This window comes from Xenopus tropicalis, chromosome 1 (assembly GCF_000004195.4).
Source record: "Xenopus tropicalis strain Nigerian chromosome 1, UCB_Xtro_10.0, whole genome shotgun sequence".
Taxonomy (NCBI): domain Eukaryota; kingdom Metazoa; phylum Chordata; class Amphibia; order Anura; family Pipidae; genus Xenopus; species Xenopus tropicalis.
In genome coordinates, this window is record NC_030677.2 from 130582833 (window position 1) to 130727011 (window position 144179).

The following is a 144179-nucleotide window of genomic DNA, read 5'->3' on the forward strand; positions in this document are numbered from 1 at the left end:
AAACTGAAATAAAGTAACATTCTACTTCAGGTTTGGACAGAGGGCTTTTCAGTGGATTGCTGATTTGTTTTGATTTTGCTTGTACTAACCTAGAAGTAGAATGCAACTTACTTTCAGTTTTTAGATTTTGCCCCTTTATATAAAAAATCATTCATATTTACAAGTAAAAAAATAGGCAAAAAGCACAAGCCCTATTTATTGAACAAGAAAAGGCTGCTTCCACTCCACATTGTATTCCTTACATCAACTTGTAACTATAATCCTAACAATGGAAAAAACTCTAGTGAAATATGGTTTTATCCTGCATATCTTTGCATAGTGCTCCCAGTGCTAGCACACAACTGTGTGTGTTAACTCTGCACCAGTGCAGCTGGGGACTGAGTATTCTTACCACAGTGGCTTGAGTCCACATGTCAGTTTATGTGTGGTAGAAACAAATATCCACAAGACCAAGCAGGTATAGATCATTATTATGCTCATTGATTAATAGGAAATTATACTCTTGACATCTGTGGTTAACAGTATTTAGTAAGCTCTTTTGGAGTTTCTTGGTCTATTTGAGGTGGGATTTATTCTTACTTACTAGGTGTAATAATACAAGATTATCAAAGAGTAGTAATTGCAGTCTCTGAATATGCCTTAGATACCTATAATGTTTATTTAGTCTGTATTCTGCAAAGAATGATATTTCAACTTAAAATACGTTTCAACTTAAAATGCATGCCTGGTGTGGAGCCATCTTTAAGTATAATAACCTTATTGTAACCAAGTGAAATGGATGAAAATGCATAAAGTAAAGCACTACATACATTCTAGTAAAGTCATCCTTGTTCAATCACCCCCTGAATATAATATAACAAACAAGCCAGGTCTTTTATAGGATACACCTATATATTACAAAATTAAAGATTGTATTTTAATCCTTTATTTATCAAAAGTAATATTGTTATATGCTTAAATGCTCTTTGTTTATTGGACATTTAGTCACTTAAGAAAATGGCAAATTGCAATTACTGGAAAGTAACCTGAGAGAAGCATTTTTAGGTAGGGGAATGCGGAAATGTTATGTGACACACATCTATCCAATTGTCTGTTCAGAGAAAAGTGAGAGATGAGAGAGTTGCTAATCTTACCCAAGGCACTTATTTTATTATGTGCACAGTAAGTTAGGCTTCTAATGATGTAATATACCTCCAGAATACAGCGGCAGCAGCAAACATTAGACAAGTTTTCACTTGTGCATTAGGACACCCTGTGGCTGTTTTGTACATGTATAAAATATAAAAGTCTTGTGATGACGACATGGGCTGTTATCTGATGGCCATTCAGAACATCGTCTCTGACTGCAAGACCTTGAATGGTGTTAGAGGCAGTTTGGCAGCACTCGTGCAATCGATCACCATGTATCAGGCTCATATCTGTCTTCACTAAGATACTGTGACATTCATTTAGAGGTTCATATGAGCAGCAAAAAGAGCTCTCACGGGCAGACAGTGTGACTGCAGTTTAAAACACCTGCTGCCTGTAGTTTATGTTGTCATTAGCAGGTGTCAAGTTCACCTATAAGAATGCTTTGTGATCAAACTAAAGGCAAAAAGCTCCTGTCACATTCATTTTCTTTAATCTAAAGGTGACAGTTTTAATTTTTCAAATATTTTATAATATCTTGCCCCTATTGTGCTCACTATTTCTCATTTCCTCTCATGTGAGAAGTCTAAGGAGCCCTATTGTGTTGCTCAGTTTATAAAGAGCCACTTCCCTAATGTGATTTTAAAGAAAGTGTTCCTTAATGAGGTGCTTTGGCTGTCTGTAAAGTTGGCAGAAGAAACTTTCTACCCTTTTGACCTTAGCACTGCAACTCTAAGTGGTAAACTAAAGATTCATCAAAATTTAATGAGATGGGAAATTAGTACATTCTCATATTTCAACAAGTGAAATTTCACCAGCATCTCTTCATTGGCAGAGAAAACCACCCTGAAGTGCTAGACACTTAGACTAATGCCCTGCTCACTAAAAGTGCATCTTTCATATTAAATAGCTCACACCAGCTATCGGAAGCAGAGCTGAGATGCCTAAACACAAAAAGCTTGTGGCCTCTGAAAATGACGGTAATTTTTTGCTAAACCTCTTTCGCTTTTCATTTGGAAACATACACCTTTCTCTTTGGGTTGATGTTCTTGTCTTAAATGCTACTGTAAATATCTAATAACATCAGTCTTTGACTTCTCTATTTTCATTTCTGAGGGTGCTCCCAAATGTAACTGATGTCAGCTACTAGTTCGATAGTTTATAATGTTGTGGAAAGTAGCATAACCAGGGGGAAAGAGATCAATATTATTATAATTATTAATATACTTAATGACGTATGGCTCAAACTTTCTTAAAAAGTATTTAAACTTGATATATAATAAACTACATACCGGTACCTTGATATTATTGGCTTTTGCATGGATGGTTTTTGTTTTCTGCACACTATAGGGTTAAGCCCATGGTGTAAATTTGTGGTTTGATATTTCAATTGAAATAACAACATTAAACTTACATTTTGAGTTCTCACCTTAAAGTGACTTCTAGAGCAATCAGAACAAAAGCAAAGTATGCAAAACTCACATGTATTTAGATAAAGCACTTTGCTTTACAAATAAATGTGAAATTTATATACTTTACTTTTCTCTCTTTGTATAATTCTTTTGTGTGTTAAGCAGATCCCCATCGTAATCATGCTTTGGCTTAGACACACACAAGAACTTAGTACAGTTATGGGACTATGGGTTATCCAGAATGCTCGGGACCTGGGGTTTTTCAGATAAGTGGTCTTTCCGTAATATGGATCTTCATACCTTAAGTATATTAAAAAATTAAACATAAATTAAACCAAACAGGATAGTTTAGCCTTCAATAAGGATTTATTATATCCTAGTTGGGATCAAGTACAAGGTATGACTTTATTTTTATAGAGAAAAAAGAAATTATTTTTACAAATCATTTGTTTATAATGGAGTCTATAGGAGATGGCCTTCCGGTAACTTGGAACTTTCTGAATGAGTTTCTGGATAATGGATCCTATACCTGTATATAATTAAGAGACACTTAACTTGTAAAATAGTTTTGGATATGTTTGGAATAATTTTGTGTTTAAAAAAACTTTATTTAAGCTCTATGGTATCATTTAAAGTTAATTAATACTAAAGGGTACGCTTTTGAAGGACATTCTTTTCATGATATAATAGGCATATTTGTGCCTCAAAACAGGGTTAGCAGAAATTTTCAGCACTAATACATTATATTAAAACGTGTGCATTTAACATGGAAGTGTATGGGATCTATTTGCTATTATCTGTGTGGTCATATACTCTCAGCAGTCAGGTCATTTTTGTGGCTGAGATCCTAGCCATCTTTATAAAGGTATATTGCCAGATGGAGGACTTTCTTGTTGTTCTTTAATGTTATTGCAAATTCTTTAAAGTGCTGAATTCATTCTGCAATCATGTGCTAAGCACCAGCTTAGACACTACTTACTGAACTATACTTAGGTTTTACTGTAGCCAAGGGAACACTGATTGGCCACTTTCTATTCTTGACCTATGCCCAATACAGATATGTAATCTGTTATCAAGAATTACGAATTATGGGAAGGCCATATCCCGTTGACTCTATTATAAGCAAATAATTATATTTTTAAAAAATGATTTCCTTTTTTCAGTAGTAATAAAACAGTACCTTGTACTTGATGGTAACTCTTGTGCATGAATCCATATTGGTGGGAAAACAATTCTGTTAGGTTTATTTAACGTTTAAATTATTGTTTAGCAGACATAAGATATGGAGATCCAAATTATGGAAAGACCCCTTATCCAGAAAGCCCCAGATCCCAAGCATTCTTGATAACAGGTCCCATACAGGGCAATAGACAGAGGAGCTAGTGCACCTCAACGCTTGGCAGCTCAGCCTGATCCACCTTAGATGATGCTCCTTACTAACAAACACCTTAAGTCATGAGCATTCAAAATCTTGAATTTATAATAAATATACCTATATTTATCATAGACCTCAGCTTTAATAAAAGCCCAGTTCAATAACAGAAATCTATAAATCAACCCTAATTTCATGCATTCATTTTGTATTTGCAACAGCCTGCACAACTTTTATACAATTCTGAAATATTGTTTCATATCTATAAAGAAACAAAATGCAGAAAACTACCAGCTGTTATCCAAATGCTCTATATATCGCTTAGCCTTAAAAATAATAATGTTGCATGGATTCCAAATGAAACATTCAGATTTTAGTGGTTTTCGAGGTTTTTGAAACCACAGATAAACTCATTTCCACAAAAAACACAAATGTCTAGTCATTTATTAAAAGATCCGAATTGGAAAAGCACAAACGAATGAAAATGTTGAACGAAAACAAAAAGAACACGAATACCACAATGTTTTCATACGAATCTTCATGGACTTACAAACGAAAAAAACCTCAAAACCTCTAAAACCACAAATGAAATAAAGACTTCTACATGACCTTGACTGCTTTTAGATATCTTTACATTCGCTTTTTTGTGTTTTTAACACATAATAAGTGGTGAAAAAAATTTACTTTTTTTTACACAAAAAAACCCCACATGAATTGTGGAAAAAAATACAAACTCTAGTAAACGCTATACTTGCTTTCAACAAAATGTCCTAATTGTAAAGTATTGTTCCAATAAGTGATTATTATTATCAAGTTTAATTATATAGTATATATTAAATGTGTTAACAGTAATAGTATAGCTGAACATCTGGCTTAATTCCATCATATACAAATGAGACCACTGGTATTTTCATCACACCACATTTTGGGGACAACATCACTTCCTCATTGTCATTTATCATCAAAACCCTATAGTTTCTGGTTAAACCAAGGCAACACTAGGGTTTTTTTTAAACCATAAGAGATTGTTTTTGTTTTTGCTTTTTATTCAAAATCCCTGATAGTCTTTTGCCACAGATCATTTTATTTCAGAGTACCTTTTCAAGATCATGTCCATTGTTGTTAGAAATGAATTCTTTCTCCAACATTTCCACTATTATTTAAATATATACAAGTTTAAAGGGACATTGACATTTAAAAGACAAAGCATTTATGTCATTCACTTGATATTGGCACTTTTATCTTTCTAAACCAGTCGGATCTAAACTGGGGCTGGCTTTCTGGGGGTCTTGGAGCAGTGGGGTAGCTCCACCTGAAGGTCAGTTGGGATGAGAATTGGGGAGAATAAGTATTTGCTCTCATAGAGACACCTGAATGCCCAACATGAAGAGCCCTTGGGGTGGGGTGTAGGGCTGAATACATATTGGCTATCCTAGATGCTCTTAAAGCTATGACTGAGTGACTGATACATCAATAATTTCCTATATATATACTCATTTCATAAGCTATGGCGATCCTGACGAAAGGTTGGACCTTGGGGGCTTGATGAATTGTTTGTGGTATAGCCACCTAAACCTGTTATTTCCATACCACTGGAAGTCTACATAGAGACCCGTTTAACTACTGGGATTTGTGACAAGTCTCTTTTACTTTATCTAATTGGGAACAAAGGATCTCTATGTGTGTGGTAATCCTACTACTTCAACTACTCTGATCTACTATGTGGATTGAACACTTATTTTATTTTTCTAAGGAAAAATTAACATTTGGCTGCCTCCTCCACTTTCTGAGTGATCATTTTTAATAATTAATGGTATATCACTACAGTTATGTTATATATTTTTCCTTAGCTGTGGGTGCTGACCTTGTGATGCTATGTGATGTTATATGTCTGTTACCAGAACCTTCAAGACTGAGTGTTTTAGCAAGTTTAGGAATGCAGGTTGCTGCATGGGTATATGTCCAAATGAGAACAGCAACTCAGCTTCCTAAGCCTTCTAATTAAGTCAGACAAAGAATTCTTGGCAACAGTACCACAGGATATACATTAAAGGTACTTCCTTTAAACAGGCTCTTTGCTCTTCCATATAGTTGCACTCATCACCGTTCAATCCTTCCTGCTTTACATTCATACACTGCTGTACCTATATTGATGCAAGGAAACCCTGGAGCTGCTGCCTGGCCAGGTTCCCTTTGCACCTAATGTCAAAAGGCACACTTGCATCGGGTGCAGACATCACACGTACACACATATGATCACCGGAAGGTGGACTTCTGCTCAGTTGTGTCTGATTTGCTACAAAATGCACACAAGGTTGCAGTAATTTTGCTGAACTCAATGCAGTTGTGGTAGATGCAGCACAATTGTTTAAATAGCATTGCCCCTTGCGACCGCAGTGACACTGGAATTCTATAAAAAACACTGCACTGTGGGGAAAAAAATATTTTTCTTAAAAGGATGATTAACTACAGATTGTGTATAATGTGTATTATACTAATAGTTAATTTATAGGTAAACTACCCTTTTAAGTGCCACTGCTCAAAGAAGGTAAATTAAGAAATGGAATGACTGCAGCCATTTTAATATTTTATTTCATATAACATAGCTATTATGGCTTAAATATAAAATCTACATAGTTGTTTCCACTCTTCGTTGGATAAGAGTTAGTACAAGACTTTTGTCTTGCCAAATATTACAGCTAGACTATTAAGAAGTATTAAGGAGTATTAAGGCAGAGGTTTATTGTCTAATACTATGTAAATTTGATCCCGTGCATTAACCCATAGCAACGAATCAGTAATTAGCATTGTTTCAGCTATCATTGCTATCAGGGTCTACATGTGCAATTAGTGGTGCGACTGCACATGTTTTAGAAAGGCGCAATACAAACAGGTTGCTCTCACTTATTTGTCTGCTATTGAAGGATAACACTGGAAACATATGTAGCCCACTTTATGATTAGATGTGGCACTACCTGCTGATCTTTTGCTATACTTGGCGCTTTCAGGAGTCCTGAGCCCCGCTTACTTTGGGGGAACAGCTATTACTTTATACTTTGGCGTGCCTCCACCCAGGATAGGGATAGACTGAACTATAACTCCCCTCCTGAGACTTAATATACGGCTCCTTTGTGGGGGGACTCCCAGCACTCCTGGTACCTTGCCCCTTCCCTGGGGTAGTTGCTTACCAGGCAGGTGGATCCTCCAGGAGAGACACACACACACTGATGTAATGCTGAACAAAGTGTTGTGTTTATTGGCAGAGTGGTAGACAGCTTTGGCATACAGGATACACAGGATATGTCCGGATACTTTCTCTTTCCCTCAGGAGTCCCTCTCTCCTGGGATACCGGTAACACTCCAGCCAAATGACCCTCCCTTTGGGGTTCCCTCCGGTACTTCTCGCCAGAAGCCCCTCTCTAGGGCACTTCCCGGTACTCCCGCCAAGCGGACACCCCTTGGAGACCTCACTCCGGAAATATCACCCGGCTATCCCCCGGATTAGGCAAACTCCTATTTCTAGCTCTTGTATCCCTGACTCCAGCTATCAGTGCTGGGAGATCTTAATCTCATCTGTCTCCTGGTGGGGCCAAGCTGCCCAGCTAAATAATCCTGTCTACCACTCCTAGAATGGTCTATAACAAACATCTAACTCACTAGACCCAGCCTGTCACTATCCTCTAGCCAGAGGGGTCCCAGGCATAAGACCTGCAGGCACATGGCTGCACAGCCTTATATACTGTGTGCACCCTGTGGCCTAACTATTGAACTGCAGGGAAGCTAAATCCCTGTTAACCCTTATAGTGCCAAACCACCCAAGGTGTCCCACTACTAAAGTGTTACCCTCCCTTGGGGTCTATCCTGGGGGCAACCATCCTAGGGGACCCAAATTTTGGGGAACCCTACACATATAGCGAATGTTATTGCACAGGGAGAACTGATGTGTTCAAAATGCTTTCCCAGCTGGTAGCTACATCCCTTCAGTGCAATAAATAATATGTTGACTGGCAAAATCAGCAAGTGTCTCTTTAGAACCTGGAAGTAGTGATGAGTGAATCTGTCCCATTTCGCTTCCCCATAAAAAAGGCGAAAAATGTGCCAAACGGTGAAAATGTAGCGTGTCAAAAAAATTGTACGTATTTAAAAAACAAATGACGTTCACATTTTTCCCTGCAAATTTTGTATCCCGTTTCCCAAAAAAATCCACCAATGGTGAAACGCGGAAATTTGCTGCAAATCCATCACTACCTGGAAGTCAATATTCTCCTATGAGAATGGGATCTATTATTCATAATACTTAGGACCAAGGCTTTTCTGGTTAACAGGCCAATCCGTATTGCAGATCTCTATGCTTTGACCCTACTAAAAATGTGAAGTTAACGTCAAGTTTTAGGAAAGCTCTGGAGCCAGTTTGTTTTTCTTTGAACTAAAGGAAAGCAGGTTCTGGCGTTGAAGGCATTTAAATTGTTTTAAAGTTTTCTGAAACTACAGGCAACCAGTAATCATAGTTACATAGTAAAATGTCATGTAAACCCCACACACAGTGAACAGCCTCTTTGAAATCTTTCAATATCTGCCACTCTGGTTGTCCAGAGGTTAAAAGTAAGGCTGCAGCTTCCCCTTAATCACTTAGATTTCCTTCTCCTCCTGTAACCCACTCGGCCCCCTCCCTCTGGAATTTGCTTTGACTGTTGGATCCTGGGCATGCTCAGTTTTTCTCAGCTAAGATTACTAAACTTGAATGAAGAGATGGCATTGTTTGTTCCCATAGAAACTCAACTCTAGCTGTCTGCTCCTCTTTTTTCCTCCTAACCTCCTCTCCTGAGCTCAGCTTAATCATTACAGTGCTCAAACAAAGACAGTTCTGCCTGTGTGAGCCTGCATTTTTGATTAAATGTATGCTGAATAAGGGTCTTTGCTGTTTGCAGATTTAAATGTAACTGATGATGTGTCAGATGAAAAATGGCCACTGAAAGCCATTTGTTTTAGGAAAATGTGATGGTGCTAGCAAACTGAGGGGGTATATGCAGTACAAATGATGCCATTTGGGTGGGGGAGATGTGCCCAACTAATATATATGGTAGGAACATGTAGGCTTTACATGTCCTTTAAGGTGGGTTGAATTAAGGTCAACCTCTCCAAACAAACCCCAGTGCACATATATAGACTAATACTGACCTACTGACATCCCCTGCTATCTCTCTTTAATCCTCTCTAATATACTTGTAAAAAGTAATGTCTCCTCGCAAGTGTCAGACAGTCTGCCCTCATAGTTTAAATCCTCCATCACCTTAAGCCAGGGATCCCCAACCTTTTTTACCTGTGAGCCACACACAGATGTAAAAGGTGTTGGTGAGAAACACAAGCATGAAAAAAGTTCCTTGGGGATGCCAAATAAGGACTGTGCTTGGCTATTTGATTGCACAATGTGGACTGCTAGCCTGTTGGAGGCTTTGCTTGAAGTAAAACTGTGTCTCCGTGCTTCCAAACCTTGCCTCCAAGTCAGAAATGTAAAGATGGGAACCTGCTTTGAGGCCTCTGGGAGCAACATCAAATGGGATGGGGAGCAACATATTGCTCTCGACCCACTGGTTAGGGATCACTGCCTTAATCAGTCTAGTAACTGAGAAGTCAAAAACCTTATAGGTACTACAACTTTGTACTTGTAAACTACTGATTTCAAATAATAGCTAGAATATCAAGCAAAGGGTATATACTTTTTAATATTTTACTCACTTAATTACCAATTATATGTTTTGCTTGTAGTTCAAATTGACGTGGACAATGAAGAGGACAATGCAGGTAAAGTCAATTAGCATTTAACACTCAGCATAAATTTGAAATGTATGTCTTTATAGTAAAAACTTTTTTTTTCAATATGATGAGATCACATTTAAACGTTACTTTGTCAAAACACCCAACAAACTTGTTAGGAAGTCTCTAAAAAGGAAGAGTAATGCCTAGTAACACTGCAAAGTTGTGTTTGTATAAACACTGCAATAAATGAGCTTTGACTGGGTCTGTAATATTTCAAGCAGCTTGTAAGGTAAGAATTAGTTGTTTATTGTCATCTTTCTATTGATCTGATAAAAAAAATACTAATGTTAAAATGATCCTGTCCACACATCAAAGCTTAAAATGGACTTGTCACCCACATACAAGCTGTATAATAAAAGTCCTTTTCAAATTAAACATTTTTTTTACTAAAATGTCAATACCTGTTATAAATGTATTTAAAAATCTCAGCTGTCAATCAAATATTGAAAGAATGAAACGGGGAGCACTCACCAGGAACCGAACACCTTCCAAGTATCCCGTGCTGGCACATCCAGTACCGCCCCCGATCCAGGCGTGATTGGAACGCAAAGGAACTATGTTGTTGGATGGAGCACGCCAAGACTACTTTTCAATAAAAGATATATTCTTTATTTCTTGTCTCCATTAAAATCATGTTACAAAACTACACCATCAGCCTGACGCGTTTCGTGGCCTGCTGCCACTTCTTCAGAAGCTATAACAGGTAAATCACACCCTCCAGTGTCCTAAATATCCAGGTGAGACCCACCCCCATCGGTGCACTTTAACCCCCAAGGTACCAAATTTATCAAATTTATGACTCACATATAGTATATATACAATTCTATACAACGTTTAAACGTCAAATAAAACCATTAGGACAATAAAACCATTGTAAGATCTCTATAAACATAATAGCTGTATACCACCTATCTCATGAACTCTGAGATAGGTATGCATGCAAGAGATATATCATAACTCACTTCACAGGTGTGTTTCACTAATTATGTTGTGTAGTCTATCCTATAGTATGTAAGTGTATCAGGGCATATATACTGCATCAACGTAGTGAGTCAAAACGATCACCATGCCCTTTAATATATGTATAGAATCACAATAATACACAGAGACATCTACAAATATCTCCATCCCATCCCAATACGCCACAGAACCCAAAAGAAAAATAATAATAACAAAAAACAGCAAAGACGTGTATAGAGAAGAGAGGCGAAAGGATTAACAATAGCAAGAGAGCTCCCACTCCCTATTTAGACCCCCAAAGCATTCAATGGTTTTCAAATAGTATATCCAATACACTTCCCTCTCTGAGAGCTTTTTATCCAGTTCCCCCTTTCTGACATTCAATCTAGGTTTATCAATGATTTGGAAGGTAATCATACACCTCTTACTATGTACTTCAATGGCATGCTTAGCTACTGCGGACCTAAGATCACCCCTTTCTGCTGCTGACATGTGTTCAAGAAAGCGTGTGCCTGCCCCCCGGATGGTCTTTCCTACATACTGGGCTCCGCACTCACAAGTGGCTAAATAAACCACCCCTTTTGTCTGGCAATTAAAATATTGGGGGATCTGATAGATACACCCTTTGTTAGAACTCATAAAGGTTTTGGATATCTTAATAAAACTACAAGCTTTACACCTCCTCCTACCACATTTGTAGGTGCCCTTATAGGAGCATCCATGTCGCCCCCTTTTTATTGGTCTCAGTAGAGTATAGACTTTTAGAGATCCATGAAGCTAGATTTCTGCCCCTTTTAAAAATAAATCGGGGTGTCTCATCTAGAACCTTACATAGATCTATATCTTGTAGTAGGACCGCCCAATGTTTACGGACACTTTTTTGTATTTCGGAAACTCCCCTACCAAAAGTCAGGCAAAACCTAGTGTTGTACTTGTGATTACGTTTGGCCTTATCATATGGACGTCTCTTATCCTGGGATTTGCTATTAAGTAAATCAGTCCTGTTGGTAGCAACTGCCCTCTCATAGGCTGTTTTGATGGTCTTAGTGTCATAACCTCTCTGTACAAATCTGTCCCACAGTTGCATAGCCTGTTTGTGAAAGGAATGGAATCCCAGGAAGAACATATGCGTCTAAGACGCAAAAACTATCCCACTGGGATTCCTCGCTCACAATTCTGGGGGTGCCCGCTCTCTGCATGTAGAAGTGTATTGCGCGTTATAGGTTTACGGTATAAATCTGTTGCTATTCGATTATTATATACAGAGAATACTACATCCAAGAAGGGAATCTCATCCCTACTTGTTTCATAAGTGAACTTAATGCCTTCAATGGCTAAATTACAGTATTCAACAAACCGCTGTAGCGAAATCTCATCGCCATCCCACACACCAATACAATCATCTATATAGCGAAAAAATAAAATAATGTGTCCACGGAACGGATTCCGATCTCCAAAGACGTGGAGCCTCTCCCACCAACCCATAAAAAGGTTGGCATAGGTTGGGGCAAATGAAGCACCCATGGCGGCCCCACGTCTCTGGAGATAATAATGGCCATTAAAAAGAAAATAATTAGTATGTAGCAACCAATGTACCGCTTGCATGATAAACTCACTCTGACTAGTAGAGAAAATGTCTCCCTGTCTGAGCCAGAATAAAATAGACTGGAGACCTGCACTATGGTCTATGGAGGAGTATAAGGCTGTTACATCAATTGTAAACCAACGGTATATTGATTTCCATTCCAAATCTGAAAATTTGTTGATACACATTGTAGTAGCCCTCAGAAATGTGGGTAATCGTACCACTAGGCGACAAACCTTCGTTGAGAGCCCCGATCCCTGCCACTATAGGGCGACCTTTGACTTCATATAGGGATTTGTGGACTTTCGGTAACACATGAAAAATAGGTATTATGGGATGTTCACAATCCAGATATTCGAATTCTTTTTGGTTCAAAATTCCCATCGAGATTCCTTCCAACAAGAGGTTTCTTAATTGTTTTTGAAACCTCTGTGTGGGGTCCTCCGTTAGGGGGGTATAGGTATCTTTGTCAAGAAGTTGTCGCATCACTTCTTTCTCATACATTGTGGCATCCAACATCACTACTGACCCTCCCTTATCAGCTGCTTTGATCACTATATTTTTGTTAGCACTTAGGCTTTTTAAAGCTTTCCTCTCCCCAGTTGTCAAGTTCCTACAAGCTAGTTTCTTATTGTTACAACCCCCTTTCTCCGTTATCCTCTCTATATCTCGTTTGACGAGCCTCTGGAAGAGTGATATGTAAGGACCCTTAGACTGTATTGGATAAAAATTAGATTTACTTTTTAGACCCGAGTAAATGTTAGATATCTCCACGGTGGGGGTCACTCTACCTTCCTCCTGTAATTCTTGTAGCACCTGGATGGTGCATTCATCCCTGAAATCCAAGGGGCACAGTTGTTCCACCCGGTTAGCAAATACACTGTCATTTACAAAAGATAAAGAGAGAGAGACATCAGACTCACTATTTAGCCACTTGTGAGTGTGGAGCCCAGTATGTAGGAAAGACCATCCGGGGGGCAGGCACACGCTTTCCTGAACACATGTCAGCAGCAGAAAGGGGTGATCTTAGGTCCGCAGTAGCTAAGCATGCCATTGAAGTACATAGTAAGAGGTGTATGATTACCTTCCAAATCATTGATAAACCTAGATTGAATGTCAGAAAGGGGGAACTGGATAAAAAGCTCTCAGAGAGGGAAGTGTATTGGATATACTATTTGAAAACCATTGAATGCTTTGGGGGTCTAAATAGGGAGTGGGAGCTCTCTTGATATTGTTAATCCTTTCGCCTCTCTTCTCTATACACGTCTTTGCTGTTTTTGGTTATTATTATTTTTCTTTTGGGTTCTGTGGCATATTGGGATGGGATGGAGATATTTGTAGATGTCTCTGTGTATTATTGCGATTCTATACATATATTAAAGGGCATGGTGATCGTTTTGACTCACTACGTTGATGCAGTATAAATGCCCTGATACACTTACATACTATAGGATAGACTACACAAGATAATTAGTGAAACACACCTGTGAAGTGAGTTATGATATATCTCTTGCATGCATACCTATCTCAGAGTTCATGAGATAGGTGATATACAGCTATTATGTTTATAGAGATCTTACAATGGTTTTATTGTCCTAATGGTTTTATTTGATGTTTAAACGTTGTATAGAATTGTATATATACTATATGTGAGTCATAAATTTGATAAATTTGGTACCTTGGGGGTTAAAGTGCACCGATGAGGGTGGGTCTCACCTGGATATTTAGGACACTGGAGGGTGTGATTTACCTGTTATAGCTTCTGAAGAAGTGGCAGCAGGCCACGAAACGCGTCAGGCTGATGGTGTAGTTTTGTAACATGATTTTAATGGAGACAAGAAATAAAGAATATATCTTTTATTGAAAAGTAGTCTTGGCGTGCTCCATCCAACAACATAGTCAATCAAATATTGCCTGCCCTGTCTCTGTAGCTCAGATGTAGATGTTGAACAATTATATTAACTTTCCATTCTGCACTTCCTATATGTCACTGCACTCCTCTCATTCCCCCTTCCTTCTCTTGGTCTATAATTGTGTATCCTGTGCATGGGCATTAGGACCCCTATTTTGGCACATACACAAGATTTCAGAGGAATACAAAACTTGCCTAAATAACAGTGCCCACAAAATCGACCCTGCCTGCATGCTGTCATTATGAATTCCAAGACTAAAGGAAACAAACACTTTATATAGTGCAAGTAAAGTGTATTTTGCTCAACCAACTGGATAGAAAAGGATTTGGCATTATTTCTTTTGGTGACAGGTCCCTTTTAATGTCATTGAATGAAAATTACCTTGATGCACACAAAGTAGTGACAGGCAGACATCTGGGCTTGCTTAATCAAATGTGCACTCACTTTTTTTTTTTTTTTTTTACTAAGGAACAAAGCCAGATCTGCTTAATAAAGCAGGAGGTAGTTACAAGGCCTCGTATGGAAGTACTTTTATTATTGGGGACCTTTGCATTTTGTTTAGTTTGTCATTCTCTTTTTCTAATTACTCCCTTTACCTGCTAAAACTGTGCAAGTGTGCAGCTGTAGTTAAGACTACAAATATAAAATACATGTCTAATTTTCTCTTTCTAAGATTGTGAGGAGGAAGAAGAAGAACAGCCTCCAAAGCGAAGGGAGAAAAACTGGAGAGTACCAGACATGAAACCATGGCTGGCAGAAATGACAGATGATGAAAACAGAAATGCCAATGCAGAGGAGCCCAATGAGAATGGGGAAGGCAGCCCTGGGGGAAGGACTGGCAGAAAAGGAAGGAAGGGACCTGGAGCAGCCAAGAGAAAGCCAAGGGATAATTCCAAGAAGAAGAAAAAGAAAGATGCAGATGGGTAACTTGGGAGATTAACAGGCTCATACACAAGTGCTTATTCTCATATTGGTGGTTAAGTAAAGCATTTCAAAAGTGCATGGGGCTCATTTATCAACACTGAGCAAATTTGCCCATGGGCAGTAACCCATGGCAACCAATCAAATTGTTGCTTTCTTTGTTCTACCTGCAGCAGGCTGAATAAAGCCAATCGCTGATTGGTTGCTATGGGTTACTGCCCATGGGCAAATTTGCCCAGTGTTGATAAATGAGCCCCCATGTGTTCAGATGTGCATTACATCTTTGGATTTTATTGTAATACATATTTTCTATGAGCAGGCAGCATTGCTGCCTTTAAAATATTATTCAGTTTGTGGACTGCTTTTGCCCTATCAAAACAGTTATTTGTTAATATCCACAGATCTGACTCTGATGAAGAAGCCATCACAGAAGAGGAATTAGACAAACTAAAGGAAGCCGTAGAAGAAAAAAAGAAACTCATTGCCACTATAAGAAGCAAACCTTGGAAAATGAAGCAAAAACTAGAAGTCCTCAAGTAGGTGCCATTTTATTTATATATAGAATAAAGCAAAATATAAGGATATTAGAAGTCACTAAGAGACCTTTTAAGAACACTGCCTCTTCTGTATGGTTGCCTGAGGAAACAGGTTCTGGTATTGCTTGTCCCTCCTCATTACTGCAGCAGCTACTAATCTCCTCCAGATAAAACACAGAGCACCAGTCATGCATCGACTCTTAAATGTTATTATGATCACTTTTGTAGGGATGCGCAAGAGTTTGTGGAAAAATTTGAAGGAGCTTTGGGGAAAGGAAAAGGGAAGAAGTTTTACGCATACAAGGTTATGATGATGAAAGTAAGTGCATTTTACCTTGGACCAAAGCAGTAAGAATATAAGGTGCAACAATGTAGAACCTAAGTTTCAAAGGTAGACCTATGCTTTAATTGCTCAAATATAGCCATTTTTACTTTTAAAGATGACACATCTCTGCAATATAGAATTTGTATTTCCCAAAGGAACATTTTCAAATACAATCTATCAAATGCACAGATCTATGAATGTTTTTGGATAATATTTCATTGTTTCCTTTTCTGTTGAAAGAACATCGACACAGTATGTGCTGATGGCATACACGTATATGTTGGGCAGAGATTATAGTTGAAATGTTTATTTATGAGCCCTTTTGGTTTTGGGATTTCTTGCTGGTAACCCTTCGTCTGTCAATAAACTACAGCTCACAGCCACTGGCAGACTTCAAGGTTTAACAGGAGATGGAGGACTCCATAGTATAGATGCAGAAACTAGCTATCAAGCATTTCACAACTGTAGCCTTTTCAGGATGACCTTCTATTATGAAGGACCTTCATGGCCCAATCCTGTGTGTTGTTCACTATTAAAACAAACATGGCTTATTTAAATATAGCCGGGGCTGTACAAATTTAAAAATGATATGTTTGTAGATACAAACATTTTTTAACCTGCATTACAACCCCTCCACTCAGTCCTCAGTCGTCACTTCACTGCGGCTGCAGGACAGGGGTGATGGAGAGGTGGGGCATACCTTGGGTGCCACTGACGCTTGGCCCAAGTCTGCTAATCAGTCGGCCCAAGTTATTAAACATGAGGGGTGCTGTGAGTTAATAGAACCCTGGTCATAGCATTTAAAGACATGTCAACAAGGCAAAATCACATCTGATTTTCTGTCTGGCACCACACGAGAGTTTGTAAATGTGTAGTTATCTACAAATTAATAAGCAACAAAAGCAGTGATAGCTACTGCCAAGCAGGTGCAGTATTATTCACTCCTTTTTCTTGCTTCATGACACATCAGTGTAATAATCATTAGGAGGTAGCATATACTGCAAGAAATATTACAAAATCAGGATTTTTTTCATTGTCCATGAGATTCAGGATTCTGGTTAATAGTTGATGGAAGGCTTGTCAGCTCAAAATAATTCCTATATTTTTTTAGTGTGAAAGATCTGCTTTCTTCTAGAGGTCATGACAGAGGATCAGTTGCTGAATCTGAATAGCTCTGATTCCTCTGTCAGCTCCTAGAACCTGAGGAAGTCACTTTATCTCCCAGTGCCTCTGCACCATAAACATTAATGCAAGCTATACTGACATATACTGGCAGGGTTTCACCAAATTTTGTGCACAGTGAAGCATAAAGGGAGCAGCACTGAAGAAATATTTTAATGCCATTTTTCTGTAGAAGATATCATAATGGAGAGAGTTTATACTCTTATCCCAGTATTCTGCTATTATTTATCTTTAGCAGTAATATGAGACTATTAACTGTTCAGTTACTTTTCCTTAAAACTGCTGAAAAGGCACAGTAGAACTTTAATTTACTGAGAACAAATTAGTTCATTGTACTAAAATGACGATGAACATTTCAGTCATATGTAATAGTACATACAATGTCAAGGAAACCTCCAGAGATTGTCTTAATCACTTTTTATTATATTTCATGTAACTATACTGTATGTGGATGAGCCTCACCAGCTTTGGCTATTCTAAACTGCAGTGCATAGTAATGTTTAAAAGAAAGCCTCTACCAGAAAAGATACCTTATTCTTTAACAGAAACAGTTTTTCCTTACAAAAGGTGCTAGTGCTACTTTCAGTTAGTGAGATGAATATTAAATAGAAACAGAATAAAAGAGTTTAAAGTTTTGTCAAAAAAAAAGCTTCCAAGTTTAGCATAATGAAATATGGTTTATGGTACAAGAACTGTAAATAAGCAGCAAGCCTGATTCTCTTCTAGAAATGGATGAAGTTTCAAAGGGATTTTGAAAATTTCAGAACTGCCTGTATACCCTGGGAGATGAAAATCAAGGAAATTGAAAGTAAGTCTTTTCTTACACCAAAATCCATTTTCTAAAATTGATTTTGATTCCTGTTTGCTGTGTGTTTTTTTTTAAATTGCCAATTTTATGTCATACTTATGTCATGTCATGTAAGTGCTTTTAAAATGTACAAAGGGTTTATGCAATTTTAAGGTTTCTTTTCTGTAATGCTTTTTATTAAATATCTAGCTGGGTAAAAGAAATGCCTTAGTGCTCAGCTTCAATCTTAGATGATCACCAACTGTGCTACCTTTTTATGCATTCGCGTAAATACCATAAGTGAATTAATCATTCTTATGTATTCACGTGTTTATATGTACGTTGTTGAAGAACCAACAATGCACAACAAGCTTCCTTATTTAGTAAAATTATATAAGTCAAGTTCAGGTCCAGTCTTTCACTGGCTCTACTTCAGGATGAGGAAAGGCAACAGTTTTTTTTAGAAATAATGGCAGCATCCCTTTAAAGGAGAAGGTAAAAACTAAGAAGCTTTATCAGAAAGGTCTATGTAAATACAGCCAGTACTCGCAGAAAAGCTGCACTGAGTCCTTTATCAAAAGACTGCAGCAGGAAGCTACCGTATATACTCGAGTATAAGCATTTTACCTAAGAAAACTGAAAAAAACTTATTGATTCGAGTATAAGCCTAGGGTGGGAAATGCAGCACCTACTGCTAAGTTTTAATAATCAAAATAAATACCAATAAAATAACATTAATTGAGGCATCATTGGGGTATATGTTTTTCAATATTTATTTAAAAAAAACCCAGTAAACTAGCTCTGTAAGCGGAGAAGAGGATCAACAAAAACAATATGAGTACTACCCCACGCTCATTGCACATTGGCAAACTGGCAGCAGACCATCCCTTTTTAAGGAAAGTTAACATCCTTGTATCACGCAAGTAACCAAAATAACCCACTGTTTTTGGAATCCTAGGTCATTTTGGTTCTTCAGTTGCTTCCTATTTTATATTCCTACGCTGGATGTATGGGATTAATTTGATACTGTTTGGACTAACCTTTGGCCTCGTCATGATACCAGAGGTAAATGTAACTGGTTATGGCTTTAAAGTTAAAGTGAATTGCATATAAATGATAAACGTACTTCCTGATGCTCTCATTAACTTCTCTAGTATGTAGAGTCAAACCAAAGAACCACTGGCTAGGATGCTGATGCACTATTCCCATTGACCCATTGGCCATCCAAGCCTGTCACATGAATGAAGATACTATTAAAGTTTGGGTCTAAATCTTATACTAAGGGGGCCAGTAAAAACTAAGGGGGCCAGTAAAAACAAAAACATTTTTTTTCCGATTTGGATTCTTTAGTGGAGGTGGAAATTTGGAGAAATGGGTGCATTGTGGTTATTACGACAAATATTATTTCAGTTCCAGGTTTGCAAAGGAGAGAATGACATTACATTTGCTAAAATTACATTTAAAATGTTCAGATTCAGTCTGTGCTCTTGTTATCCTCTGACTCTCCTTTACCATATTGGTCATTTGTAGGCATTAATGGGAAAGCCATATGGTTCAATGCCAAGAAAAACTGTTCCACGGCCTGAGCAGCCGACTGCAATGAATTTTGCCACGCTTTGGGATTTCAGTGTAAGTAATAATTATTTCCCATATTGTGTATATTTGCTGTTATAGGCATAGGATTACCCATTATCCATAAATCTCCCAAATACAGGACTTCCATTTCCCATAGTTCATTTTTAGCAAATATTTTTTGTATGATTTTCCTTTTTTCTGTAACAGAAATAGAACAGAATAGAACCACCTACTTGATGGGAACAAAGATGCATAAATCCTTGTTGGTGGCAAATTATATATTTTTTTTAAATGTTTTTTTTAGTGACATATGGTGATCCACATTACATATTTGGAAAACCCAGATATTCTAGATAATAGATGTCATATCTGTACATGTATTTATTGTGCCTTATTGAATGCATTTGTGCAAGTTTATACAGTAAAGTAGCAGCTGAAACAATAATATACAGTTTTGTATATACCTATGCTTTTTAATTTGCTACCTGGTACATGATTATGCCAGTGTGTATACCTATAGTGTAAATACTTTTTAACGCCTGGTAGGTCAGACAGTTGTTGACTCAGCACTTGCTTAGTGTCTGTCAGCGGCAAACTGACAAACGTTTGTAGTGTTAGATTAGCAGACACACAATACCCCGGTGTTTCTGTATCCAATTGTCTGGCCTAAATTATCAATAGGAATATATCAGTTTCTTCTTCAGATAGGCAAGCCATTCCAAACCATCTCTGCTGCTCAAGTAAAGAGAAACCTTTCAACTTTTAGAATACCTGTAGTGCAGAGACTGGTAAATACAATCATGGTGTCGAATACCACTTACAAAAATGGAGTAATCATTTAATGTAATAGCAAAATAGTAAATTCATTGAACCCACATATCTAATCAGTATGTAGAGCGTCAAGGCATTTTTATTTTTCTTGGTTATTCACTCATAATGGGCTAGATTCAAGACAATTGGTATTATCAAGTGCTGCTAAGGTATCATATATTTAATTTTTACACCAACCATGGTAAATACTAGGTACTTTCTGCATTCACTTACAGTTGCCTTTTAAATGGGAAATTTTTAAAAATGGCAAACTGAACTAGGCAACCAACAAATACAGTGGCTTGCAAAAGTATTCGGCCCCCTTAAACTTTTCCACATTTTGTCACATTACAGCCACAAACATGAATCAATTTTATTGGAATTCCACATGAAAGACCAATACAAAGTGGTGTACACGTGAGAAGTGGAACGAAAATCATACATGATTCCAAACATTTTTTACAAATAAATAACTGCAAAGTGGGGTGTGCGTAATTATTCAGCCCCCCGAGTCAATACTTTGTAGAACCACCTTTTGCTGCAATTCCAGCTGCCAGGCTTTAGGGTATGTCTCTACCAACTTTGCACATCTAGAGACTGAAATCCTTGCCCATTCTTCTTTGCAGAACAGCTCCAGCTCAGTCAGATTAGATGGACAGCATTTGTGAACAGCAGTTTTCAGATCTTGCCACAGATTCTCAATTGGATTTAGATCTGGACTTTGACTGGGCCATTCTAACACATGGATATGTTTTCCTTTAAACCATTCCATTGTTGCCCTGGCTTTATGTTTAGGGTCGTTGTCCTGCTGGAAGGTGAACCTCCGCCCCAGTCTCAAGTCTTTTGCAGACTCCAAGAGGTTTTCTTCCAAGATTGCCCTGTATTTGGCTCCATCCATCTTCCCATCAACTCTGACCAGCTTCCCTGTCCCTGCTGAAGAGAAGCCCCCCCAGAGAATGATGCTGCCACCCCCATATGTGACAGTGGGGATGGTGTGTTCAGAGTGATGTGCAGTGTTAGTTTTCTGCCACACATAGCGTTTTGCATTTTGGCCAAAAAGTTCCATTTTGGTCTCATCTGACCAGAGCACCTTCTTCCACATGTTTGCTGTGTCCCCCACATGGCTTGTGGCAAACTGCAAACGGGACTTCTTATGGTTTTCTGTTAACAATGGCTTTCTTCTTGCCACTCTTCCATAAAGGCCAACTTTGTGCAGTGCACGACTAATAGTTGTCCTATGGACAGATTCCCCCACCTGAGCTGTAGATCTCTGCAGCTCGTCCAGAGTCACCATGGGCCTCTTGGCTGCATTTCTGATCAGCACTCTCCTTGTTCGGCCTGTGAGTTTAGGTGGACGGCCTTGTCTTGGTAGGTTTACAGTTGTGCCATACTCCCTCCATTTCTGAATGATCGGTGGAACAGTGCTCCGTGGGATGTTCAAGGCTTTGGAAATCTTTTTGTAGCCTAAGCCTGCTTTAAATTTCTCAATAACTTTATCCCTGACCTGTCTGGTGTGTTCTTTGGACTTCATGGTGTTGTTGCTCCCAATATTCTCTTAGACAACCTCTGAGGCCGTCACAGAGCAGCTGTATTTGTACTGACATTGGATTACACACAGGTGCACTCTATTTAGTCATTAGCACTCATCAGGCAATGTCTATGGGCAACTGACTGCACTCAGACCAAAGGGGGCTGAATAATTACGCACACCCTACTTTGCAGTTATTTATTTGTAAAAAATGTTTGGAATCATGTATGATTTTCGTTCCACTTCTCACGTGTACACCACTTTGTATTGGTCTTTCACGTGGAATTCCAATAAAATTGATTCATGTTTGTGGCTGTAATGTGACAAAATGTGGAAAAGTTTAAGGGGGCCGAATACTTTTGCAAGCCACTGTATATGGGCTGCTATTGTTTTTATTTTTTAGCTTTATTTTCTCTTTTCTTTTATTCTGACTTGCTGTCTGCTTTCTGGTAATTAAGGCTTTGCAACCAAATAGCAGATGAAGTTTAAGCCTAAGAATAAAAAAAAAAAAAATAGAAAATGAAGACTGATTGGTATATACTGCTGCCTTAATAACTTTTTGTTACAGTTGTTCAATATCCTTTAAAAGCAAACAACAAATTATACTTATATATTTACGTCCATGAAGCATGCCTTGGAAGAAGGAGAGCATGCATTATAAAATGGGTTTGATATTCATTTATCTTTTGGATATATATGTATTTGAATATATTTATAGAATCTTCTAAACAACCCAGCAAGAACATCACAACCACCTGTTTATTTAGTGCCTCCAAGGAATGACAAATAATTAGGACTCTTTCCATTCTTGTTGGGATAGTTGTTTATAGTGCTTTGTCCATCTGTTTTTTTAAAGATTCATCTCATACAAGCAAGCAGGACTATTTGAATAAGAGCTTCTAATTCACCTCAAGGTTCACCTATCTTTAATAACTAACCTTTTACCTCCAAAGAATAATTTACTTTAGTTTATATAGAAAACTACTTAAAGGTTAAATTGGTAAAATGAGTTATATTTGAGTGCCATTGCACTGCACATACATAAAAAAAAATCAGGTATTCTTAATACAAATATATTTTCCAGGGATTTGCACAATATTCTGTTCTTTTCTATGGATACTACAACAGTCAGAGAACAATTGGATGGCTACAGTTTAGGCTGCCACTTTCTTACTTACTTGTTGGAATTGGTACCATTGCATACAGTTTCATGGTTGTTATCCGAACGTAAGTTTTATTCTTTTGTTATACGTAGATATTGTGACATTTCAGTTTTTTGTCTATATATATATGTCTATATAAAGTTGAAAGAATTTGGATTATTATATAGTATCATTTTGTCTGAATACATGAATTTTCATCTGCTATATTCATCTGCTAATTAGTTCCAGAATTTGAATATACTTCTTAAAATGCTCCAGCATTTCTCAAAGTGTGGAACAGTATGAATAAATTGTGGTTTATATTATTCTATTATTATTATATTTTCATCAACCATGTTCAATAAAGCAACAGATCCTGCATCCAAACATACCCAAAAAAGCAAATAATATAGATCCATGCACCATAAAGTACCAAAGTATTCTTTGTTAGCTATTTGTATGTCTCTCACTGCACAGAAACATTTCTATTTGTCTTGGTTCATATAACATACCTAAAGGTATATGATCTATCTCATAAAAAGACATTATCATCTCCTGCCCTTTTTAGCCCCTCCCCCATATTCCTACCCTCCCCATCTCCTCACTTCTTTGCAACCTTTATTCTTCTTTCCAATAGTTTATACTTAAACGGTACTGTGCTTAAGTATAGATAACAAAATGACTTACCATTTGATACCAAGCTTGTACTGCCTTTATATGCTATTGTAAGGAAACAAAATTCTAATAAAAAATTTATTATTTAAAAAAAAAAACATAATAATGAAAGGCTAATATGGCTATTTGAACTTCAACCTGCCGAAGAACTAGGAAGTTTTTATTACATGTTAAATTTGAATGCCTTATTGGTTTTGAGATCACTTTCCCTAAAATTAATTGATTGCATGGATCAGCTTTGAGATGCTTAATCCCTAAAGCCACCTTTTTATAGGGGAGCAAAACAAAAATAGATTTCATCCTTAGTCTGAAAAAGAGTTTTCATGAGAAAAGCATTAAATACGTTTTATTCTCCTCTATTTTAATGTTTGCCTACATTTTTTTGCTCTTGATTTTCATTGTAATTTTTTTTTTCAAATCTATCCTTCAGCATGGCCAAAAATGCTAATGATGATGGAGGTGGTGATGACAACAGCTTTAATTTTAGCTGGAAAATGTACACGAGTTGGGACTATCTTATTGGCAACCCAGAAACAGCTGACAATAAATTTGCATCAATTACCACAAGCTTCAAGGTAAGACTAGATTGAAAGGCATGCACTCTTGCACATTGTTACAGTATTCACTAAACATTATTTTAATGCATATAAAATACCTACATATGTTTTCTCTAAGCTCCAACAATGTTTAGTTCTCATTATCATTTGCTGATAAGCCCCATGCCTCCTCCAGTATTATAGTGTTCGGTACCCAGACTATTTATAGAATCAGTTGAAGAGAATTTTTATTAAATTGCATTAAATATAAACCACTTTTTCTCAAATGACACCTGATTTATCCTAATTTCTAAAAAAAAGATGTTTTTTTGTTTCTATGGGTTTTCCTTGACACAAAATAATATTTTAAAAAAGTGAATGTCAAAAGCACAATGTATTGCTAAAAAGGGCTTCATCAATATCCAATTATATTTTTTGGCTATATATATAGAATATTGGTGTGCTTTTTCAGAATAGTAACACATACTTTATATTTTATTTTTGAAGGAATCGATTTTGGAAGAACAGGAAAACAGGAAAGAGGAAAATATTCATTTAGTTAGATTCCTCAGAGTCTTTGCAAACTTTCTTGTGATGTGCACTCTTGCAGGCAGTGGATACTTAATTTACTTTGTTGTAAGGAGATCACAACAATTTGCATTGGAAGGTCTAGAAAACTATGGATGGTGGGAACGGAATGAAGTAAGTAACAGCTTATGCCATTTTTAAAGATTCTGAATATAATAAATATTATATAGTATTTTAAAAGAAGAATGTATTGTATTTGTTTTTTAACGTGTTCCAGTCTTATGATGTTTGTAAGCAAAATTATACAAACAGCTTTTTTTATAACTGGTGGAACATTTACTTTTAAGAAAGGAGCCAGGTTGTCATGGAGCTTAATCAAAGTTTTTCAAAAATGAAATATTTTTCCAATATAAGAAGCCATAAATACCAGGAACACTCACTTCTGAAGACTGTTGTGTGTACTTTGCAACATACACACTATAATATGTGCCATGCTTTTAAGGGATTGGCTTCTTCTTAGTTTTAACAGTGGAATCACAAACCTGACAGAAGTGGATGATATCTGCCTTTTGAATAGAGAGAACTGCATAGACTCACTAAGGGGCACATTTACTAAGACACGAATCTGAACCGAATTGGAAAAATTCCGATTTGAAAACGAACATTTTGCGACTTTTTCCTATTTTTTGCGATTTTTTCGGCGTCTTTACGACTTTTCGGAAATTGTCGCGACTTTTTCGTTACCAATACGATTTGCGCAAAAAAACGCGAGTTTTTCGTAGCCATTCCGAAAGTTGCGCAAAATCTGCCGATTTTTTCGTAGCGTTAAAACTTGCGCGAAAAGTTGCTCCTTTTTCGTAGCGTTAAAACTTAAAAGGTGCGATGTTTCGCGCAAGTTTTAACGCTACGAAAAATCGCCAGATTTTGCGCAACTTTTGGAATGGCTACGAAAAACTCGCGTTTTTTCGCACAAATCGTATTAGTAACGGAAAAGTCGCGACATTTTTCCGAAAAAATCGTAAAATAGCGATCATTACGAAAAAAACGCAATCGGACGCATTCGGCCCGTTCGTGGGTTAGTAAATGTGCCCCTAAGACTCATTTTTGTTGAATATGTTTATTTATAGGGCATCATTTCTAACGTAAACATATATTTTGCTTTTTTGTAGGTGAACACAGTCATGTCACTGCTAGGAATGTTCTGCCCAACAATGTTTGATGTAATTAGTAATTTGGAGAATTATCACCCAAGAATAGCACTGAGGTGGCAACTAGGACGCATATTTGCTTTATTTTTGGGTAACCTGTATACATTTCTTATTGCCCTTATGGATGAAATCAATCTTAAGGCAAGCTGGTATTTTTTTTATGAACTTCAGGATATATTACACCTTAATAATAAATTGCATTTAACTATTGAAAAATATATTTTTACTATATAGAGGGAAGAAGAGAAGATTGTTCAACATAATATGACATTTTGGGAGGCAAATATTTATAACAAATCCTACTCTGAAAATTCAACAGTCCCTTTCCAGGTAGATCCATCAGATGTTCCTCGAGGACCATGTTGGGAAACCATGGTGGGACAGGTTAGTAAGAGTTTGAAGTCATACAGAAAGTTTGCTCTTAGCAAATATAGTTCATAACCTATTGGTTAGTGACATGCTTTTGTGGATTCTGGCAAATGCCGAAGGGGCTGCTGTTAGATCTCATAGACAGTCATCATTATTTAGTGGTTTCATGGGGACTGTTTAGGCCTCTGTGTACTTGAAATGCCATGGCTGATTTTGAATCCCAGTCCAGCCCTAGTAGTAGTCAAACATCAATGGTGACATGAACAATGAAAAGTGGCTGATAAATACTTTATGTTCTGTTGGGGAGACTGGTCATACCTGAAAGGAAACTCGGCGGGGGGGGATGGGGAGTGAGAAGTTTGGATCCTAGCCAAAGAAAGTGTGCAGGCTGGGACAAGCTTTTTATGTGACTTTATTTATTTAAGTGATAAATATTTTCTTGACTTGTAAAGTGAAAATAAATAAATAAGAAGACACAACCTAAATTTGCTTGTACAGGTATAGGATTCATTATATGGAAACCCATTATCTAAAAAGCTCCAAATTACAGTTATGACATCTTCCATAGACTCCATTTTAATCAAATAATTACATTTTTTAAACATGATTTCCTTTTTCTCTGTAATATTAAAGCAGTACCGCTCTGCTAGACTAAAATTAATCCTTATAATATTGGGTTTATTTAATGTTTCCAATATTTTTAGTATACTTAAGGTTTGGAGATCCAGTTTATAGAAAGATCCTTTATCTGGGAAAACCCCAAGTCCTAAGTATTCAGGATAATAGGTCCCACACCTGCACACATAATAACTGTACACATGAAAATAAATTAGGGATGCATCCGAATTCTTAAAATCATGTGACTTTTTGTCAAAGAAACACGGAAGTTGAAAGTTTTTCACTTTAACGCCTTCATGGCCTAATTTATATATGCAGATTAGGATTCAGATTCAGTTCACTATTCGCCAAATCTTTCACAAAGGATTCGGCGTTTGCCGAATCCCAAAATAGTGGATTCAGTGCATCCCTAAATTAAATTACTGGGCACAACTAAATTTTACGTAACTTATATTTTCTTATATTTCTAGGAATTTGTTCGGCTTACAGTTTCTGATATTATGACATCTTATATTACTATTCTAACTGGCGACTTCCTACAAGCTGTATTTGTACGCTTTTTTAATTACTGCTGGTGCTGGGATCTAGAATATGGATGGGTGAGGACATTTTGCTTGACATTCTATTGTTTTTGAATTGTAAGTAATATGGTTTCAGAGGGTCCTGGTGCTAGAAGCAAAATATTTGTTCAAGTAAGCCCCTGCAATAAAGGTTTAGCACCCTCTTATGCATCAGCATTTCTGTCCTATGGTCAAAATGAGCTACCTTCTTGATAATGAATACAAATGTATTGCCTACCTGTATTTTCTTTTAGCCTTAGCTTTAGTAATCATTTTTTTCTTACCTTAATTAAAAAAAAAAAAAAAAAAGAGCTGGTTAGCTCTTGGGCTGCAAAAAGGAGCTCTAAAAAAAATTAAATACTGTAGGGGTCATCCAATATAAACTAATTTTCTCTGCCATTGACTTCTACATGACCTTAAAGGAGAATGCAAGTCAAAATTTAAAAAGCATACTGCCCAATAGTCCTCCTATTGTTTAGTAAAAACGCCACACTTTTGGCTCACCTAATCAAATATTTACTCAGTCACACTTACTTCACATTTTCTAGAACAGGCAGCCATCTCTAAAAAGGTATTCTCCCTTCCTTTCCCTCCTTGCTTCATACTGCACACGTGTTTCATTCCCTCCCCCCCCTCCCCTCTGCCAGATCCGCTTCTGATTGGCTGGTGGGTATGTATAGCTCAGAACAGGAGACAGGATCAAGTTACACACATGCTCAGAGAATAGGAAGGCAGCCGCTGGCACCTACAGGAAGGAGAGAGAGATTTCAGTGATGTCACTGTAGTCTTCACACTGCTGTAGGCTGCCAGCACCATATCTCAGAGAAGCAAGCAGGGATCTGGGAATTTAGATATGCAGTAAGTACTTAAAAAAGAATGCCTTTAGACTTACTTTTAATTTATATTAACCTTTCATTGTCCTTTAACAGCTAATAGATGATGTATTTTTACTCTCAGACATATTCATTGCTTCTCACCATTTTTTAAATAGAGATTCTACTAGAGTCCCTTCTGCCATATAATGGGAAATGAATCACAATCTTTTAAGACATTTCACAACATATATATTATACTGTATATAAGGCAGTGCCTAGGGGAACCTTTACATATTTAGGGTCTCCCTAATTGGATTTAATATTATTTGATGTTGCTTATTCCATATTATCTCAAGGGCCTAAAAAAATAGCCATGTCTTTAACCAAGAGCCAGTAATGCTAGAGCCAGTAATGCTATCTGATGTTAGTTATTCTTGATCCACTGACTATTAAACTCCAACACAGCTAAAACTTACAGTATGTGGCAATGTATTAATACATTATTCCCATAGTCACTAACTTGCTGCTGTTATCAGTACAGGCTGTATATATATAGTACCAGTTTTTTCCAAAGTAATGTCTGGACTTTAATAGGGTTGTTCACCTTTAAGTTAACTTTTAGTATGTTGTAACACTGATATTCTTAGACAATTTGCAATTGGTTTCATTTTTTTTTATACATTTTTGTGATTTTTCTAGTTATTTAGCTTTTTGTTCATTAGCTCTTAAGTTTCGAATTTCAGCAGCTATCTGGTTCCTAGGGTCTTGTGTACCTTAGCAACCAGGCAGTGGTTTAAATGAGTGACTAATAGTTTTTGGCTGCTGCTGCTTTGAATGCTGGAAAGATGTAGATGTGGACCACTCCACATCTACATCTTTCAACCACTCCTTTAAGAACCAACCGTAATATAGCCACTATAGTCTCTTTTTAGGAAATTGTAACTCAATACTGTCTAATTTGCCCCCTGTTAGCAAATGAGTCATAACTGACTATAGGGAATTACCGCATTCACAGAGTGGATAAAGAAATGACCTTAATATATAGAAATACAGTCCTACCAGAAGCCTCAGTACTATTTGTTTCAGATCTTTTGAAAAGTAAAAGATTAACGAATCAGAGTTTTGTTTGCTAAGGAACGGCAACATTTTCTTTTTAATTCTGATTACTATATTGGCAGATCTCACTCACATATCAAGTGTTGGGAGACTAATTTACCATATACAAAAAATATTGATAGATATATATTTTTCATTTTAGCCATCGTATTGCGAGTTCGACATCAGTGGCAATGTGCTGGGCCTCATTTTCAATCAAGGGATGATCTGGTATGTCGTTCTCAACAATGTACAACTGGAGCCTTAATATTTCATCTCTGTATACCTAATTCTTACCCCCACAATGAATACTTAACCAATAGATAGTTTATATTATGTTAAGTGGCCTGTTAAAGATTCTTGCCAAACTGGAATATATATCAGTAAATATATATTTTTACATCCTTTCCCTTGATCCACCATTTAGTAATGGGCTGTGTGCTCCCTCAGAGATCACATGACCAGAAATAACGCAGATCTAACTGTAAAAGGAAGAAGTGTGGAAGCAAAAGGCAGAACTCTGTCCATTAATTGGCTGATGTGGCCTAGCATGTATGTGTGCCTTGGCTTGTTTGTCTGCACTGTGAATCCTATGATCCCAGAAGGCGGCCCTTAATTCTTAGAATGGCAATTTTCTATTTAGGATTACCCAATAGCACATACTACTAAAAAGTATACTTTTATGAAAATGGTTTATTTAGATGAAACAGGGTTTTACATATGAGCTTGTTTATGCAATACAATTTTATACAGACCTACATTGTTTGAGGGTATAGTTTTCCTTTAAGAGGTAACTTAAGGATAAGCTTAGGGAAACAAAAAAAAAATCAAATCAGAAGAAAAATAAATTTTTTTAAAAACAAAAAATAAAATAGCTTGAATATTTAAAATGCACTTTCTATTAACTTCTCTTGAAGTAGCCTGGCTGAATTTTATCATTCACATTTCAGTAAAGTGTTCTGATGCCTCAGACAGTCCCAAAGAGGCTTAACTGAAATCAGTCAAATTTAAACCAAAAAGTAATACAAGATGCTGAGCCAATACAATTCCAGTAATAAAATAACTCCATTTTAGCAAGTAAGGTTTTATGTGGGACTTAGCCTGAGGTGAATTAAATGGGCAATTATTATTCAGAGGTAGCGAGGAGCGAATTTTCTCACCAGGCATTGATTCGCAGCGAATTTCCACATTTCACGATTGGCGAATTGTTTTGCGAAACTTTGCCACGCATCAAAAAAAGACAAAAAGGCGTTTTGCGAATTTTAGGCGAAGCAAAACGGGACAGATTCGCTCATCACTATTCAGAGGTCTTTGTTTTAAGATGGGATGGGAATTTGCATGTAATGTAATATTTTATAGCTGATAAGAAGAGAGAAATGTGGCTTTTTTTTTTTATAAAAAAGTGGTAATGCAGAGTGCAGAGCTAATGATGAATGTGAACTATGGTAATGAATATAAAGAATACCAATGACAATAATTATATTTAGATTCTAAGATACAGCAAAGAGCAAGGGTAAATGCCATAATAGTACAAAATAAAAGCAGATAACAGTGTTAAAATATTATGTTTAGTTTGGTAACTACAGGAAAGAAATGACATTATAAAAAGCACCGCAGATTGGGAAAAAAAATCACTGGTGCAACCATAAAGGAATTTGTGTTATATGTGTGCATTTGTGTTCTGTATAAATATTCAAAACTAAGCACTGTAGGTTAATGCAGATTTATTTCATTGAATGAAATAATATTATTTCTTTTGTCTTTAGGATGGGGTCATTTTACGCTCCATGCCTGCCTGCTATTAATGTATTTCGACTTCACACATCCATGTACTTGCAGTGCTGGGCAGTAATGTGCTGCAATGTTCCCCATGCACGAGTGTTTAAGGCATCCCGCTCCAATAACTTCTATATGGCTATGCTTCTTTTTGTTCTATTTCTGGCCATGTTACCAGTCGTCTATACCATTGTCTCCATTCCACCATCCTTTGACTGTGGCCCATTCAGGTACTTTGCTCTAATGTTCTTGCTTAACATGTGTCCCACTTGTTACCTTGGATTAGCCAATTATATAAAGATACTGATCAATATAACAATAACCATAAATGTGCTTTCAATTATATATTGCAAAGTTTTGTTACTGCATTTCTTCAGAAAAGAGTTATTAGAAAGACAAGTTTTGAAAGCTATGAATATTATCTGGGAATACATATTATATGACCCATTAAAAAGCATCAGTTGTGAGGGCCAAGTTAATTCTCCACAGGGCTGAAATTTTGTCCACATTGAAATATGAAAAAAGGCTACCTGCGCCTTCATTTTTATAGTAATATAAAAATGTAATAAAACACATTGTAGCACAACAGACCAATCTGGTCCTGGTGAAGACGTCCAGGAGTCTCTGCTGTCTAAGGCACCCAGATTCCTACTCTCGCCAACTACTCTCACCATGATGCTCAGAGCTGTAAGTAATGTTCCTGGGAAGGCATACATGTTGTCATTTATTGAAGAAGACACATATTTTTCAAAATAAAGAAAGTAGCAGCAGAACTGGTCATCTGACTGCTGGACATGGCACAAAGCCTGTGGGAGAACTTCACTGCCTGCACAGAGCTCTGACCTCAAACCAACTGGCCTCAAACCAAACTGGAGCTTGCTCCTGTATAAACAACAGCTAGATGTTGTAGCTCCCATCATTCCCTAACTATAGGCAGGAGCCATTTAGTAACTCTACTAACTGCATGACAGCATGCAAATAAAATTGCAATTTCCTAGCATTTTCTAAGCTCAGCTAAAGTCATGACTAGCAGCTCCCATTAGATATCAGAATAGCACTCAATAGAAAGAAATCCAATTCTGTCTTGGGACTCCTACCGTTACATGGGAGTAGGAGAAACAATAAGTTACCTGAAAGCAGTTCCAATGTGTAGCACTGGCTCCTTCTGAAAGCTCAGACTCAGGAACAATGCACTGAGATAGCTGCCTATGCACCAATATTACAAAAAATATATACATTTGTTGATTCAAGAATAACATTTTGAATGGTAGAGTGAATTATTTGCTATGTAAACAGTGTAATTTAGAAATAAAAAGTACACCATAAAAATCACGATAGTATTTCTTTAAAATGTAAATATCTTCCTAGTGAAAAAGTTAAAAGAAACAAGTCATTTTCATAGCAAAAGTGACCAAAATATCTTTGTTAAGTTCTACTTTCCCTTTAAATCTATGGGTTTTGGGCAGCTCCCAGAGCAAATGGCAGATGCAGCAGTTATGTGGAGACAGATGTTTAGTATGATAAACTTAGAAATTCTCTACTTGCTTGATCTCTGCTGTTGCTACATTGTCCCGATTTATATAATAGATACAACACCAAAACTGCCCTACATATACAGTACAACAAATATATTTTTCTGCACGTCCTGTTCCCTGTGCTCCGTGTGGGAGCAAAATTTACATGCGGCTGAGCGACATGCCTCCCCTAAATTTAGGCCGCCCTAGGCCCAGACCTTTGTGGCCTTGCCACAAATCTGGGCCTGCTGGTTTGGGGGCACTGAGAGCAACATCCAAGGGGTTTGTGAGCAACATGTTGCTCATGAGCCACTGGTTGGGGTCACTGGCTTAGATGGAACATTGGCTGTAACAGTGATATGTAAAAAAACCTCTATTGTTTACATCAACAATACCCCTCATTTTCTTGCTCTTTCCTATCTCCTCCTACTTGTTATCCTTGCACTTGGGAAATGCAAACAATAACCTGAAAACAAATTTTAGTCATTTATAAACAGGGCAATAAGCTTGCTTCTCATTACTTCACCTTTATATGCAAAATGTTTGATGATTACAATTAACAAAGACAGAGAAAACCCAGTCAGTAGGAAATGACAACAAATGATATTAATACATTTCTAGGCAAGCAGCAGAGTTTTGTCCCTCCATGTATGAAATCCTCAGATGCACTTTCACATAATGTGTTTATATTACAGCTGAATGTAATAACTATGCATTTTTTTTATTTGTACATAATTAAAGCTAATAATATTATATGCATGTACATCTCTAGAATGACTTTAGCAAAGTCACATTTGTGAAACAGCAAATATCCTTTGTAAATATAAATGATAACTATTACGGTAATTTTAAGCTTCAAAACGAAGAGAAAAAATAAGCAGCAATTGTGGGCTTAATAAGCACAAATTAATTTTCCTGCATAAATAAAGAGGTCCATGAGTCTATTTAAAATCATAATAAGGATACAAGACCTATTGTCTTTGTGCTGCCACACTGCCACAATGCAGCCTTTTTTCCTAGAATGCATTGTTGTAGTTGCAATTGAGCATTGCATCTTACAGAGTTGAGCTGCCTCTGGTGTAATTCATCTTATTCTGCAAAATTAAAGCAACTGCATGCATTTAGTTGCAAATTGGATGCAATTACCTGGAAGGGTACCATGGAGCTACCGCCCAGTCAGTCCTGCTCCCCTGCATCAATAGGAGCAACAGCATATTAAAATGTAGTAGTAGCTGTAATGAATATGGTGTTACACGCAACTTATTGCAGGAAAAAGCACAAGTTGCCTGAGTGAGCCCTATTGTCTTGGAGAGGAAAAAGAGAAATAATTTTGCTCTGAGCAATTTTACATTAAATTGTTTTCATGGTTTACATATCCATTAATGAAATGGCCCTAAGGCTGAATGTTCGCACATTGTCACATTTAGCTATCCACATAGTTTTCCATATAACATTGTTCTATACCTTTCGGGTGATGTTGACTGCAGCTCCTTTTCCACATTTTGCTGCTGCCCCACACTGAGAGAGAACATGAGCACATGAGGTTCTTCAGTTTGGATACACAACCTGTTTTGGAATTGTCTGTTAAGATTGCCCTGCAGGTGCAATGCATGTCCAGAGGGACAGCGGCAATAGGGTGAAAACTGGCTAACCAAATCTGGAAATGCATGGCCACCTTTAGTCTTTTCTTATACAACTGAACTTGCCATATATATATTTATTTTCCTTTTTATGCAATGTACAAATGCCAATATACTTGCCCAAGACATGTATTCTAATACCATTCTATTTACTCTCTCAATAGTGGAAAACAAAGAATGTTTGAAGTCATACAAGAGACTCTGGCTAATGACTTCCCAGCCTGGTTTGCAAAAGTATTTAGCTATGCATCAAATCCCGGCCTTATTCTACCTTTCATCCTCCTTATGGTGTAGGTATAATATTTGAAGGTTCAAGCAAGTGATATATAACAAGAAGCCCCTAAAAATGATGACAAAAGCACGTATGAAATTATCTCTTTAAGAAAATGTCTATAAGTTATGATTTCAAATAGCAACAAAAATAACCATACAAATCCAATAACCTACTTATCTATTTATGCGAATGTGCATTGTTTTATTCACATAGTCCTGAGTACTGCAATTTGCAGAATAATTGTTGGTATTGATTTTACATCTTTCCATAGCTACGAGGAAACATTTATATATTTATATATATACTGCAAAGTTTGCATCAGGTCTAGTAAACCTTCAAGCAGGTGACAGTAGATACCACTTGCTGATTTCTTTTTATGGGTTACTTGAATACTTACTTTTTGGCTTTTTTGCACTACCTGCTTAAGCGGCTCCTTCCTTTTCTGCTCTATATTTGCACTGCTGCATTTTATATGAACTGAACATTTTTACTAACTTCATACAAATATCTGTTTTTATTTAGAATGAGTATCTATTACCTGAATGCTACATCAAAAGCATACCAAGCCTCAAACCTGGAACTGAAGAAAAAGCTGCAAAGTGTATGTATAAATGTTGCTAGATTTTGCCAGAATAGTGCCACAAAGGGCTCTGTAGTCTATTACAATCCTACAGAAAACAATAATACACAATTTTAGCTAGCTACAAGCAGAAGCTACCCTTGTCCATATTACTCCTTTTTTAATATGCATATTAATTGTATTTTGTTCATATCACCCATTATCTAGCAAGCTGAAGAAAACAAAAAACGAAGCAAAAAGGCAGCAGAAAAAGCAGCAGGGATACAAGATGAATCCGCTGTACCATTCCCTACACCAAATGAATCAGGTAATGCAGCACCTCTAGTTCAGCTTACTTTGCAGTCATTTCATTAACAGGGCACATTAGGAGCATTAGCTTTGCCAAGGATATTAGTGAGGCTAAAAGCCCAGGTGATTGTAAGACACAACTGCACAGATAACCAAATGCACTGACTGGTAAAAGCACAAGAAGACACATTTATGAATAAGAGTGCAAGCTGCAAAATTAGGTGCTATTTTGCACACACACAAAAACAGTTTAAAAAGATACTTGCACCCATACATTCTCCATACAACATGAATATCACTTCACTGCCATAGAGGCTGTGGGCAGGTTTATCAAATTGTGAAGTTTGTGCTCACTGCATTTACTTATTCGTTCATGGGATTTTTAGTAGCAGAATTATCAAATGGTAAGCTCTTTCACCCATTGATAAAAATGCCTCTAAAATCCCATAGAAATGAATTGAGAGTGGGGGGAAATTGCTTTGGTGAGCTTTAATTTGACATTTTGACAAATCTGCCCCTTTAAGAGAGAAAGAAGTCTCATTTATGCCATCAGTTTATTAGCTGGAATGAAAATACTTTAGCTCAAAGAGCACTATTTAAAGTGGTCTGATGTGTTAATATGAGACCCTTGATGGTACTGATCTTGATAAATACATTAAGGGCTTATTTGCAAGCACAGCTTCAATAGCAGTCACTAAATCATTGCAGGTATAGCAAACTGAGCAGGCTCGTGTCATGCCCTGGGGAATTCTTTAGGTTTTCCAATAGATGCTCACTAATTGTTTAAGAAGTACCACTAGCTATACACTTATAGCCAGTACCATATATAAAACAGATATGGAACACTACTATGACCTGTTGACTTCTGCAATGATTCCCGGGCAGCAGTGTTTTCCAACCTTATTGACCCATACGGTCATTGTTTAAAGATGGCCATAGAAGGGTCAATAACAGCAGCCTTCTGTACCGTACCAAGAGTTGGCAGCTTATTGACCGTGTATGGGGCCTTCCAATAGGCCAACAAATATCTCTCCAACAGGATTTATTTACCTTTGATGTTATCCAATTATTCGGCCCAAGCTTAAGGTCTATATATTCTCTACTAATCACTCAGGGGTTTATTTGCCTTTTAAGTCTTTTACATTCTAACATTACTAAACCTACACAATATTTAATCCTATATGGTTAACTATGTCTGTACTGCAGATAACAAGAAAGGTCCAAAGAATGAAGACAATTCTACAACAAACACCAGTGGAAAAAACCTTGAGGTTCCACCACGTATTGCCGTGACACGTCCACCAGGACCAACAGGACCTCCATCTCCAAGACCACCAGCTATTCAAAGAGGTTAAAACGACTACAATGAATTAACGTGTTATGACTCATGGGAAGTAAAATGACATCTTGCCAATTGCCATCTCTTTCACAACACTTGTTTTATGTGTTCTGTAATTGAAATCATTCTGTAAACTTAGAACATTAACAAGGCAGGCTTTAATGATATCTTTAACTGATCACAAGTAACTGTTATGCTAAATATAATAAAAATATTTCAAAATCACTAAACATTTTTTTATTTTGTGTAATCACCCAGTGCTTACCCTATGCCTTGATCATTAGTTCCCCAGTGTATAAAATATTTGTAACTACTTCTGTTACATAGATACATAATAAAATAGACCTTAATTTGTGTAAAATTTGTGTGAAATATTCATATGCACATAAAGGCCTTAATTTGTTTGACCCTTAATTCAGATTGTTTAGATATAGTATGAAGAACCAGTTATTGGAGCTAACAGAATTTACCATGACAGATTTCGACTAACAGGGTTTGCATGGCAGCCCGTCCTTTTGTTTATCTTCCTGTAACAACCACCCTTCTCTTCATGTTGAATCCTCTGGTTTTCATTTGATGCAAAACCTTATAACCTTATAAACAAGGTCAAGTACTTCAATATTAGAACATATGCATATTTCACAAGAGCTTTAGGGAACCTTTAAAAGGCAAGGCAAGCAATTTGTTAGGAAAATTCACCTTTAAGTTAACTTTTAGTAAGTTATAGAATGGGCACGTCTAGGCAACCTTTTAGTTGGTCTTCATTTTGTATTTCTTATAGTTTTTAAAATATTTGCCTTCTTCTTCTGACTCTTTTCAAATTTCATATGGGGGTCACTGACCCCAGCAGCCAAAAAGCTATTGCTCTGTGAGGCTACCGTTTTATTGTGTTACCTTTTTATTACTTATTTTTCTATTTAGGTCCTCTCCTATAAATACATCAGTCTCTCATGTAAACCACTCTTTCTCGATGCCAAGGTAATTTGAATCCTAGCAAACAGGTAACTGCTGAAACTGCAGAGTTGCTAAACAAGTGAAATAAAAACACAAATAATAACAAATGAAGACCAACTGCAAATTGCCCTAGAATATTCTCAAAGGAGAACAACCCCTTTAAAGCAAAGTTAAGACAAAGCTAAACGTCATACCATATCACACAATGGTAAAAGTGTCAGTTCTTAAACAACAGGCTTGTTTTGAATTGATCCTACCTGGGAAATACCATATTTCAACACTTTGAACCCAATCCTCTAGGGCCTAGCAGTGTAAAAAGGTAAACAACCCACTTTATCTTAAAGGGATACCAAAACCCCTTTTCAACACTGGTACAATGAATAGGGCTTGTGCTACACATACTTTTTTATTTATTTTTTGTATATTTTTGTTTTAATTAGGAAATATCTGTCATTCTTTTTATTTTTTGCTCTCAACAGGGCACATTTAAAGAAAATGAAACAAAAGCCACATTCTACCTCCTGTTCCCCATAAGGAAAGTCAAACAACCCAGCAGCCCACTAAGAAGCTTTCTATGTAAATAAAACCCACCATGAGTAAAGCTTGTAGAATACTTCTGCAGATTTCAAAAGCTAAAGTGGGCATTTAAAGAAAAATAAAAAAGAGGGTCCTCTGTAGTTACATGACAATGACAATGTAAGACTGTGGTATAATTGTCTGCTTTTTGATTAGCCATACTAGAGATAGGTGAGATGGGTGATTTAGCTTTATACTGCTTTCCGGCTGACACCCTGCTTATATATGATGTTATAAATTGAGTTGTTCACCTTTATTTGTGGACCGGCAAAACAAAATAAAGAGAAGGACTACATCCAGTACATTGGTGTCATGCTTTTGTTTGTGAATGGCTCCTGCTATTTGTACAACAAAGGGGTGGTTCTGAGTGTTAAATATTATGTAAGGGCTAGAATAGTTTATGTAAATACCATCATTTCTAGTTCAGTCCTCATGTGGTGCTGTTGGGTAGGAAAGGTCCCCAGGAGACGTCATATAAGGCAGAGAACAGGATACTACTTCCTCTTTGGCTAATGCGAATGGAAAATGAATGATGCCAGGGAGCCTGAGGCTGGCCACCTTAGAAACGTATCCAGAAGAGTAGTTAATTAGGTTAGATAGTGATAGGTTGGATTTGTGGAGCTCACTGTAGTGGTAGGTTAGTTAGTCACGCAATTGAGGGTCCAAAGGGGAATGAGGAAGGGTGGTACCTGGTCCAGAAGAGGGGCTAGATTAAGTATTGCCTAGTGTCCCCTCTGCTGAAAGTTTGTGAAAGTATAGCTTCCCTGACCTGAAAAAAGAGGCAGGCTGAGGCCCAGCAACCTTACATTAATCAATAGAAAATCGGTTTGGAAAGTGTCATTGTAGAATCTGTACTGGTGACTGTAAATAAAGTGTTCCTGAATATATATATATATCCTCCATTGACGGCGCTCACCACTCCAAATTCACACACCGAGTGCTCACCAAGAATAAATCCATATATGGCAAGTTGAAAGCACTCACAGCTCAAAACAGTTAAAAAATGATGTGTACTGATGTTAAAGTTGAGAACTGTAAAGAATATTAGGATTAGGGTTCTATGTATGGGCTAATTGTGTGATGCTTCATAATAATGTTGTAGGAGCCTTTTAAAGAGGATGCAGTGTTGAGGTTGATTTATGCTGATATCGGAAGCAACAAGGGTATTGCCATGTTAAGTTGTGTGTGAGAGGGGTTGTGTGTTTTATTTAGTTACCAACAAGTACGTTGTTATGTTAAATAAGAGGGAAGTGTCAGGAGTAGAATAATTTATTTTTTGTATATACTTTTATTTCTAGTTCAGTCATCAGATGGCTCTGTTGGGTAGGGGAAGTAAATGATGCCAGGAAGCTTGAGGCCAGCCACCTCAGAGAAGTACAAACAAGAGTAGTTAATTAAGTTAGATAGCGATAGGTTAGATTTATATATCTCACTGTAGGGTAGTGAGAGATAGTGGTAGTTTTGTTATTTGAGCAGTTGAGGTTCCAACAAGGCTCCAGTCGGGACCCAGTGAAGGAGGGGCTAGGTCTTAAATGCAAGTCTGACCCCTGTGCTAAAAGTCTGTGAAAGTACAGTGTCCCTGATCTGAATAAAGAGAAAGGGAAGATAAGCAGCAGGCTGGGGCCCAGCAGCCTCAGAAACATTATTCTATTTTACATGTTTTGTTGGGTAATTGTTGGGGCAAGTATCATTGTATAAACTGTACTGGTAACTGCAAAATGAAGTGTTCCTGAGTTAATCTGTAAAGATGTGAGATCATCCAGATTATTTGTTTCTAAAGTGTGTTTTGCAAGTCCTCTGTGTGTAATGGTGGTTTGCATTCTGTTTGGCCAAGTAAGCCAAGAAATGACTGGGCTCCACATTACATGTATATGTCTTAACTGTATTTACAGAATGACAAAACATACTTACACATTTACACTAGAGGGAGCCCTTGGTCTAATCATTTATTTGTTACAATGTTACATTAATATTCAACATTTTAATTTGTATAGAAAGAGAAATGATGTAAAGAAAAACATACTTAAATGAATTAGTGATGACATCATATATTCTTCTGTGCTCATTCATGAAATAGTCTTGAATAAAATCATTGCTGCAAATTTTTTTTATTCAGAGCTGCAAAATGTTTTTATTATTAATAAGTAATGCTTTCTTTCCTGTGGTTATAAACTGCCATCACCAAATTGTATTGTGGCCTTCTGCTTGTGTGACTGAATTCACTGTGTCTAAATCAACTTAAGTACAGTGCTACTCTGACAGGTATCCCTAGGTTATAAAACAGGAATGTAATGTAATAAAAGTTGTAAGCAGAAAAAAATGCGCACAAATAAGAATAAAAATTCATATTTTGCAATGTAATATTGTTCATTAGACTGTTATTGCATTGTGAATTTTAATTGCACATTGCAAACTTTTTAAGGCATTTTTGAAGGTGGCGTAATACTTTGGAGCAAACGTAACAACTTTTTCATTAAGAGGTTTTTTTTACATACACTGCACACTGTTGCAAACTTTAAAACAGCTTCCGTGTTCGCAAAGCCCACATAAAATTCAGGTAAAGGCAAATTTGTTTACACAGAGGCATAAATTTTCGCATTGTAAATGATTTTTCCATTACAGACTTTTATTACATTCCCGCCAAGTGCTCATGTACATCTGCAAATGCATTTTCATTCCCTGCAATTCGTCCACAGCCAGTAGTGTGTTAAACCACTTTCATTTAGGTACAGGTATGGGATCCCTTATCTGGAAACCCGATATCCAGAAAGCTCCGAATTATGGAAAGCCTGTCTCCCATAGACTCCATTTTAATCAAATAATTCAGATTTTTAAAATTGATTTCCTTTTTCTCTGTAAAAAATAAAACAGTGCTTTGTATTGGATCCCAACTAAGATATAAATAATTCATCCTATTGGGTTTAATTAATGTTTCATTGATTTCTTAGTAGACTTAAGGTATGAAGATCCAAATTATGGAATACCCTTGGTCCCAAGCATTCTGGATAACAGGTCCTATACCTGTACTTGCATAAAAATTTGCTCCTTATACTTCCATATAGCTGCACTCAGCGCCAATCACTCCTACCTGCCGCAGCTTCAGGATTCCCTATGCACCTAGCTTCAACAGACACATCACACTTGCTCTTGAAGAACTGGACATGGATGTCACTGGCATGCTGAACACCAGAAATTATCCCATATGGGCTTCTGCACAAATATGTGTTTTTGCGATAATATTTGTACACAGTTATGATCCTTTCAGTGAATCACGTGCAATGCCAAGCTCATCTCCCCCTTGCAACTCCAATGACGTTGAAAAAAATGTCAATTCTTGGGAAAAAATGGCAGTTGCACTTGAAACTGCACTTGCAGACATACAGTACATGTGCTCTAAGGTTTACCTGGGACATGAATCAAACTCAAAATTGAGATGCTCACTAGCAGAAGCATTATAATTACCATTCTTGTATGCTATCCCTAACTCTCATTGCATGTGTGTATTTGCACTACCATAAGTTCCTTCAACATTTTGAAGTGATCTAAATATTAGTTGATTCTTCTAGTATCCTGCCCCTTACAGAATGGGTACAAAAGAAACTGGAAGAAAAGGGGAACCTAACACAAGAAAACACAACATATGCACTGCAAAAAATAAATAAAACTCTAATTTGTTGGTTTTTATTCTCTAAATGTTCCCCCTGCAGCCTTGTTATATAATATGTGCCCTACTGTTAGTCTTTAGCTAAAACATATCCATTCATTAATAATAAATAACATTTCTATCTAATGTTTAAGTCACCTGAATGATCACATTTCCAGTAAGAGGCCATTGAGTGTGACAGCTTAAAGGGAACCTAAGAAATAATTCCAAATCCTTTTCTATCATCTTAGTTGAGCAAAATAAACTTTACTTACACTATATAAATGATTTTCATTGTGTTTCATTCTATCTTGAAATTTAAAAAGACAGTAAGCAGGCAGGTCCCGCAACTTTTTTTCTTACCTGAAATGCATTAAAGTCAATAGACATTTTTTCTCACTTCTAATGTATTAAAGTCAAAGGGCTTTTTTGCAGCAACTTTTTTGTGTTTCTGTGCCATGGCGACTGTTTAGTCTTGACAACATTTTTGTCTCGCCGATTTTTTTCACTGCATATTTTTGCAAAAAAATGTGCCAATGGCGAAATGTGGAATTTCACTGCAAATCCATACCTTCTGAAGAAATTCTCTAGATCCCATACATGTATTTTTTATTTTGACCTTGCTTAACCTATATGTTGTTTTATCTTCCTTCTGGGATTTTTTATACATTATATAAGACATAAGGAGGAAAAATGCTTATAGAAAATGTTCTGGGAACTAATCCCAAAGAGCTCTAAGAAAATCCCATTTACATGGGTTTATCCTATAGGCTAAAGCTCACCCACTGGGTTTTAAGGCAGAAGCCAGGATAATAGCTGATCAGATTCCAAACTACAGACTAAAAATGGCCATTCACAGTAAGATGGGGCCAAATGATCGAATTAAAATGGCAGATATAGGTGCCGTCAGTCAGGGGACCGCATCAAACCGCATCAGTTGGGTGGCAGTTAGATACTATAAACAAATAAATAAATAAAAATAAAAAACTATACTGAACTCACAGGTCTTAACATAAAAAAAACAGTTCAGTTTTTGCTCAGTTGCTGCTACCATTGCATCTTTCAGCTTTGTCCATAGTCCCCGCACCATATCTGCCAGACAAAAATTAATAGAAATTATCTCTCATTTGAATTAGGAGCTGTCTATCCATATAGTACATGCTATATTAGCTTCTTATTATGCAGTAATACAATATACAGTTGCCAAATAAGTCAGAATTGGACAACTGCTTTTCTGTATATATTTTCATATATTTTTGCTGAATCAGGTATGGGACCTATTATCCAGAATGCTCGGGACCTGGGGTTTTTCGGATAAGGGATCCTTCCGTAATTTGGATCTCCATACCTTGAGTCTGTTAAAAATCCTTTAAATATTGGATAAACCCAATAGGCTTGTTTTGCCTCCAGTAAGGATTAATTATATCTTAGTTGAGATCAAGTACAAGGCACTGTTTTATTATAAAAAAAAAAGCAAATCATTTTTAGAATAATTATAAGCAATTATTATAATGGAGTCTATGGGAGATGGACTTTCCGTAATTCGGAACTTTCTGGATAACGGGTTTCCAAATAAGGGATCCCATACCTGTACTTTAATGCAGAGACAATTAAAGTTCTCAGGGTTGCAGGTTCTTACTTTCTAATGCCAGTTACCTTAGACACTGACACAAACCAAAACACTTATGTCACCTCCTCCTGCAAAAACACCTCTTAGACAAGGACTGGGTGTGGTTGCCTCTTAATTATTTATGATTAGTATGGATTATCTTACTGTGCAGAATACATACTGGAATGTTCTGCCCACCAAAAAGACACATTCAGACCTAAGGTGAATTTGAAAAGGAATATACACAATCTTCGAGCTTTTTTCTGCTTTTAAAAATGGTAAAAATGATAAAAAAGCAAAGTCACATGGAGAGTCTAATGGTGGAGGGTAAGTATGTAAACATGTATGAAGAATGCATACTTCTGACTTTCTTTAGATGAGGAAATTTTTTATTCATTAATGAGCATGTATGTATATTATTTATAGTGATACTTCTTTATGCAGAACTGTACATTTTAGAGTAATGTACAGCAATAATATATGTATAGTACATGTAAAATGTATCCCACAGATTTTCAGTACTGTTTTTTCATGTTAAGACCTGAGAGTTCAGTATAGTTTTTTATTTTTATTTATTTATTTGTTTATAGTATCTAACTGGCACCCAACTGATTTGTATTGGTGTGCTCACCACTAGATAGATCTCCTCTATCATCCTCTGTCTGGCCAGTTCAACACTCACTTTTATCAAATTTATTAAGAATTCTAGTATTTCTTTAGGAACTTCTATAAAGACTATGTTTTATCTCCCAAATCTCCCAAACTCCCAAAAGATTGCCCTTATTCTTGGACACCACTGGAAGGATTGATACAAAAGTGCCCCTTTTCCCTGCTGTAAATAAGCCCACATGTTAGGAAACAAAAAATGAAGTAGGTCCCTGGCCTGTGGAGCTGGCAATCCAGCGATTCAGGTCAAATGTTATAATAAAATCAAATGAAAATAGTTAACCTTTAGACACCTTTAAGACAGCCCACCAGATAGAAATATCTTTTTAGTGAACATTTCCTAAAATGTTGTCTGTATTAAGAGTTATTTATTAAATATCTTATAAAATACAAATGGAAAAAATAAGTACAAAGTGTAACAAGTAATATGCTTGAATGTTCCTGAATGAAAAAAAACTAAAATTCATATAAATGCGACATAGCAGAAAATTAAAAAAGAAGGGGAGCACACAGCTCACAGTGACAGATATAAAGGCACTTAATTGTGTGAAGTACAGCAGGAATACTTCTAAACAAGAATATATAAGAGAGAAGTATATCAATATTGTGAAATGTCACTAAAGCCTCAGGCTTTCTGCTGCCAAAGTGCTGAAACGTATATCTTGTTGTATTACAAGCCAGAAACGGGAGATATTGAGACAAATAATACTTTTATTTTTAATCTTTAATATCTTTAATATCTTTTATATATATTTTTTTCATCTATTTTACACACTAATGGTGTCTCAACTTAGAATGCCCTTTAGGTTTGTTAAACATCTTTAGGAAGGAACACATTATTGTTATCCTCCTCCTCATATCTGCTAACAGCATCTGTTTCTTTGTCACAAGTATCGAAATACCTTATACATACTGTAGCTTTTGGTCCCACACCCAATAGCTTTCCAAAAGCATGTCATTACCAGCTCTATTCTGGATAGCTTTTTCTATACATAAGCTCTTTTTCTTTTTTTACTTGATTACAGACAATGAAGCAACAAAGAATGGCTTGTCACAGTCTTCAGTTAATTTTTATTAGACTTCACTTATAATTTTGGTTATTAACTCATCCAACCCACCTGCTCTTTTTTCATCTACTTCATCCCTCTTTCTTTTTGTACAGCTAGTCCCATTACTTTTAATATGAAACAGAGCTAGCAAGACTGGTTCTATATCGGGCATGGAGCACTAAAAAAAACTAAATTATTACACTAAAACAGACACACATTACTTTACATATACAAATATTACATAAATCAAAAACTTTGTTTAGTAAACTTATTAGACTCCAAAGTAGACTCTAAGCCTTTCTTTTCATGCATTACGGTATAAAAGGAGACAAAGAGGAAACAATCACTAGATCATTATAAGTAAAAAAATATTGTTATAGTATACTCAGATTTAATATGACTTAGTTCAGTAGTTGTTACAGTAATTATACTACAGGATTAAATGTTTCTGTGATATAAAGTAAATCTGGTGACATGATTCATTTCTTCATTTATAGTGGGAATAGATATTGATGGGCAGGTGGAGAGTACTGAGAGTGACAGTGATGGTAAGTAGAATCTGTGTAAACCTTAATATGTAGACTCTTTCATGCCAATACCACATGGAGATTTGGACATCTACTTTTAGCTGTATATACAAATGGGTTTCATTGTGTCCAACATGGCAAGCTTTGTAGTCTTGTAGTGGCCAGAGGGGATTGCATTTACCCTAATATACCCAATTCAAATCACCCCATTTATTTTGCCTATTGATGCATTTATAGATGTTTGGATTTTTTAAGTCCTGACAGTGAGAGTTAATATTAAAGCCTAATAATTGTGTCAGTTATTGTCCTATGCAGCTTTCTTTTGATTAGCTGTTGTGATGAGAAGGTCAGTGAATGAATGCCTCAAGACTATCTGGAGTTTAAACTCTCTTACTGGTAATGAGCAGCCATGGATAGGTTCATTTATGCTTTATGCTGGATGATTTATCTAGATTTTGGCCTGTTAGCTTAGTAATCATAAGAGCAAATATCTGTCTGTCATCACCTGCTATGCTGCTGGCAACAGGAATTAGATTAAATATGTTCCCCCTGCAGAAGGCCTTCCAGATTTGGTCTGTGCTCCCACTACTTTAAAATAACCCATTAAGGGCACCCTAGAATGGCCGGCAGCTAGTAGCTGATTATTAAGGTGCCCTGTGTTGTCATGCTATTAGAAACAGAATGCTGTTTACTAACCCTAAACCACCGGGGAGCATAGGTTTACTGACTGACCAACAATGGGGGGAATTATGCATCATCTAGGAAGATTTGTAAATTTGACTCTTTGGTTTTGAAATGTGCAAGGGGTGATGACTTTGTACTGTAGATGACATTGTATACCCAGGTTATTCTTCAGAAAAGCAGAGGCAGCCACAATGCTACAATTTCTACTTTAACAGCCTGAGGGCTAAAGGTCGGATGTCTTGAGTTGGGAGGGCACAAATGTATGACTTGTTCATGGCTCCCTCTTCTCTAGGGCTTCAAAAAGGCAGCTAATAGTAATATACCTGTAGGTAGTATTTAATTTTTAACTAATTTGCTGTTTTTCTGGTAGAGGCTAGTTTCTTGTGCCTAAGCCAGTATCACAGATACAGGTATGGGATCCGTTATCTGGAAACCTGTTATCCAGAAAGTTCCGAATTACGGAAAGGTCATCTCCCATAGACTCTATTATAAGCAAATAATTCTGATTTTTAAAAATGATTTCCTTTTTTTCTGTAATAATAAAACAGAACCTTGTACTTGATCCCAACTAAGATATAATTAATCCTTTTTGGAGGCAAAACAACCCTATTGGGTTTATTCAATATTTAAATTATTTTTAGCAGGCTTAAGTTATGGAGATCCAAATTACGAAAAGATCCCTTATCCAGAAAACCCCAGGTTCCAAGCATTCTGGATAATAGGTCCCATACCTGTATTAGGAAAGGAAAGTATTAGATATTAGGAAAGGAAAGTATTAGATATTATGAAAGGCTGGCCAAGTTGAAATTGTTTACACTGAATCATGTGAGCAACATATATATATATATATATATATATATATACACAGGGAAGAGCACACTCTATACAAGTCCAAATGCCCTTGGTGCAGGTCAAAAACAAAAATATAATAGAAAGAGTGCCGCACACACAGGGACTTGATAAAAAAGAAAAAGTGTTAATTTTAAATTTTCTTTTGTATCAAGTGCCTGTGTGTGCAGCACTTTTTCTATTATATTTTTGTTTTTGACCTGCACCAAGGGCATTTGGACTTGTATAGAGTGTGCTCCTCCCTGTGTATTATATATATATATATAACGAGAGAGAGAGAGAGAGAGAGCAGCAAAAAAGGACCACACTCACATACCTCCCAACTGTCCCGATTTTCGTCCCAGATTCTTACTGAAAAGTCCCTCATTTCCCTTTGATCTCCTGCACTGAAGCTAAAAAAGATTCAAATTTAATTAAAAGTAGCTTTTGGCAGAGAACCCAGAAATCTTAACCAGTCACCTGCACTGAGATACAATTGTAACTAATAAGCTAAACAGGTCTCTTGGGGGAACTGAGACTCACAGCTTAAAGGAGAAGGAAAGTCAAAATCTATCAAGCACACTATTAAATAGTACTGCTATTGCTGTGTAACAACGCTATATTCCTGGCTTGCCTAATGAAAGATTTACAGAGATACACATACTAGAACCTACATACTTGTTTCAGTGAACGGCGCCGCCATCTTTAACAAGGGATGCCCATTCCCTTTCCCTCACCGTCTCTACTGTGCATGCGCTCCCCGCTCCGATCATTTAGCCAGCATGTCTGAAAAGCAAAAGCCAGTCCCTTGCCCCCCCACTCACCGCTCCTCGCTGCGTCCTCTTCTGCATCACCATAGCAACCAGACGCTAGGGGGAGCGCTCCTGCTGTGTGCGCATGTGCAAGCTAAAGATCTGGTCGTAGTGTCTGTGCAGGAGCGTTGCATTATGGGAATCTTCTCTACACAGCTCAGCGTTTTTTCTTCCTGTTTGGCTTTTGATCTTCTGAATAGGTGAAATATGGGGAGACTTAAGGGCACTATTGAGACAACTGAAGGTATGCCTGCAGCTTGAGATTAACTCTTTACTAGCCTTTCCTTCTCCTTTAAAGGGCAATTTCACCTTTTCAGCAAAACTGTAATAACACATAAAACAGGACCCCAAGGTTGCAGAAATGGGCATGGGCAAAAATTTGGGCGCGCCATTTGTTTTTGTCCCTCTTTCTGTGATCAAAATGTTGGGAAGTATGCACTCGACAGGCTCAGTTGGAGTACATGATTGAAAGATGACAATGATGTTATCAAAACATTGGAATTTTGTTTGTTTATTTAAATCAGTTACTCCAACTGAGCCTGTCGAGTGTGGTACTTTTTTTTTTGCTCTGTACACATTTATATATATATGGATCATATATTCTTACTTTTCCTCTCTCCTATCCTTTATCTCTCTCATCCCTCTCATATATCTCTCTCTTTCCAGTACTGACTCAAGTCTCTCACCTCCCTGCCCACCTGTAAGCCCATCCAAGAGCCCGCCTGAAGTTCACCTGCCCACCTGCTGCCTGTCCCTCTCCTACCCGAAACGCCCGCCCCTCCGCCTGCACCACTTGTTCCTTCCCTCACCTCCTGCCCATCGCTGCCCCCACCTCCCAGTTCCGACACCTATGATGTACTTTGTTAATACCATATAAAAGAATGAACTGAAGTTCATAGTACAGTAATTGCACTTGTACATAGTAAGTCTTGCATATATTATTTATTATCAGCATGTCTCTGTGCATGACCGGCACCATGATTGAACGCATTTTATGAACCAATAAAGAAATTTATGATTGTTAAACGTATTGGTCCCAGAATCATTATTTGAGGAACCCCTGTTGTACAACCTCTGCCTCGAGGGAAAATTTCAAGGATTACAATATTAGAAAATATTACAGTAACCCTTGCCACAGGATTAACCCTTCTTTAATTTATCCACTGTTTTAGATTAGCAGAATATACCATTCAGTGGTATTAACTGTACTATTGAAAGATATGTCAGTTTTTCAACTGCCTATTAGTACCACAAGATTTGACATCAAAAAGAGCTATAATTTCACTTATTTCATTTATTTAGGGAAGGTTTTGTAGAGATTATCGTTTGAGATTATATTGTTCAAAATACTTTGTGTGCCACTTAGATTAAGGTGACAGAACTGATTGTTACTTACAATGCAAGGGTGTATTGACTTTCTTATATAAAACTTTCAGAACGACGCATATAGGCGAAGTCGTTTCGGGGACCGCATCAACGAGCCAATGTGATCCCCAATCCGACTAAATTTTTTAACCTGCCTAATCGATATCTGCCCGATTTCAGGCCAGATATCGGTCGGGCAGGCCCGTCGTTAGTGTCCCCACATGGGCCGATTAGCTGCCGAAACGGTCTAAGGGACCGATATCGGCAGAAAGAATCGCCCCATGTATGGCCACCTTAATCGTAATGCAAAAAAATAAAAACAAACCTCAGCAGCTGTAAAGTAAATGTTTGTCAAGTAATTTAATGTGGAAGGAATCAGTTTAAACATAACACTGTCTGATAGGATATAGTGCATGGAATGTGTTTATGGAGACAAATTACTGATTTCTACAGATTCAAGTTCCAGACGCATTTCAAACAGTCGTCACGTGCGCTATTTAAAAAAAATAAAAGACGAAACTGAGGAAAGTGAAAGCGATGATGAGGAGATTTCTATACCAAAAAGGAAAAGAATAGCCAGGAAAAAAACAGTTAGAAGAAAAGGAAGAGAAAATGATGACGAAGAAACAGAAAGTGAGGATGAAGATGATGTTGAGCCACCTACTAATAAGGGGAGAGCCAGAAAAGATAAGAACGGCAATGACAACAAGAAAGTGAAACAGGAAGTGAATGGAAAAGGAAATTCTAAAAATCAAAAGAACCAGAAAAAGAAAGGGAAAAAAAGCAGGTATATTAATGTGGCTTTAAAGCTTAAACCAGATTTTTTCTGTTTTTGCAATAAAGCATTTCTTACGCACTAATATTAATGATATCGCAAAGCTAATTCAACTGTTACCATTACAATGTGCTTGTATGCAAATACTGGACAGACCCAATGTTTTGCCTACCATGACCTTAAAACCCTCAGCTATTCTGAGAGAGGGCTTCTTGTTAGGCCATGTTTGGCGAAAACAACTGCTCACTTTCATAATATCTTGCAAGGAACAGTGACCAATGTGATGCTGGTATGTTAATTGGAAGAAATGTTGCAATCATATATGGGGCTGAAACATGCAAGGTAAAGCACATGCACATCTCTGAATAAATGGTGAGCTGGTTATTAGGTTTAAATTGCTTATGTGTAATAGTCTTTATTTAATTGGGCTATCACTTGTATGCATTTTGTTATATTACCAACTAAATCATATTACAAGGTGTATATTACCTTTATCTGGAAACTCTCCCATTTCCCTTTCTTATGTGTGATGTATATTGCTTCCATTCTTCTTTCCTGTTCCTGCTTTACATGAGTAAGGAGCTGCTCTAGAGGCTAGGAAAGGGACATTTGCCTCTTGATTTCAAGTCACTTGGTGAGTTCAGCTATAGGGAAAAAATTGGCCAAAGTTTACTGGGGTATGGATTCATGGGAATGATGTAAAATCTCTGTAAGAATATGTCAGCAATGTAGAAATAAATGTTAACAATGGCTGTAAATTTGGCAGAAATGTGTTTTCCAATGATTGGTGATGAGGCAGGCAAGTTGTTGCCGCCCCCCCCCCCTCATTCCTCCCACGCTTACCTTTTAGCATCAGAGGGGGCAAGGGGGGGGGGTACACATCACTAGAGCTCTCTGCACTAGAATCTAAAATCGGAATTATGGCTCTTTAAGTTACCAGGAGCGGCTTTTGCCTGCTGGGTGGACAGACACAAATCTTAAATGTATTACAGCCAGCGCAATATCTTGAAGGTCTTTTTATATTTTCTCTATGTCTGCACTGGTTTCTTTTGGGTAGTCTGGTTTCTACTAATTCATACAGTCAAAGGATTGTGGGCACATTAAGAGTTTCAAGCGATTCGCTCATCACTACTTTTCAAAGACATTACTAAGACAGATCAGCATCATAAGACATATAACAAACAATCATAGTAGAGTGATTGCTTGTCTTTATGACGTAAAAGTGCTTGCACTACAGACAAAGTTTTTTTTTTGCAGTGATATCAATGGATCTGTGTACAAACATTTGATAAATAAAACAGAAATAATTTCTCAAGTTTACAAACATACCCTAATTAATTTGGGTTGTTAAAAAGGTCTGTAAATTAGGAAATTTTCTTTAGAATATGTTCCTTGACAGATTTTTACACCCTCCAATGCTTTTAAAGGAATACTGTCATGGAAAAACACATCAGTTAATAGAGCTTCTCCAGAAAAATCCTGCATTGAAATCTGTTTTTTAAAAACACAAATAGATTTTTTTTATATTTAATTTTGAAATTTCACATGGGGCTAGCCATATTATTAATTTCCCAGGGTGCTCCAGCCATGTGAGCTGTTCTCTGATAAACTTCAGTCACACTTTACTGCTAGAGCTGCAAGTTGGAGTGATATCAGCAGCCGATCAGCAGAACAGAAATCAAAGTCCGGCTTCGGACTCCTCCATTTACATTGGAGTAGAAGAAACAATAGGTTACCTGAAAGCAGTTCTAATGTGTAGCGCTGGCTCCTTCTAAAAGCTCAGACTCAATGTTTATAAAAATAAGCTGTTGTGTAGCCACAGGGACAGCCATTCAAGTTGGAAAAAGAAGAAAAGGAACAGGATACATAGCAGATAAACAAGTAAAACACCATTGTATTTTACAGAGTTTATCTGTTAGCTGCTATGTAACCTGTGCCTTTTCTTCTCTTGAATGGCTGCCCCTATGGCTACACAGCAGGGTATTTATATAAACTATAGTAGTGTTCCTGAAGCAAAAACACAACTTTTACCAGTGCAGGGCAGCAGTACATTATAGTTTAATTACTTTGATACATTTTCATTTTTTAGTGTTAGTGTTCCTTTAAGTAATAAAGCTCCCTCTCTTTTGTTGTATAAGGACTCACAGCTGTACCTTTTATTTACTGCACCAGATAATGAATGTCCTTGCTGTTATTTATTATGAGAGCTTATTATCTGACTGCAGTGAGCTTTGTACTTCTATATATGTATAATAGTAGAGCAGGTCATTTGTAACAAACTCCCAATATAATCCCAGGTATGGTTATATGGATATAACAACACAGCATTTTATTTTGCCTCTACTCCTTTTTAGTTCTTCATCATCTTCATCAAGTTCAGATGAAGATAGTATGTCTGAGAGTGAAAGAGAAAGGCTGATGGAGAATATTGAAGAAAAGAAAAAACTGGTTTCCACTATTAGAAGCAAACCTTGGCGCATGAGGAAAAAACTTTCCCATATCAGGTTTGGGGAAATAAAATTGGAGGCTCCTCTTCTCTTACAGGATCTCAAGTCACAGGATCTGCTTCAAATCCCATTATTTAACTTTTTGTGAACCTGAACAGCATATAGATATATATATATATTAATTTTCTAAAATCCTTATAATATTATCCTCTGATAACCTGATAATCTGCCACTGTTTTAGTCGCGTAATTAGACTTCTGTGGGCCCTGGTGAAGGGTATGCAGTCACAACCCCACCCCCATGCTCCGACACATTTTTGTGGCAAACTCACACCGATGCGAGCGTCCAGCGGCCCTGAGCACCCCCAGTAGTTACGCCACTGGTTTTAGACCTTTTTGGAACATAGTTCTAGAATGCTTTTTAGGTAAACTATTGACATTCTCTATCTTCCTTTAAACAGGGAAGCTCAGGATTTTATAGAAAAATATGAGGGTGCATTGGGAAGAGGAAAAGGGAGAAAGCTGTATGCATATAAAGTCATGATGGTCAAGGTATAGTTTATATATATTATATATATATATATTTACATATATGTTATGCTAAACTCCGTTCTACCATAAATTATATATATTTATTGTGTAATGGTTATTGAGTCATTGTTGTGTAATTACATATGCCGCCAATTACATGTATGGGATCCCTTATTGGAAACCCGTTATTCAGAAAACTCCAAATTACGGAAAGCCTGTCTCCCATAGACTCCATTTTAATCAAACAATTTAGAAAATAATTCAAATAATTCTGAATTTTTCTCTGTATTAATAAAGCAGTACCTTGTAATTGATCCTAACTAAGATAAAATAATCCTTTTTGGATGCAAAACAGTCCTATTGGGTTTAATTAATGTTTTATTGATTTTTTAGTAGACTTAAGGTATGGAGATCCAAATTACAGAAAGACCCCTTATCCAGAATACCCTTGGTCCCGAGCATTCTGGATAACTGGTCCTATACCTGTACCACTTTCTTTCCTGAATCGCATTGAAATAATAAAGGTGTAAGCATGTGCAATTGTTATAGGCTTATCATCCCATATTTTATATTTGAAATATTCTACTACTCCTTCAAGCTAGCAATGTGTTTCCTGTTATGACATATTTAAGTTTGAAGTTGCCCCCAGTTTATAGGATGTTGCTCTTAGTTTTAAATGGATTACAGTAGAATCCCCATTTTAAGTTTTTCAGGGGACCAGGGAAAAAAATGTTAAATCCTGGAAAATGTAAAATTAGAGAAATGTGTTAAAGCAACTTTAAGTACTCAAAGGATATAAGTACAGGAGTTAGTTTTACTGTGAAATGCAGTATTTACTGTGTTAATGAGAAGGGCTAAGCAAGCGCAAGACCTCTCTGCCAATCAGATGCACAACGTAAAACAACAATTGATTTGTGCATGGCTGTATGAGTGCAGACTAATTGCAATTCCCTATTTACAGACAGAACCAGGGCGAAATATGCATCTTGTTAGTATTTTAAACCTTAATTTCACTAATAATACAATATATGTAAAATCAGGGAAAATATTATGTAAAATTAGGGAAAAGCACCCACTGAAATGCATTATGATTTGGCGAGACCACAAAAACCTATGTAAAATGCGGCAAACTTAAAATCAAGGGATGTGAAAATGAGGTATTACTGTATAATGTTTTGTAAATGAAATACGGTATGTTTATAAAAACGAGCCTTTATAAAATAACACTCACTAATTTACAGTATGTATACATCTCTTGCAGAAATGGATGAAGTTTAAAAGAGATTTTGAGAATTTTAAAACAGCGTGTATTCCATGGGAAATGAAAATTAAAGAAATTGAAAGTAAGTGGAATGTAAAGTTCTCCATTCATATTTCTTGAAACCATGCAACTTACAGTTTAGCGGATTGACTGGGCCGGTACAGTTTGGTTGATTTAATAAAGGCTGAAGGGTTATGGTCTGAACATTGAGACTTCCCCTTGACTAATGCAGCGTCAAGCCCGTTGTGCCCCTTTACCCTCCCCCTGTTCCCACAATAAAGCAACGGACAACTTAATTGGGGAGAGAAGTCCGCAGTTGTTTATTGCAAATTATTTAAAATAAATCAGCAATTATATATAGATATAAACAACCATAACTTTTTTCAAACCGTTTGTAAAACCAAACATTAAACAACAGTCAAATAACTTATATCCTCCAAAGAGGTCTGACCCTGAGCCCAGGCCCAGAGCCTGTCTCCTGTCTACTATCCAAGTCCCATTCTGCTTTATCCATCTCCCTGGGGACCCCAGGCCTACCCAGTTACCCACTCACCTTACCAACTGCACCTTTTTAATTTCCTCTGGGGTTCAAAGTCGACCCCACCCCCCGCACTGCGACTATCGATTCCAACCTATTAGGGAGGGAGGGATGCTGACGGCTCCTGCTCCTCCTGCCCACCGAAAGACTGGTGAGCTCGCATCCGGGGAGGTCCTTCTTTTTTCTTGCCCTGAACCTGTAACTAAGATATCCTGTGAGGGGGGGGGGCGGGGTAGGTTGTCCTCCTAGCCTAGTCATGCCCTTCTTCCCTTTCGTTTTACTCGGGTCATTGGGTTCCCTTACATGACATCCCCTGCCCACCTACATTATTAACCTCTCCCTGCTTTGCCATTGTGTGGGCCCCATAATTACTGGATGGTATTCTTGCATGCAAAAGGTGGCCTCACCCCACAATCTTTTGGTGTCCAGAGATTCATACTGGAGCTCAATTGCAATTTATCTCATTATTTTAATAAACACATTGGGAAATTTGCAAAAGTAAAGAAAGCATTTTTTAAAAAAAAGAGGTTTGGGAAATGGTGGGAAATCAAACAAATCTATCTCCACTTTTATTTTATCTTAATATTACCACTTTTGTGAATTTCCCCCATAGTGGTTCCACACACACTGAAATGAATATTGAGGGGTATAAAGTTAATAAAAGATCTTATGTAGCAAATACAAACAGTACTTAGTATGAATCAAGTGTATTGTGTTTTGTTCTCCCAAGATTATATAAGCAAAAGATTTGTGCTGTGTAATTTCTTTTGCTGAAATATGAACCTACTGTTTCTTTTTCAAGGTCACTTTGGATCCTCTGTGGCATCATACTTTATTTTTCTTAGATGGATGTATGGTTTGAATTTAGTCCTTTTGTCCTTGGTATTTGGCCTGATCGTTATTCCAGAGGTAAATCTACATGGGCAGACACTTCTATCCTGACCTAGAGAGAGCAGAATTTTTATAGGTTTCCTGGTGTGGCACATGGAAAAGCATGATCTTTGCCCAATAGCTCCACTGTCTGAATAAAACTTTGATAAAACCATAACAAAGTAGGGTTGTTATTTTCAGGGCACTATCTCTTTGAGCAGATTAGTCGCCCATGGTAGGGAAGATTTATCTAATCTTCCCATGTGCCAGTGACCTTAGCCCTTAGGGTGAAGGTATGTAGAGCTACTAGTAACAGCTACAAAAATAGACAATGCTGATCATTTATTGCTAGAGAAAATTCTCAGTATAATAAAGTCCTGTAGCTACAAGCACAGGGGCTGCAGGACAAGTGCTCTGAATGACCAGCAGCCAGATTACACTGGTTTATGTTTAAAGATTGGCAGAATCAGATGTAGCTGTGATTGGGTGAGAGAAGCAATAAGTTAAGGTGGAGGAAAGCTTGGCTGGGGGTGGAGAAAGAAAGGGATGTTATGTCACGGGAAGTAGCTCACTTCCTCATCTCGGAGCAGGTAGAAACATCCCACCTGCTCTCCCCTCTTTTTTGCATATTCACATTATGTGAAATGTTAGGGGTTTTTCTTCTTTTTGTTCTCATATTATCTATTTATAACCGAATGTGGATGTTTTCCTGTATGCACTGTTATATTGTGGTTTACGTAACGTTATACAGTATAAGCGTGAGAGTCTGCATGGTATCATGTTAAATGAATGTCAAATGTTTGATCCAGGGAATGTTTCTGCCAATGGCGGTCAGGAAGGAAATATTTTCCCTCTTGAGGCAAAATTGGCACAGGCTTCAGACTGGGTTTTTTTGCCTTCCTCTGGATTTATTTGTCACAGCAGAGGTAGGGCCTTGCCAGAGTACTGCACAGGAAATTTTAGCCAAGAGAGAAGGAGGTTCTCTCCTGTGACTGCACAGTGGATTGATAGATACAGACGCTACTACTGCTTGTGCTAGGTGACAGCCTGCTTGGATTTCCTATCATAGAGACACTGCAGATTCAGGACCAGCAGCAGGGCTGGTAGCAGAGTTTGGGGCCATCGTCTCTGTAGGTAGAGGCAGCCTTATACTCAGTGGTGAATATAATGACATAGTGCTGATCTCAAATAGCAACTATGGAGTAAAATTCAAATCTTCAGTGAGGAACGGCAAAGTATAGTCGTGAACTCTTATGGAATTCTGGCTTTAGAATATTGCCTTGGGGTGAGGCTGGCAAGGTCCTATTTATTTGATAAAATATGAATAAATGCTTTGACCATTTTACCCATTTCTGGCTCCTGGTGTTTCATTAAGGTATGTAACAATGGGGTTCAGAGGGATGGTTGAAAGCAAAGGGTCAATTGAGAAGTCCCCTTGTCATGACTATGGCAGGGTATTTTCTGGCATTTTGTAGCCATGCAAGTAGAGGCTACTAAGTAGCTCCGCGTGTCTTAGCCCTTAGCTTGAAGACAGACAAGGTGATTATTTGCCACAACTTTTAAAACCTGAAATTGTGGTGACTAAGAATCCAGCTGTGGCAACTAATCACTGCAACAATACTTCAATTCAAATATATACAAGTAGCTGCATGCAAAATGTACAAGTAGCTGCATGCAAAAGTCGCAGCAACTTTTTAGGATGCCGATTAGTTGCTGCAACTGGATTTTAAAAATTGCGTCAACTAATCGACCCGTCTGTCTTTGCCCTTAAAGGAGAATGCAAGTCAAAATTTTAAAAACGCCACACTTTTGGCTCACCTAATCAAATATTTACTCAGTCACACTTACTTCACATTTTCTAGAACAGGCAGCCATCTCTAAAAAGGTATTCTCCCTTCCTTTCCCTCCTTGCTTCATACTGCACATGTGTTTCATTCCCTCCCCCCCTCCCCTCTGCCAGATCCACTTCTGATTGGCTGGTGGGCATGTGTAGCTCAGAACAGGAGACAGGATCAAGTTACACACATGCTCAGAGAATAGGAAGGCTGCCGCTGGCAGCCTACAGGAAGGGGAGAGAGATTTCAGTGATGTCACTGTAGTCTTCACACTGCTGTAGGCTGCCAGCACCATATCTCAGAGAAGCAAGCAGGGATCTAGGAATTTAGATATGCAGTAAGGACTTTAAAAGAATGCCTTTAGACTTACTTTTAATTTATATTAACATTTCATTGTCCTTTAAGGTGGACTTGTTTGTGTCTGTTAAAAGGATGAATTGTAATTCTGTGGCATTTCAAAGGTACAGTAAATGTTAATCTGTTATCTATTCATTTATTAATGCAGCTCTTGATGGGATTACCAGCTGGAAGCATACCAAGAAAAACTATACCAAGAGATGAGCAAGCAACTTCACTGAACTATGGTGTGCTCACTGAGTTTGGGGTAAAATAGCTCTACAAAATCATTATAATACCTTATGGTTAGTTTAATGTGTAATTATGGATATAGCAGTACATGTCTCCAATAAAACTTCCATGCATTGGTTAGAAATCTCAGACAAATGATATTTTCATATCAATAAATCACCTTCACAATTTTAGAATGAGAGTCTGTTTATTCAGTGCCGGAGGGCAGAAGAAATAGTATGATTTTCTGACACTACAATATAAATAAGCACCTAAAACACAATACTGGAATACTGGATTGTTTTTGACTTTTAAATGAACCAAAATCATGCCACCTTTAAAAATACAAATTTACATCTGTGAGCAGTATTAACTGTATGTGGCCAAGTTGAAATCATTCTGCAGATAATATTTTTACTACCCCCACCCTGTGGATGCTGTGTTCCTGTGTGTATCTATTTATCTACCTACCTAATTACATTGTAGATATGTAGACAATTGATAGATAGATAGATAAAAATGAATAGACAGATAAATAGAATGAGAAATTCTGGGACATCTGCATCCCACCCCACTCCACACCCACTGCGCTCTCTCATCTTAAAGGAACAGTAACATCAAAAAATTAAAGTGTTTTAAAGTAATTAAAATATAATGTGCTGTTGCTCTGCAAAAAACTGGTGTTTTTGCTACAGTAAAGCTACTATATAAATAAGCTGCTGTGTAGCCATGGGGGCAGCCATTCAAGCTGGAAAAAAGGAGAAAAGGCACAGTTTACATAGCAGATAACTAGTAGATAAGCCCCATATAATGGGGGTTTATCTGTTATCTGCTAAGTAACCTGTGCCTTTTCTACTTTGAATGGCTGCCCCCATGGCTACACAGCAGCTAACTTATATAAACTATAGTAGTCTTTCTGAGGCAAACACACCAGTTGTAGCAATGGAGGGCAACAGTACATTATATTGCTATTACTTGTATACACTTTATTTTTTTGGTGTTACTGTTCCTTTAAACCTTTCTATCTCGCTGCTCCTTACCTCTGGAACTCTATCCCTGAATCCCTCCGTAGGGAACACTCACCCACTCTCTTTAAGAAAAAGCTCAGCTGGAGCACTAAAACATTAGTGACTTAAGATGGCCATACAGGAACAATTCTAGCTGCTGATTTAGTGCTGCAGTCAGAGTTGGCAAATTATCTGAGGGACAGTCTGACTGGCCCTCTTGACTGATATTTGGCTGAAAATACCGACCAGATATTGATCAGACAGGATAAAAAAATCTTATCTGAACAAGGACTGCCCCAATGGCCTGTATCCTTGCTGTAGGTGGGCATATTGGTAAAAGGTCCACTTGTTTAGTGACCCCCCCAAATGTGCAGATATTTTCATGTATGGCGTGCTTTAGGAACAATTCTTTACAATATCTGTATAAATATCAATAACCTATGAAATCTGTTAGTCTTAAAGTGCTGCTACACCTAATTGTCCTTGCTTCAGAGAAATGTGCAAATGTAACTTTGTCATTTTGCTCTTTACAGGTTATTGGGAAATGTAGCAAGGGCCATATAAAGGCCTACTAAGTTAGAAATATCTATAACAGGGGCATAACTACAGAGGAAGCAGACCCTGCCACTGTAGGGGTGCCCAGGAGTGTAGTGCATCCAATAAGGTCCTAATTGATGAGCAATTTCAATATATCTTGGTAGATTTGGTCAACTTACCAATGTTTTTTGACACTAAATTGAATTTGCTGTGGGGCCCAGTAACATCTTAGTTACACCTCTGATCCATATTAATCCAGATTAGTCACATTAGTGCAAGCTAGAACGCTATTTTAATTCTGCAGAAAGCTTTACCATACTTTAGGAAACAGCCCTAGAAGCTCCCTCCATTTGTTTAAGATAGCAGCTGCCATTTTAGCTTATTCTCTGTAGCTTCCTGCTGCAGCTCTAGCCATTGGTAGCATAGATAATACATCCTGATCGGAAGGGGGAGCAGGAGAAGGGAGAGAGCAGTCCAGACTCCGCCCTGGAATGAAGGATTTTTCTGAGAGAGGAAGTCAGATACCAAAATACATGTATACACAAAAGAAGACAAGAAATCCTGTGTTTCTTTTCTGTAAGTGCTTATGGCTGTATCTACATAAACCTTTCTGATAAAGCTTACTTAGTTTTTACCTTTCCTTCTCCTTTAACTGTTGGCTAGGAAAGCATCAGTTAGCAGTGCTCTGACCTGGAGTCCACTCCTTTAAAATAAGTGGTCACCCTCCAGCACAGATTAAGCCAAACACCTAGGTTTTTGTAAGGGAATAGAAGGAGAATAAGAGGAAAAACAAAGACTGTGACAAGCCAGCTGGTAGTAAAAGTAAGAACTGTAGTCCATCTAATAACCCCAGTATAGAAACTAGGGCACTAAGTAAAAATATACCCATTGATATTTCCATTAGACAACTATAAACGTATAGAAAATGCAAAGAAACCAATGTATTTCTATAAGGCATTATTCAGTTTTACTTTATTTGTCATATTTTCTAGGGAATTTTAAAGTACTCAGCTCTCTTCTATGGCTACTACAATAACCAACGCTCTATCGGCTTCCTAAAATATAGACTTCCTCTGGCATATTTTCTCGTTGGTGTAGGTGTTTTTGGATACAGTCTAATTGTTGTAATAAGAACGTAAGTATACGCTTTTATTATTTTGCATGCAGAATCTCCATTTCATCATTCAGGATACAAAATATCCAGTAAACGATATCCTTATAGACAGTGATTAGTGATGCCATCCGTGCTTAATGGAGTAATTTCTCACTGATGAACACGCTGCAGCACTCTGATTCTGTGTAAAAAGTGTTTATTGTGCCAACAAACCAGGCTGATGTCATTTCACATGTCACAAGCCTCCTGCTTTTATATGGTCATGGAACTCCATGGTGACTTCTAATATCCTTATATTTTACAATAGGGGGTACTATATTCGCTATATATATATATATATATATATATATATATATATATGGGATATATGATATATATCACTATCCCTTTTTGATCTTCCTGAAGTCTATTTCATTAAACCTTCTTGAGATAAAATGACCCAGGGCTTGTGTAAGTAAATTGGAAAAAATTTTAGAATCAATGAAAACTTTACAGAAATTATATGAACTGAAAATATGGCATCTGCTGTTTAACCTTTTTGACACAGAATGGCAAAGAATATCAATGAAAGCACTTCAGATGGGGATGATAATGAATTTTTGTTCAGTTGGAAAATGTTTACAAGCTGGGATTACCTCATAGGAAACCCTGAAACTGCAGACAACAAGTTTGCATCAATAACAACGAGTTTTAAGGTACTGTATGTACACAGATAGGAGATTTCTTTCAGTAGATGAATGAATGAACCCAGCTTATTTTTTTCAGTGTTTATATTATTGTATAAATGCTGAAAAGCAATTAAACATTACATAAACCCAATAGCATTGTTTTGCAACCAGTATTGACGTATGCAGCTTAGTTAGAATCAAGCATGAGGTACTGGTATCTATCTATCTATCTATCTAACTATCCGTCATCGATCTATCTATATACGTTTCAAATAAGTAACAGTGGGCCATCCTTCAATCCCAATTAATTTAAAAAGCACATCAAATTCAAACACTTAATTAAAAATTTAGGGCTCAAGATTTGCCATTCATTACAGCTGTGGGCAATGATGTCTGCCACATATGAAGTTGTTCCTATATGTGACACTACAGGCTACACTACTTGTCTTGTTTATTTTATTTTCCTTTTAGGAATCTATTGTGGATGAACAGGAGAATACAAAAGAAGAAAATGTTCACCTGCGGCGTTTTCTAATATTTCTAGCAAATATTCTCATTTTAATTTGCCTGGGGGGAAGTGGTTATCTTATTTATTTTGTTGTAAAGCGGTCACAGCAATTCAAGAAATTAGATAACCCAAGCTGGTACCAGAATAATGAGGTAAGAAGGTATAATCGGATGGGTTTGCTTATGTGTTATTATGTGACACGTTTAGGTATTTTTCTTTTGACTTAACAAACAATGTATTAAATAAACCAATGACCATTTTGTTTCACATATGATTAATGAGGTTTCTTCTGTTGCAGATAGAAATTGTTATGTCTCTGCTATCAATGTTTTGTCCTCCACTTTTTGAAACCATTGCTGTTATGGAAGACTATCACCCTAGATATGCCTTAAAATGGCAGCTTGGGAGGATATTTGCTCTGTTTCTGGGAAATCTCTACACATTCTTGTTGGCTTTAATTGATGATGTGAATTCAAAGGTAATGCATTAACAGCAGAATCTAAAAAACTGTACAGAGCAGAGACTGAAATGAATATGGAGTATGTTCAGCTATTTGTGAGAAGAATATTTAATAATGATGTTGTAGAAGTCATCTGCCGTCAACAGGTCACTCCCATTCTCCACAGAGAATTTTGTTTTAACACACAACCAATGTTGTAATTATTTCATCCCACCCACCTTGAAAAGATGGGTGAAAGATAATTTTTCTAAAAAATGCTTGAAGAAATTTGCAGAAGAAATGGCATAAAGAGTTGTGTAAAATAAACAGAGAAGATTGCCGTCCGAACGGCAGATTTTATGCTGTTACTTTATGTAAGTTCCAGCGGAAGAAAAAAGTGTAAAAAAATTATGCCAATTTTTACACCTGGCGATGTGTGGCAAATTTTCTTGCCGTTTTTTACACAGCAAGAGAAATATGGCCCTTGGAGTTTCAATTCTGCAACATACACGTGTTACCTATCCTTTTTATGTCTATTATATAGTGAGTAATGTACCTCCTGTTGTAAAATGTAGGCATAGGAAAGTTTCTGAACTCCACGACCATATTAAAGCATGAGGTGACTTGTAATATCCTTATATTTTACAACAGGGGGGTAATTTATTTACTAAAATAAACAGGTTTTAGTTAGTCATGTGGCAGAACAGAAATCATTATAAGGATATCATTTACTGGATATTCATGGCTCTTTTCTATCATAAGATAATAATGTACCCCCTTATTGTAAAATAGAAAGATATTATAGCTCATTGAGGAGTTCCATGACTATATAAAGGCATGAGGCTAAAGTTTTAGTCATAGTAACATAGTAACATAGTAAGTTGGGTTGAAAAAAGACATACGTCCATCAAGTTCAACCATAATGCCTATATATAACCTGCCTAACTACTAGTTGATCCAGAGGAAGGCAAAAAACCCCATCTGAAGCCTCTCTAATTTGCCTCAGAGGGGAAAAAATTCCTTCCTGACTCCAAGATGGCAATCGGACCAGTCCCTGGATCAACTAGTACTAAGAGCTATCTCCCATAACCCTGTATTCCCTCACTTGCTAAGAATCCATCCAGCCCCTTCTTAAAGTTATATAATGTATCAGCCAGCACGACTGATTCGGGGAGGGAATTCCAGAACTTCACAGCTCTCACAGTAAAAAATCCTTTCCGAATGTTTAAGTGGAACCTCCCTTCTTCTAAACGAAGTGGGTGCCCTCGTGTCCGTTGGAAGGACCTACTGGTAAATAAAACATTAGAAAGGTTATTATATGATCCCTTTATATATTTATACATAGTTATCATGTCACCTCTTAAGCGCCTCTTCTCCAGTGTAAACAGACCCAACTTGGCCAGTCTTTCTTCATAACTGAGACTTTCCATACCCTTTACCAGCTTAGTTGCCCTTCTCTGGACCCTCTCTAACTCAATAATGTCCCGTTTGAGCACTGGAGACCAAAACTGAACAGCATATTCTAGATGGGGCCTTACCAGCGCTCTGTAAAGGGGAAGAATAACCCCCTCCTCCCGTGAATCTATACCCCTTTTAATACAGCTCAAAACCTTGTTTGCCCTTGCAGCTGCTGCCTGGCATTGCTTGCTACAGCCAAGTTTATTATCTACAAGGACTCCAAGGTCCTTCTCCATTAGGGATTTGCCTAGTGCAGTCCCATTAAGGGTATACGGGGCTTGCATATTTTTACATCCCAGGTGCATGACCTTACATTTATCCACATTAAATCTCATCTGCCACTTAGCTGCCCAGATTGCCAGTTGGTCAAGATCCTGCTGCAGGGATGTCACATCCTGGATAGAATTGACTGGTCTGCAGAGTTTTGTGTCACCTGCAAACATTACTCATAATACCCTCCCCTAAGTCATTTATGAACAAATTAAACAAAAGTGGACCCAGTACAGAACCCTGAGGGACCCCACTGAGAACCTTACTCCAAGTAGAGAATGTACCATTAACAACCACCCTCTGTACCCGATCCTGTAGCCAGTGTTCTATACATGTGCAAACGACCTCACTAAGACCAATATGCCTTAGCAGTCGTTTGTGGGGAACGGTATCAAATGCTTTGGCAAAATCCAAATAGATGATATCTACTGCATCCCCACTGTCCAGCTTCTTACTTACCTCATCATAAAAAGCAATTAAATTGGTCTGACATGACCTGTCCTTCATAAAGCCATGCTGATTACTGCTCATAATGGCATTCTCCACTACATAATTTTGAATGTGATCCCTTAATAAGCCTTCAAATAACTTGCCCACCACGGATGTCAAACTTACAAGCCTATAATTGCCAGGCTGAGATCTTACTCCCTTTTTAAATATAGGAATGACATTCGCCTTCTTCCAATCCCTAGGTACCATACCTGATGAAAGAGAGTCTGAGAATATCAGAAACAAGGGCCACTGCAATTCTGCCCCTAGCTCTCTCAGTACCCGAGGGTGTATTCCATCTGGCCCAGGTGCCTTGTTTACATTTATCTTGTGTAACCCTGTAAGCACCATATCCTGTGCCAACCACTGTGTAGTTGGAGCTGAGGCAACAGTGCAGCTATTGGGTGGGACTTGGCCCACTGGCTCCTCTACTGTATACACAGAAGAAAAGAACTGGTTAAGCACATCTGCCTTTTCTGTATCCGCTGTAACCATATTGTTATTATAACTCAATGGGGCCACACCCTCAACCTGCATCTTTTTACTATTAATATACTTAAAAAACTTTTTGGGGTTAGTCTTGGCCTCGGCCACGATGCGCTCCTCATTTTCTATCTTTGCCTTTCGGATTGCTGTTTTACAACACTTGTTATAGTGTTTATACTCATTAAACGCAGCTACTGTCCCCTCTGACTTATATTTCTTAAAAGCTTTCCTTTTTTTCCCTATTAACTTCTTTACCTCAGAGTTAAGCCACATAGGGCGATTCTTAACACTTCTACTTTTTCTTATTAATGGAATAAATTGAGAACAGTAATGATTTAATATCATTTTAAATGACAACCATTTCTGCTCTGTGTTTTTATCAGAAAACATAATGCCCCAATCTATGCCCTGAAGCGCTGCCCTTAAGGAGCTAAAATTTGCCTTCCTAAAATTCATTGTCTTTGTTGCCCCCGTGTAAATTTGTTTCCTGCACCAAACATTAAATGAAATAACATTATGGTCACTATTACCCAGGGGTTCAACCACTTGCACATTTGCTATACGTTCTGGGTCATTAGAGATCACTAGATCTAGTATAGCATGGTTCCTGGTTGGCTCCTCAACAACTTGTGACATAAAGTTGTCATGCAGCAAGTTTATAAACTTGTTCCCATTTACTGTCCTGGCAGTACTATTGCCCCAGTCAATATCAGGGTAATTAAAATCCCCCACTACACAAATTGTAGTGTGACAAAAATGACATCACTAAACACAGATTATAACTGATGACGTCACTAAGCACCAGTTATAAGCATATAATTGACGGAAAATTCATGGCTCTTAACATTCAAAATTTCATGGTTTTTATTTTTAAACTTATTTCCCTGAATGTCAGTCATTTATCAAAAAAATCCGAATTGAAAAAGCACAGACAACAAAAAGCTGCAGAAAATACGTGAAAACCACAACTTTTTTTGATTTGTTGCGCAAAAGCCAGTGCTAAAAATCCAAAAACCTCTAAGACCATGAAACAAAGAAAGATCTTCCAGTTGTAAAAGAAACATCTGCCATTGACTTGATCTTGACAGATTTTAGCTGGCATTTTTTTTTTTTATTTGGATTTGTTGCATAATAAGCTGTGAAAAAATTCTGCGGCAAAATCGGCTCTTTGGCAACAAAAAGCCCGAACTGGAAACATTGAGCATTAGTAAGTGGCCCCTTCAGTGTGTGTATTAAAAAGAAGTACAGAAAGTAACCTGCACAAAATTTACATCAAATGAACATAAATGAATACCCCAATGTACAGTAAATGAAGGTTTTGCACATCATTTTGCCAATAGAGATTTGCAGACTGCATAAAAGCAATGCAGAAGGATTGTAGGGCATTGTATGCTGCCTTTTACCCAATGTCATTTCCATAGTGTTTTAAGACTGGTTGCTCTGTCTGTATATATTCCACAAATATTTTTCACACAGTATATTGAACAAACTGTACATTTTTAAATATTTTTCTTAATAATACTAAAGCCATCTAATTGTAGGTTTTCCTTTTTATGTGCTGACTAACATGGAGTAAATTGTTTTGTTTGTATAGGTAGTGCTATATAGGATTATATGAATTGTTTTCTCTGGAATTGGGGATGGTAGAAGTGTCACCTCGATAATCAGAGTGTTCTTTTGTTTTAGTTGGCTGAAGAAGCGGTGGTTAAAAACACGACAATGGCGATTTTAGCCAATTATACAGCTATGCACAATGATTCTGCAAATCCAACTATGGCTCCAGCAGATGTCCCCAGAGGTCCATGCTGGGAAACAACTGTAGGCATTGTGAGTAACTATGTAATTTAACTGTAAATATTGCACAAATAAAACAAACTGCTAGGATTTAATCTCAAGAAGAAACATAAGTTATCACCTGTCTGCTATACGTAGTATATCTCTCTTAACAGGAGTTTGTAAAACTTCATCTCTCTTAATAGGAGTTCGTAAAACTCACTGTGTCAGATACAGAAGTGACTTATATAACGATTCTTCTGGGAGATTTTGGTCGTGCTCTTATTGTCCGATTCCTGAACTACTGCTGGTGCTGGGATCTGGAAGCTGGCTTTGTGAGTTAATTCACAGTTGTTTTATAGTGTATAGTTGTATAGTTGTTTTCCAGTATATTTGAAAATAGATTTTTTTAGTAAGGTGTAGTTCTCCTGTGGTAATAGTACATCTGGGGGCCTATTTATTATGATGTGTAAAATTCAATTTGCCGAAAATGCTGTGTAAAATGAATGGAGAACTTCACTGTTTTTTACACAGCATAATAAATCTGCCCCTTAGTCTTGTACTTCTACTGTTACCAATATATTATGTCACTCACAGAGATGTACATTAGGGATGTAGCGAACCCGCGCAAAAATGTTCGCGAACCCGTTCGCGGACTTTCGCCAAAACTCGCGAATATTCGCGAACTTTGCGAACCCCATAGACTTCAATGGGAAGGCGAACTTTAAAACCTAGAAAAGCCATTTCTGGCCAGAAAAATGATTTTAAAGTTGTTTAAAGGGTGCCACGACCTGGACAGTGGCATGCAGGAGGGGGATCAAGGGCAAAAACTTCTCAGAAAAATACTTGTAAAAAAAACGCCAAAAAAAAGCGCCAAAAAAAAAAACGCCAAAAAATAACGCAAAAAAAAAAAAACGCAAAAAAATAACGCCAAAAAAAAAAACGCAAGCTATTCCTATGTCTATGCATAGGCGATAAAACGAAGCGAAAAAACGCGGCGGAAAAACCAAGGCAAAAAAACGCGGCGCCAAAAAAAAAACGCGGCGAACCCAAAGTGGCGAACATCGCCAAAAGTCCGCGAATTTGCGCGAACGCGAACACCCGATGTTCGCCGGCGAACAGTTCGCTACATCTCTAATGTACATCATTTTGGGAAAGTGGTAAAATAGGCTTCTATTCACAAAGGATAGTAAAGACCTACCTATGATTTTGTGGCCATGGTGCTCCTATACTTAGAACAGGGCCATAAAATAATCCCTATAAGTTTTTACCATCTGTTCCTAAAAACTCTGTACTCTGTGCATACATTTTAACAATAATCGGCCTTTCATTTCTTTGTCTTCCTCAACGCCATATTTGATGCTTGTTGAAACTGTTGATAACACTATTGTGTTTATTTGATTTTTAGCCCTCATATGCTGAATTTGACATCAGTGGCAATGTCCTTGGACTCATTTTTAATCAAGGCATGATCTGGTGAGCTTACAAATAAGATATGGGTGGGACTTACCTTTCTTTGAGAATTATGAAATAACCTTCGTACTTGCTTCCTAATGTATTTATTGGTACTGCACTGCTATTATAAGATTTTAAATCATTTTAAAGGAGACATATACAATAAATTTTCACTTTATCTTAAAAAGCAGCTAACACAGAAAAATTGAATACAATAAAGTTTATTTTCTACTTACTCTTCAAGAAGGCTGTTAAATCCCTGCTGAAACACTGCAGCCCCTCCCATCCACAGGGCTTCCTGCCAGAAGCATGTCTCTATCTTCAGCTCAGGCCGCCGGCCCTAGCTTCTTTCCCATAGACACGCTGCAGCCAATGAGAGAGGAGTGGGCGTGAGATGTGGGCGGGGACTTTGGTGATGTCATTTCCCCGCCCACGTCAGTCACGCTGGGGTTCTTCTCTCTTGTTCTGCTCCCAGCCCCGCCCAGCCCTCCTGAAAAGCTATTCACTTGGCTGGCAGCGTCTGTGACTCGATCCTTGTAAGTAAGCCTCTTAAATCTCTTTATTGAAAAATAATATTTTGCCAAAAAAAACGTTTTTCATACTAAAGGAGTCTATTCTATAGACTGTACCTAATGAAAAGAAATGTGTTTGTTTTTACATGCAACTCCCTGCAACTTGTACTTTGATACCTAAACTGGGTTTTTTTTGTATTTTCCCCTGCAACAACTCCCTGCAACTTGTACTTTGACACCTAAACTGGGTTTTTTTTGTATTTTCCCCTGCAACAACTCCCTGCAACTTGTACTTTGACACCTAAACTGGGTTTTTTTTTGTATTTTCTCCTGCAACAACTCCCTGCAACTTGTACTTTGACACCTAAACTGGTTTTTTTTTGTATTTTCCCCTGCAACAACTCCCTGCAACTTGTACTTTGACACCTAAACTGGGTTTTTTTTGTATTTTCTCCTGCAACAACTCCCTGCAACTTGTACTTTGATACCTAAACTGGTTTTTTTTGGTATTTTCCCCTGCAACAACTCCCTGCAACTTGTACTTTGACACCTAAACTGGGTTTTTTTTGTATTTTCTCCTGCAACAACTCCCTGCAACTTGTACTTTGATACCTAAACTGGGTTTTTTTGGTATTTTCTCCTGCAACAACTCCCTGCAACTTGTACTTTGACACCTAAACTGGGGTTTTTTTTGTATTTTCTCCTGCAACAACTCCCTGCAACTTGTACTTTGACACCTAAACTGGGTTTTTTTTTGTATTTTCTCCTGCAACAACTCCCTGCAACTTGTACTTTGACACCTAAACTGGGTTTTTTTTTTGTATTTTCTCCTGCAACAACTCCCTGCAACTTGTACTTTGATACCTAAACTGGGGTTTTTTTGTATTTTCTCCTGCAACAACTCCCTGCAACTTGTACTTTGATACCTAAACTGGGTTTTTTTGGTATTTTCTCCTGCAACAACTCCCTGCAACTTGTACTTTGACACCTAAACTGGGTTTTTTTTGTATTTTCTCCTGCAACAACTCCCTGCAACTTGTACTTTGATACCTAAACTGGGTTTTTTTTTGTATTTTCTCCTGCAACAACTCCCTGCAACTTGTACTTTGATACCTAAACTGGGTTTTTTTTGGTATTTTCCCCTGCAACAACTCCCTGCAACTTGTACTTTGATACCTAAACTGGGTTTTTTTGGTATTTTCTCCTGCAACAACTCCCTGCAACTTGTACTTTGATACCTAAACTGGTTTTTTTTTGTATTTTCTCCTGCAACAACTCCCTGCAACTTGTACTTTGACACCTAAACTGGGTTTTTTTTGTATTTTCTCCTGCAACAACTCCCTGCAACTTGTACTTTGACACCTAAACTGGGTTTTTTTTGTATTTTCTCCTGCAACAACTCCCTGCAACTTGTACTTTGACACCTAAACTGGGTTTTTTTGTATTTTCTCCTGCAACAACTCCCTGCAACTTGTACTTTGATACCTAAACTGGTTTTTTTTGGTATTTTCTCCTGCAACAACTCCCTGCAACTTGTACTTTGACACCTAAACTGGGGTTTTTTTTGTATTTTCTCCTGCAACAACTCCCTGCAACTTGTACTTTGACACCTAAACTGGGTTTTTTTTTGTATTTTCTCCTGCAACAACTCCCTGCAACTTGTACTTTGACACCTAAACTGGGTTTTTTTTGTATTTTCTCCTGCAACAACTCCCTGCAACTTGTACTTTGACACCTAAACTGGGTTTTTTTTGGTATTTTCCCCTGCAACAACTCCCTGCAACTTGTACTTTGATACCTAAACTGGGTTTTTTTTGTATTTTCTCCTGCAACAACTCCCTGCAACTTGTACTTTGATACCTAAACTGGGTTTTTTTTGTATTTTCTCCTGCAACAACTCCCTGCAACTTGTACTTTGATACCTAAACTGGGTTTTTTTTGTATTTTCTCCTGCAACAACTCCCTGCAACTTGTACTTTGATACCTAAACTGGTTTTTTTTTGTATTTTCTCCTGCAACAACTCCCTGCAACTTGTACTTTGATACCTAAACTGGGTTTTTTTGGTATTTTCCCCTGCAACAACTCCCTGCAACTTGTACTTTGATACCTAAACTGGGGTTTTTTTTGTATTTTCTCCTGCAACAACTCCCTGCAACTTGTACTTTGACACCTAAACTGGGTTTTTTTTGTATTTTCTCCTGCAACAACTCCCTGCAACTTGTACTTTGACACCTAAACTGGCTGTTTTTTGGTATTTTCCCCTGCAACAACTCCCTGCAACTTGTACTTTGACACCTAAACTGGCTGTTTTTTGGTATTTTCTCCTGCAACAACTCCCTGCAACTTGTACTTTGATACCTAAACTGGCCGTTTTTTGGTATTTTCCCCTGCAACAACTCCCTGCAACTTGTACTTTGATACCTAAACTGGCTGTTTTTTGGTATTTTCTCCTGCAACAACTCCCTGCAACTTGTACTTTGATACCTAAACTGGCTGTTTTTTGGTTTTTCTCCTGCAACAACTCCCTGCAACTTGTACTTTGATACCTAAACTGGGTTTTTTTTGTATTTTCTCCTGCAACAACTCCCTGCAACTTGTACTTTGACACCTAAACTGGGGTTTTTTTTTGTATTTTCTCCTGCAACAACTCCCTGCAACTTGTACTTTGACACCTAAACTGGGTTTTTTTTTGTATTTTCTCCTGCAACAACTCCCTGCAACTTGTACTTTGACACCTAAACTGGCCGTTTTTTGGTATTTTCTCCTGCAACAACTCCCTGCAACTTGTACTTTGATACCTAAACTGGTTTTTTTTTGTATTTTCTCCTGCAACAACTCCCTGCAACTTGTACTTTGACACCTAAACTGGGTTTTTTTTGTATTTTCTCCTGCAATAACTCCCTGCAACTTGTACTTTGACACCTAAACTGGGTTTTTTTTGTATTTTCTCCTGCAACAACTCCCTGCAACTTGTACTTTGACACCTAAACTGGGTTTTTTTTGTATTTTCTCCTGCAACAACTCCCTGCAACTTGTACTTTGACACCTAAACTGGGTTTTTTTGTATTTTCTCCTGCAACAACTCCCTGCAACTTGTACTTTGATACCTAAACTGGGTTTTTTTGGTATTTTCTCCTGCAACAACTCCCTGCAACTTGTACTTTGACACCTAAACTGGGGTTTTTTTTTGTATTTTCTCCTGCAACAACTCCCTGCAACTTGTACTTTGACACCTAAACTGGGTTTTTTTTGTATTTTCTCCTGCAACAACTCCCTGCAACTTGTACTTTGACACCTAAACTGGGTTTTTTTTTGTATTTTCTCCTGCAACAACTCCCTGCAACTTGTACTTTGATACCTAAACTGGGTTTTTTTTGTATTTTCTCCTGCAACAACTCCCTGCAACTTGTACTTTGACACCTAAACTGGGTTTTTTTGGTATTTTCCCCTGCAACAACTCCCTGCAACTTGTACTTTGATACCTAAACTGGGTTTTTTTTGTATTTTCTCCTGCAACAACTCCCTGCAACTTGTACTTTGACACCTAAACTGGGTTTTTTTTGTATTTTCTCCTGCAACAACTCCCTGCAACTTGTACTTTGACACCTAAACTGGGTTTTTTTTGGTATTTTCCCCTGCAACAACTCCCTGCAACTTGTACTTTGATACCTAAACTGGGTTTTTTTTGTATTTTCTCCTGCAACAACTCCCTGCAACTTGTACTTTGATACCTAAACTGGGTTTTTTTTGTATTTTCTCCTGCAACAACTCCCTGCAACTTGTACTTTGATACCTAAACTGGGTTTTTTTTGTATTTTCTCCTGCAACAACTCCCTGCAACTTGTACTTTGATACCTAAACTGGGTTTTTTTTGTATTTTCTCCTGCAACAACTCCCTGCAACTTGTACTTTGATACCTAAACTGGTTTTTTTTGGTATTATCCCCTGCAACAACTCCCTGCAACTTGTACTTTGATACCTAAACTGGGTTTTTTTTGTATTTTCTCCTGCAACAACTCCCTGCAACTTGTACTTTGACACCTAAACTGGGTTTTTTTTGTATTTTCTCCTGCAACAACTCCCTGCAACTTGTACTTTGACACCTAAACTGGCTGTTTTTTGGTATTTTCCCCTGCAACAACTCCCTGCAACTTGTACTTTGACACCTAAACTGGCTGTTTTTTGGTATTTTCTCCTGCAACAACTCCCTGCAACTTGTACTTTGATACCTAAACTGGCCGTTTTTTGGTATTTTCCCCTGCAACAACTCCCTGCAACTTGTACTTTGATACCTAAACTGGCTGTTTTTTGGTATTTTCTCCTGCAACAACTCCCTGCAACTTGTACTTTGATACCTAAACTGGCTGTTTTTTGGTTTTTCTCCTGCAACAACTCCCTGCAACTTGTACTTTGATAACTAAACTGGGTTTTTTTTTTATTTTCTCCTGCAACAACTCCCTGCAACTTGTACTTTGACACCTAAACTGGGGTTTTTTTTGTATTTTCTCCTGCAACAACTCCCTGCAACTTGTACTTTGACACCTAAACTGGGTTTTTTTTTGTACTTTCTCCTGCAACAACTCCCTGCAACTTGTACTTTGACACCTAAACTGGCCGTTTTTTGGTATTTTCTCCTGCAACAACTCCCTGCAACTTGTACTTTGATACCTAAACTGGCTGTTTTTTGGTATTTTCTCCTGCAACAACTCCCTGCAACTTGTAAAGATCAGGCAGCAGCACAGGACAGCTATGTGCAGACTGGTAACAGATACACAGGCAGGGAGGTGGGAGGGGTTTCCCTGCTACAGCAGAGTTCAGCCTGTCAGTCAGTGCTGTGACCATTTCCTGTGGGAGAATGAAGAGACACTCCCATCTCTCATTTCAGTTTAGCTTCAGAGGAGTGAAGATCTCTCTGCAGCTCTGATATAAAAACGATTTTAGCAGGTAAAATGCATTCAAATCGTTTTTTTTCTGCAAGATTACATAGATTGAAGAAAGATGAATCATATAACTGAATATGAAGGTGATATGAAATGTCTCCTTTAATATTTCCAAAAAATCTACAGATTAAAGTTTTATACACAATTTACAGCCATCCTTCTACAATGAGACCTTTGCCTCCTAGATTTCCATGTACAACTGAAAAGATTTATTTTTTATGTGCAATGTATTAGTATTTTTACCATTTAAGCAGGTTTAGTATGCATTAAAGTAGAACACAGAAGTTGGCTAGAAAAAAAAAGCTACACATTATATCCAGTACCATCCCAAGGTGACTACAGTCCTAGCTGACAATCTGTGCCAATGCAGACGGCCACAGCAGAGCCCCATCTTCTTAATCTAATGACACACAGCACATGCTTAAGGCTACTGTCAGTTTCCAAGTTAGGAACCAGCTCACAATATAAAGTATATTATGAGTAATTGATCTTCAAATTCAAGTTATATAGCAACTCAGAAACCTGTGAATTCTGCTTTAGAATGCAATAATCCCCCCTGTATTATTATCTTCTGCTTGATAATTCTTTCAGAGGAGAAACATACTGATTAAAAACTCAAATGATAAACCACTGTACAGGCTAGTGAAGGTAAGGGGAACTCTCATTTCATTGTATCTTAAACTGAATGAGTGGAAATTATGAACAGCAGCACAAACATAATGCAGACGCCTGATGCAAATGGCATGGCTTGTCTTCTTGATGATATTGCTATTTTCCTTTTCTCTTTTTAGGATGGGCTCCTTTTATGCCCCTGGATTAATTGGTGTGAATGTCCTACGTCTTTTATCTTCCATGTACTTACAGTGTTGGGCTGTAATGAGCAGCAATGTCCCACACGAACGTGTTTTCAAAGCATCCAAATCAAACAATTTTTACATGGGGCTTTTGTTACTCGTTCTCTTCATGAGCTTGCTTCCAGTTGCATACACCATCATGTCTCTGTCTCCCTCATTTGACTGTGGACCTTTCAGGTAACCAGATATTACATAACCATAGATAAATGATAGATAGATAGATAGATAGATAGATAGATAGATAGTATCTGAAGAGTACATTATATACAGTCCCCAGCATTTATGGTGACATAATATCAGTATCTTTAAATATGGGTTACTTACTTCTCATAATATGTTATGTATTTATAATATGTATAAATTAAGCACTAAGAGAGATTGGGGACCTAAAAAATTACTGGATTTTTTTCTGGTTGAAACCTAAGGTGCATTATATAATCAATGATCAGGCCTAACCTTATGGCCTACATTACATTACAGTTATTGATACAAATGCCCACCAGAAAAGTAGTTGCATAAACTGCAGATATCAGATGAAGGTCCATATAAGAGGAGAAAAACTTTCAGTACCTGATGGTTTATCTCATGGCAACTCCACTGACATCATCTGTTAAATGTGAAATTGAATTAGGAGTTATGTTTTTTTCATTTAATTGAATCTGGCTCATAATTCTAAGAAAAATCTTGTACAGGTATGCAATCGTTATCAAAAATGCTCAGGATCTTCTGGAGGTTTTTCTGTACTTTGAGTCTAGCAAAGAATCATTTAAACATTAAATAAACAAAATAGTATGGTTTTTCCACCAATATGGATTCACACAGCTTAGTTACCATCAATATATGTTTTATCATTACAGAAAAAAAGGAAATCACTTTGAACTATTTCAATTTGAATTATTTGATTTAAATGGAGTGTATAGTAGTTGGCCTTCCCTTAATTCAGTTTCAGATAATGGGTCCTGTACCTGTACAACTAGAAAAGCTTTTCTCAAATATTTTTAGAGGTTTTAGAGATTTTATGAAACGCCGTAGTTAGGTATGTCTGATACATAATACAAAATCTTGCAATTATCCAATGTAACAATATAAATAGTATTAGTAATATTTCCTGTTTGTAGTTTGTATTCAATAACATATATGTAAAAATACCCATATGTCCTAGTGCTTGCTCTTCAAAAGTCAAGTAAATAAGGGGATATTAGAATATTTGTTGCAGAATTTTTATCAAAAAATGTTTCACATTTTAATAGTTTTCCCTTTAGCCTTCCCTAATGATAGGATAATCTTACTGTATAATATGACAGTTTATATATTTTGCCTGTTAGAACATGATGATAGCTCTAGACCATTTTTTAATTCATTTTGTTTGTTTGTTTGTTTGTTTGTTTTTTTAGTGGAAAGAATAGAATGTTTGATGTAATTCAAGAGACCATTGAGAAGGATTTCCCTAATTTTGTCAGTAAAATTTTTGGCTACGTGTCAAATCCAGGGATCATTATAGCAGCTGTACTTCTTATGGTGTAAGTTGGCCACAACATTTATAGTTCAGACTATTGTAGTTCCGTGTTTCTCAGTGCCCTTACCTAGCTGTGTGTAACAAGAGTTCCCAGAACCAAATTCTTGAGATATATGTGTATCCCTATGTTATGCCATGGTGAATTCACATCAGAGCATAGTTCGGTTACTACCTGCCCAGCACTCAGTTGTTGCCTGGTAATGTAACCTTTTGAGGAAGTTGTAGTGACCCCCTCATCCTGGGATGTCTCAACTGATCCTCATTGCAATTGGAGCAATTACAGATTAGTGTGTCCTATAAGTAAATCGTGACCTCAGGTAGGATGATGATGAATAGTGCAATGATTCACTTTGTTTTACTCTGTTTTTGTTGCATGAATCATAGAGGGATTATTGTTTTGAGGTTTTTTTCCTATGGAATTTAAAGAGTTACTTATATGATACAGATTTTAAATGTATTATGACAGTATGCTTTTAAAGGCTACCTGGCACTACTTTATTGCTCTAAAACTCCCTGCCTTTACTCTGCCCCTTTTATTAAGTCTTCTCTTAGTGCAGTCACCATTGAACATGAAGAGAAGCGGCAGAGGACAACTTTGTTGTGGCAACATGTTTTTAGGTGCCAAATAAAGCAGAGGATAGATCCCTAAAACAAGACTTAGGTTGCCTCCCTTAGGAACAGATGCATGGCATTTGGTCATTTATCTGCTTCCTCAGTTAAGAAGTAAAATTAAACAGCCTCCAGAATAACTTACCTTTCTCTCTGCATGCATATTTATTTTGCTTTTCCAAGCAGCTGAACTGCAGATTATTTACTGACATCCTTGTCTAGCATGAAGCCCTGCCCCCTTTTGCTGTCTGACTATGAAGACCTCAAAGAGGTGCCTATTGGGCATGCTCACTGCCCCTGCTCCCATTAAAATCAACCAGGTATGCGCAGTAGCCTTGTGCAGGTATCTACCTGCACAAGGCTACTGCACATACCTGGTTGATCATAGTCAGAGAGTGGAGTACTCAGAAAGCACATTAGAGAAATAAAGATCTCTCTAAAGCTTTATTCACCAGCAGGTCCTTCCTGTGCACATGAGGGGACCCATTATCCAGAGTGCTTGGGACCTGGGGTTTTCCAGATAAGGTATCTTTCTGTAATTTGGATCTCCATACCTTAAGTCTGCTAAAATCATTTAAATATTAAATAAACCCAAAAGGATTGTTTTGCATCCAATAAGGATTAATTATATCTTAGTTGTGATCAAGTACGTGGTACTGTTTTATTATTACAGAGAAAAAGAAAATCATTTTTAAAAATTAGAATTACTTGCCGCGACTGCACCCCTTTTTTTGACGCAATCGCGCCCTTTTTGATGCGACTGCACCCAATTTGACGCACAACAAAAAAAAAAATTTTGCGAATTTTCACGGAAGTTAAGCAAAACAATTCGCCAATGGCGAAATGTGGAAATTCGCTGCGAATCCATGCCTGGTGAAAACATTCGCTCATCACTATTTATAACTGATATTCTGAAGCTAACAAGCAAAATGAAACCATTACTTTTACTTTATACAACAGCAAAGTACAAAATGCCTGGTGCCTCCACCTAGGGTCAGGGCAGGATATGCTGTAATTCCCCACCTAGTGAATAGGGATGTAGCGAACATCGCCAAAAATGTTCACGAACCCGTTCGCGGACTTTCGGCAAAACTTTGCGAACCCCATAGACTTCAATGGGAAGGCGAACTTTAAAACCTAGAAAAGCCATTTCTGGCCAGAAAACTGATTTTAAAGTTGTTTAAAGGGTGCCACGACCTGGACAGTGGCATGCAGGAGGGGGATCAAGGGCAAAAATTTCTCTGAAAAATACTTTGTAAAAAAAACGCCAAAAAATAACGCCAAAAAAACCCCGCAAGCTATTCCTATGTATACGCAAAGGCGAAAAACCGAAGCGAAAAAACGCGGCAGAAAAAACCGAGGCGAAAAAACGCGGCGCAAAAAAAACCGCGGCGAACCCAAAATGGCGAACATCGCCAAAAGTTCGCAAATTTGCGGACTTGCGAACACCCGATGTTCGCGCGAATTAGTTCGCCGGCGAACAGTTCGCTACATCTCTACTAGTGAACCACAATCACAACTTGAGATTTATATGAAGGGAAAATGTAAACATAAATTTGGCACATAGTGAACCAGCCAGAAATATTGATTGTTTGTATTGATGAGCGCATTTGTCCCATTTTGCTTTGCCGAAAAATTTGCAAATATTTTAAAAGATTCGCAAAATGGCGAAAATGTTGCGCATCAAATTCAATTCATGCAATCCATGCCTGGCAAATTATTTCACCCATCACTAATTGTTTGTTCTCCAAACTGCTGGGATTTTTAGAACTTTGGTTCTTTCATCCCCCAAAAATGTAGTTTTCCCCCAAGCGCACTTCACTGGGGTTACTGAGGTTCTCTATTTACCTTACACATACCTTGATCTCAGGCTTCTGTAAAGGACCTATTGGGTTACTGGCTCAGTCCCAGCAGTTGTAACATATGCCCTGGGGGAGGGCATATGTTACAACTGCTGTGATATCATTCCCCAGATGGAACTCAACAAGTGTAGGGACTCAAGTGGGTAAGGACAAAGGGAATTCCCTTAAGCACCCTTGCCCTTGCACTTCATTAAATATAGTTCAGCCTCCTTTGACCCCTTGACTCCTTTTGACTCCTTTGAGGCTGGGGAAAGGACCGCCACCAACATTGGTAATATAGTTATGGATTGAGTTAAACCTTTCCCTCACATAATAAAACCAAATGAATCATTGTTTGCTTAATAGGTTTGCATCCCTTAACCAAATGCTTTCCCATAGTCATACAAGTTTTCTTATTTCTCTTTTTTTAGCTTGGCTATTTATTATCTTGATGCTATATCTAAAGCTTACAAGAATGCCAATATTGACTTTAAGAAGAAAATGCAGGCTGTAAGTTAAATTTAACATATTTCTTTATCTATCTATCTATCTGGGAAAAATGGGAGAGTATGGAAGAATATAAAGCCCCAAATATTCTCTAGCCCTGTGGCTTGGAGAAGATCAATTTAAAGTTGAACTGGGAACAAGCAGTGTGAAATTCTTATAACTGGGGGCCATGAGAACTTTTCCCAAAATTCCTGGCTTTTGTTGATGTATACTAATATGAATCAAAAAACCCCTACGCTCCCTAAGAACCGCTGTTTGAAAAATTATAGTTCCCTTATTAGAAGGGTAAAAGAAGATAAATAAATTGACAGGCAATCCAATATGAAATTAAAGATGAGAGAAATGCATAAAAGAATGTACTGTATCTCCATTATACTGTGGTAGAGGTTCTAAGGTTTTCAGGACAACGTAAAAGTTAAAAGATATTTTCCTGTATGCTTTTTAGTTATTAAACTGGTATCAGGATTGTTTTTCTGACTGTATGCCATGAAAAATAGCTGTTATTAACACTTCAAAATTATATATATATATATATATATATATATTTTTTTTTTCTTTGCAAATGAAGAAACGAGAGGAAGAAAAGAATAAAAGAAATAATACAGTTACAACCAATGAAACCATGAATGATTTAGAAGAACTGCTGCCCCCTAGTGTCAGAGAGGAACTGCGGAAGAAGAATGAACAAGGTAGAAAGCTTATGAGGGCCAATAAGCTGCTGGCTTGGTCTGGAAGGGTCGAGTTGGTGGCTTTTATTGACTTGTGTATGGTCACCTTAAATATTTATGTACTTTCTCTGCAATTCCTGTTACCCAGTTAACCTTTAGTTTGCTGCTACCCTGCCAATACCATTGGTATAAAAAAGCAAATACTGTCACTGTCTGTTACAGCTGAAATTGTGGCTGTACCATTCTGAGAAACAGAAATGCATACTTATAATGGTGCTTAAAATATGTAATGCCAAATACACTTTGGGGCACATTTACTTACCCACGAACGGGCCGAATGCGTCCGACTGCGTTTTTTTCGTAATGATCGGTATTTTGCGATTTTTCGGAAAATTGTCGCGACTTTTTTGTAGCCATTGCGAAAGTTGTGCAAAATGTTGTGATTTTTTCGTAGCATTAAAACTTGTGCGAAAAGTCGTGACTTTTTCGCAGCTTTCGCGCCGAGTACGAAAGATTCGGATTCATTCAAGCTTCAGTATGGTGACTTTTCTTGGGCCAGGTTGGAGCTGCAGGGTGCCATTGAGTCCTATGGGAGGCTTCCAAAATCATGCTAAGTCTGAAAGTTTCGCCCGCCGCTTACGGGCGCTCAATACGAAAAAGTCACGACAAGATACGAGCGAATCGTAATGGCTACGAAAAACTCGCGTTTTTTCGCGCAAGTCGTAATGGTTATGAAAAAGTCGCGACAATTTCCGAAAATCACAAAAAATACGAAAAAGTCGCAAAATGTTCGTTTTCCAATCGGAATTTTTCCAATTCGGATTCGAATTTGTGTCGTAGTAAATCAGCCCCTTTGTGTAAGAAGCAATGCTAATTGCAGAAATGATTCATTAGAAAGAGCTAATCACGCTATGTATAAAAACAGTATTTTCTTTAATGCCTACAAAACAACAAATATGAGGCCATCATTTAACTCTACTTCAAACCTAGGTTTATCCTAGGCCAACGATACAAGTTTAGGCAATAAATATTTGCTTTATAACTAGGAGTGAGTTTACACGCTGTACCATAATCTTAATAGATGTTGTGTAGTTACCCCCTTAAGGAAACAAAAGAATACTGTAAGAAAGATATAGAACATATTAAACCTATTTATGTTAACTGTAAATGAAGTGAGAAATTATTGCCACCTTGTGATGGAAGTGGAACCCTGCAACTACCCTTAGCTGGCAGTGAACTAGTTAGGTACCCCCAGTAATTGTATTCACATACCCAATACACTTAGGTGCTCCTGTTAGCAGGAAACTGCACTGGCCCAGGGTTCTTTCAGCAAGCACCACAGAATGATCCACTTCCTGCTTCTTCTTTCCATGGGTGTCTATGTGCAGTAGAGTGAGAAGCCAGGGTAGCCTTTAAGGACAAAGTGGAAGAAGAGAATCACTCTTTAGTGCTCTATTAAGGCCCCCACGGGCCAGTCCAGTTTTATGCTAACAGGAGCACCAGCCTGGGGTATCAGGTAAGTGAATACAATCACTGTATGGAATACAATCAAAACTAAGGCACCCAGCACTAATTGTGACTTTCCTTTTCCTTTAAGTAAGACGGAGCTAGAACCACATTTCTGGAATAGTACTGACAGGCTCATGTGTACCTGAGAATATGCAAGCAGAAATTGGCTATTAATTCAAGCCATTTGTTTTTCATAAATTCAGGGAGGTATGTTTATGAAAGACCCAATGTTAAATATATTCGTTATTTGGAAACCCGTTATCCAGAAAGTTCTGAATTACGGAAAGGCCATCTCCCATAGACTTCACTATAAGAAAATAACTCTAGTTTTTAAAAATGATTTCCTTTCTCTCTGTAATTATAAAACAGAACCTTGTACTTGATCCCAACTAATATATAATTAATCCTTATTGGAGGTAAAACAAGCCTATTGGGTTTATTCAATATTTAAATTATTTTTAGAAGACTTAAGTTATGGAGATCCAAATTACGTAAAGAGTATAGATTTTTGTATATAGGACAGGGACATTTGTCCCTGGTTGTACCTATAAAAATAGGTTAACATTACAGACAAAAACCTCTTCACTAATAAAATGTATTTTATCTTTTTTTATTTGTAGAAAGCAATATGGCAGTAAAAAACGAGCCAACAAGCAAGTCTGCTTTGCTGACTGTACCAACATCAAGTGTACCACGTGTGGCTGTTACAAAGCCACCAGCACCAAAGCAGCCTACTGTGCAACAACCAAAAGGAAAAGGATAAAACCATCAGTGATTATTAAATTATTTTATCAAGTCCTGCTGCTTTATTAAGTTTTAAATCTGTTTACCTGTCTGCTACATTGACATTGTTGTGAACATGTGTTTATTGTTAGTGTTTAGCTAGACGTACGACCAAAATGTTGGGTGTCCCCCAGTAAAATAGGCCGCTAAGTTTTTTCCCCAGACGACTGCTCCTGTTATGAGAAAAGTGCACCGTCCTGTGGAAAAAAGCTCTCTCAGCGCCCCGCTGGCATTTTACTTACCTTCCTACCAGCATCCGAGGTGTCCCTTGTGCAAATGCCTGTTTGAACATTTGCAGTGGATTAAACATAGCGAGATCTACTCTACTGCACATGTGCTAATGCCAAGAGCTAAAGTAACAGGATACCAGTGCAGCACCTAGGCAGTGAGCAATGGCTCATGGAAAAACTTAGCAATCTATTTCACTGGGGGGGGGGCGCATAGTGAGCGGAATTTTCTGGAAGCGTAGATTCACAGCAAATTTCCACATTTCGCCATTGGTGGATTGTTTCGGGAACCGGGGCAAAAATTTGGCATAAAAAAATTAGCCGTGTGACAAAAAACAGTCTCTTGCAGCAAATAACATGACGCATGCATCAAAAAAATTTATTGCAATGGAATTCTGGGGCAAAATACTTGTTGTTATAGGACAGATACTCTCCTTTTTATTAAATAAAAAACAGGTAGTCCTGTAGATTTTTGAAGTAAATGACATTAAATTACAGAATTATTGATGGGCTTAGAGTAGGCCAGTGCCACTTCAAGATTTTTTCTACTTTTATAGTGTCCAGAAAAGTTGCCTTCCAAAATTTGGACATTTAAGGCATTTTAACTATAAGTGAAGGCAAAAATGGCTAAGCTCAAGTCTCAGACACACTGCTAATATCATGAAATCCAGTAAGCTGTTACGTAATAATCCAACATATATCTGCAAACAGTGTAAATTAAATGCCATGAGATTCAGGAAAGCCAAGGCAGAAGAACGCTAGTAGTTTTGGGTACTTAGAACCTACAGCTGATGTTCACAGTAACAGACACCAACATATTTATATATAGCAATCTAGAAATCACACCAGGGGCGGGACAAGCCGACCGGACATCCTAGGCACCATGTAATGACAAGGGGGCAATGACAAGGCTACGTAGAATAGGGGTAGGCAGAAGAGGTACCTGCCTGGCACCCCCTCATCGTTGCACCCTAGGCAAGTCCCTCTTCTGCCTAGCTGTAGTTCCGGCCCTGAATCCATTCGAAAAGTTGCCTTTAGAAACAGTGTTATTCAGAGCTTTATGTTATACTTCCATGTAAGACAACAGAGGGAAGTCCATTCATTAATCTTTTAATTGAGACTCTTGTGTAAAAATGACTGAACTACTCTTTAAAGGGGTTAGCTAGTCAGATTGTGATTGTTGGTGAAATCAATTTTTTTTAGGAAAGAAAGAGCCATATTAACGCCATTTCCGCTTTTCTGTTGTTTTTGTTTACTTAATGTAAAAATTAGCCCTGAGCAAACTTGATACATGTGAAAATCATTCTTATTAGTAGAGCTTAAAGGCCATGTAGTCATTGCATTACACACAATGCAGTTCATTGAGACTGCTGAATGCCATCAGGTTGGCAGCAAGTGAAGTTCTCACATGGATGAACTGAGGTCACTGCTACATTATTATTATGGTGCCAGGGAATCTATAGGAAAACAGATGTTTCTTTAGCAGGGTGAATTAGTATTTTTTTCCCATATATATTGTACAATGAAATCATTTTGCACTGTAACACGTTTTCTTATCTTGGAATGCCTTGGGTCTACAACACATTTATTGGACTACAACACAGTTGAGAAAGGGTTCTGGTGACCCAAAAACATATGTAAGGCACAAGGGCTAATTTTGGACTGCAGTTGCCATTGTAGAAGTCAGTATTTGCATCCAAAGACGTTCCATGCACTTCACTACACTTGTACTTGGCGCCAATGCCTCCTGTTCCATGCAAGAGTACCAGTTGATGCAGGCTAAATTTTTTGAAACAATTTTAAAAATTAAGTAAATTGTGAAAATGTATTTTGCACACAGCACTTGCTTTTATAAACGACCACAATAATGTTATAATAAAGTGAATACTAGGGATGAGTAAAATTTTTGGCAGGTATGAATTTGCGGCGCATTTTCACAAAAAAAAAGTCGCTGTTAAAAAACGCCCATAGTTCAATGTATTCTGCACAGAAAAAGTCACAGTGAAAAACAAGGATAAAAAAACCCACCCATTTTGCTGAATTTTGCTGTTTCGCTCACCATTAGTGAATACTAAATAATTGAATCTGGGTCTGGTTAAGTGCACTACAACTCACAACATGGTTCAACTCTTTTCCTGGCTGTGAGGTTTAGGTGTGCATCGGAAAAACGAGTTGTTATGCAATGTGTTTTTTTCCTGTAACCATTAACTGGGACAAGTGATTACTACGTCACTGGATGTATTTTAGTTCCCCTGCTGATAACGCAGTACTTACATTGCTGTCAGGAAAATGTTAACCCTTATTTGTATGTTAAGGAATTCTGGGAGTTGTAGTCCATCCACATCTGGTCCCAAGGTTAAAAAAAAGATCTATCAAACTTTCAGAAGTTTGTAAACTTTGATGTGCAGGTTAATGAAAAGGGGCTATTCATAGATTCCAATTGTAACCCTATCTGTACTAAAAGGCACAATGTTTGCCCATAGCAACCAATAAGAATTTTTTTTAAACAGGCGTTAAATATTATCTACAAACTGACTGCAGCGGTGTAACTAGATGTTAGTGGGCCCCACAACAATTCAATTTTCAAATTCAGTTTTCAATGTTTTACTAAAATATTAGTAAGCTGACATATTCTATGAAAATATATTGTAATTGCTCATTAATTAGGGCCTTACTGGCCCCCCTACATCCTTGGGCTCCCCTGCAGGGTCTGCATTCTTTGTAGTTATGGCCCCAGTGATTAGACCAGTACCAGCACCTTTTTTTTTTGTTTTAATTACATTGCTCTGTAAGGGTGATAGCTTATAGGAAGATTTGTTTGCTTGTGGTTAAATCTACGCTACCATGGGACTCTCTAAAGCTGAAACAACTTGTATGTTTTTCCACCAACAATTTATATCATTTCTGATGGGAAAGCATTTTCAGGTTAAATGTGCGCCACAGCACGCAACAAATTTCCCCATGTGCCATCACCAAGGTTAAGAAGACACAGGCACAGATAGTAAAACCAAATGCATAAGTCTCAGCATCTGAAAGAAAAAAAGCTTATTTATTACACTCATGAGACGATCCATGAATTGCCGGTTTTGTTTTTGAAACAACTGCCAAGCACAAAGGCGCATTTGAATGAAAAATTAAATTCACATTGTCTTGAGTTCCAAGGGGAGGTAAAAATCGATATGTAATGCATTTTTGTAAAGCTCTACTTTTATACAGCAGTTTGTTTTAGCACCTACCACAATAAAAAGGAATTGTTTTTTTCTGAATCATTTTATATACCAGCTGGTAAAACTAAGCTGTTCCAGTGTAACACCATCTCTGTATAACTAGATGCTTAAAGGTGGCCATACACGGGCTGATTCTAGCTGCTGATGTCAGTCCTTAAGACTGATTCAGCAGCTTATCTGCCTTTGTATGGGCATGAACGGCAGGCCTGCCCGACCAACATTCGGCCTGAAATCAGGCAGATCTCGATCGGGCAGGTTTGAGTTTTCCATCGAACTGGGGTCCCCGAACCAACAGCACCTATACCCGCTGTTCTAATTCGATTGGTTGGCCTCAGGGCCTTGCCAACGAGCGGCTCTTACCATGTATGGTCACCTTTATAAAGCATTTTTAAAAGACTTAAAGTAGTGCACTTGGTGATTCCAGATTTAGCATCAACTTACATTCCTTTTCTTAATATATTTGCTTTATATATATATATATATATATGGCAGCACTTTGCTGTGTTTTTTCCCTTCTTGTATATTTAACTTTGCAACTAAACACTTCTAATATATTCCAGTATACTTTACATATGATTTTATCCTACTTCCTTTTCCTAGCAAAACTTTAAATTCAAGGGTTAAACGAGACTAAAATCATTGAATGATTTCTGCACCAGATCATAAAACACAGAACTGTGACAGGGACAGCATGATATGCTGGGTATATTGTCTATAACAGTGACAATGAGGTCATGCACTGCAGGATCAGTAACACAAAAGTCTATTGTTTTCCAAACATATTGACAAGTGATACCATGGTCAACTTCACTATAATAATAAAGGAGATCTTTCAACAGCACCACAAATGTTTGCAGCTGTTGTTAGAATCAGATTTAAACACACAAAAATATGGCAGTATTTCCACGATCCTCCAGGCATTCGGGATATCAGTGCTGTGACATTTTTAGGAATTCTTCTGTGAAATTTTCATGATGACTGTCTTGACTTCAGTGTATTCATGCAGACCATATTCTCCCCTAAAGAAAATAATTAATTTAGCAAGCTGTGGCAATATGAGAATATCATATATTATAATATGCCTGTCTGTAAACAGGAACAAAAATTTCACCTTTCTTACTTAAGGGCTACTCATGCATAAATACAGAAACATATTCTTTTGCTTGGCCTCCTAGAGGAAGGAAGAAAAGTCTGCCCCATAGATGTAAGAAGTCTAGAACTCACCAGTAGAAAAAAAAAATGACCAGGCACCCAATAACTCTTACATTGATAGGTTTGATTAGAATAAAAAAAAAATATTTATAAATTAAATGTCCATAAAAGCCTAAAGGAGACTGTACCATACTCAATAATGACTTTGCTTTACCTAATGTATGTGCCACCCTTGTCTGTACTGGTGGTCCACTAGGAAAGTGTTTCTAATGTACAAAAGAACTGCACAGCCAAGCACTCAATGGATGTAAATAAACAAGACAGCTGGCTAGCAGGTATAAACACTCATATACTAATATAATAAGAAAGTGGAAAATTAGTGAAGGGCTGTATATGTCTACAGAAGAACCCCTCTTAAGAACAGTGTAATAAGAATTCTCATGTTACATATTTGTTGTTCCGAGCTTGCAATAGATATTTGATTGGATGAATACAATTAAAGATAAAGCTGATTGGTTTCTATAGTTGATTAAACCTAATGCAAATGTTGCACCTTAAATTATATTGCCCCCTAGTGCAAAGTTGCTGAAGTTTCTAACCAAGTCACTGTGACTAAACCGTTTGACTCACTTTGGGGTTAAGGTGGCCATACACAGGCTGGTAAAGGTGCTGACTTGGCCCCTCCAGTGCCACCTTATGGTCTGTCTGACCAAAATGTGGTTGGAAATTGGTAAGATATCTATTGAGCAGATTAGGAACTCCCACTAGGGAGGACTGCATCTGCATATAGATGCAGTCCTCTCCCAACACCTATCCCAAGGATACCATTAAGATCTGATCAATGACCCGAAGGACAAAAAAAATCAATCTGTCTGACTTGGCCTAGCATTTGGGTAGCCCGGTATGAAAAATATATGCTTTTTTGGTGACCTTGTCGAACAGGGGGATCTATAAATTTATGGGCAGCTTTAGTTGCATTTACTGTTTTGGTGGGTCTATATTCTGGGGCTAATGTTTTATAATTTGTTTATTGTGCTTTATATTGTTAGGCAATATAAATGTTCCAAGAAAAGAGGATGTGAACAAGATATTTTACAACAATATTCTTGTCATACCCTTTAAATTCCAAATTATGTTTCTACTGTAGATATCAGGAATTTACTTATCATCTTACTAATAAACCCAGTTATAACTGAATGAAATATTCGTATACGGCACTGGTGTATCTGTGTAGACTATGTACTTCAGTCAGTAAAACATGGTCATGCAAAGGTTCACAGATAAACATTAGTAATCCAGAAGCTTTCCTGCTATTATTTATGATTCAGATCTTCCATTAAGCCAAATAGTTTTAGCCCTAGTCTTGTGGCGTTTGGGTGACATTGACCATAATAAATCAGGGCCACTCATCTGGAGCGGTGACGTGACTGAAACCACTTCTAGGGAGGCACATTATCCCATTATATATCAGATGAAAATTCCTTTAACTTGGGGGCTTCTCCAGTATTCCTATTCTTAAGTAAAATGGCTGCGTGAGTCACAGCGGTTGTTGTTGTAAACAAAAGGAACCCATTAACCTTTTATTTATTAGCCTGGTTTATTTTATTAAGCACATAGAAAACATTTGTGTGGATCAAAACTGTTACTATTGACCACTGAAAAGTTTAATGTCAATGTAAAGTATAATGTAAGATTAATCACATAAAGTTATTTATTAAGGACAGAAATACAGCAACAAAGCAAAGCTTAGCTGGAGTTTCAGTTTAACTCTTGAAACATACAATGTAAAGGGCTGGGCCTAAAAATTCATAACACTATGTATGCCTTGTTCAGTTACATGGTAGTTTGCGGCCAATTGTGGCACTGAAAGGGTTAAATGCATAAAACCACATTTCTAGTTGTAATTGTTTTCCTGCAAATCTAAGGGCTCTTACGTACGGGCATTTTGTCCTGTGTTCCACAACAGGATAACACAGGATGAAAAGCAGCTTATTTTTTTGCATCGGACAGTACTCATTCAGGCACAAGTGCCAACTTAATGCTTTCCACCTGCTTTTGGCACTGGCATTCGCATGAGTGAGTACAAGCCAATCCAGAAGAATGTGCTGCGTTTCATCCCACGGCGATGATTCAACACTGGCTGTAGCACCAATGTATCTATAGAATTGCTTTGCTGCCACAAATCTATAGCGTTTTTAGTCTCTTCAGCCCTGTCAGTGAAAACGATGGCGAAAACCTGTGCATTCTCCAGGCGCTTTTCATATACAGTGTATCAGTATCTCCGTACTGCCTATCTCATAGAATAGATTCAGTTCACTTAAATGCATAATCAATATGCCCCTCAAAAACGGTTGCCAGGGATTTCGGGCTATTCAGGTCAAAACCCCCTGCCTGGTTTTCCAAATTAGGAAAACTGGGCAGGACTCACTGAGATTGACGTGGCTATAGGCAATTAGAGATTGTCGCCTCATAGCTCAGCCCAGTGACATCACTACCCTGCCTCTTACCTGTCCCCATGATGTCACAGCCCACCTCTTGCCCACCCCCCATGATGTCACCCCCCCGTCCTGCGAAAAAAGCCGGCAGACGTGGCAATTCTACCCTCAATTTTGCCTAGAAACTGCGAATCAGAGAAAGTGATTTGAAGCTATTGAAATTCTGTAAAGAACTGTTACTTTTGCAGTTGAATCGGACATACCAAACAAAAAACTTTCCAGTCAATTTACTTACATTTCACGGCCATTTCCGGACATCTTAAACCCGCCAAAAGGGCTTTGTGGCGACATTGCACTGTAGCAATTTATCCTAAAGTCAGACAGGACAAAATGTTACAAAATGCTTTCTGAATAATTTCTGTTTTGCATTTCAATGAGCCATTATAGTGCAAGTACAGCAGGACATCTGTATGAGTAGACAGGAAATGTAATAAAAAGCTCATTATTAGTAAATGTCACAATATAACTGCACAGCTCGGGAAAAGCTAATAATATTAAATGAAACATATTTAATGGGAAAATCCACCCAAACGCAACATAAGTTTTTGAAAAAGTAAACATAATTTCAAGGAACATCACTTCACTACATCAAATATGCAACCTTTAATAATATGGTTTGGAACAGTTCTCAGCCTGCATCCTCAAAATCCCACAATTCCCTGCACACATGATGTCATTGAGGAAAGGAACATCAGAGAGCGATGCATTGCAGGTTATGTAGCTCCTGCATGCTGTCTGTAAGCTGTGAAGAAGTTGCTGCAATTTGTAACATCAATGTTTTAGTCCCTCTTCCCCTGCCAGGATTTTAAATGATGCAGAAAGAGAAGAACTCTTTTGCAGCTGGATTTCAGCATATAAAAATGGTATTTATTCATACCTTTCAAAGGAATAGATTACAGTGATATGTATATTAGAGGTTTCTGTGCTGGGGCTCTTTGGGTTTGGAAAGCTGGAGTTCCCCTTTAATGATATGGGTTATCTATTATTAGTGATTCCCATGAATAAAGTCAAGATCTGAGAGATATGCTCTGATATATTATAATACTCTAGCATAATTTCATTGTCAACTTCTGTCGAGAGAATAAAAGGCAATCTGTACACGTAAACAACAGAAAACCCATAAACCATGGTAAATGAATTTGTCTGAAACTATGCAGCGTATTAGCCCTGAATCATGTTGGTGCATATGATCATATCCTGAGAGAGTAGATCACGCACCACTTTGCTAATAGAAGGATTATTATGAGGGGCTAGCAGGTGATTATGTATGTTTTATAACATATAAAAGAAAAACAAATAATATAAAACAACTTTACAGGAACAATGAAAACTAACACAATAAAAAAACTAGAACATAGAACCATAGATTCTATAAAAGGAGTTCAGGATTTTGGTATTTATAGAGTGACAACACATTTTATGTGTTTATTTTCATGATTTTCAGAGACTTTTTTTAATTCACATATGTCCTGGTTCATAAGGACTTTACAGTCTAGGGTCTATGTCACATCTACATGCAGATGGGTGAGAGCAGCAAAAGGAAAGCAATGAAGACATAAGGAGCACACAAAATCTTGCAGTACACAGGTTGGAATCAATGCTAGGTCCCCAAGCTCGCACTGTAAGCAACACTGCTAACCATTTGAATCACTGTAATTGAGCATAGAGGATAGATGTTTTTTTATACACAGTTTTTTCCCTCTAAACCTTAATATAGATCTATTTATTCTAACTGTAAGTTTAAATCAATAGCAGCTTGCTCGTATTTACAGTCACAATTACTTGGCTAAGAGATGTGTGCACAAATGTGATCCATTTAACCATGTTTTTCCTAATACACAGGAATAAAATGCATGCCTAAGTGTCCAAAAAGAACTATTTGTAATTTGGTGTTTGTTTTAAACAAATGCTTAGGGCATAGACTAATTATAAACCTGGGTAAACAAGTAGTGTTTGACTTTATATCACATAAATTAAACAGAACATGCCATTTATAATCACACATGGTTAAAGAGTTGTGAAATTATTTAAGGCAAATGTAAAGCTGTGTGTAAAATTAGAATATAAAAAGTGGCGTTCCATTAAATTAAAGCTTAATAAAACTGGTATTGGCGCCAGCATTTTGTGAAGCACTTTACAAGGCTTTTTATTCTAGAAAATATTTTGCCACTTAACTTTGTCCCATAGATATCAATGCATTTGGCTGGTGCCCCTAACCTTTTTTTTACCCATGGGCCATATTTCATAAAATCAGTTCATAAAAGGGGCCTATGCAATCCTATTAGGACAACCATGTCAGTGGCCCAATGTGGTCCTTGCAAGTCATAATAAATACAGGGCAGTAGTTGCCCACATCACCTCTTCAACAAGGAAAATGTTTGAATTGCAATTGTTATCCTGCTGTGTAGCCAGAAATGCCTACCCTATTTTAAATGTAGTTAATGAGATCCTAGCTGGCATAAAAGTTAAATACAGTTACACAGATGAAGGAAATTTAAAAGGAAAGGGTTAAAACTTGCCAAGGGGAAGAAATAACTCAAATGTTAATTACGTCAACTGGCAAGAAGACTTTTCATTCTTTGGATTTTTTAGCAAATAAACAAGAGCCTGTCACGCAGAGGCAGAGGTTGGAGATCTTTTAAATGGTTTTGAAAACAATAATAATTGTGCAGCTTCCTCATAGAATTACACACTGTAAAATACAAGAGAACATTTTTTGGACAAGTTTTAGAGATTGTACTGAGACTGTGGGGAGGTAGACGCATGTATAAGTGCCACAAGCATTATAACAGACTAAATAGATTAGTCTGTTATTATGCTGTGTAAAAAATGGAGACAAAATTTTCCACACATTGGCAGGCTTTGCAGATTAAAAAACTGCATCAGAGCAATTTACACGTTTTTTCTTCCACCAGAACTTATGTAAAATAGTGGCAAAAAATCTGGTGTTCGAACAGCCAGCGCCGGATTTGTGATACAGGCACCCCGAGGCCGCCCCCCCAACCTCCCCCTGTGCGCATGCGTGAATCGCCAACCCCCCCCCCTTGCAGCGAGCGCATGGCCCGAACCCCCGCGGCAGCGAGCGCAAGTGCGCATGCGCGTAAATTTCATCTCCCATACGGAGCAGTGGGGAGAGGCATGCCGCCCCTGAACTTCTGCCGCCCTAGGCCCGGGCCTTTGTGGTGGGCCTGCGAATAGCAACCTTCTTCAGTTATTTTACACAGTTTTTTACACAATTTTTTCGCTGAATTTCTCTTTACACAGCATAATAAATGGGTGGAGGTTGGCCACAGCTCTATTGAATGATGTTAAACCAGGTAAATGTCCTTGCCCCATTGTAACCAAGAATAGGACACGCCAAGATGCCAGCCACCGCAACAACGGTGGGCATGTAAAGTACAACCTGTTAAAGCATACCCCAAAGGGCAAGGACCAATTTAAAAAATACCCGCCCACAGCTGTGACAATGTACCCAAAGTATCAGTAACAAAATAGTCTAATAGAACAAGATTCATTTTACCATTGTGCGTGAAACAACATACTTGTACCATCCAACTAGAAACATAAAAAGAAAAAGGGGGTGGGTGGGTTGGAAAATCAGTCGCCATTTTGGGTGCCAGACATGCTGCCAGGTGCCCGTGATGGTGAAGGAAAAGGTGGATAAGACATTCCTCTTTTATATCCCATCCCTCCCATAGAGACAGCCAGCAGAGCTTACTGTTAAGCTTTGAGATGAAGACATCAAAACTGTCCACTTTAAAGGAGAACTAAACCCTAAAAACAAATATTGTTAGATACGCCATATTTTATAAACTGAGCTAAATACGTCAGCCTAAAGGATCAGCATCTCTATAACAGTAATAATCCGGGCTTGGAGCACAGGAGGTCCCCATCTTGGATTTTATTAGAAGTGTCAGTGACACTGCGCAGTGTGCTCTGGGCAGCTGTTGAGAAGTTAAGCTTAGGAATCATCATTAATCAACAAGCAGAAAATAAAGCTCATGCAGGGCCGAAACAAGTGGTAGGCAGAGGTGGCCAGCAAGGTTGCCTAGAGTGCCTGGCCGCCTTGACCTGCCCCTGGGTTCATGTCTCATAGAAGCTGATGCTACACTTTTAGTTCAGTCAAAATAAGTTTCTGTAAAAGAAAAAGGTCACTCTTTTGAGGACAGTAACGTGCATATTTTGGACCGAGAGGACAGATGGTTTGAAAGAGGTGTGAAAGAGGCCATTTATGCCAACCTGGAAAAACCATCCCTGAACAGAGGAGGGGGCCTGAGACACCGCTTGTCACCAACATACAATGGCGCGTTGACATCCTTACCCCGGCAGTTTCACAACAGTTCACACTTCCAGTCATGTACTTTGAAGGATTAACACCTTCATCAATGAGAATCTTGGTACCATTGTGATTGGATCATACCTTCTTACACCTGTCAGTTTCAGCTAACACCTAACTGAACAAGTTCAATGGAACCATTGTGATTGGATGTCTGTGACTCTACCACCATCAAGAGTTTAAATACCGGGGAATTCCCTACCAGTCATTTGAACTGAAGAAGCCACTCGGATGAGTGGTGAAACGTTTTCAAGAAAAACTCAGAAAAGTCCAGTTGTTTTAGACTTAATTCTACTAGATACTGTGTAAAAGAAGATTTAGTCCATGAAATCAGCCAGAAAAACAGTTTTAAAAGTCATATAAAAGCTACATATTTAACTGTAAAAGAAAGCCTTGGAAGTTTAACTTTCAACTCCTGTTACTGCAAGAGCCTTGGTAACCTTTTCCTTACTCGCATGTTCAGCCAAGTTCAGTTAAGCTCTAGGTGTACCTGCCAAGGTAAACTAAAGGTTTTTTTTCTTTTTGCCTTTAACACAGTAATTGCTCAGTTTATTGTTATAAATATTGTCACAAAGCTACACAAGCTGGGAAAACTCTGTTAAACTTGTGTGGAAATGCAGCTGACTGAATTCCAGATCTTTTGGGGGCAATGTGTCAATGATCTGATGTTTTATTAGAACTCAATAAAAAAAACTGGGGGACGTTGAACTAGAATGAACTTATAAAGAGAAATAATCAAAGAAATTCAAACGAGCTTCAACTACTGTCACACTGTGACACTTCCAGAAAGGAATTAGCTCTCAGGCCTTGGGCTCATTTTCTGGTTCCAACTAACATCTGAATATATATTTACTAAATTCCTACAGGCATGCATTTAGTGAGAGCTTTTTATGGAATTCCACTGCTCACACCATGGAACAACAGCATTTTTCAGTGCAAATCGTGTCAGCAAGATCTATTTACATGAAGCAGTAAGAAAAGTGTTTTCTTGAAGGTGAAGCATATGCAATACTCTGTAAATTGTACTTGCAGGGAGTAGTGTTATGTGTAAACATTAGTTCTAATGCTACAACACAAACTTTTATTTGATATTTCACAGCATTTTGGCAAGTCTAAAGGATTGCTTACAGGAGCTGATCCAAAATTTTTTAAAAAATATGAAAGGATCACAAAGCTAATATTTTTTCCCAATGCAAAGCACCCTGACCAAAGGCTTATGATACTATTGATGCTTAATACACAAAAACTCACCCATGTTCTGTTCATTCCTACTGGATTTTTAAAAGCGTATTTTTCAAATGGTGAGTTCTAACTTTTACCCATTGATAAAATCACATAGGAATGAACAGAATGTGGGTTAGTTATTATGGATTGAGCTCTAAACTTACATTTTGATAAATCTGCCATTTACTAACATACTAACAGGCAGATTTTTTTCCCCATTCTGCTTTTTTTCCGCACTAAAAAAATTTGCTATGTGCTATACTGCAACAATTCCAAATCTGACAATTCACCACCTTAAACATTTCGAGATCATATAGAAGTAAATGGCAGATATCCCTTCCCTGGAAGATATACAACTTCAATTATATAGGTAGTTTGCCTTAATTTATACATAGTATGAAGTAAGTGCTCATATTTATTTATTACATGTACATTTTTATAGTTATTCTATTGCTGCATTCTTGTATTTGCATGTTATGCCATTATGCCAGCTATACTCCTGTAACCTCATAATGCGATTTTTTTGTTTTAATTAATGCAATTGTTACATTTATGACTTTTATAGGGAATTTTATAATGGGGAAAAAGTCATAAATGAAGTTCTATAGCTGTATTGAACTTACCACACAGTTCCAGCCTGAAGAGCCGTAGACATTAATATTGCTTTGTCCATGTCTTTGGTGAAAACTCCTGCAGCTAATCCATAGTTTGTATTGTTAGCCCTTTTAATAACTTCATCAATTCTCTTAAACTTCAGGATTTGTTGCACAGGCCCAAAAATCTTGTTTATTTAAAAGAAAAAGAAAAAATATCTTATTATGACATTCAATATGTTTGAACACAACAATTGCACTCAGCAATAACCTAATTGCTAAACATGGAAAGCTATAGAAAGCACAGTTACATCAAAGGGACACTATAATGAATTGTGCTTAATATAGGTGAATGGTTAACTCTACATTAGATCTACATTAAACGTTGTTAAAGGTCACCCACTCTATCTAAAGTGCCATGACTTCATACTATAGACCTTTTTTCTGATAAGAAATGCCATTTCTGACTTCTTGTTAAGGTAATAGAGCAACTGGAAAATAAGTTTCAAATAATATCCATTCCACTCATAATATATCTAGTATGCAAATATATATATAAAAAAAATTAAAGGAGATCTACCAAGTGCTGATTGTGTGTAAGTGAACAGTTTTATGCTAATGGCAGAAGGGTTGTTTTCTCTGCTGACATATATACATCAGCGATCTGCTGCCTTTTCACATCTCCTACTCTTATATGTGTTCACTGACAGGCTTGGGATTGGCCTGTTAGCAAACTATATATGCCAGCTGAGAAAACGACCTACCTGCCATTGGCCTTAAAGCCAGACAATTGACATAACTTTGCAAATATTGGTGCCAGCAGTAAGTATGAACTTACATGGTTATATCTATTGTTCTGCTGAATGCAAGCTGCAAACAATAAAACTGTCTCAATCCAGTCTGGCTTTTTAGCTATGCAGGAGCCTTCAGGCACTTACAAAATGCCGTGTGTTCCTGCGCTGCAAACCCAATGTAAAATACCTGCTTTGTATGAATCTACAGTATATGCAATAAACATTCATAAATGAAATACAAAAGAATGCTTACTAACTGAGAATATATTTTAAAATACCTTTTATTAAATGTGAAATATAACAGTATTTACACTATCAGCGTATCCCAGATCCCCTTTAAACCTGCTCAGTGCTGAAATGTATTTAAGAAGAAGAAAATATGAGAGGAGCACATAAAATTTAACCCCACCTGCCAAGTGGATACTAAGTCAGAGGAACTAGAAAACAGAGTTCTCAAAATCCCTTTGATATAACATGGCTTTTATTACTTACTTATTCAAAGTAAGGCTAAATGGACACAAAGAAAATGGCAATACCAAATGCTACTAGCCCATGTATGACATAAAAGGCATCTGTCTGTCACTGCTTCCAAAGGGTAGATTTTGACTTGTCCATTTAGGAACAGGGAGATAGTTGGCACTAGAAAATGAGGTATTTGCCCTGCTGCACAGGGGACTGAAGGTAGTTATCCTTTTTTTTCAGGCAGCCCCGTAGCATGTGTGGCCCTATATTATAGATGGGAAGTATTCTTCTGGCAGTTCAGTGACTGATCTCTCTCTCTCTTTCATTGGATTCCACCTTCCAAGATGGTGGGTGCAGGATAGGGCCTGGGTGGAGGAAGGCCCAGAAGATGAAGACATTGCCAGGATAGTTAAGTAATAGCTCACTCCAGGAGTGAGAGATAGGATCAGGTTAGCTACTGAGCAGTCTGAAGCTCCACCAAGGAGTTAAGAGTAGGCATACAGAGTAGGGCTAGATGGTGTCCCATCTAAATGCCATTTGGAAGGCCTGATTCTTGAGGATAGGACACTACCAAGTTTACTATATCTACAGTTATATTATTATAAAACCCATGATGGGTAAAGCATGGTGCCAGAATGTTTGTGTGTAAGTAATTAGAGGATCTGTACAGAATTTAAATTGATGACTATTCTCCTGGAGATATTCTAGACTGGCACCTAACTTATTTGATCAACCTGAGGTTTGTTGTGTTGCAATACCCTGCCTCCATCAATGTGCAAGGGTCCATACCCAGAGATCGCATGATTTATTGATTAGTGTAATAAACTCATAGCACTTGGAACAAATATACTTCCAAGTTAATTATCACCTTACAAAAAATACTGTTATATTTCAAATAAAAAATACAGTTTTATTGGTTTTGTGGCGATACTTCAGTGCCAGTTAAATACACAAATAGCACACAATCAAATGTAGAAATCCGGGGGCACCGATAAGCTTTGTCAAAATAAAAAAAAAATCCTTTTTCCCCCCCTTGTATTAGTTTCAAAGTCCTGCTTTGTCTCCAAATGCTTCTCTGTTGCCTTTTCATTCAGTCTCTCAATTTCTTCATATAAAATGCCAGGAGGCAATACTTGAGCCAGTTTCCATTGTACATTGTTTATGCAAATTTTAAACAGATATTATTTTTCCCTCTTTGATCATGTGTTTTCTAATCCAAAACCTTATCTTTGGTTAAGCAGAGCTACTACTTGAACCATTAATGCACGGAATTGAATTTCCTGTGACCTTGTGCTTTGTTTTATCTCTAGCTCGTTAACTTTGAATTTTTGCCTGTTACGTACATGAATTAAGTTTTATCTTTTATACTGTAGCTGCATGTACAAAGCTGCCATCATTTTACATGTCTGTCTTTAACATTTTGCACATTCTTAGTTCAAAAGGGTTTTTGCAGATGAGGACACTATAAATTGATGAAGCAGAATTTAATAGAACACTGTGGCTTAATGAAGAAGGAAAGGTACAGCCTGGGGTAGCTGGGAGAGAGCGATCCCATCCTTCTGTCTGGGATTCCAAAGATAGATTAGAGAAGGAAGAGGATCGCTCATTCACAGCTATGCCAGGCCGGTGTGGTTCTCGCCTAACAGGAGCACCAACCCAGGGTAAGTGATTGCAATCTTTGGGGTGTGCCTAACATTTTGGCACCCCCCAGTCATTGTACCTTTCCTTCTCCTTTAAAGAATATTGGAGAGGAACACCATTTACTATAATGTTTTATTAACAGTATGAAAAGTTTGTTCAGTGTTTTTATCTACCTTTTAAAAGAAACAAACCTCTCCCTTTTCTAAGCAAAGCTGCTGAGTAGCTTATTATTGGAGGGCTTCTCAGCAGATACCTCATTTTTTTATCAAAATCAAATGCAAAAGTATTAAACAGCTCCAGGCAGTGCTATTTTTATTAGATGGGTCAGCACACATGTTGGTAGTGAGTTAACACATTCAGTAACTTACTTCTTCTTTGGCTATACGCATATCATCCTTCACATCTGAAAAGACCGTGGGGCTTATATAGAAACCTTTCTCACCCCATGCACTTCCCCCGCATTCCAACTTTGCTCCTTCTTTCTTACCACTCTCAATCAATTCAAGAATTTTGTCGAATTGATCCTTGTCAATCTGTGCAACACAAAAATTACATAACAACTAATTACATGTAGCAAACACTGGAGAAAGGAAACAATCATTCATTTTCTTTATTGTTTAGCACATTATTTTTCTTTTCATCTTGCTCAATCAATTCAGTTGCTTACCTTAAACCCTTTTATGCAAAGTCTGAGATATAGATACAACCTATACTTAACTCCAAACACTCAGATGCAGAACCTGAGTCAGTGTATTTATTACTCTCACTAACACACAGGACTGTATACCACCATATATCTTAACATATTCAGCTTTAACTGAGCATACCTATAAATACAGTGAGGGTAAATATTTCTACTTACGGTAAACATTTGTTCCCAAGCTGCTCTTTGCACTTTACTGCAAGGAATGCTCATTTAAGATATGATATAAGATGTTAAGATATCTGGAGGTCTGCAGTCCTGTGTGTTAGTTAGAGTAATAAATGAATTGTGCATCAAAAGTCAATTTTCAGTGATCCATCCCGTCAGGCTAATTTTTCAGGGGCAGTAACTCATGACAACCAATTAGATTTTGCTTCCAAAATTGTACACTGTTTGCCTGCAGCTGGACAAACTAAGTAAGTCACTAATCTCTTTCCCCCATTTGTAATAAAAGGCACTAAATTTGCCCAATAGCAGTAAGCCATAGCAACCAAAAGCAGGTTACCAGTAAATCTTACCTGCTGATTGCTACGATTTACTGTTGCTGGGTAAACCTTAGTGACATTTATTACATGACCCCTTATGGGTTGTTACCCAGACAAACTTAACCAGTATTAGTAAATAAGCCTGGCTCACCAGGTTAACCTCTCCTAAATCAAGTCCTATACTTTTTCATTTGTTTATACTTTGCAGCTATTGCCTGGAATTTCTTGTCTCACCCAAGCTTGTCTAATACACCTATTACTGATTTGCCTGAATCAATATAAATTTATTTTGATTGTTACTATAGATTAACTGAAGAGCTAAACTTCAGCACACTCGACTTCATGTGCCAAGTAATTCTTCTAATCATTTAAAAAGGGTTAAGCCAATATAGGTTATGTATAGTGATGAGCAAATCTATCCCATTTCGCTTTGCCGAAAAATTCACAAAACGGAAAAAGATTCACAAAACTTTAACTTTTTTGACTCAACCGCGTCTCTTTTTTGATGCGGCTGCACCCTTTTTTGACAGGTCTAGTCACCACAATCAGAAGGTAATTAGCATTTACTGGTCATTTGTTTAAAACCAACATTTTCATTGCTTGCCATAGGATACTGTACATAAGCAAAGTTTGGGCCTTTTATTATAAATATATGGCCGTAGTAAGTGCCTGCTGTGTGTATGGCTGAAGACTTAGCAACTAGCCACCTTATAATGAAGAAAGTAAGTGCTAAAGTATGTAACAAGCTGTGTTGTGTGAGCTTTATTGTGTGCTTGAGAAAAGTACATTGGAAGCACATTAGAAGATACTCAGCATGCATGCCGCATTGTCAGTATAATATTACATAGGTATTTAATTAGCTTTATCTTATTTTCTTGTATAAATTACATACATTAGTGCAAATAGTTTTTAGAGAAAAATCTCTAAAGAGATATTTTACCTTTGACACTGAAATTCCCAACTCAGCTGGGAACTAATGGGGACACCATATCAGTACACAAAATTCAAAGGGGATTTAAAGCTTCGGATCGTTTTTCATGAAAAGTGATAGTATGATTAGGCACCTAATTTAAACTTGGCCAAAAAATAAGACTTCAGAATTAATCCTGCTTGTTAAAATTGCATAATCAACGAGCTCAGAGTTCTCGGGTATAATCTCTGAACTAAGATATGGACTTCTTATCTCTTTTTTATTTCTATGAACACATCAGAATTCAGTTTGGTAGAAGTTCAAGTGAGATGTTTAATCATGTGGATAGGCCAAGGACTGAACACAACACCTTGGAGAATTGCCAAAGGGGACCAGTTATTTGCTTGCACATTTTGATCCCTAAGCAGAAAATCCCTGGGAACCTGGCAAATTTACATTGCAGTGATGTAGCTGGATTTTTTTGCATGTGCAATTATAATGCCTTTTGGGTTTAATTAAGTATACACATAATTCAATAAATCTAAAGTCTAAATATACTGTGAATGAGATTTCACAGTACTCCAGTTGTAACTGGGGTTTTGCTCATAAAACAAGGAAATGCATTGATGATGTAAAGTATCAAATAGCAAATATCAAATGTATACTTTTCTTTTACATTAATATACTATACATTTATAAAGCAAGAAGAACCTTTAATAAAAAAAATTGGGTTTATGCCCTTCAGTTTTCTACTGAGCTAGCTTAGCAAGTGATAAGTAGGTACAGGTATGGGATCTGTTATCCAGAAGAAAGCATCACCTTATGGGAAGGCCGTCTCCCATAAACTGCATTTTTATCAAATAATTTAAATTTTTGTAAACTGATTCCTTTTTTCTCTGTAATGGTAAAACAGTACACCTTGTACTTAATACCAACTAAGATATAAGTCATCCTTGTTGGACACTTAGGGACAATTTTATCAAAATGTGAGTTTAGAACTTAATACATAGAAACCGACACATAAATACATAAACACCTACCTATTCATTCCTATGGGATATTTTGAAGTGTATTTATCAATAAGTGAAAATTAGAACTCACTATTTAATAAATCTAAAAATCCTGTAAGAACGTGCATGAGTTTTTATGTATTAAGCTCTAAACTCACATTTTGATAAATCTGGGAAGGAGATCTAAATTACAGAAAGACCCCTATTTGGAAAAAGCCAGGTCCAGTGCATTCTGAGTAGACAGTTCTTATACCTAAACAGGATTAATTAAAAAATCTTTGGTATCTTTGTGGCTAAGCTAAATATCCATTGTCACAATAAAATGTTTTATTATGTCCCCCTGGGATCTATTCCAGTTTCATTTTATGACTGAGGAATTTCTTGTATATGGGTTGAAAGCCTTCAGGCTGGATGAAGGATGCCCTTCAAGAAGAGCTTATAGCCCCCAGATTTTTACAGGGGCATTGATAAACATGCTTCTAAAAATCCCATAGGAATGAAAATTCGCATATCGAATATCAAGTAAAACTTGTTTGAATAAAAAAATTGAATACCTTGAATTTTTCGAATTTACAAACTCGAAAAATTTGAGTTTGAAAATATGGCTTGACTTCGCCTAGGGCAACTTCCACTGACTTCTACAGAAACTCACAAGCTTTAAGATGGCAAATTTTTACATTCAAGTTTTCAGGGTTTTTGCACTTAATAAATACCAGACATTCAAGTTTTTGAAACATAATTAGAATTTGAGTTTTTTTTAGTACAAAAAGAACCCCAAATTGTGAAAAAAAATAGGGGCACATTTACTTATCCACGAACGCTCCGAGCGTTCGTTTGATCGGTCCAATCGTATTTTCCGCAACTTTTTCTTACCTTGCGCTACTTTTTCGCCGTTTGTGCCATTTTTTCGTATTTTTAGTGCAAAAAAAAAACGGATCGGTTTTGCCGCTGTTTACAATCATTCGGTACGAAAATTTCGTGACTTTCGGATCGCCCATACGATATTATCGTGACTAATACGATTTTTTCGGAAGCATTTTCGTGTTATTTGCGATCTTCAGAAATTTTCATTTCCAATACGAATTTTTCCCATTCGGGATTCAAACTCGTGTTTTGATAAATCTGCCCCATAGTGTCTCCTAAGAGACATGTACTTAATGACCCTTGCAATCTTGAATGAGCATTTTAGTTAACACTTGATGATGTGGCTGCAGGCTGCCTATCATATATGGTGACCTTTGCTGTTGCATTACCCCAGGCCATTTTGCACACATTTTCATATAGAGCACCAACAATCTACTACCTATTATAAAGTATTTACATTCATGCTCATGGGTGGATTTTCATAAAGGCTTGGGGAGGCTAAGCAGCTCTTTCACACAGCTGGCAGCACCTGGGTATGCAACTTCATAACTGTTTTTCCTAAAAGAGCCCCTGTGCAGGAGTCCATGTACTTTCAATAAATCTGTAACCTCTATTTTGGCTCAATAACTGCCTATGTAGCCTTTAGCCTCCCCAAACAAACAAACCCCCCCCCCCCACCTATGCTCATGCTTAAGATTTAAACTCATTTGAGAATCTAATTTCTGGCTCCAGAAAGGGCTTTAAGAAAAACAAAAACATGAAAATCAAGATAGTAAGGCCTACCTGTGGTCCTTGGTTTACACAAGGAGAAAGAGGATCTCCAAGAACACGTTTTTTGGCCCTTTCAACACTCTTACGCACAAATTCATCATAGATTGGTTCTTCCACAAATATCCTGGATCCTGCTATGCAGCACTGGCCCTGATGGAAGAACAGGCCATTGTGTGCATGTTCAACTGCCAAATCCACTGTGGGGAATAAAAGGGGTGCCATTTAAGTGTTACCTTTAAGATATCTACTGTATACCAAAAGATATTTTTCTTTTAAAAAGTCAACAAAATACTACTAACAGTCTGCATCTGCAAAAATGATGTTGGGGCTTTTTCCACCAAGTTCAAGAGTGACTCTTTTAAGGTTGCTCTTTCCTGCTGCTTCTTTTATCAGTTTTCCAACCTGGATTAAGAGAAGAATAAGAACTGCATGAATCATTTTATGGGAACACATTGCTAAATCTCCAAGAGCACTGCATGTGGACTTGGGTGGTTCTATTTAGATCAGTGTTCTTATTAAAAGTAAATTGTCCTCTGCACTGCCGTTATCCAGTGTTTTATGTTAATAAAATATGTCACAAAAAATAATTGTCCTCAGTACCTCTGTTGAACCAGTGAAAGCTACTTTGTCTATTTCCATATGATAGGCTATAGCTGCTCCTGCTGTTGGTCCATATCCTGGTACAATATTCACTACCCCAGGAGGAATTCCTGCCTGAAAGAAAATGAATAAAGTTATTTGCATTTGCAATGGAAAACAAATAACACTGGGATTAAATAGAGTGTAAATATAAAACAAAAGGAATTGGAGGTGTATCATATAAACACACAAAACTAATTTAACTACTGAACAAAAGGCAGCTTAGCTTTTCACACCCATGTCATATTTATTTCTGCTTGTAGAGACAACATGCAATGTAAGATTTGCTAGCCTTGCTAACCTATACTTCATGTGACTGATAATTTACTTAGACAAAAGTATTAAGCAAAAGAGTCTTTCTTTTGTGAAAGTATCATTTTCTTATAGGACAGAGTGTGCAAATATTCTTAATTGTTTGCTTTAACTTAATCAAGTGGCAAAACCTTGCATAAATGTATTATTAACAAGGAAGATAAGCAGGCGCTAATTCTCTTTTAAGCTGATGTCCCATGGAGATTTACGCGACTTCTGAAAACCGAAGCCATCCAGTGGAAAGGCATTTTGGCCCACAGTAGCAGAGATCTATCATGGCAGACCAATCTCTCCAAAATGTCATTCCACAGCATCACTTCGGTTTTCCGAAGTGACGTGAAGTTGTCTGCAGGAGGAAACTTTGCATGACTTCGGAAAACTGAAGCGACGCGTAGGCCTTTCCACCACTGCCCGCGGTAACAGAGATCTACCGTGGGGGACCCACCCCCAGCCACCAATGAATACAATACCAGTTAATAGCTGCTGCGATTCATCTATAATAAAAGGCAGGGAGCAAAGGTAAAAAAACATGGCATATTGTGCTCTTTTTTTGCACTTTGCACACTGTCTTCTACATGGTAAATTACCATTTTTATATAATCCTCTAAGCTTTGTAAATATTGTCACTTCCTAAACAAATAATAACAAAGGGTGTGAGGGTTTAGAATGATTATTGTACATACAAAGTAGCTAGAAGATAGATGATTGATGGATAGATAGGTAGAAAAAGATTGATACTGTAGCTAGATAGATAGATAGATCTTTAGCATAGCTGTAAAATTTTTAAAAACAAATAAATGCATTAGACCTTATTATGATTAGTTTTTTTTTCTCACCTCTTTTATTAATGATCCCATGTATAGAGCAGTCAGTGGTGTTTGTTCAGCTGGTTTGATGACAACTGTGTTACCACAGCATAAAGCAGGAGCAATTTTCCAAGCAAACATCACCAACGGAAAGTTCCACTGTTTAATAAATACTTTAAAAATTAGTTATCATATAATTTCCTAACACTGGAAAAAAACACCACATTAATGGACAGGACCCTGATTTACGCATGCTTATATGTTTATGCTTAGCAACCCAATCTATCCAAAACCCCACCCATTACGTGGTAAACCCTACACTTCTCTAATTTGTAGCTATATGTTCTCTAAACCAGGATAAATGTAAAATAATACAGTACCTTACTTTAATCTCCAATAAGATAGAGTCTTCATTTACTATGTGTGAGTCAAGGTGCAAAAAAACAGGAGTAAACCGTCATGTTATTTGCACACTGAACATTGTTCTGCATTTGACTCCATAGATGTTGGCCCTTGGCTCCATTACTAAGCTCAAAGACCTGCACTTCTCTCATGAATGCAGCACTGCCCACATTTGGCAGCACTGCATTCATGATAGGAGGAATAGTGGTGGTAGGCAGAAGCTGGGGCCTGTAAACAGAAGCAAGAACTGGATTGCCTGGCAACTTCCTGGGGCTCATTTAGTATCAATGGGCGAATTCCCACTTTTGCAGTAGCCCATGGTGAACATTTACTTCATTATTCTTCCTGAAGCTGGTTCAACAAACCATTAGTTCCTTTGGATTACGACCCAGATGCAAATTTGTCCAGTGTTTATAAATGTTACTAAAGGGCCCCAACTGAACTTGATTATCAGTCCTAACCAGAATTGCATGAGATACATTCAGACCTGGACTAGTGATCTGCTGCTATAAGAAAAGAAAAAGAAGTGTTGAAATGCCAGGGCCTATTTTGAATCCCAGTCTGGTCCTGGATATATTACACTAGTTATTTCATATCAACACTATGGAAAAGCTCACACTGCAACAACATCAGTTCCCAGAGGTGTAACTACAGAGTAAGCAGTCCTGCACCCTCCAGGGAGCCCAGGTCTGCTTCCTCTGGGGCCCGTAGCACACACACAATTTTTTCTGCACTACAGGTCACCAGCGATTTCACCCTTGAAGGTTTGGAGGCCCTGAAAAAGATGTTCCCATAGGGCATGGGCTCTCAAACTTCTGCCACTGTCAACCACCCATGTAAAGCTAGCCCTAAGAATATTCCATAGACATAGACACACATGGCTATTTAAGACGAACATAAACAAAGTAAATTTTACATACTGGGATTATTTGTCCACATACTCCAACAGGCTCATGTCTTGTAAAAGTAAAATAGTCACCATCTAATATTCAAGACAAAAGACAAATTGCAAAAAAGTACCACTGTAAAATACACACATATGCATACATATTATATTGCACCAAACCACTTCAACCTGGTCTCAAAAAAATGTGCTATGACCAATTAGAATTTGCGAAGTTCTAACAGTCTAATGATGACTGTTACAATGGGAAAGGTAACTTTTTAATGTAGGCATTTTTTTCCTATTGTTGACTTTTATTACATTGCTCTAATTTAATTTTTCACGGCCTACACCCTCAGTTAACCAGTAAAGGGATGCAAAAGGTATGTATAAAACATTTTCATTTAAGATCAATGCAAGCACAAATTATATTTATCATCAGGAAAGCTACACACAAAATCATGAATAATAATGTGCATGTCCTCTTTACTAGCGCTTGGGATGTACCCCTGGTGGCGCCCTTGCAGTAGACTTTAATTGAACATGCTCACTCTAATTTCTTCTTGGCTGTGTGCACAAAAAAATTCTTTTGTGCGCCCTTTTAAAAAACTGGCGTGTACAAAACTATGTGTTCACACAAAATTCTTTCTGTGTACCACAATTTATTGTGTGAACTGGTCTTAAATTTGTGTGCATGCACCTATGCACATCTTAGAGGGAACAGTGACTATATCTCATAGAAAAGAGTGAAGCCTATTTGTTTTGAGAATACCTTTCACCTTTTGAAACATTATTCTATAGAACGATATGTTTGAGTCCTCTCAATTAATGTCAAAATTAAATAAACATATTTACCATATAGGAATAAAAGCATACCCTTATTTAACATTTTGGTTGTCTTATTGGAAGTAGTCTCTGTTTAATGCAAAGTGACTCTAGTTGGGAAAATACATTATTGTTTCTACATTTTCTAGCAAAACAGAAACAATTTTCTCAAAGTTAGACTTAGATTATTATAGAAATTCCCTAAACAGTGGTGTAACTATAGAGTAAGTATACCCTACAGTTTCTGGGGGGGTGGGGGGTACCAGGGAACACCAGGACCCCGAGTGAGGGCCCTGGCAGTATCGAATTTGCGCACTTACTGCAAACTAGCTTCACTGAGCAGGCAGGGGGGCAGGAAGTCCATCCAGACTGTCAAAAAGTATTGCTGCTTGTGCCTAGGTATTTATTATGCTCAACTTGCAGCGCATTGTTTCTTTTTAACCAAACCTGTTAAAGTACATGACCTGCGCTTTTGAAGGTGAGTGCTAGCCAGAAGGGGCAGGGTGGATATTTACTATGGCAATACTATAGCTCCATCTGCTCCATCTCCACACTCGAGCTCCAAATGTTATCACATCATATAATGCTATCACGTAACAAAGTGGTAAATTGCCTTACCCATTGGTATTGTACGGCCTTGGTTTTTGTCAGCCCATCCTGCACAGTAGCGCAGTGATTTAATAGCTCCAGGTATATCTCCATAATAGGATGCAGCAAATGGCTTTCCACCATCAATAGATTCCATGGTCTATAATACGAAAATATATGACAATTTCCATTTGTATTTTCAAAATTGCTATTAATGTTCACATATGATATTGTTAACAACTGAGGAATAGGATCACTGTAATTTAAATAGTTTACATAATTAGTATAATTGCTTTCCTAATACACTGAAATATTCTCCATTTCCAAGCTTGCGAGTGATATATGTAAAATAGTTATGCTGCTTTCTATTTAATAAGCAAGTTCTATTTTAATTTCACCTGATGGTAGAGTTTGGGCAATCTGAATTACTCACACTTAGTATTGACCTATCACGTTCCACAAGGTCAGCCAACTTATTAAGGATCCTCCCCCTTTCAGAAGCATCCAGCCTTCGCCATGGGGACCCTATCTGGAAAGCTTCTCTTGCTGCTTTCACAGCCTTGTTCACATCTTCCTAGAAGGCAAAATATTGTTTTATGTAAATCATACACATGCACACAAACTGTACAACTACTTCTGTTTAATGTCCACTTTGGACCTTCCAAATGTCGCAGAAGAACAATAATCAGGGAAACATAAAGTAAATAAATGATTTCTGTTATCCTTTTTGGCAGGGATAGAGGTAGAAATGAAAATTCAAAAGAAGGAAATGCAAATGGTTGCTGGATGATCTTTATAGTTTTACAGTTTTATCTACTTTTTGTCAGGTATCTGACCCACAGGGTTAAATCTCTTACTGGCTGAGTGGTACCTGTAACCTAGATAACTAGATCATAGTGCAAATGGAATCAGGTTATTGGATTTTCCAGGTGGTTCCACTGAAGGTGATCAAGGTCCACTAAAGGGTTTCACAGAGGTTAAGTGGGATCCTACCAAGTGTGTCCTCAGAGAGGAGTGTCAGTGTATAATACACTCTGAAACTGTGTTTCTATGACTGTTTTACGTCAACTCCATCATTGGTACTACGTGAGTACTTAATTTTGTATGCTAAATAAATATTTGTTATAGGTTCAAGAACACCTGGCATCCATAAATCCTGTTTGTGCAGCTGAGAGGTAAAGTACTCCAACACATCTTCCTTCGTGTACACATGTTTGCAAGGCCCAGCTGAGACTGAGGGTCTAACGTAACTGGTGCTCTACACCAGTAAATTGTGACCTAGTCCTTGGTGGAAAAATAAGGATGACGCTTCTACATTATTGAAGGAGGAGGACTACGAATGTAAGGCTGATGCCACACGTGGCGTTTTTCCGCTGCGTTTTTTCTCAGCCTAAAAATGCTGTACAAGCCACACAGCCCAAGACTATGGCGTTTTTCAGCCTAGTACTGGTGGCGTAAGCAAATCCCGTTTCCATGGTGCTAAATAGCAAAAAACGCTGCGTATTTCCGCTAGGTCTGGCAGCTGCCTTTGCGTATACATAGGAATAGCTTGCTTTGCAAATACTGGCGTATTTCGGCCTACGCTTGAAAAATCTGTGCTAAGGCGTTTTCTAGCGTATTTCCGCTAATAATTAATAATTTTGCATCATAAACAGCAAATTTAAAGACTAGGGATTACATGATTTGTGCAGATTTTGAAACCATTTGAGAAATAGCCATACTGAGTAGGCCATAATTAACTTTAGGTAAGTAAAACATATTTGTATCTAATTAGATGTAGCAGAAACAGTAAAAATGAATGTTGCAAAGACTTGTGTTCTAGTTTCTTTTGCAATGCAAAATGATGCAAATTCCTAGTTATGTTGGCATTAGTGGTTTAGAGAACCCAAAGATGTGTTTATAAATGACCCCTATAAAGTTTATTTGCTAAAAATTGTAGGGGGCATTTATCTGCACATTTATATACTCGTGCCTGCCTGCCTCACTCCCTCTGGTGAATTGGGCACAGGTATATAAATTATTACAGTGCAGCGGGTCGGGAAGGGTTCTGGTTGGGAGGGGCAGTTTAGGATCAGACATGGCTTGGATGTTTGCCAACTCACTACTACTCAAAGTATTTATTTGACTCTAACAACAGCAGTACAAATCAGGAGTGATAAATTCAAGGCAATATGACTAATACAATGTACTATCAGCTATTTGTAACATACCTTATCTCCTTCTTCCACCTCACATATTTTCTCTCCTGTAGCTGGATTGTAGACAGGGAACTTTTTCCCACTTACAGAATTGTGCCATTCATTGTTTATAAAAATCTACAAGACAAAGGAACCCACATATTTTACAATGTTGTGGTATGGTTTAACGTGTTATAGTAACATTTCTAAATTGTCTACTGATAACTATTATTATACCAGCGTATTAAACAATTATTATTGTAAAGAACAGGCAAAACTAAACGGCATTTACTAAAGTGTGATTTTTTTTCTGGTCTGGCTTTTTGTCACAGAAAACACAAATTTGTTGTGGGGAAAAAAAGCCTTTTTTACACAATTTATTATGCAACAGAACCAGGACTATTCCAAACACAAAAATATGCAATCTGAAACCTGTCGAAATCATGCAGTCAAGACAATGGCAGATGTCCCTTTTACAATTGGAAGATCTTTCTCTGCTTTATCGGTTTAAAGGTTTTCATGTTGTTTGACATTGGCTTTTGTGCAACAATATGAAAAAGTATTTTGAATGCCATTTGTGGAAATTTGTTTTTTCGTGGTTTCAAACAAATACAAAACCAAAAAAAAAGTCTCAGCCAATAGCTCCACTGAATCAAATGTCAAAAAGAATTTATATTTAACAAATGGCAGGTAGAAATCTGAAAATGAATTAACAAATCTACCAGCAACTCATATCATGCACATGATTTATACATGTTTGTATTAGGTATAAAGGGTTGTTGCAAATTACTTGAAGACCATTTGGCATTAAATAATAAAAATGTCTGGCTGTGGTTGTGAAGGAGCCTTGCCAAAAGGCACATATTTCCCTCAGATGTTAGTGGGTAGGACTTATTAATAATACATTTGTAGTTAACTGTACATGGTCAGATAATTGACTCCTGTACGCATGGCTAGTTACATGCCGGTTTCAAAGGAAATGGGATTTAAAAGAAAACACAGGAAGCTACAGTTTGATTAGTGACAAAGTTTAGGGCAAGGAATTACATTCAAATTATTTTATTGTATTTGGTGCATTCAATTGACTGCAAAACAGAGAACTGAATGTTGCCATAGCCGTGGCTGAATATCAGGCACACACTGTGCTCATTTCACTCTACACACTGCTTGCGGACCTCTGGACTGACCTGCCCTCATCATGCTATTCAAGTGTTCTTGTTCTAAACAGAGACCTCTCTGTTAGCTGCAGACAAAATTTGAATTCAGTTATTGTCCCACCTTCCTTTCTATAGAATTCCATAAGTTTATGAATGAAATTTCTAGTGCAATCCATAAGTGCTTTGCTCATTTATGCACCAACAATTTCCAAAAGTCAAATTAATGGGGTTTTGTCCTCTAATTTACACATTTGAAAATGTGGATTGTTTGACAGAGGACTCTGACAATAAAATTATTTCTATAACATGCATATGCTGAATGTATTTTACCTAAAGTTTAAATGGAGCAATACACACGTTACATCAATTAGTGTATTTAGAAAGCTGTGGATTTTGCACAAAGAACTACACTATCTTGCCTGCCAATCCGCTCAGTGTCCCCTACCATTTTACCAAAGACGCTTCCTGGATTGGGTTATAGGATTATCCCTAGGGTATAGGTGCTTTAATTATGTTGTGACCACATGACAGGGTTTGGAATCATCCATTGATTGCAAATGTATTCTGTTTTGTGTGAATCATTTTGCTTATCAATAAAGAACATGTAAACTACAAAACTAGAATTTATACAATTTCTAAAAAAAACTTTTTGTGAGATTAACCTAAACAGATTGTCTTGGAGAAGAAAGAAATTTATGTATTTTTTTTATTTCTTTTTTCTGTCCTCCATTCAATATACTCAGCATATTTACTTCTTGATGACACATTCAACCAACCTCAGTACGAACTGCAAACACTATTTATGCTGCTCTGCTGGATCTGGAGAACAAGCAGGCTGAGATTTCTTATAGAAGCTGCCTACTACAGGTATGAACTCTATGGACCTGAAAACTGTGTGACTTTCTGCCCTACCTTCATGATAGGCAGAAGCCATCTCTAAAACTGTGACTAAAACTGTCACTCTTGCAATAATTGAATGACATTTGAGAGAACTGTGCAAACATAGTAAGTGCTAGCATAACGCCCAAGCTCTAAAATATGGTCACGCTTTTCTGAAAAGCGTAAGCTATTTATTTCTCAGGGTAAACTGAGACATACGATCAACACACTAATAGTGACAAAGTAACAAATGAGGGCTTTGCATGGGGATAAGTGACTGGCTGGACTCCTGTATGGCTCTGCAATTAGATCCCTCATGAGCAATTGTGTCTGTACTTACAGTGATTCAAACCACTTGATGATAATTTTACTCTTGAATCAGCCAAGGTTAGGGGAAATATAGTTATAATAAGATTGTGTTGTATTTTTTAACTTAACTTTTCCTGTAACACCAACCAGTTTTATTTATTTTTTAAAACATGGTTATATGTACAGTATAATACACTGTTAAATTACACATCAATGATTCAATGATTATTTGCTGATTTCCCTTAAATAGCTTTAATGTAGCTTAAATTTGCCTTACAATCTGCTTCTTCATTCTTATAAAACTAGCCTACATTGCTGCAGTGGTTAAAAAATGAGCCCAACTTACCCTACCATAAAGACAAATAAATCTAAATAATAAAGCATGACAGTGCCTCATTTTTCACAGGAAATCTATTAAAAGTTTGTTTTGGACAATTATGTTTGGATAGCACTGTTTGAGTGCAAATCATGATTTTTAGCACAAAGGGAGAATATGCCACAGGGGACTTATTTTATATTATTGTTCTTAAGGGCCATGACAGATGGGGAGATTAGTCGCCCGCGACAAATCTCCCTTGTTGCGGGCAACCAATCTCCCTGAAATGCCATCCCACCGGCTAGAATGTAAATCGCCGGTGGGATGGCACAAGCGGCGCCAAAATCGTTGAAGTTTCCTCTCAAGACAAGTTCGGCAAATCACCGCACTGCATATGCCATTCCACTGGTGATTTACATTCTAGCCGGTGAGATGGCATTTTGGGGAGATTAGTCGCCTGCGACATGGGAGATTTGTCTGTCATCTGTCACGGCCCTAAAGGGTAAAACTATCATAAAGAAATTTGAACTTCATTTATCACAGTATCTGCAACTGCATGATAGGTGATAGGGAGACAATGACAATGAGTTCCCAATTCTATAAAGGTGCAACCCGTAGAGGGATATATCCCAAGGCAAAACAACCTGTATAAGCAATGGCAGCCTTATCCAAGAATTATGTTTTATGTGTCTACAGATTATTTCTATGTACATTATTTACATGTATAAGATTCCAATGGACATAAAAACAATCTTTTTTAAAGATAACTGTCAGCACAAATTGTTTAGCACAAATAATTACATTAATCTTTTCATTGCCTTTCGACAAATGTCCTGTAGGTCTAATTAAACTGCAATAACAATTTCAATTAAAAACAAAAAAGCACTAGCCAGAAGATAAACTGATTAAAGTTGTTATATTGAATCTTTGTGCATAGTCTAAAATATGCAAACTTCTAGAATCTTTTAATGATGAGCATTTGTCAGTCTTAAACTGGCCATACACGTAGCGATCTGACGATGTTTCGTGCAACCATCGGCTGCACGAAACATCGTCAGATCCGCCACACACCATCAGGGCTGAAACAGATTTGACGGCAGATTTTGGTCAGGCGCCTTCTATGGCGCCCGAGCAAAATTTTCTAACCTGGCCGATCGGCGAGTCGACCGATATCAGCAGCTTCCTGCGATATCGGTCGACTCGCCGACATGCCATACACGTACCGAATATCGTACGAAACAAGGTTTCGTACGATAGTATCGGTGCATGTATGGACAGCTTTAGGGCTATGTGTAACTTCATGCAATTTAGGGTGGTGCACGTAAATGCAAAGGCTTTCATTTGTAGTAGAGTTTTATAAAGAGGAAAATACTCAAATAAAGGTAGTTATTACGTCTAAGAATCTTTATAATAGTGATAATAATAGTGATATAATAGAAGTGTGTATACAATTTCAGCTGTTTTATTGCATAAAGAACAGCAACTGAGCTGCCGTTTTGTGAATAGTAAGAATAATGTAAGATGGGACAAAGAAAAACAAAACAGTCCTGCTGTTAGGATTTGAGCACATTTTCACTAACAGGCACAAATCAGCAGGTATTTCATTGCTTGGGAAAAAGTGCTGGTAATACAGTTACGGGAATTGCTGCAGGTTATTTCTATTATTCGTAGGCAATTACCACAAATATGGAGCACTGCCAATAAAAAGCTCATAACAATTCCTCGAGTTTTGTAACCACAGCAGTTATATTTTTTGTTGTTGTTGCTGAGAAAAACACACCACTTATGACGCTGCTTTCCCCAGTCTGCCAAATCATAGCACGGGTAAATGTGTTTTGACACTTCCCACGTGATAACTCATATAATCCAATTAGTGAGGGTGACTGTACAGAGTGGAAAAAAAACAAAAGGCTCTCAGTCTCAGTGTACACCCCCACCACAGGTGTATAATTGCTATTACTATTATTACTCCAATTTTTTTTATATAATATGTTCAAGCAATATCACACCTGGATTGGTATCTGGATACGCACAGGGACACATGATGGTAAGTCTTAAGTGTGATTGACTTTTTTAATACTTGCAGAAGGAATGGGTGAGTGCCATCAGGTTTCATGACAAACTGAGCAGAAGAATCCCTTGGCATACTGTATCTTCCTGCTGTTTTCAAACATTGTACGGTGTATAATGTAAATTGTTTGCCTTTTTTATATCATTAACAGAGCTTAAATGGGGTCCGAGGCCATTTACTACAACAATAATAGTGTTCTTGTCCACGTGCTAATTATATTACAAGGGAGGTTTTCTGCTTACAGTAATTCAGCTGAACCTCTACCCCCATTATCTGGGTCCTGAGTGCTGCAGTTCACAACAGCTGTGGGCCTCCTGCTTGACATTTATTAAAGGGACAGTACTACTTACAGGCATGGTATTAGTTTGAAAATACAATAGAGTAAAAAGAATTAACATATTATATTACATTTTACCCATAGCAATTCCACTTAGAAGATTCCTGATGGACTTAAGTTGCAGAAATGTTTAACCCTTTCCATGATACGTGTCTTTGATCTTGCTGTGCCACAGTGTGGCGTAGCTCAAAGAGCAAACCATACATGTAAAATCTACAGTGGCACTTTAAAACCAGCAATGTAGGTTTGACTCGCTTACTAATTGGTTATACAAATTAACCATGATTGTTCCCTGAATGATTTTTACTCAAGTAAATATCAAGAGTGAATAGCCTAATTAGTAAGCATAGAAATTACATTTTGTGCCATTTTTCTTTGAGAAAGGTCAGTTATTTTTCACTATGACTATTATTTATGTTAATATATTTTGCAAGGATTTATTGTATCTGGAAATGACTTAAATACCTCTCCTCAGTTTATAAAGGATAAAGTAAATGTATATAAAATTAAAAAGCTTTCCCCAATAACCCAGCGCATGTTGCCACAAGGCACTACATTAAGAGGAATTTAACACCCTGCTAAGTTTATCTGAGCTACTAGTAACAGCTACTAAACTCCAGAAAATAATTTGCTATAGTAAATACTGAGAATTACCTCTGCTAAAACACACGTAGAGACAGTTATCAGTAAGTGATCAGCATTGTCTATTTTAGTAGGCATGACAAGTAGCTGCTACTAGTAGCTTTGTGTGTCTTCACCCTTAAGATCTGAATGCCATCAAAAATAGCAGCTTGCTTGGGCAGAGTTGCTAAAGTTTTACAGAGGACTTTGAAATCAATACTACGATTAGCAATGCATTAAAGCAATATAGATAAAATAATTATGGAGCTTTTTGCAGAATACCTTTTTCTTTTTAGACCTGATGTAGTTATTATTGAAATATTCTTTTGGCAGGTGTGAGTTGAAGGGCTCTAACTGCATATTTCATTGCTACATTTATACTGTATTTACTTGTCAGTTTGCATTGTTTAGCAAAAAACATAACACAATAAAAGGATATACATGATGATGAAATAAATACCTTAATCTCACAGTGATTAAGCTCTTTTTCTCTAGTAAAAGGAACATTGTAAATACAAAGAGAAAAGTTGGCACTGACATTCATATTAGAGTTCACTGATTTATAGCACAGCGATCTTACCCCAGAGCAGTTAGAGGATAGCTGATATTGTGTGCTAACAACTACCACACCTTTGTACTCTCACACCTCACAGTGTAAATGCCAGTTGCACAGAGAACCTGCTTTTCAAAAATCAATTCTTCAGACTTATTGCTAATCAGGAAAAGTACCATTTGTATAACTCCATATAGCAAAATTACATAATGCTCTGTAGATAATTTTAAAAATCATATATGCAATTCAGCAGGTTTAAAATGCATGAGAATGTATAAAGCTGCAAGTTACACAATGGTTGAAAGGCCAAAGGTTGAATATTTGTGCTGCAGTGAGTTAAACAATTGTTAGAATTCATTACAATCTTATACTCGGATACAACACTTTAAATAAATGCATTTTTGTACAAATATTGTATTTGTAATCCATATGCATAATACTTGTGTTTAGATGTTTTTTTTCTATAACACATTTGGGAATTGGACAGTGTTTAAACCATTTTTGATCAATTAACATAGTCAAAGGCTTTTTAATCAGTCTTAGATAAATACACTCTCATCTTTACATTAAGTACACAAACCTAACTGCTTGTGAGGTAATTCTGAGCCAGTGTTTGTTAAACCATATGAATTGTTTGCTGTCTGGATTGTATCCTTCTGTTTATGAACAAGAACCTACCAGTTAACTTTGCAGACATGGAATAATAATAAAAAGCAGATTCCTAACACATGCGGCAGTACATGATTTCACAACTGCATTTTTCTTATCCTCTAGAGCTGTAAACAACCCGGCGTGCCATGCCATTTTTAATCAAAACATGCAATTTGTCATTGTGTTTTCAAAAATAGTGTGTAAGAAAGAAGTAAGTATTTTTGGAAAGATGATATGATATGAATGGCTGTTTGTTGTTTAATAGATGTATGTATTTGGCATGAAAAGACAAAGCAGATAACAGTCATTTTACAAAACAGGTCACATTTTTCCATTTGTGCACTCGCTGGCCTGCATTCCAGCAGTCTCTCGATATGAAAGTCTAAAGGACACCAGTCCAACAGTCTGTGTGAGTTTAATGACTCTGCACTGCACTTTATAAACTGCAACCAGCTGTTTTTTAAAGGTCTGCATTTAAAATAAAATTTAATATTTTCTGCTGGTTTTAAAGTATATCATTGTAGAAAGATATTTAAGTAAATCATCATTTACATTTTCTTCCTGCTGGTGGAAGGATTAATTCAACCTTATTGCAGTCTGGGGATACCACCTACTTACTGTCAAGTAAAAATATTATCTAGTTGCTCACCACAAATACATTTTATTCAGTGACTCGGCCGTTAGGATGCTTTTCCCCCTATGAATCTGAATCATTAAATATAATATTTTCCCTCCTTCACAAAGACATGAACATATGACCGCCTGCAAAAAAACACATGGAAAAAAATAAAAGGTAAGGGGGGAAAATGGGAAAAATTATATTTTGCCTTACCTTTCTGTATTTTATCTCCAAGTTGCTTATTGGAGCTGGCAAATCTTGAGGAAGGGTTTTCTCGGACATGTTTGAAGCCTCTTTACTCAGACAGGTGGATTAAACTGAAGTAGTAGCAAAGCTGACGGACTTTTTCCCCTGACTGAAGGCTCAGCTTTCTTTTTTGCTCCTTGTTCAGATTGGACGCATTATATTTGCATACAGAGATGTGATTGGATAATTCCCTTCATAGTCAGGAAAGAGCGAACACTAGTAAAAGAAGTACTGCCTACTAAATGCTTTCACTTTGATCTGACATTTACAAGTGTTTTTTAGACTGGGAAGACATGCGTCTATATGTGTGGTTGTATGCGTGTGTGTTTTGTTAATAGCTTTCTTACATTAGATGTATAAGTGAAGTGTCATTTCCCAGCAGAGATTAACAATGACGCAAAAATTCATTCATAGTCTTTTAAACTGACTGACTTTTTGCTGCTGACTTTTTGTGTCTACAGAGCTATCTGTCTGTCTGTCCATAACTCAGTAATAAGAAATAATTCAATTCAGTGCCATAAAATTTTAAATGTTCTTTTTTTCATAGGAGTATAAGTATAGGATCTGTTCTCCAGAATGTCTGGGACCGGGAGTTTTCTGGAAAGGGGATCTTTATGTAATTTGAATCACCATACCTTAAGTCTACTAAGAATCATTTAAACATTAAATAAAGATACTGTTTTATTATTACAGAGAAAAAGGAAATCATTTAACAAATGAGATTGTGTTTCCATATAAGTGATTTCATATTTAATGATTTGTTTATCTGAAGCCTATACACAAATGCCAAAATATGTTAAGAATTGTCAATAATAATGAAATATTTAACAATACAATCCCTTTGTTGTATACACCTTCTTGATTTTTAACTTATACATACCCTGACCCCTTAAAAATGTAAATGTACTTGCCCATGTATAAAACGTAAAGGTTGGGAGGGAACCTTCCCCATCAAGCATTACTATTTACAAACTTATAGCTATCTCCTAATGTGAGCCAATCTTGGCAGCTAGAGGTACCTGTGTCTAAGAGCAACTGTCTCAATTGACAGTAGTTTATGTCTGTGCTGCCCCTTTGGATGCTATTTCTAATATTTTCTAAATTTCTCTGTAACAAAATACCCAACCTATTAAAAGATGCTTGTGCGACATTATCTTACACGAACATTTAAGCTATTTTATTTAAATATGTAATAATCAGTGTAACAGCATATCACAGTAAAAGACTTTACATACACACAGGTATAGGTTCGCTTATTCAGAAAAACGATATGAAAAAAGCTCTAAATTACAGAAAGACCATTGCACTTAGATTCCATTTTAAGCATATCATTCAAATTTTTGTATTATTTCCTTTTTCTCTGTAATCATTAAGCAGTACTATGTATTTGTATAGGTAAAAGGTTTATATGGGCTATATTTATTGATATACGGGTATAGGACCCATTATCCAGAATGCTCAGGACCAAGGGTATTCCAAATAAGGTGTCTTTCCATAATTTGGATCTTCATATGTTAAATCTAATACAAAAATCAATAATTAAACCCAATAGGATTGTTTTGCCTCCAATAAGGATTAATTATATCTTAGTTGGAATCAAATACAAGGAATTGTTTTATTATTGCAGAGAAAAAGAAAATCAGTTTTAAAAATCTAAATTATTTGAGTCTATGGGAGACTGTCTTTCCGTTATTCTGAGCTTTCTGGAAAAAGGGTTTCCGGATCATGGATCCCATACCTGTACATGTAACCAGTAGCATAACTGCCCTCACCCCCTGCAAAAACTACCCAGCTCTTCACCCGCTCATGTCCTTCACTCCCCAGCTAGGGGGAGGTAAGAGTGCAGCTGGGAAGGGGGATTATTTTTTAGAGCTAATGTGGAAGCAGGAAGCAGCTTCCTCTATAGTTACACCACTGTATATATATTACCACAAGGGTTATATACAATGGCATAACTATAGAGAAAGCAGCTTCCTCTTCCTCTATTTATGCCATTGCAAATAACCCTCATGGTAATATATATTCACAGTAATGTGTAAAATGGTGCCCGTTAGGTAACAGCAGACTCGGAATTCTCTGTGGATGTAGCGCTGGTGCAATTTAGTAAAGACCACGGGAGCACTTACCGGACCATCAGTGTGTGCTCAACGTACAGCCGGAACCCAGACGGCAAAATAAACCAAACTTTATACGGAGCAACGCCAACACTGTTGTTTTCATAAAAATCTTTCTTTATTTATCCAGTCTTTTTAAAAAAGCATGTTGTGCTTATACAGAAAAAACCATACGCTTGACGCGTTTCGTGGTATCACACCACTTTCTCAAAAGCTGCATGGTATTTTTATCCTGAAAAGGCCTTTTATACATACTAAGACTCCTCCCACAATAAATTAACCCATTACAACATCTCTATTAACCAATATATATTAATTAAAAGCAACAATAAGAATTACAAAACATCACAGTATTACTTAGGACCCATCAAAACACCTCTCAGCCATTGGGAAACACTAGATATAAACGGCAATAGGGAAGAAAACATAAATAATATAAAACCACACGTATGTAGCCAAATATCAATAGAAACAGGTTAATTCCCACTCTCTATTCATACCTCCCAATGTCTCTATAGTACCCAACTTATAAATCCAAAATGCTTCCCTACGTAATAATCTATTCTCAAAATCACCTTTCCTTATATTAAAGCCACATGTATCTATAATGTGAAAATGGAAGTCCATATTACCCTCATGTTGCTCAATACAATGTTTAGCTATAGCCGATTTAACATCTCCTCTCCCAATGGCTGATGTAGCGCTGGTGCCTCCATTTAATAAAGGATGGTGCAACACAGTTATCCGTATTAAAATATAATAGTACACAAAGGAATCTCCTACAAATGCAATGTAACAGTCTGTGTACATAAGTCAGTAAAGTCCTTTGGAACAGCTAGGTTAAAACAGCCTGCAGTTTGCAGCTGACTGAAAAGAATCTAACCACTGATTGGTTGCTATGGGTTAGTGACCAATTGCAAATTGGCCCAGTGTTTATAAATGAGCCCCCAGTTCACATTTCTCATTCTACATACATAACCCTCCCCTAGGGAGAATTCAGAAGAATTTTTATGAACACTTACTACCCCTATATAGTTAAGAAGTACCTAAAGTAAAACGCTGCATCATAAATCAACATAGCAGCAAACAAGGATAATTAGCAGGCTTCTAAAGCCCTTACAAGACCACCATTTGTATTGAGATACTAGAGGACACAAAGCCGTGGCTAATTCACACACAGATTACAGTGCTTGAGAAGGGTCCCAAATGCATGCAGGTACCAAAAGATTATTTGTTGCCTGTGTCAGTGTTGCCAAATATTGTCTGTGATGGGGAGAAAAAAAGTGACATACAGTGGTGTGAAAAACTATTTGCCCCCTTCCTGATTTCTTATTCTTTTGCATGTTTGTCACACAAAATGTTTCTGATCATCAAACACATTTAACTATTAGTCAAAGATAACACAAGTAAATACAAAATGCAGTTTTTAAATGAGGGTTTTTATTATTTAGGGAGAAAAAAAATCCAAACCTACATGGCCCTGTGTGAAAAAGTAATTGCCCCCTGAACCTAATAACTGGTTGGGCCACCCTTAGCAGCAATAACTGCAATCAAGCGTTTGCGATAACTTGCAACGAGTCTTTTACAGCGCTCTGGAGGAATTTTGGCCCACTCATCTTTGCAGAATTGTTGTAATTCAGCTTTATTTGAGGGTTTTCTAGCATGAACCGCCTTTTTAAGGTCATGCCACAACATCTCAATAGGATTCAGGTCAGGACTTTGACTAGGCCACTCCAAAGTCTTCATTTTGTTTTTCTTCAGCCATTCAGAGGTGGATTTGCTGGTGTGTTTTGGGTCATTGTCCTGCTGCAGCACCCAAGATCGCTTCAGCTTGAGTTGACGAACAGATGGCCGGACATTCTCCTTCAGGATTTTTTGGTAGACAGTAGAATTCATGGTTCCATCTATCACAGCAAGCCTTCCAGGTTCTGAAGCAGCAAAACAACCCCAGACCATCACACTACCACCACCATATTTTACTGTTGGTATGATGTTCTTTTTCTGAAATGCTGTGTTACTTTTACGCCAGATGTAACGGGACACGCACCTTCCAAAAAGTTCAACTTTTGTCTCGTCTGTCCACAAGATATTGATCTTGGCAATCATTGAGATGTTTTTTAGCAAAATTGAGACGAGCCATAATGTTCTTTTTGCTTAAAAGTGGTTTGTGCCTTGGAAATCTGCCATGCAGGCTGTTTTTGCCCAGTCTCTTTCTTATGGTGGAGTCGTGAACACTGACCTTAATTGAGGCAAGTGAGGCCTGCAGTTCTTTAGATGTTGTCCTGGGGTCTTTTGTGGCCTCTCGGATGAGTTGTCTCTGCGCTCTTGGGGTAATTTTGGTCGGCCGGCCACTCCTGGGAAGGTTCACCACTGTTCCATGTTTTTGCCATTTGTGGATAATGGCCCTCACTGTGGTTCGCTGGAGTCCCAAAGCTTTAGAAATGGCTTTATAACCTTTACCAGACTGATAGATCTCAATTACTTTTGTTCTCATTTGTTCCTGAATTTCTTTGGATCTTGGCATGATGTCTAGCTTTTGAGGTGCTTTTGGTCTACTTCTCTGTGTCAGGTAGCTCCTATTTAAGTGATTTCTTGATTGAAACAGGTGTGGCAGTAATCAGGCCTGGGGGTGACTACAGAAATTGATATTGAAATTGAAAATTGAAATTGATAAACCACAGTTAAGTTATTTTTTAACAAGGGGGGCAATCACTTTTTCACACAGGGCCATGTAGATTTGGAGTTTTTTTTCTCCCTTAATAACGTAAACCTTCATTTAAAAACTGCATTTTGTGTTCAATTATGTTATCTTTGACTAATAGTTAACGGTTTTTGATGAGCAGAAACATTTAAGTGTGACAAACATGCAAAAGAATAAGAAATCAGGAAGGGGGCAAATAGTTTTTCACACCACTGTAAGCAGCTAGTTTAGAAAATAATTCATTTTGGGGCTGACAACAGGCACACAGTGAGATCTTAGAGGAAGGGATGGCATTATTAATATTGTTTTTTCTGCCCCTCACAATTATCATATACATTTGCAGAAGTTTAGTTCTCCTTTAAAATAAAAATAAGAGAGTGTAAGGTTCAATTAAGGAATCATAAGTGGAAACATAAAAATGACTACTTCATGTCCTTGTGGCCAACTATGCATCCAGAATTGCTGGTTTAATAGCACAGATACAGTCTTAGAATTCAGAGCCATATATCCAAAGATTCTCCTTGAATATATAGAGACTACATATTAAAAGAAAAAATGTTTTTCACTATACCTTGTCTGTGAAACACATTTTGAGAGCCAGCTCTTGCTTATTATAAGCAGTATGGCATAGTAATTAGAAAGGCCCTGGAAGAATGGCATGCCTCTCCCAGAATGCTCTATGAGATATGTGGAGAATTAGAGACAGAGGAGATAACAGAGGCCGGGATAGAAGTTGCTGGCCAAAGTTGCAAAATAATGACTGAGGCAATTACAAAAAGCGGATATATTCACACTGCCAGTGGAACAGTCTGTTCTTATAAAAAAAAAATGAACTGTAATTTGTTTGTTGCTTATGATGTGTAAAACTGAATAGTTACTTGTGTTTTGGGTAACTCTGCTGTAATTAAAACTCAGGGAAATACCTACCTAGTAAATTCCTACAGCAGATATGGAAGTAGGTAGGCAGGTATAGTATGTTGGAGACACCGTCTGTCCTGGAAAAGTACATTGAAGTGTGTGTTTATGGTGTAATAAGTGGGCTTAAAGGGTTTGCTTAGTGGTAAAAGGGTTTATTTTCCCTCTCAGCCAGGTATTTAAGTGGCAGCTGAGAGAAGAATATCAATAAAGGGGTATGCTCATATACCTGGTGTATGAAGGACCTGAGATAATGCCAAGTCTGAGACTGAGAAAGAAGACTATGTCCAAAGAAAGGGCATGTTTGGCGAAGTGCTGTCAGTGAAGGTGACTTGGAATTAGACTGCATGGCCTGATTGACTGAGAGAGAGAAGTTTATTTAAACTATGCATAACAGGGTGCTAATCTTGTGGTGGTCCAGTGTCCCTGGGATAGTCAGGAAGACTACAACCTCAGATGTGGCAGACTGGCATATTTTTCTATTGCCTTTTACAGAAAAAAAGAAAGATTAGTGGAAGAGTTCATATGCTGAGGACTTTCCATACCAGTCAGTTGAACTGAAGAAGCTGCTTGGATGAGTAGTGAAATGTCTTCAGTGATTACTTAACAAGTCCAGTTGCTTTAGATGTATTTATATTAGATATACCATGACCTGGATGAATGAAAATCTTCATAGTCAAGGTATTGTTTTATTATTACAGAGAAAAAGGAAGTCATTTTTTTTTTTTTAAAATCTGAATTATTTAATGAAAATATCTATGGGATATAGCTTTCCCATAGTTTGGAGCTTTCTGGATAATGGCTTTCCAAATAATGGATACCATACCTGTAACCCGATAACTCAACTGCAAATCTTATAAAACTAACAGTTTTTCATGAAAGCCGCCGTTTTAATGCATTTGTAATACTCATAATAGCAAATAATAAAATATCAAATTAATAGTTTTCCACATAAGCTTTAGTCCTTCACTTCCTGAAACCATGCTTAAGGAAAGACATCTGCCAGAAGAAACAGTAAGTCTCTTCAAAAAAGCACAAGATTGTTCAAAAACTTTAAGTAAATAACATTACTTGCCAGTTGTGGATACTTGGACTTGAGATCAACGCTTGAAATATTTGTTCAGTGAGAGCACCAGCTTTATATAAGAATTACATTTTTAAAATTGCGGTCAGAAATGATGAATGCATTATATTTCCACATATAATTCTTCTTTTAATAATTATGATCCAATTATGACAACACAACATTTATTATTATTATTATTATTATTATTATTATTATTATTATTATTATTATTATTATTATTATTATTATTATTATTATTATTATTATTATTATTATTATTATTATTATTATTATTATTATATAATAATAATAATAATAATAACAACAATGTATTTGCAATCAATATATTCCATATGCTATTGATTTCTTTTAGTTTTAATATGAAAATAATTGAAGCAATGTTTACAAATGTGCTTTGTAGATTGTAAGCTCTTTTGGGCAGGGCCCTCTTCACCTCTTGTATCGGTTATTGATTGCTGTATATGTTACTCTGTATGTCCAATGTATGAAACCCACTTATTGTACAGCGCTGCGGAATATGTTGGCGCTTTATAAATAAATGTTAATAATATTAATAATAAGGATAACCAGTGTACCATTATCGCCCATATTGTTGTATTTTCATATTTACCAATGAAAACGATTATTTTTATCTTTTTTACTTGGCAGCTGCACACATGAAGATTTAGGGAATTTTACTCTTTCTCTGTTTTATTGTCTAAAACACATGAGAATCAACAGCACAAAGGCAAAGACCCATTCAATGTAACCTTTTTTTTTTGCCAGATATGGATCCCACATATTTACAAATATTCCACACACACAAGAATTTCAGTAGAGACTGTGTAACTGGATAGTAAAAGGAGAGAGAGTTTGATTCTGCTTGATCTCCTTAAAGCGTACACTTCCAGTTAACATATGTTTAATAAAGTCTGTCACCATACTTTTTCTTATGTTTACTTGATTGTGATTATTATAATTACTGGTTCTACATTTTGCTGTGATTTATGGTTATGTTACATAAGGACTGGGTGGCTGGCTACCCATATGTTGTCTAATTTCAGCTACTGCATTTGTATGGGGTGTATAAAAGGTGCAAAGTTTGGCTGCAGGTCAAACCTGTTTCAACCAATTGGTAGCTAGCATTTACTGGTTAAATGCAAGTATCATATTGGTTGCTATGGGTTAGTGCACCTTGGAAAATGTAGTATATTTCTTTACATATATTTCTGGGGAATATTGTTTTTAATATACTGGATTTTATGAATAGTAATACTAGTGTTTTTATATTGATATCTTGCTTATTGCGAGCTTTTTTTATAAGGGTTTCTAGCTTTATCCCTTCATGACACTTATATGAACTGATCCCTAGAGTGCACCTTAGCCATTTAGAGGATAATATCAATGCAAGTAATGCAGTAATCTAACAATCATTATCATCATATGTTACAGAGCATCAAATGATGCAGCACATTAAATACATTTATAACAAACTACAGATTTTAAATAATTTAACAAACAAGAGATACAGAATCAAAATAGAGTTGAAGGGCCCTGCTCAATGCCATTAAAGTCCCGTTACAGTCCAGGGTGAGGGAACAGTTGACAAATGAGGATTTGCAATATTTTATGGTACGTTGATTTTTGATCAGTCAAGGTGCATTGGATATGACTCTCAAAACAGTTGTCTTTAGAGAATATTTGATGGTCTGACAATATAGTTTCAGTTTGGAAGAGTTTGATAGGCCTTGGCAGGGAATTCTAAAGACCGGTAGAAATGTCCATTTGGTGTTGAATTCCAGAGCTTGGCTTGATTCCGAACAGGAGGCAGAAGGAAGACCGTGGTGGGAAGTGTATCTATACAGAAGTGTGAAGAGAATATTTTCATCTAAGCATGTTTAACGAATGTGGTTTACACCCAACTGGCAGTGGGAATAGATTGTTCAAGTGCAACTTTGCTGGTCACAAATGTCACAATCTTTCTCTGCTTTGTATATACTTGAGTCCCATCACCTGATTTTTAGGACTGAAAGCAGATATTTGCTCATTATATAACACTACTAATAATATAGTCTACAAGAGGCTGTATGGATAGAAACAAGATACTCTAAACACCCAGCAGTATCACTGCATTAACAAAGCAATCATAAATACTAGAGAACATCTAAATATACATGCCATTGGACATTTGCGCACTTACAAAAAGTTCGTACTGACAAGCTTTTCTTTCTGCGCTTCCCTGCAGTGGCGTTCTCCTGCGTTCCACCACAGGGGAGTTAAGAAAGAAACGCACCCCATTCTTCCGAATGGGGCTGTACTAACACAGGAGCATCTAAGCACCAAACACAAGAGAATCCCAAAGCAGGGAAGCGCAGGAAGGAAGACTCGTCAGTATGAGGAATTAGATAGAGACACAGTACACGCTATGTGATTCAAAAGGTACAAAAAGTAGTCAAGCAAAAAGAAGCAAATGCAAGTTAATAATTTTAGATTACTGATTAATAAGTAAATCGTTTGTGCTCCATGTAATGGACACATTGTTAATTATTAAGCAACGTTTTAAGTAGAGCTTTGAGCAACGATTAAATGAATGAATTGCATGTTTCAAACAATATTACAGTAATGCAGGTCCTGCAAACTGATCTTGAACAAGAAAAGGAACACTATTCCGACAGCACAAAAGGATAAATGTGTAATAAAAATGGAGAGAAAATAATTCATGACTACTCCACTCAGACTATGTAATACACTTTATTGTCTTCTGGCCTTGAGTTAAGGCTTAAAAAATAATCGCATTTACATGGTTGTGTGTGGGTGTTTGGTATCTAACTAAATGAAATGTAGTCTCTGGGAAAAATATGCTTTCCCACCCTCCCCATTTAAACACTGTTTAATTCAGAAATGTGATCTAACTTTCTCACACAGCATCTGCAATTTTCGTTCACTACACAATAGAAAGCTATATGATTAAGAAACCACTGTTCAACCCTTCAGCCCTAAGCTACTGTCAAAGGTGGCTCTCTGTAATAACAGTCCTTTCCGACATTTGGTGTTAAGTGGAATAAAGGTTTAAACGAGCAAAACTGGATCGCTGGCTCCTTGATATAATTGAGCAGGTTCACATCTCAGTTTTGCAGTGACTTGGGGAGTCACAGTAATTTGATTGTATTTAAGCTTCTCTCGAGTTTAGAAAATGTATCCTCCTGTGCCCCAGAAATTAAATTACACATGCAACACTATGTAGAGAATTCACTATGACTAAGCAATCCGTAATTAGCTGCAGTATGAAGAAAGCCTTACAAAAGCAAACATTTGATTGGCTGCTGTGGTTTAAAATTACAGATCAAATATTCCATCTAGGATTCTAAAAGCAATTAGTATGTGCATTGCTATTTCAATATATAGCCTGTGCCAGGTTTATTAAATTTAAAGTTTCTTTATGCCTTAACATAAAAATGCCTGTTCCATGAAACTATTTGTGAATCACGTTAACCTTTGACAATTTGAAGATGGTGTAGGTTTTTTCCATTATTTATTATGGTTAACTTGCATGTAATAATGACAAGATTGGAAATGTTTCTTAAACTGTCTTTTTTTGACACTTGACAATTTTGATATTAGATGGTTCTTTGGTGTTATGCCCACTTTTGTCAGTTCACCCCTTTCCCTATATCTATTACTACCTGAAAAACTTTTTATTTGCAGTTTACCATCTCAGGGGAGTAATACATGTACAGTATGCTGGCTGTTGAATGTGCAAAAATCAGTTTATTTATATGTATAAAATGTTGTTTTCACTGCAAAGTAGATGTTAGATCATGCTGGAATCTTTTAAATTAATGGGTGATTTTAACACCTGTCTCAGCTGAATATGAGTTTTGATGTGAGGTGTCTAGTATTGGCAAAATAGTCATTTTTATTATATTAGATCAGTGATCCCCAACCAGTGACTCAAGAGCAGTAAGTTGCTCACCAACCCCTTGGATGTTGCTCCTAGGGGCCTCAAAGCAGGTGCTCATTTTTGAATTCCTGGCTTGGAGGCAAGTTTTGGTTGCATAAAAACCCAGTATAATGCCAAACAGAGCCTCATGTATGGCTGTCAGTCCACATAGGGGCAATTAAATAGCCAATTATTGCTCTTATTGGCACGACCAGGAAACTTTTTCATGCTTGTGTTACTCCCTAACACTTTTTCCATTTGAATGTGGCTCATGGATATAAAAGGTTGGGGATCCCTGTATTAGAGTGACCACATTGGCCCTTAAACAACTCAGGTAGGTACCAACATTGTTGTGGTCCTTTAGTGTCTAAAACTGATCTTTTACTGCTGAATAATTTCAAAATACAGTAAGTACTTTGGCCATTGATTCATTATTGGTATTGTGACAGTGTGTCTGGAACAACTGTGGAAAATTAATTTTTTTACGGTGGGTATATAAAGGCTGCTGTAACACTGACAGTGTGAATGGGCTTTCAGTCTAAAGCTGGAGACACATACCAATAGTATCAATACATATGATTTTCAGTTTGTGTATCAATGCCCACCCATCCTGACCAATATGCATGTAAAATGGATATTGGTTGGTTTGTGGATTAAAATTCTAATCTGCAGTTAACAGAACAAAATCAACAGGTTTACGGCCCTGACAGATGGGATGCTTTATCGGCCCTGGGAAATTTTCTCTCCTGCGGGCAATAAAGCACCCCAACATACCTATACCCTACAGATTGGCTGGAATTGCTGTACACAAAATTCTTTACATGCAAGAAAATCAATTTAATCACACGAAAATGCCCTCTTGAACCATTTTTGCCCAATTATAGGAGAGGAGATTTTTTCCCTGGGTGTTTGTCAGATCCCAAGCCCTGTTGATTAGGCTGTAGCTGCGCCCGCATATAAAGGACATCTGGATACACAGTTTATGGTCGTTGGCCCTGTGAGGGCCTCTTTGGCTGGAATGAGGGTAAGAGGAGAGTTGAGCTGGGCCTGGGAAGTGATGACTAGAGTTTCTGGTAGTGTTCTGGGACAGTTAACAATGAAAACTAGTCAGTAGCAGGAGAAAATTACTGTGTATGTTGTGGGTAATGGATGTTAGGTACATCTGACATACAGAGAGGAACTTGTTAAAATTATGGAAATAAATATGATGGTTGTTAGTTTTAAATTAGATTTGCTGATGGGATCTATTGTTTTTTGGGAGCCTACTCTGACTTGTCTACAGTTACTGTATGTGGCATTCCTCTGCCGGAACTTGGCTTACCCATGAGTATTTATATACCGTTGCATTTAACCTGTTTATATTGCTTGGATAAATACAGTATATGAATGTATGTGAGTGCTGTCTTGTGATCCTTAGTGTCATCCATAATTGTTTAGCTAAATATGTGTAAACTAAAAGATGCATACATAAGCATTATACATGGATACTATTTCTATTAACAGGGGGATTTGGGAATTTTTTACAGCACAGTAATGTGTGTTGCTAAATGATCTTTCTAACTTTAGAAATGCAACCATTTTGTCATTTAATCTGACAGCCATAAGGTTCTACCCAACTTCTATGAGAACAGGAGGCTTTGCTAGGACTAAAAATTGAGGGCATGTACTGTAGTTCGTTGGCCCAAGTAGTTCCTACTTGTTTCATTGAGTCTGAAGAAACAATTTAAAAATAGAAAGGTAAATAAAAATCCTGCTTTCATTGTCATCATCATCATTAATGTATATAGCACTAACAAGCTACACTGTTCTTTGCAAATATACAGTTACAATGAATGAATAGAATTTCCATAGCAATTACATATACAAATTACTCTTAAAGCTTTAAAGCTTGCACATTCTAAATTATTGTATTCCCGAATGTTACTTATAATTTCCTTTCATTAGGCAAATGTAGATTTTTAATAAACTTCATGCTGATAGCGACCTGGTCTAAATCTGAGTCCAAAGACATCAGTGGTGTGAAGCAACAATTCTAACCACTGCCCAACAGTTTAGATTACAATATACTAATACCCTTAGTAGCAATTAACTTGAAAGGGTGTTACTAAATTGTAGCTAATATATGAATGTGCTAATATGTGGCATGTCAGAAGGAAATGTAGAGCTTTAGGAGCCCATTAAAGATGTATAGTATTAGCCAGCCTGGGCTGCCCAGGGTAAAGTTCCCATAATACACATGTGAAAGCTAGGGGCCTGGAAGATGTGATCTATTTGGATTCTGACAAAGTGTTTCATACAGTGCCCCACAAATGACTGCTTTCTAAACTAAAGTCTGTTTGTCTTAGATAGGAAACTGGCAACAGGATCATGTACAGAGGGTGGTTGTTGATAATACATTCTTTACTTGAATTGGAGTCCCACAGGGTTCTGTATCGGTTCCACTTTTATTTAAATTGTTCATTAATGGTAGATTATTGTAAGTAATGTAACAGTGTCTGCAGCTGACACAAAACTATACAGCTCAATTAATTCTATCCAGGATGTGGCATCCTTGCAGCAGGATCTTGACAAACTGGCAATCTGGCATATGAGATTCATTGTTGCTAAATGCAAGGCTATGTAACCATTTATAAAAATATGCAAGATACTTTTATCCTTCATGGGATTCCATAGTGGGGAAGGACCTTGTATCCTTGTAGATAATAAACTTGAATGTAGCAAGATATGCCAGGCAGCAAACAAGGTTTGAGTATTAAAAGGGGCATAGATTTGCAGGAAGAGAGGGTAATTGTCCCACTTGACAGAGTTCTGTTAAGGTCCCATCTAGAATATGCTGTGTAATTTTGGGCTCCATTGCTAAAATGAGATATTATTACATTAGAGAGAGCACAAAGAAGGGCAACTAAGTTAGTAAAAGGTATGAAAAATCCGGAGAAGAGGTAAAGGAAGAAATGATAACTATGTCTAAATATATAAATAATAACCCCTCTAATGCTTTATTTACCAGTAGGTCCTTCCAGCATTAAAAGGGCACTAATTCCAATTAGAAGAAAGGAGGTTCCATCCATTTTTACGTGAGAGTTGTGAAGTTGTATAAATCTCTCCCTGAATCAGTCGCACTAGCTGATACTTTAGATGGATTAAATTGCTTTTTAGCAAGTGAGGAAATACAGGATTATTGAAAATAGCTCCTTGGTTGATCCAGGGACTGGTCCAATTGCCATCTGGAGTCAGGAAGGAATTCTTTTACCCTCTGAGGCAAATTAGAGAGGCTTCAGATGGGGTTTTTGCCTTCCTCTATATCAATGATCCCCAGCCAATGGCTTGTGAGCAACATACTCACCACCACCTTTTTATGTTGCTCCCAGTGGCTCAAAAATGATTGCCCAATTTTAAATTTCTGGCTTGGAGACAAGTTTTGAAAGCACAGAGGCATCATTTTACTCCAAGCAGAGCCTTCTGCAGGCTGGCAATCACAGCCCTTATTTAGCCTCGTCGTTATTTACCAACACTTTTTACTCACAAGTATAAAAGGCTGGGATCCCTGCTCTATATCTAGCAGTTAGGTAGCTTTTATATAGACATAAAAGGTTGAACTGAATGGACATGTGTTTTTTTTAACCTAAATTACTATGTACTATGTATTACTATGTATATTTGTTCTCACTACTACTTCTAATTCAGTAAATGGATGTGAACTGTTACAGTAACAGTTCCTGCTCTCCTGATGGATCCTCCTCAGCCCTGCCCATTTCCTACACCTACCTGCCCATTTTCCTGCCCTACCCACCCATTTTTCACCAACATGATCCCAATGACATCACCACCTTGACCCCCCCCCCCCCGGGGGCAGTATTTTGACAGTATTTGACCCCTCAAAAAGGGTGGCAACCCTAGGTCAGAGTCAGTATGTTAATATAGAGAATGGGTGGGCAGGCAGGAAAAGAATAAAGCACTTTGTCTGTAAGAGAAACCAAGCTGCAAAGATTCAGAGTGGGTACTGAGAGAAGCTCAGGCTCAGAATGCAGGCAGGATTCAGGCAGACCAAGTGCCTGGCTGAAGCAAACCAAATGTATTTTGGGGAAGAATAAGCTACTCTTAATGCAGCTCTATGACTGATCCTATATACAATTAACTGGATCCACCTAACCCAAAGCAGTAATGATTAAAAGTACAGTTTTGATCCACTAGCATTCTGTAATATAATATGACACCTGTCATTATTATGGATTTTTTTTAACACCAAAAGTTATTATCTACAAAAATAATTACAAAATTATTACATAATTAGTAAAATTCTACTGAATAAATTGTTTTCTAAAGAAAAAAAGAGCACAGCTAAGGTTTGTCTTATAGTGTTAAATTATTAGGCAATCTTTCACGTATTAAACATGACTAGTTTCATATTATACAGTACCTTATCACTGCAAAATATGAACTCTTAACTGCTTAAGAACTGCATTTCTACAGAATATCAGAAGAATCAGCAATGCCATATCTCTGCTTCATGGGAACACTTATACAAATAAGTGCTGTTTAAAGGCATTTTTATGTTTCTTTAGCTACAGAAAGCTTAGTGCTGCTGTTTGAATTGGAATATTATTCTCACAATCACTGATCAGGCTAACCAGTTTGAGATTTCTTAAAATAATCTTTAGGCCAAGGTCATTCTACAGATACAGGATTCTAATTTGGTCACATGATGACAGGGACAAAGGAGGAGGGGCAATATGTATACCTCAGCCAGGAGGGGCTCAATGATTGTGGAGATAGCTCTGATGTACACAATTCAGCTGCTTTAGCATTTGTATGCCTTCAGATCATTGAGAAAAGCCAGGTTGTGATATATCAAATCAGTGATACTTTCTTTCAGACATATCAGATACTTTCTTTCATATGTCTTCTACGGAAACAGTCATGGCTTGCTTGTAGATTTAAATTCTAATAGCAGCTGAGATTAACAGTAGAAAGGGCCCAAGCAACGTAGCATTCAGAGAAGGAGAAGAACATAACATCTATACAGTAGGGAAGGTCATCCATTGCAGATCAGTTATTAGTTCAACTGGAATGTTCCTAGTAATTCATTTTACAGCAGAACAACTTTTACTAACAACAGGTAGTTACTGATACCATAGGAAGACCCACAATAATTTCTGATAAAGCAGGATGACCCTCGTCTGAAAAAAAGATAGAAGACAGAAGAAAGGCAATGAAGAAAAGGGATCCGACCCAGAGTAATGAAAATAGGTAGGGCCACAACCAGGGACAGTTTATGACACAAATTGTTTTCAAATAGTAAACCTCATATACTCATATACTTTTTTCAATCTCTGTTTTCCATTTTACTGACAAACTGACCCTTTTCAGTTCAGAGAAAAAATAAACATAGCCAGCATAATTTTTGCAGAAATTTTGGGCCTTCGCTTAAGTGGAAGAGACCTCACCGGAGATGAGGGTGTAGGTCAACTACAACTCACTGGAGCTGTGTAGTGCAGTTGGTAAGAATGGATGCCAGAAAGGTTCTTGTGGTAAACTATTGTACAGATTTATTGTCCAAGACAAGGTGTTAAGCAGGGTTATCAATACTCACACACAAGTAGATGCATGGTATAATAAAGTACACTCTGAGGAAGAAGAGAGGGTGTACACCGGTTTATCCCACCTCTTGGTAGAGTCTGGGAAGGCAAATACACCTTTCAGCCAATACCCCTTTGGAGGTAGTCTGGGTAGATATCTGCTCCTTCAGGTTGATAACCTCTAGCAAAGTCCTCCGGGTGAGTAGGGATCAGGGTTTATTCTGGCCTGTCACTATCGCTACTCTGCGGCCCTACACTGAGGCAACATTGCCGGATAGGAGAAATACTCCTAGATCTAAAACTCTCCTTGGATGGAGCTATTAAGACTGCCCTTTCTTGCTAGGTGCTAACTACTTTACTTTCCTAGAAAGTGCTATAACATCTCTGCTGTGCTTACTAAGACCTTGTTCACAGGGCCCTGTCCCTGACTTTCTCCAGAGGGATGATATCCTCTGGGGTACAAATGGCTTCTGGGGCCTACTTATGCTCCCAGGCTGAATGGAGCTGTTACTGAGAAGCATGAAGCAGCCAAAGAGGAAGTGACACCGTCCTGCTAGACACTATATCGGTCTGCAGGGGGCGTCGACAACCTGACTAAACCAATAAGGGATAGTTTCTTAACTGTAACCTGAGTACAGAGGGCTTTGCCCAATAACAGAAAAGTTGTGAAGTGGTAGGGTTGTAAAGCCAAAGGGAGCTTAACCATATGGGTCCCTACATATCTATAATTTTGAATAACTAGGTCTGTCATTACAGCAGTGTGTTACTGGTGTTCGTGATCCTATCATTTGTGTCCATTTGTTCCCCAACAGCCCAAGATGACTTTTATCATTGAAGATTTGTGCCTACCATATTAGCTCCCCATCTTCTTTTCTGCCGATTCACTGTACATGCTTTGTGTTGTTGTCAATTACCTAAGTTTAGGGACCTATACACAATACACTTAACATCCCATCTGTAACACATACGTCACCCTGCTCCAATCATGCTATGATGTCACAATTTTCCCTGGTCAATGAGGAAAAGGTAGCTTCACTTCTCTCCAACTCACATCCAACCATCTACCCTCCTGATCCAATCCATTCTACTTCCTACCATCTACCCCCTGCCTAGCTCTTAGTCATATTTTTCTCTCCACTTCTCCTACAAAGCCACTTCTGTTGCATCTCTCTGCAAATCCCTGCACTGGCTACCAATACATTCTTACATTAAATTTAAACTTCTTAAACTCACCTACAAACTCACCTCTCAATCACAATGCTCCACTTAAAGTTTTTAGCCTCTTCTCCAGGTATATTTCAAATAGATCCCTTTACAAAACAACTTACATAGCATTGATTAACTCATAAGCAAAACAGCTTAGTAAACCAGGGTTTACAAAATTACCAACTTTAGTAAATGGACACCATAAAGGGGTATTGCAAAAATTAAAGAAAAATCTTTCAATGTAGAAGGATACTGTACTGTAGTAGTGTCATCTAGTAGAACATAGAAATATTGTTCTACTAATATTGTTTTATGAAAACAACAGCCAAGTATAGATTTCTAACTAGTCAGACTCATTTTGGTAAAAGTCTAGGAATTAATGTCTTTGATGGAAAGCTTAACTGTAGTGCAACATATGAAAGGATATTTGTGTTAATAGATATATAATTAATCCATGAATATCCTGTAAATCATATCCTTATAAATGGTGCTTAGGAATGTCAACAGTTATAATCAATGCTTTGTGATGTCATTTCTGTCACATGACTTGCTGACAGTTGTGTATTTTAATAAATAATGTACCCCCTGTTGTAAAAAATGAGATTGGAAGTCACCTCAGAGTTCCATGACTTCTATAAAAGCATGGCCATGGAACTCCTTGGTGACTTATAATATCCTTATTTTTTACAATAGGGGTTACATGTTTCACTATATAAACTATAAATATGGCCTCCTGTTATTTAGGATTTGTTTCTGAAAAAAAATGTTTAATTTTATGGAGAAATCTGTGTTTTAAGGATAAGGTCAAAACTATAGCTTTATCAGAAAGGTCTATGTAAATACACCAATAAACACTCACTGTAATGATGCCCTGAATCCTCAGTGAAAAGAAACACTGCCATTTATTTCCTTCTCTTCTCTTTTTTTATACTTGACCTTCTGTGTCAGAGCACAGAGATGCAGGCATGGAAGTAAAGTCAGACAAAACTAAAATGGCAGCTGCTATCTTAAACAAACAGAGGGAGTTTCTAGGGCTGTTTACTCAGGTATGGTAAAGCATTCTGCACAATAAATATAGCATTCTAGCTTGCACTATTGTGACTAATCTATAAATAGATAATATAATAAATAGATACTATAATAAATAATAATACTAAATAGATAATAAACAAATAATAATGACTCAGTAACTTTCCTTCTCCTTTAAATAAAAATCACATTAGTTCTCTCTCCTTGAATTGAGTCTGCAACAATTCAACAGTTTAACAGGAATCTTGCTTACTAGAATACTCCAGAGAAATGTTCAGCACCTGGCCAAGGTGTGGCGAGTACTGGGTAAACACTAAATAGCATCTAATAGCCAATACCAACATGCTGTCATGTCACGGAGAAGGCTCAGCTCAGGTTTTTCTTGGTCAGGTAAAAAGCTGACTTTATTTTCCTTTCTATTTAAATGCAACCTACACGTAACCATTTTGAATATAGAGTGCTGAAAATACACTCTTCAAAATCCAAACCAAGCATTTATAGAACATAATTCCTTCTTGATGACTCAATATAAGTCCTTAGATGACCCAGTCTTTTAAAAGAGTTTATTAGACAATTTTTATCTTTTACAGCACAACATCAATTTGATACAAAACCCAATAATGTGACTGTAAATTATGTTTTACATTTGGCACATAACAAAATAACTAGATTGCTTTTAACTTTTATTTTTAATAGTTTATGTTATTATGAAGTGCACCACAAAGAAAAGAATAGCACATTCTTTGCACTAAATGTGAAGCCAGCGTTGGGAAAAAAAATTTCATAGGACATGACATTTTGTTTATATAATAATAGCCACCACAGAGCATGCAAGAGACATATTTTATTACAAAAAGACTCACCATATAGTTTTATCGAAACAATAGTCCAGAATAGTTATTAGTTATAGTGTAAAACCAGAAAAATACATGTTTTTTGTTGGTAAACATAGCTAGCCTAGGATAAAATACATAAAAGCATTATTTCTGTTTTTCTATTTCTAAGCCTGAGGGAAAAATGCAACTGCTTATGCTCTTTTGATTGCTTAAATCTCAATTGATAAAATGAAGAGGTTTATTAATCCAAGTATGTGTTTTGTCAAATGTTGTCAAATTTTTTGTTTTCATGAAAAGTTAGATAAAAAAATGTTCTTCTGTTTTCTATTTTCTGACCATTGGTTTCCTCACCAAAATCTTTCATCAGATCTAAAATGGTAAAGAAAACATTTTTAACCTGTGGAAAAAATTCTGAATGTGGATCCAGGTTAAAAATAAAAATTCAAAATGGACACACACAGGAAATTCATGCTTTGATATGAAAACCTTCTCAAGTGTTATGTGCAATTGAAACATTTGCCACCAATTACCCTTAAAAGTAATGCTTACAATTGGAAAAAAAATGCTTGGAAATAATCCTCTCCCCTAAAAAAATAAATAACTGTCTCCCCTGTGTATAGTTCTGCTACACTATAATTTTAATGCAATTAACAATATTTGTTAAAATATATTCACTGTCTTGGTCCTATTAGCGCTGCACCAGATCATTTTAACACAGTTGTAGGCATTAGAAAGACTTAACCCAAGTTCCTGTGACCTAACAGTCCTCCAAGCAGCCCAACTGTGCCGGTCGTTTATCAACAATGGGCAAATTTTCCCAAGGGCAATAACCCATGGTAACCATTCAAACTGTTGAGTTAATTGTTCATCCTGCAGATGGCTGAAAAAAAACAATCACTGATTGGTTGCTATTGGTTACTGCCCATGGGAAAATTTGCCCAGTGTTTATAAATGATCCCACTGTTGCCATAGCACCCTATAACAGTGACATCATTGGTGAGGGAACACTTTGGCTGAAGGGCAGGAAAACTGCCTGTGGAGATGCTGGGAAAGACCATAGTGAAGCCTTATCTTGGTGCCCAAAATAAAGGTAGGGCCACTATATACTATAATTAACTACCTGAAGGCACTTTCTGTGAGAAAGACTGTTCAGAAGGACAGGGAGGGTGCTGCTTCTGCTGCATTTTTCCAAAAATAGAGACATGGAGCTCTATACAAAAAAAACAGCCTTCTGCTATAGAGCCTTACCTGTTTCGTACCTTACTGGGTACTTAATCATAGGCTAGCCTAGCCTATGATTAAGTACCCAGTAAGGTACGAAACGCATACGGCTCTATAGCATTTATATGTATATTTTAATAAAACAATTTTGATTTTACTATACACCTGAGCTTTATATCTACTTTTTCTGGAGTTCCAGAGTGCCTGCCTACTTCAATTTGCTTGCTTGTTGTAAGGCTCCCCCATGCTGAGAGTCTGGGGCATGAGCACCGGGACCACCTACAGGTAAGATTCTTGTACTTCACCTGCTTAGACCTATATAACCATCGTAAACCCTGGATGATCGTTTTCCAGGGAGACCCTGCAAGGCACGTAGCACGACCATTTAATACAGTTCCTCATGCTGTGGTGACCCCCAACCATAAAATTATTCCATCAGGAACATGTGTTTTCTGATGGTCTTAGGCGACCCCTGTGAAAGGGTCGTTGAACCCCAAAGGGGTCCCGACCCACAGGTTGAGAACCACTGCTTCAGGAGAATGCTTTTTTTGATGGGAGACAAACGTATTGGTTAGGTATAATAATTTATTATGTAGTTTAGTTATTTAATATGCAATATTATCCCATAGTGATTTCTATTAAATGTTTATTTTATTACTCTATTCCTTACAATACTAAAACACTGCACTTGGTTTACTAAAATATGATATTTCAATAAAATATAGTTCCCTCAGCCTCTTTGAGTGAGATGTTTTGAGCTTTACGCCCTACTATGTCCCCCTAAATTCATTATTTCATGTCTGGAATCATTAGAATTCAATCAGGTCACACCTCTGCTTGTCACATGACATCTCCTTTACCCTAATTCATCCCATTGCTTCATTTCCTTTCCACAGAGATTAGCAAAAAGCTGGCCTCATTAGACTAAATAAAGTAATGATAGTGCAAGCAGGCAACATTTTACTTTTCAGCTACCTGTCACATTTGCTTTCTTTTTTTCTGTTGAGTCAGAAAAAAACCCCCAAAAAGAAGAAAATATCAAAGTGGAGCCAGGTTAATCAGCCAGTTATATCTCTTAAAGATATGGATAATTAAAATTGCTTATAGTCATACCAGTCATAGAGAAAATAGGCTGATTCATGTAAGCAGTACAAATGATTGTTCTACATCTCTAGCTTTTAATGGGCAAATTAAGACAACATTAAGTATTTTATTAAATTATAGAATTATAAAATATTAAAGTCTGCAAGCTTCATAATCTTTAATTGTACAGCCACTATAAAGGGTTACCGTTTTGCCAAACTGTATACCTGGCAAAGAGCTCACTGCATTTCTGTAAGAATGTTGGTTGGAGCCAAGCAGGCTGGTCCTTGGGACATAAACGAAAACGTTTCTGTTTGACTGTAAGTGGCTTCTTTTGAAGCGGCCAGTCATTTACTTTATATTGGCCTCTGAACAGTGTATGCTTAAGTTACCAGCAGTGTCACTAAGACAGTCCTAGGGGCCCATTTACTTACTCACGAACCGGCTGAATGCGTCCGATTGTGTTTTTTTCGTAATGATCGGTATTTGGCGATTTTTTCGGAAAATTATAGCGACTTTTTCGTTGCCATCCGAATGTTGCGCAAAATCTGCCGATTTTTTCGTAGCGTTACAACTTGCGCGAAAAGTCGCGCCTTTTTCGTAGCCATTCCAAAAGTTGCGCAAAATGTTGCGATTTTTTCGTAGCGTTCGGATTCATTCAAGCTTCAGTATGGTGACTTTTCTTGGGCCAGGTTGGAGCTGCAGGGTGCCATTGAGTCCTATGGGAGGCTTTCAAAATCATGTTAAGTCTGAAAGTTTCACCCGCCGCTTACGAGCGCTCAATACGAAAAAGTCGCAACATCAATCCACCGTGCAGTCACAGGAGAGAACCTCCTTTCTCCCTCTGCTAAAATGACCTGTGCAGTACTCTGGCAAGGTCCTACCGCTGCTGTGACAAATAAAACTTAAAATATATTATCATATATCCACTATTTTGATCCAGAGGAAGGCAAAAAACCCAACCTGAAGCTAGTGCCAATTATGCCTCAAGAGGGAAAAAATTCCTTCCTGACCCCCTGGGCGATCGGAAACATTCCCTGGATCAAGAAATCGTTGTTAACATGAATTAAACACAAAGCTGACTCTCAAGTTTATACCATATAAAGATACAGAAAGCACAATATAAAAATGCATTCAGGTAAAATTCCACATTCAGTTATTAATAGGTAATATGAAAACCAAAAGAAGAGAAACTCCTGACATTTCTCAAAATATGCAAAAAGAGGGAGGGTGGGTGGGATGTTTCTACCTGTTTAGAAGATAAGGAAGTGAGTGCTTTTCTGACATCACATCCCTCTCTTTCTCCGCCCCTCCCCAGGCCAGCCTTCTCCTGCCTTAACTCTTTCCTTCTCACCTAATCACATTTGCACCTGGTTCTGCCAATCTCTAAACATAAACCAGTGTAATCTGGCTGCTGGTTATTCGGATCCCTTGTCATGCAGCCCCTATGCTTATATCTCCAGGGCTTTCCTTTCAAGTCTGTGCTGAATCCTGAAACCACTAATGTTTATTTAAGGTTCCTACTTGATCTGTATATCCTTAATTCCAGCTCTGCCTATGTGTAACTAATCTCCATTGCAAAGGGCACGGTTCTGTTCTGACATGCAGTTAGCGCAATACTCTGCTTTCTTAGCATTCACCAATTTTTGCCCCCAAAAATTTAACTTTCCAGCTTGCTCAGAAAAAAAGAAAATAAATGAATTAAGAAAAATAAAATAGCAGAAGCAGCATCCGTTAATGATCTCTGAATGTATGTGTTTGGTAAATACTGATTTATTCTATAAAAATATATGTCTGATAAGCTGTACACAGGTTAAGGACCAGTGTCAACCTTGCACCCAGCCCTGTAAACTGTAACAATGCCACAGTACCTCACACAACCTAGTTTCACCTTTGCATTCTGCTCTGTGATGCCACAGCGTCTTTGACATAGAATTAAACATTAAGCTATGAACCAGTTCAGCCAAGTTTGTTGGATCAGATTTCACCATGAAGGCAGTGAAGCCAGCACTGCTTTAACCTCAGTTGTGCCGATAAGTAAATACTGATAATGAGCACTTCTTTAACCCCAGACACGTTAGATCACTGTAGACATGGATAATCATGTGTTTTTTACACATAATCCTGATCACTATAAAAATGGTTTATGAGAACTGCATTGAAGTGAAACCTATGAGATACATATGGTAGGGTGAGATCTGGCAAAGTGAAGGTGGCCATACAGATTGCATTGGTGAGGGACTGCATTGGCTCCTTGATATGGTCCTCTCCTGACAGGCCTCCATACCTCCCTTTATGATCCCCCAGACTAAAAATATTAACATGGATTCCCAACATAACTCTTTATTTCAGTACTTACCAACCTGCAGGCCCTCTAAGCTATTGGAAAACTAAAACTCCCAGAACACGTTAATATCAAAAAACCTGGGAGCCTGCAACTGAAGACACTTCGGGCCTCGCTGTTGATATGAACCCTCGTGGTGAGACCTGAAGTGTCTTCAGTGCTAAGAAGATGTCGGCCAGGTACGCTGCTGCTCTACTCTGCTATTTTAGCTGGGGGTTAGTGATTGGGGCAGTTGGTAAACTTAGAAAGTATGCAATAAGGGAGAGGTGAGGGGGGGGGGTCAAGGCAGTGATAGTCAAGGGGCATTTGTCGCCCAGGGGTATAGTTCTCCTTTTACTTTAAACTTGGACCATAGGAAATGGCCACGAGGTGGCACTGTGCATTTTGTTAATACTGTAAGTATTTTCTAGTGTAATACTGCACTCTGTTGGTTTACTGTTCTTCTTTCTTCCACCATATTTATTCTTGGTTTTCCACACTGTGAAATGTGCTCTGTTGTATCCCAGTAAGATTCACTAGTAAACCTTCTCACAAGTTACTGTACTAAGTATTTCCTGTTTGATTTTCATCAGTCCACCTCTTCCATAAAAAACAGTAAGAACCAGCACTCAACAGCTGTGCGTAGCCCGGCAAATTTTTTTTGACCATGCCCATTTTTGTAACCTCATCCCCAAAATACCACTCCCATTTTACAAAATTTGTCAGGTTATGTAGAGTTTGAACACATTTCTGGGGGGATTGTTTTATGTTTTATTACAGTTTTGCTAATGAAGGTGAAATTGACCTTTAAGATGCAAGTCTCAATTCCCCCAAGAGACCTGTTTAGCTTATTAGTTACAATTGTATCTAAGTGCAGGTGTTGAGTATTCTGCGCTGTCTAAAAAATAACACCCTATTTAATTAAGTTTGAGAAACTGTGTATCATTTTAGCATTCAGTGCAGGAGATCAAGACTGTTAAAATCGGAACTGTCCCGCAAAAATCGGGACAGTTGGGAGGTATGCAATAGGTCAAAACCCAAGGTCCTAAGCATTCTGGATAACAGGTCCCACACCTGTACTGTTTTATTATTGCAGAGAAAAGGGAAATTTTTTTAATTGATTAAAATAGAGTCTGTGGGAGATGACCATTCCATAATTCAAAGCTTTCCGGATAACGGGTTTCTGGATAATGGATCACATACCTGTATACTGGTTTGGATCTACCAGTCAACTATTGAAATTATATTACAGTAAACTGACATGTTATTGAATCATAATCGTCACAAAAGATTTTTTAGTTGAGTTTGGAACTCTATAAAATGTATTCAATACCATTTACACCTTATAAAGTAATAGAACTAGTGATACAGAACAGTATGAACCTTTCATGTAAAATACAACAAATGGCTGGGCCAAAACATAGCAAAGATAAGAGGCAAATATGGCATCACAACTACTATTCTTGCATGTTTGCATTCCTACTTACATTTAGATTTAATATTTAAATAAGATAACCAATGTTTTATAAAGCAAACAATTCTGTTTTTGGTTTATACCAGTTTAGAAGCAAACTCTGAAATGTTTCCAATATCAGTAGATCAAAGCATTACTTGTTTGTAGAGGTATGGGATCTGCTATTTAGAATGCTTGGAACGTGGGGGTTTTCCAGATAAGGGGTGTTCCGTAATTTGTATCTTCATACCTCCAGGCTATAAAAAAAAATCAAATATTAGATAAAATCACGTGATGTGGAATTCACGTCCCTGGTCTTCAGGATGCTTACTGGCTAGTGCTTGGGGTGGCCTTGCAGATCTGGGCTGCTTGTTACTCAATGAATAGCAGCACACTGAGAGCTTTGTGGATCTGTTTATCAGTATACTTCCTCCCCTAACCTATTATCTCTAATCTCAGCTAGGAGCTTTTCTTGTGTATTGAACTCTACTTACTGTTAATCATGCATGTGTGACAGTGCATTTGTCTGCTTCATTGTTGCTTCCACGTCTGTATAGATTTTACATTTTTGCTGAATCTCATACTGTTGATCAGTGCCTGGCCAAATCTGACAGGCAACTTAGACAAGCCCTTGCCCCCCCAAATTACCCCCCACATAGAGGGTGATGAGCAGGAGATCGATGCAATGCACAATAGTGACCCCTGCTCATCACCATGTCTCATTGCATTACCTCTCCCTTAGCTGGCCTGGGACCAGAAACCTGAAGGTCGAAACTGAGGTAGGCAGGTAAATGAGGTATGTGCCTTGCATGCCTTCTCTGTTGCCGGCCAGGGAGTTGAAATTATCGAAAATCAAACTAAGAGTAGGTAGGTAGATGTATGGTAGGTATGTGCCAAGGTCCCCTCGCTTTTGCACTCTAGGCAAATGCTTCCTTTGCCTACCTCTAGTTTTGACCTTGCCATTGATATACAGTGTGAACATCTTTCAAAGGCGATTACAAAAGACAAAGTGCAGTTCTAAGCTAGTCTGATTTACAGAGTACTATCAAATATCGGGCAGTGAACTGTAATGAAAATAAAACCCTGTCAGTTCATGATGACTTGCAAAAAATTATACACACACTTTAGCACAAATAGCATTAA

The 144179-nt window shown here is 37.4% G+C and overlaps 3 protein-coding genes across 3 annotated transcripts; 2 read left to right on the plus strand and 1 right to left on the minus strand.

Annotated features, from left to right (window-relative positions):
- The first annotated feature begins 1302 nt into the window (after positions 1-1302).
- tmc1 (transmembrane channel like 1) lies at positions 1303-37474 on the plus strand. Its single transcript, XM_002935593.2, has 21 exons — positions 1303-1362; positions 2039-2108; positions 9679-9714; positions 14861-15110; positions 15510-15644; positions 15873-15963; positions 17878-17959; positions 18897-19003; positions 19469-19567; positions 22936-23078; positions 24099-24243; positions 24712-24906; positions 25902-26081; positions 26175-26324; positions 27398-27526; positions 29561-29628; positions 31164-31403; positions 34492-34617; positions 35124-35202; positions 35389-35488; positions 36676-37474. Exons 1-21 carry the CDS (start codon positions 1303-1305, stop codon positions 36822-36824), a joined length of 2634 nt encoding a protein of 877 aa, XP_002935639.1. The 3' UTR covers positions 36825-37474.
- A 6400-nt stretch (positions 37475-43874) lies between these two features.
- Positions 43875-82752, plus strand: tmc2 (transmembrane channel like 2). The gene is made up of 20 exons (XM_002935592.5): positions 43875-43917; positions 45803-45853; positions 49975-50308; positions 52651-52800; positions 53204-53294; positions 54535-54616; positions 55875-55981; positions 58283-58381; positions 60881-61023; positions 61550-61697; positions 62142-62330; positions 62477-62656; positions 67007-67147; positions 67300-67428; positions 68502-68569; positions 74793-75032; positions 76250-76375; positions 79253-79331; positions 79897-80017; positions 82126-82752. Exons 1-20 carry the CDS (start codon positions 43875-43877, stop codon positions 82266-82268), a joined length of 2664 nt encoding a protein of 887 aa, XP_002935638.2. The 3' UTR covers positions 82269-82752.
- A 2791-nt stretch (positions 82753-85543) lies between these two features.
- On the minus strand, positions 85544-117632 carry aldh1a1 (aldehyde dehydrogenase 1 family member A1). Its single transcript, NM_001032315.1, has 13 exons — positions 117541-117632; positions 109848-109952; positions 108071-108211; positions 107668-107797; positions 106262-106323; positions 104970-105098; positions 103783-103896; positions 103482-103584; positions 103195-103379; positions 98808-98972; positions 95573-95730; positions 89625-89699; positions 85544-86761 (listed from the first exon to the last, which is right to left on the minus strand). The coding sequence occupies exons 1-13, from the start codon at positions 117607-117609 to the stop codon at positions 86689-86691; spliced, it is 1509 nt and encodes a 502-aa protein (NP_001027486.1). The 5' UTR covers positions 117610-117632; the 3' UTR covers positions 85544-86688.
- Positions 117633-144179: the final 26547 nt, after the last annotated feature.

Bases quoted from the DNA above. Each gene is read 5' to 3' on its own strand.
- tmc1 (XM_002935593.2), top strand. From the start codon at position 1,303: ATGGGCTGTTATCTGATGGCCATTCAGAACATCGTCTCTGACTGCAAG. The intron at 15,111-15,509 runs GTAACTTGGGAG...TAATATCCACAG, and splicing joins AAAAAGAAAGATGCAGATGG to ATCTGACTCTGATGAAGAAG. The intron at 19,004-19,468 runs GTAAATGTAACT...GGTCATTTGTAG, and splicing joins GCCTCGTCATGATACCAGAG to GCATTAATGGGAAAGCCATA.
- tmc2 (XM_002935592.5), top strand. From the start codon at position 43,875: ATGATAAAAAAGCAAAGTCACATGGAGAGTCTAATGGTGGAGG. The intron at 43,918-45,802 runs GTAAGTATGTAA...CTTCATTTATAG, and splicing joins GGAGAGTCTAATGGTGGAGG to TGGGAATAGATATTGATGGG. The intron at 55,982-58,282 runs GTAAATCTACAT...TTATTAATGCAG, and splicing joins GCCTGATCGTTATTCCAGAG to CTCTTGATGGGATTACCAGC.
- aldh1a1 (NM_001032315.1), bottom strand. From the start codon at position 117,609: ATGTCCGAGAAAACCCTTCCTCAAGATTTGCCAGCTCCAATAAGCAAC. The intron at 109,953-117,540 runs GTAAGGCAAAAT...TTTGTCTTGTAG, and splicing joins TGGAGATAAAATACAGAAAG to ATTTTTATAAACAATGAATG. The intron at 86,762-89,624 runs GTAAGTAAATTG...TATTTTCTTTAG, and splicing joins TCCGGAAATGGCCGTGAAAT to GGGAGAATATGGTCTGCATG.